The sequence below is a fragment of the Fringilla coelebs genome, assembly GCF_963513975.1.
Source record: "Fringilla coelebs genome assembly, chromosome: 26".
Classification (NCBI taxonomy): Eukaryota; Metazoa; Chordata; class Aves; order Passeriformes; family Fringillidae; genus Fringilla; species Fringilla coelebs.
The window spans coordinates 2,943,528-3,082,682 of NC_140052.1; the positions used below are offsets into that span (position 1 = coordinate 2,943,528).

At 55.1% G+C, this 139,155-nt stretch overlaps 6 protein-coding genes across 7 annotated transcripts; 4 read left to right on the forward strand and 2 right to left on the reverse strand.

Moving 5' to 3' along the window:
- The first annotated feature begins 19,125 nt into the window (after positions 1-19,125).
- DUSP26 (dual specificity phosphatase 26) lies at positions 19,126-30,365 on the forward strand. The gene is made up of 4 exons (XM_084221881.1): positions 19,126-19,977; positions 23,933-24,205; positions 27,872-28,080; positions 29,817-30,365. Exons 2-4 carry the CDS (start codon positions 24,027-24,029, stop codon positions 30,014-30,016), a joined length of 588 nt encoding a protein of 195 aa, XP_084078007.1. The 5' UTR covers positions 19,126-19,977; positions 23,933-24,026; the 3' UTR covers positions 30,017-30,365.
- Positions 30,366-32,438: 2,073 nt separating this feature from the next.
- On the forward strand, positions 32,439-38,432 carry RNF122 (ring finger protein 122; the record flags this gene model as incomplete). The annotated part of the gene is made up of 6 exons (XM_084221731.1): positions 32,439-32,503; positions 34,256-34,399; positions 36,612-36,657; positions 36,921-36,962; positions 37,706-37,788; positions 38,327-38,432. 6 exons carry the CDS (start codon positions 32,439-32,441, stop codon positions 38,430-38,432), a joined length of 486 nt encoding a protein of 161 aa, XP_084077857.1.
- A 2,526-nt stretch (positions 38,433-40,958) lies between these two features.
- On the forward strand, positions 40,959-46,406 carry TTI2 (TELO2 interacting protein 2). 2 transcript variants are annotated; one of them, XM_084221938.1, is made up of 8 exons: positions 40,959-40,997; positions 41,078-41,780; positions 41,987-42,173; positions 43,081-43,173; positions 43,457-43,641; positions 44,276-44,419; positions 44,863-45,025; positions 46,281-46,406. In XM_084221938.1, the coding sequence occupies exons 2-8, from the start codon at positions 41,191-41,193 to the stop codon at positions 46,359-46,361; spliced, it is 1,443 nt and encodes a 480-aa protein (XP_084078064.1). In that variant the 5' UTR covers positions 40,959-40,997; positions 41,078-41,190; the 3' UTR covers positions 46,362-46,406. The 2 variants fall into 2 exon arrangements, with proteins under 2 accessions (XP_084078064.1, XP_084078063.1); XM_084221937.1 differs by lacking the exon at positions 40,959-40,997 and having other exon boundaries at positions 41,046-41,780.
- Positions 46,407-46,417: 11 nt separating this feature from the next.
- MAK16 (MAK16 homolog) lies at positions 46,418-52,471 on the reverse strand. The gene is made up of 10 exons (XM_084221939.1): positions 52,323-52,471; positions 51,465-51,514; positions 50,791-50,900; positions 49,870-49,934; positions 49,072-49,223; positions 48,330-48,384; positions 48,137-48,211; positions 47,381-47,500; positions 47,204-47,260; positions 46,418-46,969 (listed from the first exon to the last, which is right to left on the reverse strand). Exons 1-10 carry the CDS (start codon positions 52,335-52,337, stop codon positions 46,781-46,783), a joined length of 888 nt encoding a protein of 295 aa, XP_084078065.1. The 5' UTR covers positions 52,338-52,471; the 3' UTR covers positions 46,418-46,780.
- A 2,920-nt stretch (positions 52,472-55,391) lies between these two features.
- On the forward strand, positions 55,392-68,450 carry ATP6V1B2 (ATPase H+ transporting V1 subunit B2). Its single transcript, XM_084221856.1, has 14 exons — positions 55,392-55,564; positions 58,608-58,663; positions 59,265-59,363; positions 59,989-60,082; positions 60,178-60,255; positions 60,745-60,884; positions 60,989-61,090; positions 61,547-61,644; positions 62,581-62,704; positions 63,128-63,278; positions 64,834-64,916; positions 64,999-65,103; positions 66,809-66,938; positions 67,031-68,450. The coding sequence occupies exons 1-14, from the start codon at positions 55,423-55,425 to the stop codon at positions 67,165-67,167; spliced, it is 1,539 nt and encodes a 512-aa protein (XP_084077982.1). The 5' UTR covers positions 55,392-55,422; the 3' UTR covers positions 67,168-68,450.
- A 6,841-nt stretch (positions 68,451-75,291) lies between these two features.
- On the reverse strand, positions 75,292-79,450 carry LZTS1 (leucine zipper tumor suppressor 1; the record flags this gene model as incomplete). The annotated part of the gene is made up of 3 exons (XM_084221946.1): positions 75,292-75,951; positions 77,255-78,079; positions 79,100-79,450. 3 exons carry the CDS (start codon positions 79,448-79,450, stop codon positions 75,292-75,294), a joined length of 1,836 nt encoding a protein of 611 aa, XP_084078072.1.
- Positions 79,451-139,155: the final 59,705 nt, after the last annotated feature.

A 139,155-nucleotide genomic window follows, 5' to 3' on the forward strand; every position in this document is an offset into this window, starting at 1 on the left:
ATATTATATTATATTATATTATATTATATTAATCATATCATATCATATTATATTACATTATATTATATCATATCATATTATATCATATTATATTACATTATATTACATTATATTACATTATATTATATATATTACATTACATTACATTACATTACATTACATTACATTATATTGCATATTATATTATATCATATTGAATATTATATTATATTATATTATATTATATTATATCATATTGAATATTATATTATATTATATTATATTATATTATATTATATTATATTATATTATATTATATTATATTATATTATATTATATTATATTATATTATATTATATTATATTATATTATATTATATTATATTATATTATATTATATTATATGTCATATTTATTTTAATGTATAATATATTAATAATTATTATTCTATAATATTATATTATTAAACTAATAATAATCAAAATATTTATTTTAATGCTGAATATTTCTGCAGTATATATTATTAAAATAATGTAAAATATTTTATTATTAATAATCTAATAATTATTTTAATGTATAATATATTAATAATTGTTATTCTACAATATTATATTATTCAACTAATAATAATAAAAATATTTATTTTTATGCTGAATACTGAATACATAAAATCCTTCCCCATCTCCCTCTGCAGTCCCCTTTCATCCTGTCACACTTCTGCTCCTCCTCCCGTGTCCTTGTCCCTCCTCCCCTCCCCAGCCCTGCAGTCCATCCCTTCAGCAGCCAAAATCCTGAAATAAACGAGGAAAAAAATAGAAAAAAAAAAAAAAGAAAAAAAAAAGGGGAAAAAGAGCTCATCAGCAAATTCTCGTGGGTGTCACGGCACGAGCTGGTGAAGCTGATGATCTAAAAACTGAAAACTGAAGCAGCTCCGGCTTTTGGAGGAGGAGATGCAGAGTGGGACGGTTTTTCACTTTTCGTGCTTTCTTCTGACTCCTTTTAAACATTTTCTTAACATTTTTTTTATTCCAGACCCCTTGTAAAGTAGGTTTGGGAGCCTGGGGTTCCTCGGTGACCTCAGCAGGGTTTGTCCTGCCCAGGGGATTTGGGATCAAGGTGGGGAGATGGGAATGTCACCCCCAGTCCCGGGAATGTCACCCCAATGTCACCTCCAGACCCAGGAATGTCACCCCCAGTCCTTGGGATATCACCCCAATCCCGGGAATGCCACCCCAATGTCACCCCCCCAGTCCTTGGGATGTCACCCCAATCCCGGGAATGTCACCCCAATGTCACCCCCAGCCCCAGCAATGTCACCCCAGGCTCTGGAATGTCACCCCCAGTCCTTGGGATGTCACCCCAGACCCAGGAATGTCACCCCACTATCACCCCCAGTCCCAGCAATGTCACCTCTCGCCCTGGGAATGTCACCTCCAACCTCGGGACGTCACTCCCAGTCTGGGGAATGTCACCCCTAGTCCTTGGGATGGCACCCCAATCCTGGGAATGTCACCCCAATGTCACCCCCAGCCCAAGAATGTCACCCCAATCCCAGGGATATCACCCCAATGTCGCCCCCCAGCCCCGGGAGTGTCACCCCAATCCCAGGGATGTCACCCCAATGTCACCCCAATCCCAGGGATGTCACCCCAATCCCAGGGATGTCACCCCAATCCCAGGAATGTCACCCCAATGTCCCCCCCAGCCCCGGGAGTGTCACCCCGCCGCGCAATGGCCGAGGCGCGCACGCTGGTCTCAGGTTTAGCAGCTGGAGCTTAGCAAGGCCCGGGTTTGTGTCGGGCCGAGCTCGCGGAAGTTTTCCTTCCCAAAACCCGAGGTTCGGCGGAGTTTGGGACGGCTGCGCAGCGCCACCCAGGGACCGCGGGGGAAGATTTTAATGATTTCATTAAAAAATGAATTCCCGCAGAGCCGCGGGATCCTGTCCTGCAGAGCTGGGGGATCTGCAACCCTCGGCTGTGGGATCCTGCCCTAAAATGTGGGATCCTGCCCTAAACTGTGGGATCAGCACCCTCAGCTCTGGGATCCTGCCCTAAACTGTGGGATCAGCACCTACAGCTCTGGGATCCTGCCCTAAACTGTGGGATCCGCACCCTCGGCTGTGGGATCCTGCCCTGAACTGTGGGATCCTGCCCTAAACTGTGGGATCAGCACCCTCAGCTGTGGAATCAGCACCTTCAGCTCTGGGATCCTTCCCTTGGCTCTGGGATCCTGCAGAGCTGTGGAATCCTGCCCTCGGCTCTGGGATTCTGCCCTCAGCTCTGGGATCAGCACCCTGGGCTGTGGGATCCTGTCCTTAGCTCTGGGATCCTGCCCTAAACTGTGGGATCCTGCCCTTGGCTGTAGGATCAGCACCTGCAGCTCTGGGATCCTGCCCTCAGCTCTGGGATCCTTCCCTTGGCTCTGGGATCCTGCAAAGCTCTGGGATCCTGCCCTGCAGAGCTGTGGGATCAGCACCCTCAGCTCTGGGATTCTTCCCTTGGCTCTGGGATCCTGCAGAGCTGTGGGATTCTGCCCTCGGCTCTGGGATCCTGTGGCTGGGGATTCTGCACCAGGGGCTGGATGAACCCAGATCCATGCGGTTCATCCAGGGCTGGTTCAGTTCCTGTGTCCAGGAATTCTGCCCCAGGGGCTGGATGAACCCCCAGGCACGTGGTTCATCCAGGGCTGGTTCTACTCCTGTATCCAGGAATTCTGCCCCAGGAGCTGGATGAACCCAGAGCCTGCAGCTCATCCTGGTCTGGTTCTGTTCCTGTGCCTGGGAATTCTGCCCCAGGGATGGATGAACCCACATGCACGTGGTTCATCCAGGGCTGGTTCTGTTCCTGTGTCCAGGAATTCTGCCCCAGGGGCTGGATGAACCCACATGCACATGATTCATCCAGGGTTGGTTCTACTCCTGTATCCAGGAATTCTGCCCAGGGGCTGGATGAACACAGACCCTGCATCCAGGGCTGGTTCTGTTCCTGTGCCTGGAATTCTGCCCCAGGAGCTGGATGAACCCCCAGGCACGTGGTTCATCCAGGGCTGCTTGTGTTCCTGTGCTCCCAGGGTGGTTTGTGTTCGTGTGGATTTATCCTGCACAGTTCTCAGGCTTGGTTAAGGACCTAATCCCTGCAGAACTCCCCGCGTACGTGGGAGTGTTTGCACAAACACCAGTGAATTTTAAAAACTCCAGCAGAAGTAATTGGACACATTTATTACTGTCAGTGCACTCAGGGAGGGAGATTCCTGCCCACACCAATTTTTCCCCCTAAGAAACACAACAAAACTCCAAATAAATGAAGGGAAATGCTGCTGCTTTCACTGGGGGAAGGTGGAATCCAAACCTTGTTAGCCCTTGCTCCTCCACACGGGCTGCAAGCTCACTAATAACCCCGAGCCCAGCCACGGGAGCGTTGCTAACAAGCTCCAGACTGACAGCAGGATTTGGCAGGGCTGCTGCTCCACCAGCCTCAAAGCCTTCCAACTTTTGGGGTCATTATCCCCTGACCCTGGGAACTGCCCTCCCCACCAGCCACGGGCGCTGCTGCCCAGCCCTCGTTGCTAATTGCAGGTTTGGGGTGTGAGGAGCAGCAGGGCCGGGCAGGGTGGATGGAGCCTGGTGGTTCTCACGTGTCTGTGCTGTTCTTTTTTCCTAGAACAGAACAGTTTTGTGTGTCCAGGGTGGGGATCAGCCCCACACCGACCCCTGGGTGCCACCCTGGGCTCCAGGCCTGGCCCAATCCCTGCTGGATCCCTGTGGATTTTGTTGGAGTGCAATAAACCCCACCCCAGCCTTGGGGCTCTGTGCTCAATGCCTGCAGGACCTGCAGGGATCAGCAGCCCCCCAAAACTCCTCAGGGTCACACCCAGCGCTGGGAGCTGCTCCCTTGGTGCTCAGGACATTCCAGTCCTCCAGCACCACCATCCTTGATTCCATCACTGCCCCTCTCTGGTGTCCTCCGTCCTTCCCTCTTCCCAGAGTGGCTCTGACACAGATCCATCACTGCTCCTCCATCCTTCCTTCTTCCCAGAGTGGCTCTGGATTCCATCTCTGCTCCTCTGTCCTTCCTTCTTCCCAGAGTGGCTCTGACACAGATCCATCGCTGTTCCTCTGTCCTTCCTTCCTTCCTTCCAGAGTGGCTCTGACACAGATCCATCACTGCTTCTCCATCCTTCCCTCTTCCCAGAGTGGTTCCCAGAGTATTCCACCTCTGTTCCTCTGCCCTTCCTTCTTCTCAGGCTGGCCCTGACACAATTCCATCACTGCTTCTCCATCTTTCCTTCTTCCCAGAGTGCCTCTGGATTCCATCACTGCTTCTCCATCCTTCTTTCTTCCCAGGCTAACTCTGACACAGATCCATCACTGCTTCTCCATCCTTCCTTCTTCCCAGCCTGGCTCTGGATTCCACCTCTGTTCCTCTGTCCTTCCTTCCTCCCAGAGTGTCTCTGACACAATTCCATCACTGTTCCTCTGTCTTTCCTTCTTCCCAGAGTGGCTCTGACACAGATCCATCATTGCTTCTCCATCCTTCCCTCTTCCCAGAGTGGCTTTGACACAGTTCCATCACTGCGTCTCCATCTTTCCTTCTCCCCAGAGTGGTTCTGGATTCCATCACTGCTCCTCTGCCCTTCCTTCTTCTCAGGCTGGCTCTGACACAATTCCATCTCCACTCCTCTGTCCTTCTTTCCTCCCAGAGTGGCTCTGACACAGTTCCATCACTGCTTCTCCATCTTTCCTTCTTCCCAGACTGGCTCTGGATTCCACCTCTGTTCCTCTGTCCTTCCTTCTTCCCACGCTGGCTCTGACACCTCTGCTTCTCCATCCTTCCTTCTTCCCAGAATGACTCTGGATTCCATCTCTGCTCCTCTGCCCTTCTTTCCTCCCAGAGTGACTCTGACACAATTCCATCACTGCTTCTCCATCCTTCCTTCTTCCCAGAGTGGCTCTGCCACAGTTCCATCACTGTTCCTCTGTCTTTCCTTCTTCCCAGGCTGGCTTTGACACAGTTCCATCACTGTTCCTCTGTCTTTCCTTCTTCTCAGGCTGGCTCTGACACAATTCCATCTCCGTTCCTCTGTCCCTCTTTCCTCCCAGAGTGGCTCTGACACCATTCCATCACTGCTTCTCCATCCTTCCTTCTTCCCAGAGTGGCTCTGGATTCCATCACTGCTTCTCTATCCTTCTTTCTTCCCAGAGTAACTCTGACACAGTTCCATCACTGCTTCTCCATCCTTCCTTCTTCCCAGCCTGGCTCTGGATTCCACCTCTGTTCCTCCGTCCTTTCCTCCCAGAGTGCCTCTGACACAATTCCATCCCTGTCCCTCTGCCCTTCCTTCTCCCCAGAGTGGCTCTGGATTCCATCACTGTTCCTCTGTTCTTCCTTCTTCTCAGGCTGGCTCTGACACAATTCCATCACTGCTTCTCCATCCTTCCCTCTTCCCAGAGTGACTCTGGATTCCATCTCTGCTCCTCTGTCCTTTCCTCCCAGCCTGGCTCTGGATTCCACCTCTGTTCCTCTTCCCTTCCTTCCTCCCACGCTGGGGACAGGACCCACCTTGAGAGCTCCCTCCCACACCGGGGAAGGAGGGACAAACTCTTTCCAGACATTTTAAGGAAAAGAGGAAGGAAATGAAGCGGCACAAAAGCTCCAGGACAGCCCTGACAGTTCTGCTCCCACTCAGAACCACAGCCAGGAGCCCACACAGGTGCAGGATCCATCCCAGGGACATTTCAGGGAATATCCTGACCCCAAGAACGAGCTGGAATTCCACAGGGATGCGCAGACAACCTTGGCAAAACGGCGTGAGCAAAGGCAAAAGGGGATGGGGGAATAAAAAAACCCCAAATTGCAGCGCTTCAGAGCGTCTGATGCTATTTTGTCTCGTGGTGTTTGTTTTCTGCACGCTGCCAGCAGTTTCTGTCAGCTCTGCTGCACGCTGCCAAGTCTATTATTCGGCCTGATTCCTGCTCTCAATATTTTTAGCAGCAGCGGATCTTTAATCACGGGGAAATTGTTTCTGGGGGTGGTTATTTTGTTTTCTGCGTGCCCAGAAGCAGCGTTGGAGGTCCTGTCCGAAGGCTCAGCGATGATCCTGCAGCCAGAGAGGACAAAAAGGACAGAAAAAGGAGCGTTATGGATGGATAATGAGATGATTGGATTGCACAATTAAAAGATAACCATTGTGTGAATATCAAGAAAAGCTTTAGTGATGCACAGTGATGTTATTGTGGTTTAGATGCCCTCTGTTCTCCCCACAGTTCCCTTTCCCCCTGTATTGTGCCCATCAGACAGCCTGGGCTGTCCAGGACAGGTACAAAGTGTGGCATTTTTGGGGTTCCCCAGATGGAGGAGGAAATGAGAATCTGACTCCATGTCCTTAGAAGGCTGATTTAATATTTTATGATCTATATTATATTAAAGAATGCTGTACTAAACTATACTAAAGAATAGAGAAAGGGTACAGAGAGAAGGCTAAAAGATAATAATGAAAAACTCGTAACTCTCTCCAGAGCCCCGACACAGCTGGACAATGATTGGCATTATGTAAAAACAATTCACAGAAACCAATCAAACAATCACCTGTGCGTAAACAGTGTCCAAACCACATTCCAAAGCAGCAAAACACAGGAGAAGCAATCAGATAATTATTGTTTTCATTTTTCCCTGAGGCTTCTCAGCTTCCCAGTAGAAGAAATCCCGGCAAAGGGATTTTTCCAGAAAATGTGATGGTGGCAAAAAGGAGGCTGCACAGGTGTCCCTTACCTGGGGCAGGTGGGAATGGAAAAGCTTGGGGGTGCTCAGGGGGTGGGCATGGCAACACCTGACCTGCAATCCAGTGACAAAGCAGTCTGCACTGATAAATGGCACAGCAGAGCTGCCTGACAGACTCTGGAAGGGCCAGGGCTGGCTGGTGCAGCCCCCAGGGGTACAAAAGCCTGAGCACCCACCTTGAAGATGAACCAGCCCCGTGGTGTGCACGAGGGGCAGCTCCCAGCCCTGCAGCTTTTCCCTCATGCAGCCCTTTGCTGTATTTTTGTCAAAGTTTAATAAACCTCTTTAAATGTTCAAAGTGAGCAAGTGTTTCTCACGGGAGGGACGGGACAAACTCCGAGGCCCTTTAGGAGGAGGATGTTTAATTCAGCTGGAATTTCTTCCCCTGCCCTCTGATGGGACAAACTCCGAGGGTGTTTAGGAGGAGGATGTTTAATTCAGCTGCAATTTCATTCCCTGCCTTCTGCTCCATCCACCTTTTTTTCCCCCTGGAATGATGAATCCCATCCGTGACCAGGCAGACCAGACCCCCCACAGTACCCAAAACGCTGGAAATTCAGTTTTTATGTGACAGCAGAGGCAAATCCCAGCCACAGCCAAGACTTTGTGGTGCTCCCATTGTTGTGTTTAAATCAGTGGTGATTTCTTGGGGCTGCAGGGCTCCTCACCTCCCCTGAGGGATGCAGAGTCAGGCTGGGCTTTCCTTCCTTTCCTCTTCCAGATCCCTCAGTCAGAGCAAGCTGATCCTGACAGAATCAAACTGATCCTGACAGAACCAGAGGGGGAAATGTTATTCCAAATTATTTCCCGGTGTTTTCCTGCACGAGGAATTTGCTCAGCAAGGTCTGAGGGGTGTGTGTAGAATTGTCCGGGCCGGCTGTTTGTCTGTCCCTGCCCAGACAAGGGTGAGATGGGTTCGCTCCCCGGGCTCCAAAGGACCAGGCTGGACTCTCAGGTTCGCTCTCCAAGGTTGTTTATTATTTCTTAGCTACAAAGTTTTCTCTCTGCCCAGCCAGGCAGCCAAAGGCACTCTGACCTCCCACGGGGCAGTCGTGTCTTTTTATAACAAAGACTACGTAAATCTTATTTACCTTTTGTCCCCAATACTTATCAATTTTATTACCAAATGTACCTTCACTAAGAACCTATCAAAAATATCTGTGTCACACAGAAAATGGAAGACATGAAGAAGGAGGAAGAACCATGTGGCAGGCCCCAACTCCCTCCACCTTGTTTTTCCAACCCCCCTGTACCAAAACCTTAAAATCTGTGTTTTGCCCTGTAATTGTGCTATTTCTACACCCTTTAAACCCCAGTGATTCTCATATCCCCACATACAGGTGGTACATCTCTTGTAGGGTCAAAGTCGAGCCACCAGGTAATTTTAGCAACATCCCAAGGCTCCTGAGCCCCCCAAGGGGTCTCTCGGTAGCTCTGGGCGTCAGGAGAGGTGCGCCGAGTTCCCACATAGAATAATGGGAATTCCTGGCTCTCACCCCCAGGAATGTTTTCAGGTTTAAGAACCGCAGCCAAGTGAGACGTTGACCTTGAATTTGTTCTCCCCGCGAGGTGAATCTGGCCCGGAAAACGCCGATTTTGGAGCGCAAAGCTCCCGTGAATTTGGTGAATTTCGCTGCTGTGTTGGTGTGTGTGTGTGATAAACGGCTTGAACAATGGAGCTCCGGGATCAGAGGCTTCAGAGGAGCTCAGAAAATCTCCGATGATTATCTGGTTTAATTCGGGAATGCGAAATTGAACTTTGCAGGAGCGCAGCTGCTCTGCCAGCCCATCTGCGGGGCTCCTATTGATCATCGGGGGGTGAAGGCAGCACCTGGTGGAATTCAAACCAGGCATTTTTCACTCTCACACATCAAACCCACAGCCAGGCCCGGCTGCAGAGCCAAATCCCAGCAAAAAGGAGATTTTTCTGCGCAGACCACCCACAGGCAGGTCCAGTCTGGTAGGAATCAAGTTTTTCATTCTTGGTCACTTTTTTTTGCTCTCAAAAAAACCCATTTTCTCCAGATGGAATGAAAGCTGCTTTAGAGTGGCAGAGGGCAGGGATAAGATGGGATTTTGGGAAGGAATTCCTCCCTGTGAGGGTGGTGGGATGGAATTCCCAGGGAATCTGTGGCTGCTCCATCCCTGGCAGTGTCCCAGGACAGGCTGGAGCAGCCTGGGATGGCGGGAGGTGTCACATGGTGTTATGAGTAAAAAAAAAGGGTCACCCATTTTTTAAAGGTTGCAGAGTTACAAGTTGAGCTGGTTGCTGGCAGAGTTCTCTGTTAGCTCCATGTTGTAATCACCTGTTCAGAGTCTGTTGTTGAGAATTCCCCTCTCTGTCAGTGCCACCCTGCCTGCTCCAGGAGGATGGATGGCCCTTCAGGGACAGGGACAGGAGGGGACATCGGAGGTGGCATGCAAATGACCTTGGAGCCAGCGTGCCACGGGAAAGCCACCCCACCAAACCAAGCAAATAAACCCCTAAAACAACGAGCCAACCCAGAATTGAGAGATCAGAGCGATGTCTGGACGTGAGGAACAGAGCCCAGAGCCTGCAGAGACGCTGAGACCCTTTGTGCCCCTCGTCCTGGCCAAAGGGGACGTCAGATGGAGCCAGGACCCTGAAGGGCAAACCAAAAATGTGAACAAGGGATATCCCTGGTGCTCTGGTGAGGATGGAACCCCCAGCTCTGCCCATGGACCAGTGGACAGAGCTGCACTTTCCTCCTCCTCTGATCCACTCCTGGGAGCAGCAGTTGTGTGAGCCCAGACCTGTTGGCTCTCCCCACCTGAGCTGATCACCTTTAATAAAGGCATTAAAAAGGAGAAAGATCCCCTGCCCTGTTTATTTCAGGTACCTGAGCTGATCACTTTTAATAAAGTCATTAAAAAGGACAAAGATCCCCTGCCCTGTTTCTTTCAGGTTCTGCCCCACCTGAGCTGATCACGAAAAATCTCCTGCCGTTTATTTCAGGTTCTTCCCCACCTGAACTGATCACTTTAAATAAAGGCATTAAAAAGGACAAAGATCCCCTGCCCTGTTTATTTCTTGCTCCATCCCTGGCAGTGTCCCAGGTCAGGCTGGAGCAGCCTGGGATGGTGGGAGGTGTCCCCCAGGATGGGATTTAGGGCAGATCCACGTCCTGGAAGTGCCCCCTGCTCTCCCTGAGCCCCTGGAGTGGATCCAGCTTCTCCTGGGTAATTAAGGGGTAATTATCCCCTGTCCAGAACATTTCCCTCACTTATATATAGCCCGTGGAAGTATTAAAGTTGATTAAACACAGATGCTGCTGGTGGAGAGCTGCTCCAGCCCCAGATGGAGCGAGGAAGGGGGAGCAAAGGGAGGAGGCAATTAATGGAACATTCTGCAAACGCAGAGGAGGAAGGGTGGCTGAGAAAAAGCTGATCCTGACAGAGCCAGAGGGGGGAAATGTTATTCTGAATTATTTCCGGTTTTCTTGCAGGGGGAATTTGCTAAGAAAGGTCGGAGGGGTGTGTAGAGGTATTTGTAAATAAGTAAATAAATAAATAAATAAATAAATAAATAAATAAATAAATATTTATATATGTATATATCTATATATATATCTATATATATATCTATATATATCTATATATATCTATATATATAAAAAATACATAATGCATCATATATAATATAGAATACAGCATATCGTATACAGAATATAGTATAAATATTATCTATAGAATAGAAAATTGAAATAAATTCTATAATATATAATATTGTATAAATATAATATAATATAATGTAGTATAAATATAATATAATATAATGTAGTATAAATATAATATAATATAATATAATATAATATAATATAATATAATATAATATAATATAATATAATATAATATAATATAATATAATATAATATAATATAATATAATATAATATAATATAATATAATATAAATAATATAATATAATATAATTAAAATAATTAATATAATTAATATAATATAATAATAAATCCTGGTGGCAGCAGGAAAGAATGAAACTCCTGGTGGCAGCAGGAAAAATGCCTCGTTAGCGAGCAAAAGGACGTGGCTGTCGCAAAAATGAAATCTTTCGCTCTCGTTATTGATTTGGCTTTCTCGTTGATCATTTATAACGTGTCGTTTTTTGGAAATGAATGGGAATTCCTGGCTCTCCCTGCCAGGAATCATGGGAATTCCTGGCTCTTTCCACCAGGAATGCAGCTGGGAATAATGGGAATTCCCGGCTCTCTCTGCCAGGGAATTCCTGGCTCTCACCACCAGGAATTCCTTCTCCACAAGGATTCCCCTTCTGCAGGACTTGCCCTTGCCAGGAAAAACCTGGAGGAGTGGAAAGGAAAAGGGAAAAGGGAAAAGGGAAAAGGGAAAAGGGAAAAGGGAAAAGGGAAAAGGGAAAAGGGAAAAGGGAAAAGGGAAAAGGGAAAAGGGAAAAGGGAAAAGGGAAAAGGGAAAAGGGAAAAGGGAAAAGGGAAAGGGAAAGGAAAGGAAAGGAAAGGAAAGGAAAGGAAAGGAAAGGAAAGGAAAGGAAAGGAAAGGAAAGGAAAGGAAAGGAAAGGAAAGGAAAGGAAAGGAAAGGAAAGGAAAGGAAAGGAAAGGAAAGGAAAGGAAAGGAAAGGAAAGGAAAGGAAAGGAAAGGAAAAAAGAAAGGAGTCCTTCTGCTTTAGCTGAAGGCAGAACAGGAACAGACAGCTCTCCCTTTCCCTAAACAAACCCATCTGCAACACTTCCAATTTGAATCCAAATAATCTCTGGGCTTTGGGATCCGGCAGCAAACCAGCTCAGGGTCCATAATCCCAGTGCCTGATGTTTGGGGGTGTTGGGATTTGGAGCTAATTAATTCAGCCACCTGTAATTTCTGCTCAGATGTGCTGCCTGCCTTTTCCTTGGATGCATTGTGTGCTTTGGAAGGCTGCAGACGGAGCTGGCCTGAATCCCAATCCCTCCGTGCAGCTTTTCTTTCCCCCCTAAATCTTTCCCTTATTTTTGTTTATTCAAGCTTTTCCTTGCTCCTTCTCATTTTCTCCTACCTCCCTCCTGCTGCTCTCTCCCTCTTCTGCATCCCTGCTCAGAAAAAAGCCCAGAAACAACAACAAAAATCAGCTTTTCCTGGATGGAATGGCCTTTTCCCTTCAGGGCTGGCCTCAGGATGATGCTCCCAGTGCTGCCCCCGCGTCCCTGCCTGGTTTTATCTCAGCACAAAAGCTCCAGTGTTCCTGTCAGGAGCAAGTCTCCAGGTGATAAATATTGCAGGATTTAGAAAGCCCAGGAGTCCTGTCCTGATTTCCGTCCCTTGGCAGGGAAAGGATGGGAGAAGAATGAAAAGATAATTAGTTTGGGGGTTGGAGAAATTAACTGGGAAAGGTTAATCCGTTCTTTTTTAGGACTGAGGAGAAACTTGGCTTGAGCTGCACGGGCTGGAAGGTTCTGGAGGCTGAGATGTGGGCACAGGGCTGTCTGCTCCTCATTCCCGGTGGGAATAAACCCTTGGAATCATGGATTGGGATTTCCCACAGCTGTAGAGCCTGGAGCTGTCCTTTCCCAGAGCTGTGGGCATCCCTGGGGGCAGGAGAACCCAAATCTGAGGATATTCCTTTAAATCCATTATTCCCCTGTTCCCATCCCTGGGGGCAGGAAAATCCAATCCCATGGATATTCCATGAAGCCAAATCTGTGGATTTTCCATTAAATCCATCATTTCCCCCTTCCCATCCCTGGTTTCAGGAGAACCCAAATCTGAGGATTTTCCATTAAATCCACCATTCCCCTGTTCCTAGCCCTGGGATCAGGAGAACCCAATCCCATAGATCCATGAACCCAAAGCTGTGGATTTTCCATTAAATCCATTCATAATTTCCCCCTTCCCATCCCTGGTTTCAGGAGAACCCAAATCTGTGGATTTTCCATGAAATCCATCATTCCCCTGTTCCTATCTCTGGTTTCAGGAGAACCCAATCCCGTGGATATTCCATGAAATCCATCATTTCCCTCTTCCCATCCCTGGTTTCAGAAGAACCCAAATCTGAGGATTTTCCATGAAATCCATCATTTCCCCCTTCCCATCCCTGGTTTCAGGAGAACCGAAATTTGTGGATTTTCCGTTAAATCCATCATTCCCCTGTTCCTATCCCTGGTTTCAGAAGAACCCAATCCCACAGATCCATGAACCCAAAGCTGTGGATTTTCCATGAAATCCATCATTCCCCTGTTCCCATCCCTGTGCCAGGAGAACCCAAATCTGTGGATTTTCCATTAAATCCACCATTCCCCTCTTCCTATCCCTGGTTTCAGGAGAACCCAATCCCATGGATATTCCATGAACCCAAATCTGTGGGTTTTCCATTAAATTCATAATTTCCCCCTTCCCATCCCTGGTTTCAGGAGAACCCAAATCTGAGGATTTTCCATGAAATCCATAATTTCCCTCTTCCCATCCCTGGTTTCAGGAGAACCCAAATCTGTGGGTTTTCCATTAAATCCATAATTTCCCTCTTCCCATCCCTGGGCCAGGAGAACCCAAATCTGTGGATTTTCCCTTAAATCCATCATTCCCTTGTTCCTATCCCTGGGGGCAGGAAAATCCAATCCCACAGATATTCCATGAACCCAAATCTGAGGATTTTCCATTAAATCCATCATTTCCCTCTTCCCATCCCTGGGCCAGGAGAACCCAAATCTGTGGATTTTCCATGAAATCCATCATTCCCCTGTTCCCATCCCTGGTTTCAGTAGAACCCAAATCTGAGGATTTTCCATTAAATCTATCATCCCCCTGTTCCCATCCCTGGTTTCAGGAGAACCCAAATTTGTGGATTTTCCCTTAAATCCATCATTCCCCTGTTCCCATCCCTGGGCCAGGAGCTGCTCCAAGGAGTTCAGGGCGCATCCCAGGAGCTCTGGGAGCTCTGCCGTGCGCGGGCTCTGTCTGGAGCAGCTCCTTCAGGAGGCTGCGCTTAATTAAAGCTGCCAAACGGAGCAATTAGCCAGGGCTGGGAACTTCCTGCAGCCCCAGCTGAGTGGAACAGCAGCTTCCCAGTCTCCCCATTTGTCTGGTTGTGGATCCTCAGCCATCAGCTCCAATAACGCTCCCGACTTTGATGGGTTCATTTGGAGAGCGCCCAGACAACAACAGAACGATTTTGCTTTTAATTTCATTTATTTTGCCTCCCCTTCCCTCTCGGTGCTGCAGGGGGTTCATGCTCTGCTCTCAGAGGATGCAGGCTGGGCACCAAGGCTGGAAAAAGGGCAGGGGGATGACTGAGGGCATTTCTCAGGTGAGTTCCTGCTGAGGGAAAGCACACAGCAGAGTTTGGGACCAGCAAAAGCAGCTGAGGTACGGAGCCTTTGAAGGCCAAAAATTGATATTTTTCCAAAAAGAGAAAAGCTCCTGACAGCTCTCACTGCAGGGGGGGCGTTTTACTGCAGCCACTGCTCAAACCTGGACTGGGAGCTGGCAGGGCTGGCACCAGGCTGTGCCTGCTCTGTGCCACTGACGGGGCTGGCACCAGGCTGCCTTGGCAGAAGTGGCACCAGGCTGTCCCTGGTTTGTGTCCTTGTCCTGGGCAGTGGTGGCACCAGGCTGTTCCTGCTCTGTGTCACTGACATGGGTGGCACCAGGCTGTCATTGCTCTGTGTCCCTGGCAGTGGTGGTACCAGGCTGTGCCTGGTTTGTGTCCCTGACCCTGGTTTGTGTCCCTGACCCTGGCAGTGGTGGCACCAGGCTGTCCCTGCTCTCTGTGCCTTGTCCCAGGCAGTGGTGGCACCAGCCTGTCCCTGTCTGTGTCCCCTGTCCCTGGCCAGGGTGGCACCAGGCTGTCCCTGCTCTGTGTCCCTGGCAGAGCTGGCACAAGGTTGTCCCTGCTCTATGTGCCTTGTCCCTGACCAGGGTGGCACCAGGCTGTCCCTGGTTTGTGTCACTGACAGGGGTGGCACCAGGCTGTCCTGTCTGTGTCCCTGGCCATTGTGCCACCAGGCTGTCCCTGTCTGTGTCCCCTGTCCCTGGCCAGGGTGGCACCAGGCTGTCCCTGCTCTGTGTCTCTGGCCAGGCTGGCACCAGGCTGTCCCTGTCTGTGTCCCCTGTCCCTGGCCAGGGTGCCACCAGGCTGTCCCTGCTCTGTGTCCCTGGCAAGGCTGTCACCAGGCTGTCCCTGCTCTGTGTCCCCTGTCCCTGGCCATTGTGCCATCAAGCTGTCCCTGTTTTTTGTCCCTGGCCGTGGTGGCACCACGGGGGGAGCTGCTCTGATTAACACCAGCCCATGATCCAGCCCTCACTCATTGTTACAGCCTGAAATTAATCCCCGTGGGGAAAAGGAGGAGTTTGGGATGCTGGCATGGTTTGCCGGGAGTATTTATCCAGGCCAGACAACTTCCAGAAACTCGGGGAGAGGAAAACACTGGGCTGAGGCGAGGATGAGTAATTGAGGCTGGGGATGGGAAGGTGTAATTACAATTAGCTGCACAAGAGCGTTAATCACGGCAATAATCACACGTCAGCGCTTTCCAAAAGGAAGGAGAACGGTGATGAAGTGCCCAAGTGGGTGACAAAACCCAGCGGGGAGGGGCAGGAGTGGAACAGAGGTGAAATCCTGGATATTTCCCATTGCTGCCAAGGAGGGCAGAGGGAGGGTCAGGGCTGAGCTCTGTCCAGGTGGGAGCATGCGGAGGAACTTAACGGGACATCACACCACGATTGATATGATCAGGTGAAGGCAATTTATTACCAAAAAACAAGCCATTTTTATACTGTTCTCTACTGTTCACGCCTCAAGCTGATTCGTGATTGGTTCAATCCTTTTTACATACTCATTTTAATATTTCAGGTAATTTTAGTTAGTCTTCCTTCTTCGTGCATCTCGCCGCGGTTTTCTTGTCTGCCTTTGCCTCCTGAACTGTTCCTCTCCTTTCGTGTCCTTCCAGGGTGACCTCACTCCGTCTCTCTGAAGGCTGGATTGTGCATCTGCTGCACGTGTCCATTGTCCTGCAAAAAACTCTCAACGGGTGCAGCTGATTTTACCAGCACAAAATCCGGATTTGGGCTCCCGGCGCTGGATTTCTCAGCTTTGTTAGGCTGGGCTCTGTTTGCAGCAGGGTTAAGCTCAGACCTGCAGCCAGCTCCCCTTCCAGGACCCTGCAGCCAGAGAAGCTTTTTTTGTCCCCAATTTTGGGGACATTTGTGCAGCACAAGCCTCAGTTCCCCTGGGGCTGCTCTGGGGCTCACTGGGGGTTTGCCTTCGGTGCTTTTTGCTTTTACAGGAACTTTTCATTCCAGCTGGGGCTGGGAGCAGACCCCCGGGCCAGGGATGTGATCCAGATCCAGCTGTGACCCTGAGTGACCCCTGAGTAACCCCTGAGTGACCCCTGAGTGACCAGTGAGTTACCCTTGAGTTACCTCCAAGGTACCCCTGAGTTATGCTTGAGTCATCCCTGAGTGACCCCTGAGTTAGTTACCCCTGAGTAACCCGAGTGACCCCTGAGTCACCCCTGAGTTATCCCTGAATAACCCCTGAGTTACCCCTGAGTTATCCCTGAGTTATCCCTGAGTGACCCCTGAGTTACCCCTGAATTACCCTTGAGTTATCCCTGAGTTACCCCTTAGTAACCCCTGAGTTATCCCTGAGTTATCCCTGAGTGACCCCTGAGTTACCCCTGAGTAACCTGAGTGACCCCTGAGTTACCCCTGAGTTATCCCGGAGTTACCCCTTAGTAACCCCTGAGTTATCCCTGAGTTATCCCAGAGTTATCCCAGAGTTATCCCAGAGTTATCCCTGAGTTACCCCTGAGTTATCCCTGAGTAACCCCTTAGTAACCCCCGAGTTACCCCTGAGTTATCCCTGAGTAACCCCTGATTTACCCCTTAGTAACCCCCGAGTAACCCCCGAGTAACCCCTGAGTTACCCCTTAGTAACCCCTGAGTTACCCCTGAGTAACCACTGAGTAACCCCCGAGTAACCCCTGAGTTATCCCCGAGTTATCCCTGAGTTACCCCTGAGTAACCCCCGAGCAACCCCTCAGTAACCCCTGAGTTATCCCCGAGTTATCCCCGAGTTATCCCCGAGTTACCCCTGAGTTATCCCTGAGTAACCCCTGATTTACCCCTGAGTAACCCCCGAGTAACCCCTGAGTAACCCCTGAGTTACCCCGCGCTCTCTCAGGCCCCAGGGCAGGCAGTCACACTCCTGTAATTTATCTTTCATGAAATGAGCGGGTGTGAACGGCCTGGAGCAGCCAAGCCGTGAATTCCGGACGGCTCCCGGGCTCTGCAGCGCTGCAGTTCCGCTCTGCACGCCCGCTGCTGTAAAAGTGATGGGATTTTAATGATTTTAATGCCCTCTTTTTATTATTATTTTATTTTTATTTTGTCCTGCTGCAGCCACAGCTCCGGCTGCCCCCGAAGGCAGCTTCACCTCAGCAGTCACCTGTGAATAATTGAATAAATTTGCTCTGTAAATCCTTGTCTTCAAACTCATTAAAGTCTGCCCAGCCTCTCCAGGAGCCATTTGACAAACTCTCCTGAGCAGCAAAGTCGTGTTTATTGTGATTGTTATTGCTATTATTATTATTTTTCTCTGCAATATAAACACCATTACCTTTTAATTATCTGTTTGGAGAGGAGATCTGAGAGTGAATCCCACAGGAACCTGGCTGGAATAACAATGGGAATGTCCCTGGAGGGGAGAGGGAGGCACCAGAGGTGACAGGGTGAAGGTCAGGGCCATAAATCCCTCGGAAATGGGGGTGGAAGCGGAGGGATCCCCCCTCCAGGAGGGCTTTTCCAGCTTTATCCGCAGCTGGGGGGAGGAAGGGGCTGGCAGAGGTCGTTTGTGTGGTTTGGTGAAGGATGAGGAAGGTGATTTATGTATGACCAGAGCAGCCTCCAGTGGCTGCATCCGGGAACTTTTCCAGAGGCGCTTCCATCCCATCCCACTGATCCCATCCTATCCCATGGATCCCATCCCATCCCATGGATCCCATCCCATGGATCCCATCCCATCCCATGGATCCCATCCCATCCCATGGATCCCATCCCATGGATCCCATCCCATCCCATGGATCCCATCCCATGGATCCCATGGTTCCCATGGATCCCATCCCATGGATCCCATGGTTCCCATGGATCCCATCCCATGGATCCCATCCAATCCCATCCCATGGATCCCATCCCATCCCATCCCATGGATCCCATCCCATGGATCCCATCCCATCCATCCCATCCCATCCCATCCCATCCCATCCCATCCCATCCCATCCCATCCCATCCCATCCCATGGATCCCATCCCATCCCATGGATCCCATCCCATGGATCCCATCCCATCCCATCCCATGGATCCCATCCCATCCCATCCCATGGATCCCATCCCATCCCAACCCATTTCATGGATCCCATCCCATCCCACTGATCCCGTCCTAACCCATCCCATGGATCCCATCCCATGGATCCCATCCCATTCCATGGATCCCATCCCATCCCATGGATCCCATCCATTCCATCCCATTGATCCCATCCCATGGATCCCATCCCATTCCACGGATCCCATCCCATGGATCCCATCACATCCCACTGATCCATCTCATCCCACAATCCCATCCCATTGATCCATCCCATCCCATGGATCCCATCCTATGGATCCCATCCCATCACATCCCACCCCATCCCATCCCACTGATCCCATCTCATGGAACCCATCCCATCCCATGGATCCATCCCATCCCATTATCCCATTATCCCATTATCCCATTATCCCATTATCCCATCCCATCCCATCCCATGGATCCCATCCCATCCCATCCCACCCCACTGATCCCATCCCCAGTGGGGCAATCTCAGCATTCAGCCTGGAGCGGCTCCTTCCCGTTTCTCCAGGGTTTGTTTTTCCCACCACATTCCCACTTCCTGACCTGAGTCAAACTTTTTGTAGGGAAAGCAGCACTTCCGAGGGAAAGGGAGCAAATTCAGCCTGGAAAATGTTTGAGTGAAACATTGCAGCACTTGTGAAATCAATGGTGGCCTCCAAAAGCTGTCAAAACAACAAAAAAAAACCCCACTTCAATCATTCCCTCTTTTTCTTTTTAATCTTCCTTTATTTTTTAAAATTTTTCTTTATTTTTTAAATTTTTCATCCTTTTTTTTTTAATTTTAAATTTTTTTAAAATTAATTTTTTTTTTGAATTTTTTTTTAAATATTTTTTTTTCCCCATTCTGGAAAAAAAAATATATTCCCTGCCCTTGACTGGAATTTCCAAATTGTCTTAATTTGGAATGAAAGCACGGGTCCATGGAAGGAGGGGATGTTTGAGGTCCATCCCAAGCCAGGCCATTCCCTGCTTTGCTATCCCTACATAAATCCAGGGTTTATTTTCTTTGCACAAGGAGAAAAGCTCACTGAGGCCTGGATGTGCAAAAAGGGAGGGGGGAGGATGAGGTCAGATGGGAAAAAAGTACAAAAAAACATCGCCTTGGAAGGAAAAATTCAAAAAATACAAAAAAAAAAAAACAAAAAAACATTGCCTGGGGAGGAATGATTTAAAAAAAAAAAAAAACAAGAACCTCAAAAATACCAAAAATAATCCTATTGGAAGGAAAAATACAATAAATACAAAAAAAAAAAATCCATTGCCTGGGAAGGAAAAATACAAAAAATAATTCAAAAATATCAAAAAAATAATCGCCTTGGAAGGAAAAAAAATACAAAAGAATAATAAAAGAATACAAGAAAATATCACCTAGAAAGGATAAAAAGCAAAACAAATAGAAATAAACATTGCCTGGGAAGGAAAAATACAAAAAAATAACTAAAAAATACCCCAAAAAATCGCCTTGAAAGGAAAAATACCCCAAAAAATTACCAAAAAAAATCCAAAAAATTACAAAAAAACCCAAAAAATACAAAAAAACCCAAAAAATACCCCAAAAATACCAAAGCCCATCATCATCTCCCCCCGTCCCTGCGCTCCCGTGGCTCCGGCGGGGTGCGCGGGAGGCTCAGCGGAGGATTTGGGGACGCTGCCGCCGTCGCTGTCGCTGCTCCGCGGTGCCCGCGCGTCCCCTCCGCGCCCAGCCCGGCACGAACATCGCTGCCTCCGGCCATGTCATGCCTTAAAATAGCTGCTCCTCCATCCGCCTCCCTCCCGCGGCGGCGGCAGCCAGACATGGCCGACCGGAGCTGATCCCGCTCCTCCCGCTCCTGCCGCGGCTCCCGGCGCTCGCCCAGGTACGCTCGGGGTGCCCCAACCCTCCCCGCGGCTCCCGGGGGGCCCCGAGGCGCGGAGCCTCCGCACGGATCCCCGCGGCAGCCCACGGGAGCGGTCCTGCGTCCCACGGGAGCGTTGCTGCGTCCTCGACCCTCCCTGCGCCCCGCGGGATCGTTCCTGCACCCCATGGGAGCATTCCTGAACCCTGAACCCTCCCTGCACCCCTCGGGATCATCCCTGCGTCCTCAACCCCCCCTGCGCCCCGCGGAATCGTTCCTGAATCCCACGGAGTCATTCCTGAATCCCGAACCCTCCCTGCACCCCTCGGGATTGTTCCTGCACCCCATGGGATCATTCCTGAACCCGGAACCTTCCCTGCACCCCATAGAATGATTCCTGCACCCCACGGGATCATCCCTGCACCCCACGGGATCGTTCCTGAATCCTGAACCCTCCCTGCGCCCCTCGGGATCGCTCCTGCACCCCGCGGGATCGTTCCTGAATCCCGAACCCTCCCTGCACCCCATAGAATGATTCCTACAACCCATGGCATCATCCCTGCACCCCACGGGATCATTCCTGAATCCTCAACCCTCCCTGCACCCCTCGGGATCGCTCCTGCACCCCATGGGATCGTTCCTGAATCCTGAACCCTCCCTGCACCCCATAGAATGATTCCTACACCCCACAGAATCATCCCTGCACCCCACGGGAGTATTCCTGAATCCTGAACCCTCCCTGCACCCCATAGAATGATTCCTACATCCCATGGGATGATCCCTGCACCCCACGGGATCGTTCCTGCATCCTGAACCCTCCCTGCGCCCCTCGGGATTGTTCCTGCACCCCATGGGATCATTCCTGAATCCTGAACCCTCCCTGCACCCCTCGGAATTGTTCCTGCACCCCACAGAATCATCCCTGCACCCCACGGGATCGTTCCTGCATCCTCAACCCTTCCTGCACCCCTCGGGATCGCTCCTGCACCCCATGGGATCATTCCTGAATCCTCAACCCTCCCTGCACCCCAAAGAATGATTCCTACATCCCATGGGATCATTCCTGCACCCCACAGAATCATCCCTGCACCCCACGGGATCATTCCTGAATCCTCAACCCTCCCTGCACCCCACGGGATCATTCCTGCACCCCACAGGACCATCCTTCCCCCCTTCCAGGGCTCTGTACCCCCCTCCCAGTGCTCCGTGCCCCCTCCCAGTGCTCCGTGCCCCCTCCCAGCCGGGCACAGGGGCCGGGCGATCCCGGCTCTGCCCCCAGCCCTGCCCGGGAGGTGCCCGGGGCTGTTCCAGCTCCGGCCGCGGAGCCTCTCCCGACCCCGGGGGGCTGCGGGGGGCTCCGGGCCCGCCTGGCAGCCCGGCCTGGGTGGGCCTGGCTGTTTTTCCAGCCAGCTGCGGCCACAGGAGCTGGAATTCCGCCGCTCCAGCTCTCCCCGTGATCCAGCCGCTGATTCCGGGGCTGGGGACGCGCGGCCGCGCTGCCACCAAGGTCACACAAGGTTCCGGGAGCTCGGCCCTGCCCGGAGCCCGTCCCAGCCCGAATTCCCAGCCTGGAGGAGCCCAGGCTGGGTCAGAGCAGGAGGAGCTTGCCCTGGGGGGACACCTGGGCAGGGCTGGCAGCACCCCGGGTACGGGGAGGGGACGTGGGGACATCCCTGGCTCTCCCTGGGCTCCCCCCGAGCTCCCCCCTGCCCTGGGCGCGTTTCCCTCTGCGTTGTCAAGACATGGTGGGAGGCTCTGGGGGCTCCTTCCTCCTCCTCCTCCTCCTCCTCCTCCTCGGCTGGCTGGAGCCCCGGGAATGTCACAGAGAAGGGACTGGGAATGTCACACAGGAGGGACCGGGAATGTCACACAGGAGGGACCGAGGAGGGACCGGGAATGTCACAGGAGGGTCCGGGAATGTTATACAGGAGGGACCGGGAATGTCACACAGGAGAGACAGGGAATGTCACGGGAGGGACCGAGGAGGGACCGGGAATGTCACAGGAGGGACCGAGGAGGTACCGGGAATGTCACAGAGAAGGGACCGGGAGTGTTACACAGGAGGGACCGGGAATGTCACCCAGGAGGGACCGGGAATGTCACAGAGAAGGGACCGGGAATGTCACACAGGAGGGACCGAGGTCGCTGCGCTTCCCCCAGCCCAGCCGTGCAGCGCTGGGAGGGGAGAAGGAGAATTTCCCATTTCTCCTCCCGAGGGAGGGGCGGCAGCGCCGGGAGCTCAAAAACGCCGCTCCGACCGCGCCTGGCAGCGGGCACTGCCCGGGCTGGGTCCTTGCAGATGTGTGGCAGCGGCGGATGATGCAGATCCGTGCCCTGCAGGAGCTGCTGGCTAAAAGCAGCTTGCTCATGCCTGCAGTTAACCCTTCCCAGCCCAGAGCAGCCCCGTGCCCGTGCAGGGTTAACGCTGCCCCGCCCGGCCCGCAGGGTTTTGTGCCGCGGCCAGGCTGCCCGGTGCCGTGCGGAATCCTCCACCTGTTCGGGGCTTTTCCTGGCCGCTCCTGGTGCCGTGCCCAGCCCTGGCCGCCTTTCCTCGCATCCCAGCGCGGGTTGGCAGCGCCAGCCCCGAGCTGGCAGCGTCCCCTGGCAGCTGAGCCGCGGGAGGGGCTCCGGGCAGGGCAGCTCCTGCCAAGGTGGCCTCAGCCCAAACCGCGGTGTCGCTGTAGGACAGGAAACAACACGAGCACACACCTCTGCTCTCAGGGTGAAGGAAAGGGAAGTTTATTTTCTGACTCCAGCATTTATAGATTTCCAAAAGTGGCAGTGGATTGGAGGGTGACAGTGCCACCTCTCCAATGACACTGGACAAGACAACAGTCCGTCAAATTCCTCCTCCTCCATAAAGGAATGCAGAACAATCAGTTATTTACAGAAAGTGCGTGAGAAAGTTTGCTACAAGAATGTAAACATCAGAAGGCTCAGAAAATCTTAAAAAATCAGGGTGACACCGCAGGGCTGGAGTGACGCTGGGCCTGTGGAGGCTCTGGCAGCTGGAAGTTCTCCCCAGCCCTGGCACCTGGAAATTCTCCCCAGCCCTGGCAGCTGGAAGTTCTCCCTGGCTCTGGAAGCTGGAAGTTCTCCCTAAACCTGGCAGCTGGAAGCTCTCTCCAGCCTTGGCAGCTGGAAGTTCTCCCCAGCCTTGGAAGCTGGAAGCTCTCCCCAGCAGTTTTCCTTCTTGGAAGTGTGAGAAGTACTCACTCGTTTCCCAAAGATTTTATAAGGTTTATTAAAACCTTATCAAAAATACTGCAGCAGTCTGGATAGAGAAAATATTACAACGCTGGGAGCAGATTTTTCCCAGCATGTGCCCATCCACACAGCGGGGTTTTGCCTTTTAACCCTTTAACCCCTCCCAAAGCTCTGTGCAGTGGGGGAGGGCACTTCCTGACACCTTCACTGCGGGTCAGCTGTTTCCATGGTAACGAGCCAATGTCCCAAACCCAGGCCACCCCAAAATAACGATGCAAAAAATGGGACAGGGAATTCATCAGAGGAGGGCAGGAAGACCCCACCTCTCCCGTGTGACAGTGATCACAGGGGGCCCAGGATGAGGGAAGGGATGAGAACCTTGACTCCACGTTCAGAAGGCTGATTTATTATTTTATGATCTATATTATATTAAAACTATACTAAAAGAATAGAAGAAAGGATTTCATCAGAAGGCTGGCTGAGAATAGAAAAGGAATGAATAACAAAGGTTTGGACTGACACAGCTGGACTGGGATTGGCCATTAATTAGAAACAACCACATGAGACCAATCCCAGACCCACCTGTTGCATCCCACAGCAGCAAACAATCATTTTGTTCCTGACAGCAGACAATCATTTAGTTCCTGACAGCAGACAATCATTTAGTTCTCAACTCCTCAGGAGGAAACACCCTAAGGAAAGGATTTTCCATAAAACATGTTGGTGACAGCGGGGTTTCTCCTGACAGCCTCTCCTCTCTCCCCGACAGGACCGTGGGTGGCAGCAGCAGCAGAAGTGACCCCCAGGCCCCCGTCCGGCCTCCCCGCCCCCACAGGCATGCCTTGTGGGGCTGGGCAGCGCCCATGGCTTTCCTGTCCAGGCTCTACAGGAGCAGCAGCCGGTCCCCGAGCCGTGCCCCGCGCGACGAGCGCAGGAGCCACCCCATCCTCAGCGTCTTCGAGCTGGAGCGGCTGCTCTACACCGGCAAAACCGCCTGCAACCACGCCGACGAGGTGTGGCCTGGCCTCTACCTGGGAGACCAGTAAGTGACACGGTCTGGGATGGTGTTGGCAGGTGAAATAAACAGGGCAGGGGATCTGTCTCCTTTTTTAATTCCTTTATTAAAAGGGATCAGCTCAGGTGGGGAGAACTGACGGGTCTGCGGTCATGACGCCGCCGCTTCCAGGAGCCGCCTCCAGGAGAGGATGGAACCCCCAGCTCTGCCCATGGACCAGTGGACAGAGCTGCACTTCCCTCCTCCTGAGAACACTGGGGATACCCCTTGTTCTCCTTTTTGGTTTTCCCTTCATGGCCCTGGCTCTGGCCGAAGTCCTGTTTGGCTGGGGCGAGGGGCAGCAAAGGTTCTCAGCATCACTGGGCTCCGTTCCTCATGTCCAGACATCACCTTGATCTCCCAGTTCTGGGTTGGCTCCTTGCTTTAGGGGTCTTCTCCTGGATTGGGTGGGGATCCTTCCTCGTTGCGTTCTGGGTCTGAGGTTATTTTGTATGTCCCCCGATGTCTCCCCCCATCATTGTCCAGAAGGGCCATCCATCCTCCTGGGGCAGGCAGGGTGGCACTGACAAAAAGGGGAATTCTCAACAACAGCGAGCTAACAACCGACTCTTAACAGGTGATTACAACATGAAACTAACAAAGAATACAGCCAGCAATCAGCTCCCCACTCAATTTGTAACTCTGCAACCCTTTTTAAAAACATGAATAACTCTTTTTGACTCATTACAGCAGGGATCCTCGTGGCAGGTGAGGCAGAGTGGGAATTTTCCAGAGTAGAAATCCAATTTGAATCGGGTGAAATGTACATCTTTGAGTTAAGTCTGCAGCTTGCAGTTTAGTCTGACTGCCTGTTCTCAATAAAACCTGTGCTTGGAGAAACTGCTTCAGCTAGAGGACAAGAGATAAGGTCACAGGTGGGGTGTCCACGGAGGCAGGGCCGTGACAGCACCTTAAAACCCAAGAATCTCAAAAATCCGCCAGGTTTTTACATCGAGCTCTCTCAGGCAGAAACATTTATCCAGAACAGCCTTTCCACCGTGCTGGCACACTTGCAGTGCTCTGAACTGTCCCTCCCTGCTGTCCCTGCAGAGATTTACACGGGACAAATGAAGAAGGAGGTGACAGGGAGGGTGTCCACGGAGCCAGGGCTGTGAGATCCCCCAAGAATCTCAAAAATCCTCCAGTTTTTCCCATTCATCTCTCTCAGCCAAAAACATTTATCCAGAACAGCCTTCCCAGTGTTCTGGCACACTTGTAGTGCTCAGAGCTGTCCCTCCCTGCTGTCCCTGCAGAGATTTACCCGGGACAAATGAGGAAGGAGGGTGTCCACGGAGCCAGGGCTGTGAGATCCCCCAAGAATCTCAAAAATCCACCAGGTTTTCCCATCCAGCTCTCTCAGGCAGAGACATTTATGCAGAACAGCCTTCCCAGTGCTCTGGGACACTTGCAGTGCTCTGAGGTGTCCCTCCCTGCTGTCCCTGCAGAGATTTACCTGTGACAAAGGAGGAAGGAAGTGACAGGGAGGGTGTCCACAGAACTGGAGCCATGAGATTGATATAAAACCCAAGAATCTCAAAAATTCGCCAGTTTTTTCCATCCATCTCTCTCAGGCAGAGACATCTATCCAGAACAGCCTTTCCAGTGTTCTGGGACACTTGCAGTGCTCTGAGCTGTCCCTCCCCGCTGTCCCTGCAGAGATTTACCCAGGACAAATGAAGAAGGAGGGTGTCCACGGAGCCAGGGCTGTGAGATCCCCCAAGAATCTCAAAAATCCTCCAGTTTTTTACATCCAGCTCTCTCAGCCAAAAACATTTATCCAGAACAGCCTTTCCAGTGCTCTGAACTGTCACCTCTGAACTGTACCTCCCTGCTGTCCCTGCAGAGATTTAGCTGGGACAAAGGAGGAAGGAGGTGGCAGGGAGGGTGTCCATGGAACCAGGGCTGTGAGATCCCCCAAGAATCTCAAAAATCTGCCAGTTTTCCCATCCATCTCTCTCAGCCAGAAACATCTATCCAGAACAGCCTTCCCAGTGCTCTGGCACACTTGCAGCGCTCTGGGCTGTCCCTCCCTGCTGTCCCTGCAGAGATTTAGCCGGGACAAATGAGGAAGGAGGGTGTCCACGGAGCCAGGGCTGTGAGATCACCATAAACCCAAGAATCTCAAAAATCCACCAGGCTTTTCCATCCAGCTCTCTCAGGCAGAAACATTTATCCAGTTTCCAGTGCTCTGGCGCACTTGCAGTGCTCTGAGCTGTCCCTCCCTGCTGCCCCTGCAGAGATTTACCTGGGACAAAGGAGGAAGGAAGTGACAGGGAGGGTGTCCACAGAACTGGAGCCATGAGATTGATATAAAACCCAAGAATCTCAAAAATCTGCCAGTTTTTTCCATCCATCTCTCTCAGGCAGAGACATTTATCCAGAACAGCCTTTCCAGTGTTCTGGCACACTTGCAGTGCTCTGAGCTGTCCCTCCCTGCTGTCCCTGCAGAGATTTACCCGGGACAAATGAGGAAGGAGGGTGTCCACGGAGCCAGGGCTGTGAGATCACCATAAACCCAAGAATCTCAAAAATCCACCAGGTTTTCCCATCCAGCTCTCTCAGGCAGAGACATTTATGCAGAACAGCCTTCCCAGTGCTCTGGGACACTTGCAGTGCTCTGAGGTGTCCCTCCCTGCTGTCCCTGCAGAGATTTAGCTGACAAAGGAGGAAGGAGGTGGCAGGGAGGGTGTCCACAGAGCCAGGGCTGTGAGATCCCCCAAGAATCTCAAAAATCCGCCAGGTTTTTACATCCAGCTCTCTCAGGCAGAAACATTTATCCAGAACAGCCTTTCCAGTGTTCTGGGACACTTGCAATGCTCTGAACTGTCCCTCCCTGCTGTCCCTGCAGAGATTTACCCAGGACAAATGAAGAAGGAGGGTGTCCACGGAGCCAGGGCTGTGAGATCCCCAAGAATCTCAAAAATCCACCAGGCTTTTCCATCCAGCTCTCTCAGGCAGAAACATTTATCCAGTTTCCAGTGCTCTGGCGCACTTGTAGTGCTCTGAGCCGTCCCTCCCTGCCGCCCCTGCAGAGATTTACCTGTGACAAAGGAGGAAGGAGGTGGCAGGGAGGGTGTCCACAGAACTGGAGCCATGAGATTGATATAAAACCCAAGAATCTCAAAAATCCTCCAGTTATCCCATCCAGCTCTCTCAGGCAGAAACATTTATCCAGAACAGCCTTTCCGGTGTTCTGGGACACTTGCAGTGCTCTGAGCCATCCCTCCCTGCTGTCCCTGCAGAGATTTACCTGGGACAAAGAAGGAAGGAGGTGGCAGGGAGGGTGTCCACGGAACCAGGGCTGTGAGATCACCCAAGAATCTCAAAAATCCGCCAGGTTTTCCCATCCAGCTCTCTCAGGCAGAAACATTTATCCAGAACAGCCTTCCCAGTGTTCTGGCACACTTGTAGTGCTCAGAGCTGTCCCTCCCTGCTGTCCCTGCAGAGATTTACCTGGGACAAACGAGGAAGGAGGTGGCAGGGAGGGTGTCCACGGAGCCAGGGCTGTGAGATCACCGTAAACCCAAGAATCTCAAAAATCCGCCAGGTTTTTTACATCCAGCTCTGAGACAGAAACATCTATCCAGAACAGCCTTCCCAGTGTTCTGGGACACTTGCAGCGCTCTGAGCCGTCCCTCCCTGCTGTCCCTGCAGAGACATCGCGTCCAACCGGCGGGAGCTGCTGCAGCTGCGCATCACCCACGTGCTGAACGCCTCCCACTGCCGCTGGCGCGGCGGCGCCGACTACTACGAGGGCACGGGCATCCGCTACCTGGGCATCGAGGCCCACGACTCGCCCTCCTTCGACATGAGCCCCTACTTCTACCCCGCCGCTGACTTCATCCACCAGGCCCTCAACGAAGGTGCCCCGGCGAGGGAAGGGGGAGGAGAGGGAGAAGGGATGGGGGGAGCGGCCCCGGGAGGGTGGGGAGAGGGGGTGGTGGTCTGGTGGTGGTTGTTGGTCCTGGGAAACGAAGGGGGTTTGAGGCTGGGATGGTGTCTCCTCATGGGATCACCCTCATAGTGTCTCCTCGTGGGGTGACCTTGATGGTATCCCCTGGATGGGATCACTTTGATGGTGTCCCCTCATGGGATCACCTCAATGATGTCTCCTCATGGGATCACCCCAGTGATGTCTCATGGGATAATTCCAATGGTGTCCCCTCATGGGATCACCTCGTTGGTGTCTCCTCATGGGATCACCCTCATAGTGTCTCCTCGTGGGGTGACCTTGATGGTGTCCCCTCATGGGATCACCCCAATAATGTCTAATGGGATAATTCCGATGGTGTCCCCTGGATGGGATCACCTCGTTGGTGTCTCCTCATGGGATAATCCCAATGGTGTTTCCTCATGAGATAATCTCAATGGTGTCTTCTCATGGGATCACCCCAATGGTGTCTCCTCATGGGATCACCTCGATGGTGTCTCTTTATGAGATAATCCCAATGGTGTCCCCTCATGGGACCACCTCGATGGTGTCTCCTCATAGGATCACCCCAATGCTGTCTCTTCATGGGATAATCCCAATGGTGTCCCTTGGATTGCATCACCTCGTTGGTGTCTCCTCATGGGATCACCTCGTTGGTGTCTCTTAATGAGATAACCCCAATGGTGTCTCCTTGTGGGATCACCTCAATGGTGTATCCTTGTGGGATCACCCCAATGGTGTCTCTTCATGAGATAATCCAAATTGTGTCCCCTGGATGGGATCACTTTGATGGTGTCTCCTCATGGGATCACCCCAATGGTGTCTCTTAATTAGATAATCCCAATGGTGTCTCATGGGATAATCCCAATGATGTCCCCTGGATGGGATCACCTCAATGGTGTCTCCTCATGGGATCACTTTAATGGTGTTTCCTTGTGGGATCACCCCAATGGTGTCTCTTAATGAGATAATCCAAACGGTGTCTCCTCATGGGATCACCTCCATGGTGTCTCCTCATGGGATAATCCCAATGGTGTCCCCTGGACGGGATCACCTCGTTGATGTCTCCACCTGGGATCACCCCAAAGATGTCTCCTTGTGGGATCACCTCAGTAATGTTTCATGGGATAATCCCAGTGGCGTCCCCTGGATGGGATCACCTCCATGGTGTCTCTTCATTAGATAATCCCAATGGTGTCTCCTCATGGGATCACCCCAATGGTGTCCCCTCATGGGACCACCTTGATGGTGTCTCTTCATGAGATATGTGGGATTCTGAGGCTGAAAATGCAGGGGGTTTGGGCTGAAAATGTGGGATTTTGGGGCTGAAAATGTGGGATTCTTGAGCTGAAAATGTGGGATTCTGAGGCTGAAAATGTGGGATTCTTGGGGCTGAAAATGTGGATTTTTGGGGCTGAAAATGTGGATTTTTGGGGCTGAAGATGTGGGATTCTTGGGCTGAAAATGCAGAGGTTTGGGGCTGAAAATGTGGGATTTTGGGGCTGAAAATGTGGGATTTTGGGGCTGAAAATGTGGGATTTTTGGGGCTGAAAATGTGGGATTCTTGGGCTGAAAATGTGGGATTCTTGGGCTGAAAATGTGGATTTTGGGGCTGAAGATGTGGGATTTTCCTGTCTGCGCCGTGACGCCGCCCCTGTGTCCCCCCAGGGAGGATCCTCGTGCACTGTGCCGTCGGGGTCAGCAGGTCGGCCACCCTGGTCCTCGCCTACCTCATGATCCGCCACCACATGCCCCTGGTGGAAGCCATAAAGACGGTCAAGGACCACCGCGGGATCATCCCCAACCGCGGCTTCCTGCGCCAGCTGGTGGCCCTGGACAACGCCCTGCGGCTCCAGAGGAGCTCCTGAGGGGCTGTGTCAGCTCTGCCCGTGGCTCCCCCGCAGCCCCCCAGGTCCAGCCCAGACCCTCCACCTGCCCTCCTGGCCATGGCCTCCTTCCCAGATTCCAGAGGGATTCAGCCCCACCTCACCATCCACTCCATCCCCGTGGCCTCCAGGGAGCCTGCAAGGCTTCGTTGTCCCCGCTGGCGTTTGTGTCCCTGGCTGCCAGGACAGCTCTGTGTGTGCCCTGCCGTGCGTGCCGTGTGTCTGTGGTGATGTCGGGTGCGGTGTGCGGGCTCAGGCCAGCTCCTGTCGCGGTGTTCGGGTGTTCTCCGTGTCCCCTGCCACCCTGTGACAATAAAGGCAGAGCTAAGGAAGGGCCCAGGCACGCCTCGTGGGCTGGGGACGGCTCGGGGTGGCGTCCGGCACGGGACTGGGGGACAGACCCGAGTGCTCGGGGTGGAGATGGACACGAGAGACCCCAGACTCAGTCCAGGGATCAAACCTGGCGTGCTGCTCAGTGCCCAGACCTGGGATCCCGCCCAAACCTGGGATCCCAACCAAATCTGAGATCCTGCCCAAATCAGAGATCCCGCCCAAACCTGGGATCCCGCCCAAACCTGGGATCCCGCCCAAATCTGAGATCCCGCCCAAATCTGGGATCCCGCCCAAACCTGAGATCCTGCTCAGTGCCCAAACCTGGGATCCTGCCCAAACCTGGGATCCCACCCAAACCTGAGATCCTGCTCAGTGCCCAAACCTGGGATCCCAACCAAACCTGGGATCCTGCCCAAACCTGAGATCCCGCCCAAACCTGAGATTCTGCTCAGTGCCCAAACCTGAGATACCAACCAAGCCTGAGATCCTGCCCAAATCTGAGATCCCGCCCAAACCTGAGATCCCACCCAAATCTGAGATTCTGCTCAGTGCCCAAACCTGAGATACCAACCAAGCCTGGGATCCCAACCAAGCCTGGGATCCTGCCCAAACCTGGGATCCTGCCCAAACCTGGGACCCTGCCCAAACCTGGGATCCCGCCCAAATCTGAGATCCCACCCAAACCTGAGATCCTGCTCAGTGTCTAAACCTGAGATCCTGCCCAAATCTGGGAACCAGCCCAAATCTGAGATCCCCCTCAATGCCCAAGCCTGAGCCCCCGCTCAGGACCTCTCCGGGGTTGTCCCCTCATTTTCCCAGCAGTGGGGACAAAGGGGGACTCCTGGTGGGAGGCAGAGCCAGGCTGGCAGTGCCAGTGTCACCCAGCTGGGATGGCAGCCCCAGTGTCACCCAGCAGGGCTGGCAGTGCCAGTGTCACCCAGCAGGGCTGGCAGTCCCAGTGTCACTGTCCCAAAGGCCGCTCCCAGTGGCCACCCCGGCTGTGACAAACCCGCCCAGGAGCAGCAGAGCCGAGCCTGGAGGGTGCCAGGGCCGGGAAGGGGGGTCCTGGTGGCCCGGGTGGCCCCGGCCCTGGCGGCTGCCAGCCCTCATTGTCCTCCCGCTCCCGTTATAGCTCCATTCTTCCCGAGCTTCCGGAGAGCCCCCGGGGCAGCTGGGCTGAGCTGGGCCGGGCTGGGAGCACGGAAAAGGGGGGGACAGGGAGCTGGGAATGTGCTGGGATCGTGGAAAAGGGGACAGGACAGGGAGCTGGGAATGTGCTGGGATCATGGAAAAGGGGGGGACAGGGAGCTGGGAATGTGCTGGGATCGTGGAAAAGGGGGGGACAGGGAGCTGGGAATGTGCTGGGATCATGGAAAAGGGGGGGACGGGGAGCTGGGGCTGTGCTGGGAGCATGGAAAAGGGGGGGACAGGGAGCTGGGCCGGGCTGGGATCATGGAAAAGGGGGGGACAGGGAGCTGGGAATGTGCTGGGATCATGGAAAAGGGGGGGACGGGGAGCTGGGGCCATACAGGGCCAGCTCTGTGCCTTGGGGCACACCAGGGGCTGCGCCCTCACCCCATGTGTCACCACTGAGCTGGCCGGTGTCCCCGAGCCTGGGCGGGGTGTCACCATCCCAGTCTGGTTTGGGTTGAAGGGACCTTAAAACTCTTCCCATTCCACCCCTGCCATGGCAGGGACACCTCCCACCATCCCAGGGCGCTGCGTGGGCACTGCCAGGGATCCAGGGCAGCCCCAGCTGCTCTGGGAATTCCATCCCAGCCCCTTCGAGCCAGGAATCCCCTCCGGAGAGGAAAACCCTTTCACCAAGGACGTTTTTCGGAATATCTAACTCACGGCGTCCCAGACCTGACACCGAGCCCCCAAAGGGCAGCTGCGTGCCCGAGGCCGGGCTGGGCGCCACCTGCGCCAGGTGATGCCCCGGCACCGGGTCCGTGGGTGTGAGCGCAGCCCTGCCGGGGCAGGGACCTGCCGGGGGTGCGGCGGGCCGGGGGCGGGCCGGGGGCGGCCCCGGGGGGGCTGCGGGGCCGGGGCGGGGTTTTCGGGCACGGCCATGGCCCGGAGGAGCCGCCGCGGCCCCGCGGAGCCGCCCGATGCCCCCGTTCCAGCGGTGCCACGGTGAGCGCGGGGAAGGGCCGGCGGCGTGGGCAGGGGGTGTCCCCTGCCTGCTGCCCGGGAAGGGGGGCACTGGCTGCGGGGGGAGTGGGGCATTCCCTGGGCATCTCCGGGCATCTCCTGGCATCTCCGGGCATCCCTGGGCATCTCCGGCCATCCCTGGGCATCTCCGGGCATCGCCTGGGCACCCGCGGGCAGCCTCCAGGCATCTCCGGGCATCACCAGGCAGCACCCGGGCACCTTCGGGCATTCCCGGCCATCCCTCGGACATCCCCTGGCACCTTCGGGCATTCCCGGCCATCCCCCGGACATCCCCGGCCATCCCCTGGGCATTTCCCAGCCATCCCCGGGCATCACCGGACACCTCCGGGCATTCCCCGGCCATCCCCGGGCATCACCGGACACCTCCGGGCATTCCCCGGCCATCCCCGGTCGCTCCGTGCGGGGCCAGCGCTCCCTCCCCGCTCCTCCCTCTGCTCCTCGGGGTTCCCGGTGCCCCCGGGGCCGCTCCTCCTGCCCGGTTCTCCGGCAGAAATCACCCGGGGCAACGCATTGGCCGCGCTTTGACCGCTGACACCAAACGAAACCGACCTCAAACCTTCTTTGGGGCTGCAAAAGTGGAACAAACTCATTCCTGGGGGCCCCTGGCCGGGAGGAGCCCTCGGGAACGAGAAGCTGAGTTGAGGAGGGCTCGGTGCAAACGAGAACCGGGTTATTTTAGTGACCCACGAGTGCAGAAGCCGCGCTGGGAATTCCACCCTCAAAGCCCCGGCAACAAAAGCTGGGCTGCTTGGATTTGTGGGAGGGTTGCAGCCTTTGAAGCTAAATATAAACCCAGCAGCTCTTCCTGTCCCAAACACATCCCCGTGTGTCCGGGCAGCCTGGGGGACACTGGGCAGCCTGGGGACACTGGGCAGCCTGGGGGACACTGGGCAGCCTGGGGGACACGGAGCTGGTACAGGAGCCTCCTCGAGCCAGGTCTCATAAGCTCTTGGAGGGGACATTGCCACTCCCCAGACACAGGACAATGTCCTCGTGCTGCCAGTGCCACCCTGGGCTGCTCCAGGGGCTGCTGCCATTCCAGGGGACATTGCCACTCCCCAGACACAGGACAATGTCCTCAATGTCCTCATGCTGCTGGTGCCACCCTGGGCTGCTTCAGGGGCTGCTGCCATTCCAGGGGACATTGCCACTCCCCAGACACAGGACAGTGTCCTCGTGCTGCTGGTGCCACCCTTGTGCTGCCAGTGTCACCCTGGGCTGCTCCAGGGGCTGCTGCCATTGCAGGGGACACTGCCACTTTCCCAGACACAGGACAATGTCCTTGTGCTGCTGGTGCCACCCTGGGCTGCTCAGTGCCACCCTGGCCTGCTGCCCTTGCAGGGGACACTGTCACTCCCCAGACAATGTCCTCGTGCTGCCAGTGCCACCCTGGGCTGCTTGGGGGCCTGCTGCCCTTGGAGGGGACACTGCCACTCCCCAGACAATGTCCTCATGCTGCTGGTGCCACCCTGGGCTGCTGTCCTTGCAGGGGACACTGTCACTCCCCAGACAACGTCCTCGTGCTGCCGGTGCCACCCTGGGCTGCTTGGGGGCCTGCTGTCCTTGCAGGGGATGCTGCCACTCCCCAGACACAGCACAGTGTCCTCGTGCTGTTTCCTGCCCGCTTGGCAAGCTCCAGAGCCTCTCTCTGCTCTCATATTTTCTCTCCCACCTAAGCACTGAATTCCTCCTCCCCTCAGGGTGCTCCTGCAGCCCGGGGCCGGCTGATGCCGGCGCACCCTGCGCGATGCCGCCCGTCCCCTTCCAGGACCTGCCCCTCAACATCTACACCGCCCTTTTCGGCACCGGCATCTTCCTCTTCGTGCTCTGCCTCATCTTCTGCTGCTACTTCATGGGGTGAGCGGGGGGCTCGGCGTCCCTGGGCGCTCCCAGATCCTGTTTTGTCCCAGAAAACAGGGACAGCCCCCGGAGCAGGGCAGGAAGCGCAGGAAGGGGCTCCTGTGTTCCAGGGAGCGTGCGGGGCCGCATTGTGCGGGCAGGGAGGGAAGGAGAGGGAAGGAGAGGGAGGATGTGCCTTTCCCTGCTCTCCCTGCTATTTTTAACCCCAAAAGGCGAGGCTGCAGCTGCTGCTCCTGCAGGGCCGGCTCTGCCTCGCCCTGTGCTGTCCCCTGAGTCGCCTCAGGCGTTTTTGGGAGCAGGGGCTGGAGGAGAGGCCGTGCCCCAGGCTCCCTGTCACGATAGTGTGGTGGGGTTCACAGGTTCCTAATTATAACACACTCTTGTCACAGTCATATTTTCTGAAAAATCTCGTTGTGGTGGTGTTCACAGGGTCCCAGGATGAGGGGAGAGATGAGAACTCTGTGTTTCAGAAGGCTGATTTATTATTTGATGATATATATTAAAAGAAAATGATAGATTAAAACTATACTAAAGAATAGAAGAAAGGATTTAATCAGAAGGCTGGCTAAGAATAAAAAAGGAATGAATAACAAAGGTTTGGACTGACACAGCTGGGCTGGGATTGGCCATTAATTAGAAACAACCACATGAGACCAATCCCAGACCCACCTGTTGCATCCCACATCAGCAGACAATCATTGTTTGCATTTCATTTCTGAGGCCTCTGAGCTTCTCAGGAGAAAAAAATCCTAGCAAAAGGATTTTTCATAAAACACGTCCGTGACACTATAGGACACAAAATAAAACTGCACCCATGCTGGAACCTCCAAGGTAAAACGAAGGGAAGTTTATTTTCTGACTCCAACATTTATAGACTCTCAGAAGTGACAGTGGATTGGAGGGCGACAGTGCCACCTCTCCAGTGACGCTGGAGAAACCAACAGCCCATCAAATTTCTCCTCTTCCAGAAAAGAATGTAAAACAATAATTATTTCCAGAAAAGCATGTGAAAAATGCACTAAGTGTAGGTTTTCACATACTTTTAGTCATTTAGTTCCATTGAAGCATTTTTAATTTATTTTTATATTCATTTTTTAAAAGGCAGAATGATGTTGCAGTTGCTGTTGGCATTGCAGCGGGATCCCTGCCCTGCTCCTGCCCCTGCCAACAGACAATTTCGTGTTGCTGCCAAAAGCCTCAGCTTTCCTCACCTGCAAAGGAGATGAGCGTATTGAAATGTGTCGTTACCAGAATGTAAACATCAGAAAGTTTAGAAGAACTTGTGTCTTGGTTTTGGAAAGACAGGTGCCTGTTAAAGGAGACAGGAGCCTCCCCTGAAATGGAGAATGTAAACCCTCCCCACCCCTCCGAATTGCTGTGAATTTTAAATAAGGGGCTCTCAGGCAAAAAATGTGGGAGCAGGGAATAACAGTTCTTTAATAGGGAAGGGAAAAAATATAAAATTATAAAATACAACAATGCAATACACCAGAACAACACTGTCAGAGTCAGAACACAACCTGACACCCTGTGGGTCAGGGTGTTGGCAGCAGTCTAGTTGGAAAAGGGTCTGCAGTCCTCCTGGAGTGTCAGGCGTGGTTCTGTTGGAGCAGGGGGTCCTGTAGGAAAGGGGTGAATTCTTCCTCCGCAGATCCGTGGAAGTAGAAGCAGCTGCTGTTCCTCTGGGTAGTCCAGTGGAGAAGAGCCTTGTGTGTGTCAGAATCTCCAGATTATATCTGGGTAGGAATGCTTGGCTCCTCCCTCTGGGCGGAGCATCTCACAATGGGATGTTACAGTTCTTATCAGCCATGTGGTGACATTCAACAGCCCCTTATCAGCAGATGTTCCCTGCTGATTATGATCACTCAGGAAGAGAGATAAGGAGAATTGCCCACTTAACACCAGACAACTGCCATACAGATGGCAATAGAACACATCTTGCCTTGCAATCTGGAACAACTTGGAAGAATTTAGAAGAACAGGGTGACAGCTCCATTCTGCGGGGCCGGGAGCTGCTGGGGATGCAGCGCTGCCAACGACTTCCCCAGGCAGACAAATGCTGCTGCCCGTTCCCGTTTCCGGGCTGCTCCCGCACCGACGGAGCCGCCGGTCCCAAATCCCGGGCGGGAGGGGCGCGTTCCCCGTGGTTCTGGGGGCCTCGTGGTGGTTTTGGTTGCCAAGCTGACGGTGCCTTTCTGTCCCTCCCCAGCAAGCTGCGGCACCAGGCGCAGAGCGAGCGCTTCGGGTACAAGGAGGTAAAGCCGGGGGCGCTGGGGGTCAGCGGGGACACAGCGGGGACACAGCGGGGACACAGCAGGGACACAGCGGGGACACAGCGGGACCGATCCTGCTCAGGGTCAGCGGGGACACAGCGGGGACACAGCGGGACCGATCCTGCTCGTTCCCAACCACTGGGATGGGACACCCTGCCCGGAACCCACCGGGCTCATCCCGGCTCCCTTCGGCTCCTCCCGGGGCGATCCCGGTGTGAAATCCGGCCCTGCCTTCTCTCCCTCAGGTGGTTCTGAAAGGCGACGCCCGCAGGCTGAACGTGCACGGGGTGAGCGGGCTGGGCATGGAGCTGGGATAAGCCTGGGAACACGGGACAGGCCGGGGATGGAGCTGGGATAACCCTGGGAACACGGGACAGGCTGGGCATGGATCCGGGATAACCCTGGGAACACGGGACAGGCTGGGCATGGAGCTGGGATAACCCTGGGAACACGGGACAGGCCGGGGATGGAGCTGGGATAACCCTGGGAACACGGGACAGGCCGGGGATGGAGCTGGGATAACCCTGGGAACACGGGACAGGCTGGGCATGGAGCTGGGGTGAACTGGGATAACCCTGGGAACACGGGACAGGCTGGGCATGGAGCTGGGGTGAACCAGGATAGCCCTGGGAACATGGGATGGGCCAGGGATGGAACTGGGATGAACTGGGATAACCCTGGGAACACGGGACAGGCCGGGCTTGGAGCTGGGATGACCCGGGATAACCCTGGGAACACGGGACAGGCCGGGGATGGAGCTGGGATGACCCGGGATAACCCTCAGACACATTCCCTGTGCTCAGGGACAGGCTGGGGACGCAGCTGGGATGACCCGGGATAACCCCCGGCACACAGGGGACACGGGACAGGCCGGGACGCGCCGTGGGGATGTGCGGGCCCGTTTCGGGAGGGAATCCCCGTCCCCGCGGGTGCTTTGGGGACTGGGCTGAGCTCCCGGCTGGAAATTCCCGGGATTTCCCGAGCCGCGGCGTTTCACACCCGCCCTCAGCCGCCGTCTCACCTCCCACAGCAGACCTGCGCCGTCTGCCTGGAGGATTTTCGGCTGAAGGAGGAGCTGGGGGTGCTGCCGTGCCAGCACGCCTTCCACAGAAAGTGAGTGGGGCGGGAGCGGCCAATTCCCGGCGGGAATCGGCATTCCCAAATTTCCGCCCGGGAATTCCCGGCAGGTATTGGCATTCCCGAATTTCTGCCCGCAGGTGCTGGGAATTCCCGGCGGGAATCGGCATTCCTGCAATTCCTGCCCGCAAGTGCTCGCAATTCCCGGCGGGAATCGGCACTCCCAAATTTCTCCCCGCAGGAATTGCAGGAATTCCCGGCAGGAATCGGCATTCCCGAATTCCTGGTGGGAATCGGCATTCCCGACTTCCTGCCGGCAGGTGCTGGGAATTCCCGGTGGGAATCAGCATTCCTGCAATTCCTGCCGGCAGGTGGCTGCAATTCCCGGTGGGAATCGGCATTCCCGAATTCCTGCCTGCAGGTGCCGTGAATTCCGGGTGGGACTCGGCATCCCCACAATTCCCGGTGGGAATCAGCATTCCCGAATTTCTGCCCTGCAGGAATTGTGGGCATTCCCGGTGGCAATCGGGCATTCCCCAATTCCCACCGGGAATTCCCGCCTCCCCGCCCACAGGTGCCTGCTGAAGTGGCTGGAGGTTCGCTGCGTGTGCCCCATGTGCAACGAGCCCCGCGCGCAGCCCCGCGCCGCCACCGGGACCCTCCTGGACGAGCTGGTGTGAGGCAGCCCCGGGATCCACCGGGATCCGGCGGGATCCACCCTCCCTGCAGGGATCCCGGCCGGGATTCTCACCCCCACAGTTCGCGGTTTGTCCTTGATCCGCGTTGTGCTCCCGTGGAATTCCCAGCAGGAAGCTGAGCCCTGGTCGGGGTCCTTTTCCTCCCCCCGTGCTGCACGGAGCTGTTTTTGTATCCCCCGAGCCCCTCGGGATCCCCACGGGGCACAGGGATTGTCTTGGGGTCTCTGCTGCTCACAGTGACCCCAAGATGCGTCACAAAGTCTCTTTTGCCAGCCCGGTGGTGGAAGAAGGAGTCAGAGCTCTTCTATTCTCGTTCTCAAGGTTCTTTATTGTTTCTTATCTATAAAATTCCTTCCCTGTCCAGTCGAGGTCTGCTCAGCAGGACAGACAGAGGCACACTGACACCCTCAGGGCGGTGTCATCTTTTTATACTAAAAACAACGTGTACATTATTTACCATAAATTCCCAACACCTGTGTCAGACAGTGAGTTTCTACTCTAAACCAACCCAAAAGTGCCACCATCACAGCAGAAGATGGAGGCCAAGAAGAAGAAGGAGAAAGGCTGGACACACCCAGATCCCTCCATCTTGCCCGCTCAACCCCCATTCTAAAAACCCCAAAAATCTATTTTTCACCCCGTGACAGACTAATTATTATTCTACTTAGAATTTCGTGGCTTGCAGATCCTCGTATTTGGTTGGTAATTTTTTCTGTGGGTGATAATGAAAACCACAGAGACTCTGTGCCAGGGTCTCTGAGCCCCCTGGCAGGGGTTTGGGCAATCCAGGACAGCCAGAGGGATGCCCTGAATCCCGACTGTGTGTTGATAAAATGATTAAAAGTATGATTTTCAACCCGTCTGAGCTGTGGGTGCTGCGGGGATGGGTCAGGGGACCCCAGGAGCCCCCCAAGGAGGGGACACTGCTGGCTGTGACCCTGTGACGTGGTGACAAACAGCCCAAAACAGCATCAAACTGCCCCCAAACTGCACCCAAATCAGGGCAGGAGCCCTGAATCTTCCTAATTTCCCTGCTTTTCACATGTCTGAGAGATGATGACGTCAGTAGTGACATCACCGACCCCTCCAGGGCCGGCCACTCCCCAGGCTGTGCCCACACCAGGGTGGACCCCCTGATTTGCCCATTCCTGAGGATTTTTGACACATCCCGGAGAATGTGACATCAGCAGTGACATCACAGAGAACCCAGGGGCTGTGCACACCCCCCTTAAGTTGCTCATTTCCACTGATTATCGGCACGGGGCGGAGATGACGTGGCGGTGACGTCACAGAGGCTATCACCAGGCACTATCACACCATGGGAATGACGTCAGCAGTGACGTCATACACCCCATAACATCCTCCTACCTATTGAATTTCACTGATTTTGATGTACAGGAATGACGTAGCAGTGATGTCACAGAGACGATCACCAGGCACCTCACACGCCATGGGAATGACGTCAGCAGTGATGTCATGCACCCCACAACATCCTCCTATTGAATTTCATTGATTTTGATGTACAGGAATGACGTAGCAGTGACGTCACAGAGTCGATGATGTCAGCAATGACATCATACACCCCATAACATCCTCCTATTGAATTTCATTGATTTTGATGTACAGGAATGACGTAGCAGTGACGTCACAGAGTCGATGACGTCAGCAATGACATCATACACCCCATAACATCCTCCTACGTGTAGAAGTGACATTACAAAGCCAATTACCGGGCACCTCCCACAGCATACCGATGACGTCAGCAGTGACATCACACATAACAGGCTGCTAGCTCACAAACTCTGTTCTTCACGGACGACCTGTAAAATGACGTCATGATGACGTCAGGACCCCCCGGCGGTCAGATGGGACTGTGCAATGTCGTAACGCAGGGCGCACACGTCACGCAGCCGCGTGCAGCTCCCATTCATCATTTCCATGAACCGGAAGGATCACCAGTACGGCCGCCGCGCCCGGACCTACCGCCGCGCCACTGCTCACCCGGTCACGGCGACTTCACAACCCCACTCAGCTCCCCCCGGTTTTTCGTTCATCACCTTTCAGCCGTTCTTTCTGTCCCTTCCATCTCCGTTTCCGTCCCTCTCCCGCCCCGCACGGCCGCCCTGCCGCGCTCCGCCGTCGAAAATTAGCGATGCAAATTTATGCGCACAAAACCGCGCCCCCTCTGCTATCGGCTTTACGGCAACCGGGAGGGCTTTTGCGACAGTTGGCGCGCGTGGTGCGGGTGGCGGCGGCGCCGCGGTGACAGGACCGGGGGTGCTGGGGGGTCTGTGAGGGATCCCGGGGATGTTCGGGGATCTGTGAGGGATCCCGGGGTGCTCAGGGGGTCTGTGAGGAGATCTCGGGGGTCTGTGAGGGATCCCGGGGATGCTCGGGGTCTCTGAGGAGATCTCGGGGGTCTGTGAGGGATCCAGGGGTGCTCGGTGGCCTGTGAGGGATCTCGGGGGTCTCTGAGGGATCCCGGGGATCTCTGAGGGAGTCCCCCGAGTGCTCAGGGGTCTGTGAGGGATCGCGGGGGTCTCTGAGGTGTCCCGGGGTTCTCTGAGGTGGTCCGGGGGTCTCTGAGGTGTCCCGGTGGTCTCTGAGGTGTCCCGGTGGTCTCTGAGGTGTCCCGGGGGTCTCTGAGGTGTTCCGGGGGTCCCCCCTCCCCGCGGACGCCGCTGCCCCCAGCGATGTGTCCCTAGCGGGGTTCCGGGGCGGGCAGGGCCCGGCTGAGGCCATGGCCGGCACCGGCAGCCGCAGCGCGAGCCCGGAGCGGGGGCCCGGCCCCGCCGCCCCCTCGGCCGAGCAGGCGCTGCTGTGGGCCGGGCTGGCGCTGGCCGAGCGGCCCGGGGCGCTGCGGGAGCTGGGCGCGCTGCTGGAGGCGGCGGACCCCGCGGCGCTGGCCCGGCTGGCCGCGGCCCTGGGCGAGCTGGCGGCTCCGCCGCGCCGGGAGCAGGACGGGGCCGAGCCGCCCGGCCGGGACGCGGCGCTGGCGGCCGCGGCGGAGCGGGCAGAGCGCGTTGGCGCCGCGTTCCTGCTGCTCCTGCAGAAGCTGGAAGATGCCCGCAGCCGGCAGTCACCGGGAGCGGCGGCGGCGGGGCCCGTCCCGCGGCGGGTGCTGGGACACGCGTTCATCTTTGCTGTCACGCACAAAGACGAGAGGCCCTGGACCACGGCGAGGAGTCGGGCGGTGGCTCAGGAGCTGCTGGAGCGGCTGGTCCGGGCTGCGGGCTGCGGGTCCGTGGAGGAATTCCTGCGGGGAAAGGAGGAGGATGAGGAAGGAAGATTCGGAGAGGTGATGGGGCTGCTGAAGCAGGAGTTAACCAAGTGAGTGGGGAGGGGAGTGTGTGGTTGGAGGGTCTCTGTGGGAAGTACTGGGAAATTTGACACACGAGAGATGATAAGTATGAAACCAGGAGTTTTCCAAATGGAAGGTGTTGGGGGATGATTGCCAGGGTTTGCTGCCAGCTGAGAGCCTCAAGTAGAGGGGAATTGAGCGCTGCATGTTCCCTGAGCTGTGCCTGTCTCTCCAGAGACACCTGGAAGCGGAACCCTGCCTCCAAAGACGTGTTCTCCTGGTCCCTGCTCCGTGTCAGCCGGCCCTGGCTGTGCCCGCACCTGGAGCGGGTCCTGCCGCCCGCGCTGCTCCTCTCCGACGACTTCCAGGAGGAGAACAAAGTGCTGGGTGTGCGCTGCCTGCACCACATCGTCCTCAACGTGGTGAGGGAGGGAGGGCGTGGAGCCCTCTGCGGCTGGGTGTGAAGGGAGGGGCGGTCACAGAATGTCCTGAGCCGGGAGGGACCCGCAGGGATCCAAGCCCTGGCCCTGCACAGACCCCCAACGATCTCAGCCATGGGTGTTTCCTGGAGCTCCAGCAGCTTCAAGGCTGTGCCCGTACCCTGGGCAGTGCCCAGCACCCTTTGGGGAAAGAATCTGACCCTGCCCTGACACAGCTCCAGCCATCCTTTTGTGTGGGTCAGCTTCCTAGCTTCTCTTCCTGTGCCAGGGTTTAACCTGCATTTCCAGCAGTTCCTCACAGTCCCCAGGCTTTGGGAAGGCCATGGCAGGGTTTAATCTGCATTTCCAGCAGTTCCTCACAGTCCCCAGGCTTTGGGAAGGTCCTGGCAGGGTTTATCGAGCAGTTCCTCACACTTTGGGAAGGCCATGGCAGGGTTTACCCTGCAGTTCCTCACACTCCCCAGGCTTTGGGAAGGCCGTGGCAGGGTTTAACCGCATTTCCAGCAGTTCCTCACACTCCCCAGGCTTTGGGAAGGTCCTGGCAGGGTTTAATCTGCATTTCCAGCAGTCCCTCACACTCCCCAGGCTTTGGGAAGGCCGTGGCAGGGTTTACCCTGCAGTTCCTCACACTCCCCAGGCTTTGGGAAGGTCCTGGCAGGGTTTAATCTGCATTTCCAGCAGTTCCTCACCCTCCCTAGGCTTTGGGAAGGTCCTGGCAGGGTTTAATCTGCATTTCCAGCAGTTCCTGACGCTCCCCAGGCTTTGGGAAGGCCGTGGCAGGGTTTAACCTGCAGTTCCTCACCTGCAGAAACCTGCAGAAACCTCCCCAGGGTTGAGGTTGCTGTGCTGTCCAGGAGTAATGTCCTGCTCTCTGCTGTTGCTGTTGCAGCCAGGAGCGGATCTGTGCCAGTTCAACAGGGCCCAGGTGGTTTTCCACGCCCTCTACAACCACCTCTACTCACGGGAGGCCCCTCTCATCCAGGTAGGATGGGGCTGCCCTGGGCTTTGGGGTGCCCTGAGGGGGTGGCAGCCCCTCAGTTCAGGCAGGAGGCTGAGCCTGTTCCCTGTCACAGTCCAGCCAGGCTGTCACCAGGGAATAGACTCCAGGAAAACGCCTCAGAGGGAAGAGCTCTTCCCTCCTGCCCCATTCCAGGTGGGCAGGGAGCAGCTCTGAGGCACTCAGCTCAGTGGGTGGCCACGGGATTGGGATTTGTTGTGTTCTGGAGAGAACAGGAGCTCACATTCCCCATCTGTCCCCAAACCAGGCAGTGCTGCTGTGCCTGCTGGACCTGCTGCCCGTGCTGGAGCGATGCCAGCGGCGCCAGGGCCACGGCACAGCCACGTCCCCCTGGGACCAGGTGCTGCAGCTGCTGCTGACCCACATGGAGGCCGAGCACTGGCTGGCACTGCGCAGGGTCTACGCAGGGACCCTGCCTGCCTTCGTCACCAGGTGAGACAGAGGGGACAGGGGCACCTGCCTGCCTTCTTGAGGGGTGGGAGCTGCACCTGGGGCCCTGCCCACCTTGAGGGAGGGGGGAGCTGCACCTGGGACCCTGCCCACCTTGCCCAGGGACTGAGCTGCACCTGGGGCCCTGCCCACCTTCCCAGGGACTGAGCTGCACCTGGGGCCCTGCCCACCTTCCCAGGGACTGAGCTGCACCTGGGGCCCTGCCCACCTTCCCCAGAGGTGAGAGCTGCATCTGGGGCCCTGCCCACCTTGCCCAGGGACTGAGCTGCACCTGGGGCCATGCCCACCTTCCCAGGGTGTGAGAGCTGCACCTGGGGCCCTGCCCACCTTCCCCAGAGGTGAGAGCTGCATCTGGGGCCCTGCCCACCTTCCCGAGGGACTGAGCTGCACCTGGGGCCCTGCCCACCTTCCCAGGGTGTGAGAGCACAAGGATGGGCCCTGAGCTTGGTATCCAAGGGTTGGCTCCCCCCTCAGGGTGTGTTTTGGGGATCCAGGGGATCTGTCCTCCACCCTCAGGGTGTGTTTTTGGGATCCAAGGGTTGGCTCCCCCCTCAGGGTGTGTTTTTGGGATCCAAGGGATCTGTCCTCCCCCCTCAGGGTGTGTTTGTGCCGCCAGACTCGGCATCCTCATCGTGAGGCACCTGAAGAGGCTGGAGCGAGTCATCCTGGGCTACTTGGAGGTCTCTGATGGCCCTGGGGAAGAGGCCAGACTGGGAATCCTGGAGACTCTGCAGTGCACCATAGAGCATGCCTGGCCCAGGTACCTCTCTGGGGGATCACACACAGAAAAGCTGTCCTGGAAGCCTGTCGTGAAGTGAATGTTTCATTCCTATCCTGAATGTTTCCACTTTAAAACCCAAAGTTAATTTTTCTTGAGGAAAAGCCCTGAAATCCTGAGGGAAAATTGTCCCAGGAGGTACTCACTGGCATTATTGAAAACCATGGCTCCAAAATTAAGCTGGGTCCTCACTCTGACCCAACTTGGGCTGTTCCAAAAGCATCAATTAAACCAACGTGGAGTTTAATTTAAGCATAAATTAAACCCTGTGCTGTGCTCTGGGCTGGGCAGTGCCAGCACCCCAACACCATCCCGAGGTTCCTGCCTGCCCAGGGCTGTCCTGGCAGCAATCCCACCCCACAGCAGCCCCAGGCTGTGCTGTCCCTGCCTGGGGGAGGGTTTGGGATGAGCTCTTTCCCTTGCAGGATGCCCTGCAGGCTCCCCGTGCTCCTCAAGGCCCTGCTGAGGCTGCTCTGGGACGTTCACACGGAGCGGGGCCCGACCCCCGAGCCCGTCAGGGCTGCCCTGCTGCACCGGGCCACCCAGTGCCTCATCCTGCTGGATCGCTGCTGCCAGGGCCAGGTCAAGGTGAGCCAGGGCTGCCAGGGCCGGGTCAAGGTGAGTCAGGGCTGCCAGGGCCGGGTCAAGGTGAGTCAGGGCACCCTGGGCCAGCTCAAGGTGAGTCAGGGCTCCCTGGGGGCTGCCAGGGCCAGCTCAAGGTGAGCCAGGGCTGCCAGGGCCGGGTCAAGGTGAGCCAGGGCTCCCTGGGGGCTCCCTGGGCCAGGTCAAGGTGAGTCAGGGCTCCCTGGGGGCTGCCAGGGCCGGGTCAAGGTGAGCCAGGGCTGCCAGGGCCGGGTCAAGGTGAGTCAGGGCACCCTGGGCCAGCTCAAGGTGAGTCAGGGCTCCCTGGGGGCTGCCAGGGCCAGCTCAAGGTGAGCCAGGGCTGCCAGGGCCGGGTCAAGGTGAGCCAGGGCTGCCAGGGCCGGGTCAAGGTGAGCCAGGGCTCCCTGGGGGCTCCCTGGGCCAGGTCAAGGTGAGTCAGGGCTCCCTGGGCCAGGTCAGGGTGAGCCAGGGCTGCCAGGGCCGGGTCAAGGTGAGCCAGGGTTGCCAGGGCCAGGTCAGGGTGAGTCAGGGCTCCCTGGGGGCTCCCTGGGCCAGGTCAAGGTGAGTCAGGGCACCCTGGGGGCTGCCAGGGCTCTCTGGGGGCTGCCAGGGCCGGGTCAAGGTGAGTCAGGGCACCCTGGGCCAGGTCAAGGTGAGTCAGGGCTGCCAGGGCCAAGTCAAGGTGAGCCAGGGCTGCCAGGGGGCTGCCAGGGCCAGGTCAAGGTGAGTCAGGGCTGCCAGGGGGCTGCCAGGGCCAGGTCAAGGTGAGCCAGGGCTGCCAGGGCCGGGTCAAGGTGAGCCAGGGCTGCCAGGGCCAGGACAAGGTGAGCCAGGGCTCCCTGGGGGCTCCCTGGGCCAGCTCAAGGTGAGCCAGGGCTGCCAGGGCCGGGTCAAGGTGAGCCAGGGCTCCCTGGGGGCTCCCTGGGCCAGGTCAAGGTGAGTCAGGGCTCCCTGGGGGCTGCCAGGGCCAGGTCAAGGTGAGTCAGGGCTCCCTGGGGGCTCCCTGGGCCAGCTCAAGGTGAGCCAGGGCTCCCTGGGGGCTGCCAGGGCTCTCTGCTGGCTCCCTCTTCCCTCTGAGCCCATCATGAGTTTGTTTTCCCCCCTCCCCAGCAGCAGTATGAGTAACTCAGGAGCTGTTGGTGGGCTCAGTGTGTGCTGTGCTCCCCCAGAGGGCTGGGGAGGGTGGGTGACACCATCACAGAGTGCCAGGGCACTGGCAGTGCTGCTCTGCTCCCTGCAGGTGCTGCTGGCAGGGCTGCACAGCAGCTGCGAGGAGAGCCGGCTGCAGGAGTGCTTCAGGAAGGTGCAGGAGAGCACCTGAGGTGCCTGACTGACACTGCTCAGCCCCTTTTGTACAATAAAACTGTTTTTATTTAAAGTTCTGTCGTTCTTGTCCCACCTGTGAGCCCTACACCTCCCCCAGACACAGCTGAGGTTTCTCCATCCCTACAGGGAGCAGCAGAGCCCCCCAGGGCAGGGCCCTTCCTGGAGGGGAGGCTGGGCTCAGCTCTGGGAGGTTGCAGAGATGGAGGTGTTCCTTTGAGCTGGGCTCCACCCAGTTGTACAAACTCACTGCAACTGCCTGGCCTCAGGACACAAACCCCAGAAAATGCATGGAGTATCAAACCAGGAGTGCTGAGGGTCCTGTGAGGGGTGGGAGGTGGGTGACAGATGCTGGAGTCACACTCTGGTGGCACATCTGGAGTTCTGTCAGTCAGTTCAAAATGGGACCAGGAGGGCTCAGGCTGCTTTTGTCTTGGTGCTGGGCTCTGTTTCCTCCTCGTACTCTATCTCGATGTAGGGACGTTTTCTCCTGGCTGGGCCCTTCAGGGGCGTTTTCCCTTTAGACTTGGAGTGGGAGGCTTCCTTCTCTACTTCTTCCTCCTCTTCCTGCTCCTCTTCACTGCTTGTCTCCAGCTTATCCATGTCCTGAGGAAGAATTGAGTGAGCAGAGTGATGGCAGAGCAGGTTGTGCAACTAAACCTCCTCTTTCCCCCAAATCCCCTCTCCACAATCCCTGCCTGCAGAGGAGCTGGGCTGGGCTCCTGCTGTACAATTCTCTTCCAGAGCTGATTTTGCTGCCTCTCACCCATCCCCAGAGGCACCCAAGGGTGGAGGTGCCCGTGCAGCTCAGCCTCAGTTTGTATCTGGTGCTTCACCCACCTCAAAGTCGCTGAGCTCGCTGTCCTCTGCTTCCACAAACTCCCTTTTATCCACGTCCTGCAAGGAACAGAGGGACTGAGCACTGCAGTGTCATGGAAGAGCCACCAAGGCCACCACAAGGATTTTCTGAGCTGTTCTCAGCCCAGCTCAGCACCAAGGCAGGGCTGGAAGCTTTACCTCATCCTCCTCATCATCATCATCTTCCCTCTCTGCATCCGACTCGCTCTCGCTCTCTGCATCCTGCTGCTGGAGGGCCTTGTCAAAGGCGTGGATGGGGAAGTTGTAAATGTCTCCATACTGAAAGGAAAATTGGGATTTTCCATAAGCCACGGGAGGAAGATGGACTTGGAGCTGGGGGGAAGTACTGACAGCCTGCATGGGGCAGCATCAGACTGAGGTGTGGATTGGCCCCTTCCCAGCTCTGAAGCCACACTCCTGCTCAGAACAGGAGGGGAGCCCTTGCGTTTTGGGGCTCCCTGTGTTTTGGGGAGCCCTCGTGTTTTGGGGCTCCTGTGCACAGAACAAGAGGGGAGCCCTCATGTTTTGGGGCTCCCAGTGCACAGGACACAAGGGGAGCCCTCGTGTTTTGGGGCTCCATGTGCAAAAGAGGGGAGTCTTCATGTTTGGGGCTCCCTGTGTTTTGGGGAGCCCTCGTGTTTTGGGGCTCCCTGTGCACAGAACAAGAGGGGAGCCCTTGTGTTTTGGGGCTCCATGTGCACAGAATAGGAGGGCAGCCTTTGTGTTTTGGGGAGCCCTTGTGTTTCGGGGCTCCATGTGCAGAAGAGGGGAGTCTTCATGTTTTGGGGCTCCCTGTGTTTTGGGGCTCCCTGTGTTTAGGGGAGCCCTCATGTTTTGGGGCTCCCTGTGCTTTGGGGAGGCAGGCAGCCCCATTCCCCAGGACAGCTCCCACTGTGAGCTCCATGTGACCCTCACCGTGTCCTGCTTCAGCCGTTCCAGCAGCTCCTTCTCGATGGCGTTGTCCAGCTGGGCAGCAATCAGGGCTTTCTCCTAGGGAACACAAACAGCTGTGTGAGGCACGGGGCACTGGGGACAGCAGCAGTGGCACGAGGTGACAGGGGCACTCGAGGTGACAGGGGCACTCGAGGTGACACGGGGCACTCATTACCTCCCGCCTGTTCTCGCGCCTCTCGATCTTCCTGCGCAGTGGGACGAGCTTCCTCCTGCAGGGAGCAGGGAATGTCACAGCCCCTGGCAGGCAGCACCAGCCAGCAGCTGCAGCATTCCAAACGTGGGGAGCCTCCTGAGGTGTGGGTGCCTCAGGATAAGAAAGATCTAAAGCTGGTAGAGAGCGTCCAAAGGATGGGGAAGGGTCTGGAGGGGCCACGGGAGGAGCAGCTCCTCCCGAGGGGCTGCTCTGATCTCAGCTCTCTGTGACAGGGAATGCCTGGAGCTGTGGCAGGGCTGGGTCAGGTTGGATTTTAGGGAAAGATTCTTCTTCCAGAGGGTGCTGGGCACAGCCCTGAGGCTGCCAGAGCTGGACACTGCTCCCAAGGATGCACAGGTGGGGTTGTTGGGGTGTCTGTGCAAGGCCAGGAATTGGGATCAATGATCCCTGTGGGTCCCTTCCAGCTCAGGACATTCCCTCAGTGCATTCCTACACCGCATTCCTGCAGCCAGGGATGCACAGGTGGGGTTGTTGGGGGCCTCGTGGGTCCCTTCCAGCTCAGGACATTCCCTCAGTGCATTCCTACACTGCATTCCTGCAGCTCATCCGTGTCAGATCCATCTGAACCCCTCAGGAAAACAGGACCAGCTCCGTGTCCCAGCAGCACCAGTGGCTCAGGAGAGGGGCAGTGGCTCCAGACGCCACCAGAGGTCCCTCCCCTGGTCACTCCCGTGTCCCTTACTGTCTCTTGAGGGTCAGCTTGCGGATGCGGATCAGGTACTGCGTGATCTTGGTGAACCTCTGCTTGCACTTGTGCCGGATGAAGCGGGGCCAGTAGATGAGGTTCTCATCAATCTCCTCCAGAGCCTTCTCGTAGTTCTTGCTCAGCAGCACCTGCAGGGACAGGGGAGGGGCTGGGTGACAGAGCAGGACAAAAAGGGACGTTTGGGAGGGGCTGCATGGCCCCCAGAGTCACAGGATCATTGAGGAAAAGGTGTCCAAGGTGGATCCCCACCTCGTCCCCATTCCCGAGCACTGAGTGCCACCTCCAGCATGGGGACTCCAAACCTCCCTGGGCAGTTCCATGTGGAAGGGGATAACAGCGGGCCTGTTAGCTACAGGAGCAAGAAGAAGGAAGAAGCTGAGAAGCAAGAAGAGGCTGATAAGGAGCTCTCTCCAAGGCTGTAACCAAGGGGACCAAGAGAATGAGGAACTGAAGAAAGATAAGAAAAGAACTTTGCAGCTGGATGAAGTATTTTTAGAAAGCTAGCTGAAATCACTGTAACTATTCACCAATGGTGTTATGTTGATTTATTGTGGCCAATAGTTAGGATAGAAGAAGTATAAACAATTAGGAAGTGTATAAAAGGCCAGCCACGTTCAATAATAAAGAGTTCCAATCTGAGACTGCTCATGGCCTCTGCTTTGTGTCCTGACTGCCTCGACAGTGACAGTTCCATGGAGAAATTCCTGCCTGTCCCCTGTCCCTCCCCTGGCACAGCCTCCAGGGCTGCTGTCCCCGCCGTGTCCCCGAGCTCACCCGCTCCCAGAGGCGCCGGGGAAACGCCGCCCGCTCGATGGTCTTCATGTAGAGATAGCAGCGACCTGGGAACAGGGTGTGCAAAACGCCTCAGTTATAGCTGGCTTTTCACAAATGTTCCAAGGAATATTACAGGTGTTGTGTCAGAAAGTTACGCTGTACTAATTTTCTCAAGTTAAATATCGTTTTGGGTTATAACGAAATGTTAAAATAGAGACTATGCTGTGGAAGATACTTTTTTTCTAAAGACAGCACTGGCAGCGAGACAGCAGCCACAGGACACCAAGATCTTTCAGAGAAAAAGAATTTATTGCTCCCTTATCAAAAGAAATGAACTTTTTCCTGCCTTGCTCAGGCTTGAAGGCACCGTCAGGATTCAGAGGAAGAAGCTGACACTGCCCAGCCAGAATCCTGTGTGTGAATGGAATTGATGCACCATGGATGAGGTGTGTGAATGTGCAACAGGCTGGTGCTTTAAGGGTTAATCCTCTGTTAATGTGGGTCCTTTTTGGGCTTATTTTGCCCAGAAAGAGGAACCCAGACTGTCTGTAACTCTTTGTTTCTACTGTCTCATATTGTCCTAATCCAAATTGTCCAAATTATTATTACTCTAATTATATTACTATTTATATTACCATTTTATTACTATTAAACTTTTAAAATTCTAAAACCAAGTGATTGGTGTTTTTCACGGGGAACAAACCCCCCGAGCCCCTGCCCAGAGCTGCCCTCAAGCAGCACCACCCACCCCTCCCTTCCCACTGCAGATCCCAGACCCATCCAGGCTGGAAAACACTTCCAAGACCAAATCCAACCTTTGCTCCCCAGAGCCATTCCCACAGCCCCTCCAGGGATGGGGACTCCAAACCCCCCCTGGGGTTTGATCCCCTTTCCATGCAGGAATCCCCACCCTGCTCCCACCTTTCTCCTCCCGGACCGTGGCGTACTGGCTGTTGGCCAGCGGGCAGGAGGAGCGGTTGCACAGCCCCGTCAGGTTGTACTCGTTCCTGCAGAAATTCTGCGTTTTGGTGCTGCAAAAAACAGACAGGGAATTCATCAGAGGAGGGCAGGAAGACACCACCTCTCCCGTGTGACAGTGATCACAGGGGTACCAGGATGAGGGAAGGGATGAGAACCCTGACTCCGTGTTCAGAAGGCTGATTTATTATTTTATGATATATATTATATTAAAAACTAACTAAAAGAATAGGAGAAGGGATTTCATCAGAAGGCTGGCTGAGAATAGAAAAGGAATGGATAACAAAGGTTTGGACTGACACAGCCAGACTGGGATTGGCCATTGACTAGAAACAACCACATGAGACCAATCCCAGATCCACCTGTTGCATCCCACAGCAGCAAACAATTTTTTACATTTTGTTCCTGAGGCCTCTCAGCTTCTCAGGAGGGAAAATCCTGAAGAAAGGATTTTTCATAAAATATCATGGCTACACCCCCACGGCTCACCCCATCCTCTGTGACTCTCACAAGTGGTGGCACAGAGGGGACACTTTAGGGGGTACCCACCCGAGCATGTCCCTGCTGGATCCCCCAAAGCCCCCCTGGGCTCAGCCCACCCCGGCCCCCAAACTCACGTCATCTTGTAGGAGCAGAACTGCCTGTTCCCCAGCATGCTCCAGACAACCTGCGGGGGGACAAAGAGCGGGTGACACACGGTGACACACAGTGACACCCCTCCCCCGTGTCCCCGCCGGCTCTGACCGGGGACACCCCACAAACATTGGGGTTTGCTCGGTGTGCCCTGACACGGAGAGCGCCCAGGCACAGCAGGTGTGCTGCTGCCAAGTCCCCACTCACACCCCCAGTGCCCTCAGAGCCACAGCCGTGCTGGGGACACACAGGGACCCCCGGAGCCACAGCCGTGCTGGGGACACACAGGGACCCCCGGAGCCACAGCCGTGCTGGGGACACACAGGGACCCCCGGTGCTCCCGGAGCCACAGCTGGGCTGGGGACACACAGGGACCCCCGGTGCCACAGCCACGCTGGGGACACACAGGGACCCCCGGTGCCACAGCCACGCTGGGGACACACAGGAACCCCCGGTACTCCTGGAGCCACAGCCGCGCTGGGGACACACAGGGACCCCCGGTCCCCTCAGAGCCACAGCCGCGTTGGGGACACACAGGGACCCCCGGTCCCCTCAGAGCCACAGCAGCGCTGGGGACACACAGGGACCCCCAGAGCCACAGCCGTGCTGGGGACACACAGGGACCCCCGGTGCCCACGGAGCCACAGCGGCGCTGGGGACACACAGGGACCCCCGGTGCCCTCAGAGCCACAGCGGCGCTGGGACACACAGGGACCCCCGGAGCCACAGCGGCGCTGGGGACACACAGGGACCCCCGGCCACGTGAGGCGGGCGCACGGCCCGGCCAGGCCCGGTGGCAGGGCGGGCGTTTGACACGGGGCCGAAAGAACGGTGGGACTCACATCGTCCGAATGCATGGTGGCGGTGGCAGAGGTGGTGGCGGGGGCACAGACGGTGACAGCGGGGGCACAGACGGCAGCAGCGGTGACGGTGACAGCGGGCACTGACGGCGCTGACGGTGCCGGCCGCGCGGTCTAGGGCGCCGCCATTACAGGAAGGGGCGAGGCGAGACAAGTCTCGCGAGAGCGGCGGCCCTGAGGGAGGGAAAAGGGCGGGCCGCGCCAAGTCTCGCGAGAGCGGCGGCCCTGAGGGAGGGGGAAAGGGCGGGAAAAGGGCGGGCCGCGCTGTCATGGCGGCCGCGCCCCTCAGGGCGGAGATCGCGGAAAGCCTCGCTCAAAAAGACGAGGGCAAAATAAGCCCGAAAAGGACCCACGGTAACAGAGGATTAACCCTTAAAGCAACGGCCTGTTGCATATTCACACACCTCATCCATGGTGCATCAATTCCATTCACACACAGGATTCTGGCTGGGCAGTGTCAGCTCCTTCCTCTGAATCCTGACGGTGCCTTCAAGCCTGAGCAAGGCAGGACAAAGTTCATTTCTTCTGATAATGGAGAAATAAATCCTTTTTCTCTGAAAGATTTTGGTGTGACAGTGATCGTAGGAGTCCCAGGATGAGGGAAGAGATGAGAATCTTGATTCCATGTTCAGAAGGCTGATTTATTATTTTATGATTTATATTATATTAAAACTATACTAAAGAATAGAAGGAAGGATTTCATCAGGAGGCTGGCTGAGAATAGAAAAGGAATGAATGACAAAGGTTTGGACTGACACAGCTGGGCTGGGATTGGCCATTAATTAAAAACAACCCCGTGAGACCAATCCCAGACCCACCTGTTGCATCCCACAGCAGCAAACAATCATTTTGTTCCTGAGGCCTCTCAGCTCCTCAGGAGGAAAAATAATAAGGAAAAGACTTTTTCTAAAATACATCTGTGACAAACTTTTATTCCATTTTCAGTCTCGTGAGAGGGGTGAGGCAATGCAGATGGGATAATTCACACCATCACAAATCAGAAGCCAACTATTTCCTAATTACAACACACTCTTGTCACAGTCATATTTTCTGAAAAATCTCTTTGTGGTGGTGTTCACAGGGTCCCGGGATGAGGGGAGAGATGGGAACCTTGACTCTGTGTTTCAGAAGGCTGATTTATTATTTTATGATTTATATTAAAAGAAAATGATAGATTAAAACTATACTAAAAAACAGAAGAAAGGATTTCAGCAGGAGGCTGGGTGAGAATAGAAAAGGAATGAATAACAAAGGTTTGGACTGACACAGCTGGGCTGGGATTGGCCATAAATTAGAAACAACCACATGAGACCAATCCCAGACCCACCTGTTGCATCCCACAGATCCCACAGCAGCAAACAATCATTTTGTTCCTGAGGCCTCTCAGCTTCTCAGGAGGAAAAACCCTTAGAAAAGGATTTTTTATAAAACATATCTATGACATTTAGGCGTCCTGTGGCTGCTATCTGCTGCGAGCACCTCATTCCTTTCTTTAAAAAATACCCCGCATGCATAGTTCCTATTTTAACACCAAAATTTACCTTTTAACCACGAAACTACATTTCCCACACTATTTAAATGTTCACACAGCGCCGCTAAGCAGCACAGACAGCAAATTCCTGCACGGAGCCGTCAAATCTGCATTTTCAGAGCGGGGCAGCAGCTCCATCTGCTGAGGGCCGGGGAATGCTGCTGGAATTTTTGGGGAAAAATCCTCTCTGCCCAGGATTTCTGTCCTGGGAAGCTGAGGAGCCTCAGAGGAAAAGGAAAACAATAATTATCTGATTTGCTTCTCCTGTGTTTTGCTGCTTTGGAATGTGGTTGGAGATTGTTTATCCAATATTAGAATTGTTTTAATTAATGACCAGTCGCTGTCAGGCTGTGTCAGACTCTGGAGAGAGTCGCAGTTTTATCATTATTATCTTTTTACCCTTCTGTCTGTATCCTTTCTCTATTCTTTAGTATAATTTAGCACAGCATTCTTTAATACAATATAGATCATAAAATAATAAATCAGCCCTCTGAGAACACGGAGTCAGACTCTCATTCCTCCTTCATCCTGGGGATCCTGCAAACTCAACAGAAGGCTCCCAGCTCTCCTTCCCCTTCCCCTTTTTTTCCTTTTCCCTCCTCTTTTCCTGGATTTAACCCTTTCTGTGCAGGTACCATTCTGTTTGCTGCCTCCTCGGGGGGTTTCCTGTCTCTCTGCCTCCTTGCTGCCCCAGGCAGGATCACCCAGATCTCTTTCCAGACTTTTTCCCCAAATATTTCCAGTTCTGAGCCAGCGGGGGGGGGATTGATTTAAAACCTCAGTCCGTTCTGTCTCACTGCTCCATCTCCCTCGCTTTACTTCCCTTTTCCTTCCTTTCGCTTCTTGTTCTTCTTTTTTGCTATTTTTCTGTCTCTCATTATTTTAACAGTTTCTTAATTTTTCTTCTGTCCTTTTCCTTATTTTCCTCTGCATTTTTTCCTCATACCATTTCCCCGTTTGACTTTTCAATTTTTTTATTCTGATCCATTAACCTTTTCCCTTCCTCTTCCTTTTCCCTTTTCCTTTTCCCATTTTCTCTTCGTTTTCCTTTTCCCTTTTCCGTTTTCCCTTTTTCTCTTCCTCTCCCCTTTTCCTCTCCCCTTTTTCCTTTTCCTTTTCCCATTTCCTCTTCTTTTTACTTTTCCTCTTCCTCTCCTCTTTTTCCTTTTCCTTTTTCCCTTTTTCTCTTCCTCTCCCCTTTTCCTTTTCCTTTTCCTTTTCCTTTTCCTTTTCCTTTTCCTTTTCCTTTTCCTTTTCCTTTTCCTTTTCCTTTTCCTTTTCCTTTTCCCATTTCCTCTTCCTCTTCCTCTTCCTTTTCCCTTTCCCCCTTTCCCCTTCCTCTTCATTTTCCTTTTCCCATTTCCTCTTTTTTTTACTTTTCCTCTTCCTTTTCATTTTTCCCTTTTTCTCTTCCTCTTCCTTTTTCCTTTTCCCTTTCAGGACCTGGGACAGCTCCGGCCCCTCCCCTCGCCGCCGGTGGGCGTGTCCCGTGCGTGCATGGGCGTGTCCCGTGCGTCACTGGGCGTGTCCCTTTGCCCGCTATAACAGCGCATGCGCGGCCGCCCCCTCAGCAGCCGGTCCAACATGGCGGCGGTGCGGGCGCTGCGCGGGGCCGTGAACGGCGCCGGGCCCGGCGGGCCCCGCGAGCAGGCGGCGGCTCTGACCCGCGATTTCCTGTCCCAGCCGCGCCTCAGTGAGTGCGGGGAGACCCGGGGGGCTGCGGGAAGGGGGGATCCAACCGCCTCGGGGCCGGCGGCCCCGGGCCCGGGCAGGCCGCAGCCCCTCAGAGCGGCCTGGGCTCGGGCTGTCATTAACACCCGTAATTATTACCGTGATTAACGCGGCCCGCGGGGACGCGGCCCGTCCCGTGTCCCTCCCGACAAGCCGGGGTTTGTTCCGGGAGCTGGAAGTGGTGGCGGTGGGATGGAGTCGGTATTTAAGGCTGAATTGAGAAATCGCGTGAAAAAGGGGAAATGCGGGGCTTTGGTAAAATCCGCAGCGGGGAGGAATCAGAATGTGCGAAGGTTTTTCTGGCTGCAGTTACATAAAGCGGCTTTACCTGTGCCCTCCGCAGCGCCGGGACCTGCAGGGGCTGCCCCGGGTCTCGGATCCTCGGGAATCTCTGCCCGGTTTGGAAGCCAAACCCAGCACTGCAGTTCCAGCTCTGTACCCTGGAGCTGAGGCTGCTGACAGGGTGATTGTAGGGTTTTCCATGGAGATTCTGGGTTTTTCCAGAACTGGGAAAATGGGAAGTGTTCCGGGCTGCTTTTGGTTTGCCGTGGAGCTGCCTGGGAGGCTGATTGAGGAAGGAGAGCTCATGAGACAGTCACGGGGTGCAGTGCTCACTCAGGGTCAGTTTTTCCGTTCCGTATATCCTGGTCCCATTCCTGATCATCCCAATCCCATTCCCTGTTTTCATTCCTGATCCCCATTCCCTATATCCCAGTCCCATTCCCAAATCCTGGTTCCTAATTACATTTTTGGTTATCCCAGCCCCATTCCCTATATCCCAATACCATTCCTGTTACCAATCCTATTCCCTGTATCCCAGTCCCATTCCTGATTATCTCAGCCCAGTTCCCATTCCCTGTTACTAATCCCGTTCCCTATATCCCATTCCCTGTGTCCTGTTCCCAATCCTGTTCCCAGTTCCCATTCCCTGTACCCCAGTCCTGTTCCCAGTCCTATTCCCTGGTGCTGTTTCCAATCCCTTTCCCAGTTCCCCTTCCCTATATCCTGCTTCCCATTCCTTGTTCCTGTTCCCATTCCCAATCCCATACCCTGTGTCCTCTTCCCAGTCCTATTCCCACTTCCCATTCCCTTTATCCTGGTTCCTGGTTCCCAATCCCTATTTCCTGTGTCTTATTCCAGTTCCCCGTTCCCAATCCTATTCTTTGTTCCTGTCCCCGTTCCCATTCCTTGTTCCTGTTCCCATTCCCAATCCCATACCCTGTGTCCTGGTTCCCCATTCCCGATCCCCATTCCCTGTGTCTCGTTCCAGTTTCCCATTCCCTGTTCCCATTCCCCGTTCCTGTCCCCGTTCCCAGTCCCATTCCCCGTTCCTGTCCCCGTTCCAGTCCCTGTTCCCAGTTCCATTCCTTGTTCCTGTCCCCATTCCCATTTCCTGTCCCCGTTCCCAGTCCCATTCCCCGTTCCTGTCCCCGTTCCCCATCCCATTCTTTGTTCCTGTCCCCAGTCCCATTCCCCGTTCCCAGTCCCATTCCCCGTTCCCAGTCCCATTCCCCGTTCCCAGTCCCATTCCCCGTTCCCAGTCCCATTCCCCGTTCCTGTCCCTGTTCCCAGTTCCATTCCTTGTTCCCAGTCCCATTCCCCGTTCCTGTCCCCGTTCCCAATCCCACCCCCTCGGTCCCTGAGCCGTTTCCTCCTCCCGGCTGCCTCTCCCTGCTCAGGCCCAGCAGAGATTGGGGCCAGAGCTGTGTCTGGGGTGCTCAGGAGGACTGGAGGGCTAAAGCTGAGCTTAGGGGTTTAATCCCGGCTCTCCTGAGCCGGAGCAGTTTGGTCATTGCCGGTCAGGGCTGACCTTGAAGCGGTTCCAGCTGTTTTATGGCAGTGTCAACACCTGGGGAGGCCCTGCTGGGGTTTGGGATCCCCATTTTCCCTCCTGGAAGGGGTGAGGAGCGGCCCCAGCTGCTCCTCGTGACTCAGGACTGCCCTGCCTGGGGGTCAGCTGATGCTGACAGCAAAATCCTCCCTTGGAATCGCAGAATCGTGGAATGGTGTGGGCTGGAAGGGACTTAAAGCCCACCCAGTGCCACCCCTGCTGTGGGGACACCTTCTGCTGTCCCAGGGTGCCCCAAGCTCCTCCAGCCCGAGCAGGGAATTCCTGTCGTGGGGAATAAACATTGGGATCACACCAGTGTCACCTCCAGGAGCAGAAAAAATGCTCTATGAATTTCTGTCGTGGAGAAAAAAACACTGGGATCACCTCGAGGAGCAGGAAAAATGCTCCATGAATTCCTGTCCTGGAGAATAAACACTGGAATCATGTCAGTGTCGCTTCCAGGGAGCAGGAAAAATGCTCCATGAATTTCTGTAATGTAGAATAAGCACTTGGATTGTGTCAATGTCACTTCCAGGGAGCAGGAAAAATGCTCCATGAATTCCTGTCATGGAGAGGAAAACGCTGGGATCACCTCCAGGAGCAGGAAAAGTGCTCCAAGAATTCCTGTCTTGGAGAGGAAAGCATTGATTTCATATCAGTGCCAGCTCTAGGGGCAGGAAAAATGCTCCATGAATTCCTGTCATGGAGAATAAACACTGGGATCACCTCCAGGGAGCAGGAAAAGTGCTCCATGAATTCCTGTCCTGGAGAGGAAAACACTGGGATCACCTCCAGGGAGCAGGAAAATGCTCCATGAATTCCTGTCCTGGAGAATAAATACTGGAATCATGTTGGTGTCACCTCCAGGGAGCAGAAAAAATGCTCCATGAATTTCTGTCATGGAGGAAAAACCACTGGGATCACCTCCAGGGAGCAGGAAAAATGCTGGATACCCAATCCTGTCCCTAATCCTTCCTGTGGAGTTCCTAATAAACAGAAATCAGGCCCCAAATCTGAGCCTGGTGCTAGGGATGGAGTGGGGAAATGGGATGTGGGAAGGGATGGAGTGGGGAGTGGGATGTGGGAAGGGATGGAGTGGGATGTTGGAAGGGATGGAGTGGGGTGTGGATGTTGCTGAGGAAGTGCCTGACCCCTGCCCTGTGTTTTTTTGCAGCTTACAAAACCGTGTCAGGTGTGAACGGGCCCCTGGTTATCCTGGACCAAGTGAAGGTAAATTCTTGTAGAGATTTTAGAGGGAGAGTTGCCAGGAAAAGCTGGGAAAGGTGAAATCCAGCCTGCTGGGAAGTTCCCCAGAGCCATTTTGGCACATTTCTGACTGCTGGGATGAATGGGAGTGGGAAATTCCTCTAAGGTGGGAGGAAAGGGAGAGTTCTTGGGGAAAGAAAGGAAGCAGAGTTTGAGTTTTACCAAACCCCTGGAATGCTGATGAAATTCCGAGCTGAAATGAAGCTGTTTGCTTTGTTCCCAACCTTTTCTGTTTCCACATCAGTGCTCTGGAAAAGGAAGCTGTGGACACTCCTGGCTTCTTATCAGGCTGCTCTTAAGGGCAAAGCTGCTGCAGGTTTTTCTTCTTGTGCACTGGGTCTTTCTGCCAATATTTGGAGATTTTTTTAACTGATTCTGGCAGCTCCAACCCTCCAAATATTCCCATAAAAAAAGCTTTAACTTGAGAGATTTAATATCCTGGACAGGAGTTTGGTTCAGATGATAAAATTATTCTTAAAACCTGAGTAGTTTCCAGGCTGGGAGCTGTTGATTTTTGTTTCTTGGCAGGAATTTAACGCCTTCCCTCCTCCCTGTGCCCCCTCAGTTCCCCAGGTACGCCGAGATCGTGCACCTGACCCTGCCTGACGGCACCAGGAGGAGTGGGCAGGTGCTGGAAGTCAGTGGCTCCAAAGCTGTGGTTCAGGTAGGAGCAGGAAACTCTTTTCCCATCATTGATTCATCAGGATGAGCCCCAAACCAAATCAAACCTGTCTGGAGGTGTGTTCTTTATCAATGGGAACAACAAATCACCTGCTCGTTCCCAATAATTTTAGGTGATTTCTGACTCTGCACAGTGACATTTGTGTTTCCATCCCCCCTGGATGTGTTTCCATCCCTCCTGGATGTATTTCCATCCCCCCTTGATTTCTTTCCACCCCCCTGGATTCTTTTGCTGCTGGATTAAAGGAATCCCCTGGAATTTGCAGTGTTGGATTCCAGATCAGCCCCGTGCCGAGTGGGTGCTGGCATTTCTCCTTAAAAGCTGTTTCTTGTTCACATGATTGCATCTGAAGAACTTGGCAGGGGGAAACACTTGAGATCAAAGGAATTGCACCGGGTTTGGTGGTTGTTGCTGATAGAATTCAGGATTTTTATTTTTTTTTAAAGCAGGGTTTGGTGGTGTTTTCTACCAGCTCTTGAAGCCCTTTCCAGAGCAGCTCCTGCTTTGTGCCCTGAGGCTGCAGCTGAAGCAGCGTTCAGGAGTTACTCTGTGAAGCACAAAACTCCTGTCCTGTGGTTTATTTTTATTTTTCCTGCTGCATTTGCAGGTATTTGAAGGCACTTCAGGGATTGATGCCAAGAAAACCTCCTGTGAGTTCACCGGGGACATCCTGCGAACCCCGGTCTCGGAGGACATGCTTGGTGAGGATTTACCTGTGGATGTGAGCAATGAACAGATTGATCCAAAATTACCTGCTTTTCACAATTATTCTCATTTTTATTGCTGTTTCCTACAGGCAGAGTGTTCAATGGGTCAGGAAAACCCATAGACAGAGGTCCCATTGTCTTGGCTGAGGATTTCCTGGACATTATGGGTTTGTTCTTCATCCTTTTCTGAGGGGGAGTAAAGTCAAACCTGGTGTGTTTCAGCTTTCTGAATTTATGTATTTGAACACAAGAACTAACTCTATTTGTTATGTATTAGAACACAAGATCTGACTTGGGAGGAGCTTCATCTCATTTTTGAGAATGTGTATGACACCAAATTCTAATTAAATTACCCAAGTGCAGGGAGATGAGGGAGCAGAAAATTTTCTGCAATGTTTGAAAGACGCTCTTTGTTATTTGTAGAGTTAATTCTACAACACCTAAAGGTGAAATGCTGATAACCTGGCAGAGTTTTAAATCATTCTTTCCGCTGACATGAACATCTAACAGCTCAGTCTTGAAAGGTCAGGTGTGACCAGGTGCAGCTAAAGATCTGTTGGTGTCACAGTGGGGTTTGTACCCACTTATCAGGGTGTTTGATAAAGCTCCCAGCACGTGCAGGGAGTAACATTGTGTTCTCTCCAAAAATCCCACAGGCCAGCCCATCAACCCCCAGTGTCGGATCTATCCAGAGGAAATGATCCAGACTGGGATTTCTGCCATAGATGGCATGAACAGTATTGCCAGGGGCCAGAAAATCCCCATTTTCTCAGCTGCTGGGCTGCCCCACAACGAGGTGAGGCCTCAGAGCTGCTCTAAACCTGGTGGGAGCCAAAAGTAAATTAAATTCTGGGCTGTGGGACAGCATCAGGTGAAAACCTTGGGATATTTCTTGCCTAGATTGCAGCTCAGATCTGTCGCCAGGCTGGCTTGGTGAAGAAATCCAAAGATGTGATGGATTACAGCGAGGAGAACTTTGCCATCGTCTTTGCTGCCATGGGGGTGAGCCCAGGGAGCTGGGGGAGTCAGAGAGATTCTGGGAGTGGCTGAGCAGCTTTTCTGTGTGTGGAATGAAAGAATGGGTGAAAATCCCAAAGGCTGGAATCTGCCTCTGGCACAGGCTGCCCAGAGAAGCTGTGGCTGCCCCATCCCTGGAAGTGTGTGAGGCTGGATGAGGCTTGGAGCACCCTGGGATGGTGGGGGGTGTCCCTGCCCATGGCACTGGAGGGGTTTTTGGGGTCCCTTCCCACCCAAACCATTCCATGATCCCAGCAAAGCGTGGCTGATCAGGATAAAATATCTCAGACTCCATCTCCAGGCTGGAATTGCAGAAGTTGCTCACTCTGGCAATGTAGAGGAACCTGATGGATGGAGATCTTTACTGTGGGTTATTAATGAGCTCATCAGCCCTTAATTGGATGGGCAATGTGCCGAGTTCAACCCAGGGCTGTGCTTTAGGTGAACATGGAAACCGCTCGGTTCTTCAAGTCGGACTTTGAGGAGAACGGCTCCATGGACAACGTGTGCCTGTTCCTGAACCTGGCCAACGACCCCACGTGAGTGGCACCCCTGAGGGGGCCTGGAGCCTGCTGGGGGCTTCTGCAGCTGCCCCTTGTGGGCTGGGGCTTGGTGGCAGCAAGGGAAATGCTGCAGGAGCTGCAGGCGCAGTGCTGGTGGAGCTCTGGCTGAAACTGTGATGGAGCTGCAGGTGTGATGGTGCTGCTGCAGCTAAAATGCAGCTGCAGGTGCAGTGCTGGAGCTGCAGGTGCAGTGCTGGAGCTGCAGGTGCAGTGCTGGAGCTGCAGGTGCAGTGCTGGAGCTGCAGGTGCAGTGCTGGAGCTGCAGGTGCAGTGCTGATGGAGCTCTAGGTGAAACTGTGATGGAGCTGCAGGTGCAGTGGTACTACTGCAACTAAAATGCTGCTCCAGGTGCAGCTCCAGGCGCAATGCTGGTGCAGCTCCAGGTGCTATGCTGCTGTTGCAGCTAAAATACTGCTCCAGGTGCAGCTGCAGGTTCAGAGCTGGAGCAGCTGCAGTGCTGGAGCAGCTGTAGGTGCAGTGCTGCTGCTGCAGCTGAAATACTGCTCCAGGTGCAGCACTGGAGCTCTAGGTTGCAATGGTGCTGCTGCAGCTAAAATACTGCTCCAGGTGCTGCTGCAGGGGCAATGCTGGGGCTGCTGCAGGGGCAATGGTGCAGCTGCAGGGGCAGTGCTGGGGCAGCTGCAGGGGCAGTGCTGGGGCAGCTCCAGGTGCAATGGTGCTCCTGCAGGGGCAGTGCTGGGGCAGCTCCAGGTGCAATGGTGCTGCTGCTGGGGCTGCAGGGGCGGTGCTGGGGGCTGCAGCTCCAGGTGCAATGGTGCAGCTCCAGGTGCAATGGTGCAGCTCCAGGTGCAATGGTGCTCCTGCAGGGGCATTGCTGGGGCTGCAGGTGGTGCCTGGCAGCCCCGTGTGGCTCCCAGGTGTCCCCGCAGGTGACAGCAGTCTGTGTTGCAGCATCGAGCGCATCATCACGCCCCGGCTGGCGCTGACCACGGCCGAGTTCCTGGCCTACCAGTGTGAGAAACACGTGCTGGTCATCCTGACAGACATGAGCTCCTATGCTGAGGCTCTCAGAGAGGTGTGTGCTCGTTAAGGGGTTAATTAAGGGGTGTGTTTGCAGAAAGGGGTGCTGTGAAGTGAGGAGCCAAGCTGCTGCTCAAGGAGTTGGAATTAACATTCTTTGGGATGGTTGGGAGCAGCCAGTGAGGATTTTAGCTGATCCTGGCTGGCTGGGATTTATTTCTCTGGTGGCAATTCCACCCCTGGAGGTGTCCAAGGCCGGGCTGGAAGCAGCCTGGGGCAGTGGGAGATGTTCCTGCCTTGGCAGGGCTGGGTCTGGATGATATTCAGCTTTCTTTCCAACCCAAAGCACCCCAGAATTCCATGGATCAGCAGTTTGATACCCTGATTCTGGATTTGCCTTGTGCTGTCACACGTGGCTGTGCTGACAATCATAAAATACACATTTTCCACATTGGGAATGTTTCTGTGTCTTCCCCAGGTGTCAGCAGCTCGGGAGGAGGTGCCTGGGCGCCGTGGCTTCCCTGGCTACATGTACACTGACCTGGCCACCATCTACGAGCGCGCCGGGCGCGTGGAGGGCAGGAACGGCTCCATCACCCAGATCCCCATCCTCACCATGCCCAACGACGGTGAGTCCCGGGGGAACGTGCCCTGGGTGAATCCCCCGTGGGGATGTGCCTCCTGTCCCTGGAGGAATGTGCCCCGAGTGAGTCCCTGTGGGGGAATGTGCCCCGAGTCCCTGTGGGGATGTGCCTCCTGTCCCTGGAGGAAGATGCCTCGGGTGAGTCCCCGTGGGGGCATGTGCCCCAAGGAGTCCATGTGGGGATGTGCCTCGAGTCCCCCTTGGGGACGTGCCTCGTATCCCCATGGGGGACATGCCCCAAGTCCCTGTGGGGATGTCCCTCCTGTCCCTGGAGGAATGGTCCTCGAGTGAGTCCACAGGGGGAATGTGCCCCGAGTCCCCGTGGGGATGTGCCCCAAGTCCCCGTGGGGATGTGCCTCCTGTCCCTGAGAGAACATGCCTCGAGTGAGTCCCTGTGAGAATGTGTCTCCTCTCCCTGGGGGAATGTGCCCTGAGTGAGTCCCCGTGGGGACGGGCCTCCTGTCCCTGTGGGGTTGTGCCTCCTGTCCCTGGAGGAATGTGCCCCAAGTCCCTGGGGGGATGTGCCCCCTGTCCCTGGAGTAAGATGCCTCGAGTCCCTTTGGGGATGTGCCTCCAGTCCCTGGAGGAACGTGCCCTGAGTGAGTCCCCCATGGGGATGTGCCTCCTGTCCCTGGAGGAACGTGCCTTGAGTGAGTCCTTGTAGGGATGTGCCTCCTGTCCCTGGAGGAACGTGCCCTGAGTGAGTCCTTGTAGGGATGTGCCTCCTGTCCCTGGAGGAATGTGCCTCTAGTCCCCATGGGGAATGTGCCCCGAGTGAGTCCCCATGGGGATGTGCCTCCAATCCCTAGAGGAACGTGCCCCGAGTGAGTCCCCAGGGGGAACATGCCTCCTGTCCCTGGAGGAATGTGCCTCGAGTCCCCATGGTGATGTGTCTCCTGTCCCTGGGGGAACGTGCCTTGAGTGAGTCCTTGTAGGGATGTGCCTCCAGTCCCTGGAGGGACGTGCCTGGAGTGAGTCCCTTTGGGGATGTGCCTCCTGTCCCTGGAGGAATGTGCCTCCAGTCCCCATGGGGATGTGCCTCCTGTCCCTGGAGGAATGTGCCTCGAGTGAGTCCCCCGTGAGGGAACAAAGAAGCTAATCACTTTTCTGAGGTGTTTCACCAGGAGGAAGAACCTCTGGCACCTGGCTCGGTTTTTCTCTGTAAAGAGTTTGTTATTTTGCCTTTTATTAAAACCTTTTTTGTTTCCAACACTACCACAGAAGCCACCCTGCTGATTTTATGCCTTCTGAGGTAGCTGAGCTATCTTGGGTGTGTTGTAGTCCTCCAAGGGCTGCCCAGCAGCACAGCAGTCCTGGGGCCTTTAGATTTCCTTCCTGTTCCAGGTTTTGGCTGCTTTCTGCTAAAAATGCTTTGCCCTTTGAGGGCTCAGGCTTGGTGCTCATCCAAGAGCACTTGGGATTTGTGGAGGGAATAATTGCTGAAGTCACCTGGCAACAAAAAGCTGCAGCTCAGTGCTGAAATGGATGTAAAAGGGCTGAAATTTTTCAAAACTTTATTTTTTTTTTATTTTTCCCCACAGATATTACTCATCCCATCCCTGACTTGACTGGATACATCACCGAGGGACAGATCTACGTGGACAGGCAGCTGCACAACAGGCAGGTGTGTGCCTCACTGCTCTCAAGGTGCTTGGGGTTATTCTGATTTTTAAGGATTCCAGTTAATTCTGGGTGTTTTCCCCCAGATTTACCCTCCCATCAACGTCCTGCCCTCCCTGTCCCGGCTGATGAAGTCGGCCATCGGGGAGGGGATGACCAGGAAGGACCACGCAGATGTGTCCAACCAGCTGGTGGGTACAGAACCCCCTTGGATCAGTTCTGGCATCCAGAACATTCCTCAGGCTGCTTTGGTTACAGTGTTCAGTGAGAGGTTTTGAGTTTGAAGAGGGATTGGGGGTGATTAGAGAGGAGGGAAGAGCCAAGCTGGGGGTGTTCACCTGGAGAGACCTCAGAGCCCTGAAGGGGCTCCAGGAGAGCTGGGGAGGGACTGGGAAGGAGAGACAGGACACAGGGAATGGCTCCCACTGCCAGAGGAAAGGATGGATGGGATATTGGGAAGGAATTCCTGGCTGGAATTCCCAGAGGAGCACCAGGAGATGGGGAGGGACTGGGGATGAGGGATTTGAGGGACAGGACACAGGGAATGGCTCCCACTGCTAGAGGAAAGAATGGATGGGATATTGGGAAGGAATTCCTGGCTGGAATTCCCAGAGGAGCACCAGGAGAGCTGGGGAGGGACTGGGAATGAGGGATGGAGGGACAGGACACGGAATGGCTCCCACTGCCAGAGGAAAGAATGGATGGGATATTGGGAATTGGAAATTCCTGGCTGTGAGGGGCTGGAATTCCCAGAGGAGCATCAGGAGAGTTGGGGAGGGAGTGAGGATGAGGGATGGAGGGACAGGACACAGGGAATGGCTTCCAACTGCCAGAGTGGATGGGATATTGGGAATTCCTGGTTGTGAGGGGCTGGAATGCCCAGAGGAGCACCAGGTGAGCTGGGGAGGGACTGGGAAGGAGAGACAGGACACAGGGAATGGCTCCCACTGCCAGAGGAAAGAATGGATGGGAGATTGGGAATTGGGAATTCCTGGCTGTGAGGGGCTGGAATTCCCAGAGGAGCACCAGGAGATGGGGAGGGACTGGGAATGAGGGATGGAGGGACAGGACACAGGGAATGGCTCCCACTGCCAGAGGGCAGGAGTAGGTGGGATACTGGGGAGGAATTCCTGGCTGGAATTCCTAGAGAAGCGCCAGGAGAGCTGGGGAGGGACTGGGAAGGAGAGACAGGACACAGGGAATGGCTCCCACTGCCAGAGGGCAGGATGGATGGGATACTGGGGAGGAATTCCTGGCTGTGAGGGGCTGGAATTCCCAGAGGAGCACCAGGAGATGGGGAGGGACTGGGGATGAGGGATTTGAGGGACAGGACACAGGGAATGGCTTCCAACTGCCAGAGTGGATGGGATATTGGGAATTCCTGGTTGTGAGGGGCTGGAATTCCCAGAGGAGCACCAGGAGAGCTGGGGAGGGACTGAGGATGAGGGATGGAGGGACAGGACACAGGGAATGGCTCCCACTGCCAGAGGGTAGGGATGGATGGGATATTGGGAATTGGAAATTCCTGGCTGTGAGGGGCTGGAATTCCCAGAGGAGCACCAGGAGAGTTGGGGAGGGAGTGAGGATGAGGGATGGAGGGACAGGACACAGGGAATGGCTCCCACTGCCAGAGGAAAGAATGGATGGGAAGGAATTCCTGGCTGGCATTCCTAGAGAAGCGCCAGGAGAGCTGGGGAGGGACTGGGAAGGAGAGACAGGACACAGGGAATGGCTCCCACTGCCAGAGGGCAGGGATGGATGGGAGATTGGGGAGGAATTCCTGGCTGGAATTCCTGGATCCCTGCAGCGCCAGGCTGGGAGAAGCTGGGGCAGAGGGAGGTGTCCCTGCCGTGGCAGGGCAGGGCTGGCTGACGTCTGAGCCCCCTTCCCTCCCAGTACGCCTGCTACGCCATCGGCAAGGACGTGCAGGCCATGAAGGCCGTGGTGGGCGAGGAGGCCCTGACCTCGGACGACCTCCTGTACCTGGAGTTCCTGCAGAAGTTTGAGAAGAACTTCATCGCTCAGGGTAAGGCTGGCAGCGGCTGGCAGCGGGGCAGGGCGGTGCCAGGGCGTTCCCCGCCGCTCTCCCTGCCCCACGTGTCCCCGCTGTCCCCGCAGGGCCCTACGAGAACCGCACGGTGTTCGAGACCCTGGACATCGGCTGGCAGCTGCTCAGGATCTTCCCCAAGGAGATGCTCAAGAGGATCCCCCAGAGCACCCTGGCTGAGTTCTACCCTCGGGATGCCAAGCATTAGTGGTTGGCTCTCCCCCACCCCGTGGCCCTGCTCTGTGGTTTGGTTTCCTTTTCCATGTGTTGGTGTTTCCCTGTCGCCCTCCCAGCTGCACACAGCAGCAGGTGACACTTTGTGGCAGTGTTCCCACTGAGAGCAGTTTGGAAAATATCCCTTCTCCCACGGCCTGCATCTCCAGGAGGGTGCTCTGAAAATGTGCAATAGCCACCACGAGGTTTTGAAATGAGCCTTTTGAGGGGTTCTCAAGGCTGAGCTGCAAACCTTCACTTTGAAACCACGGGTTAGAAAACATGAAAGAGGAAATGTGACTTGCAGGACAGCATTCCTTGGTGGAAAATGCAGGTTTTTAACCAGGGCTGCACATTCTGGAAGGTTTGTGTGAGCTGAGGTTGTGGAGGTGACACTGGGGACTTCCTCACCAGCAAAGGTGGGAAAGTCCTTGTCCTTTCAGAGGACAGAGGCCAGTGAGGTGCTGCCTGAAATTAGCAGGATAAAGCTTAATTATTGAATTGCAGGTTTTGAATTGAAGTTTGCAGAGTGAATTTCCTCCCTCACCCTTTTTTGGTTGGAATCTGGAGATGCCAAAGAGAACCAGCAGCTCAGTCTGGGCTCAGTGGCACCACAGGGTCAGGGCTTTGTGCTGCTGCTGAGGGGGATCCTGAGAGGTGAAAACCAACCTAAAACCTGGCCTAGGTCTGCTGGTGTGAGCTCAGCTTTCAAACCGTGGCCTGTTCACACAAGGCAACAGGAATTGATAAAAAAGGCAGCTTTTAAAGTGAGAAAGGATCTTTCCAAGCTGCTCCAGGCGTGCTGGGCCCGTGCCGTGGCTGGAGCTGTTGTGGTTTGCACTCCAGGCACAGATTTGCCTCAGCATTCCCAAACTCTGCAGTCCTGGCTGGGCAATTCCGTGTTGTTCCTTTTCCAACGGGTTCAGCTGAGGCTCCGGGCTCGCTGCTGCTTCTGCTGCTGGCACAATTCCATGCTTTTCCCAGGCTTCCCTGTAGTCTGAGCTCCGGGCTGGCTCAGCAGAGCGTGTTGCACCTCCCTGCACTGTCTGGGAAGGTGCTAACATGACTGGAATGTGCTAATTCCAGCTTTCCCTGACGTCTCCATGTGCAGTTCTCTGGTTTGTTCCGTGTTCTCTGTGGCTGCAGCAGCAACTTGATTCCAGTGCATTCCACCCAAAGCTGTGTCCAGTCTCTTTTTCCTGAGGTCAGGATGGGAGGGCAGAAGCGTTGGCATGAAAACACTTTAATGTAGAGAATCTCTAAATAAATTAAATATGGAAGGTGTCGAACAAAGGGGAGCTGTGGTGGTTCTGGGGGTGAAAATTCACTTGGGCTGTTCAGCAGGGTGTTCCTGTCCCTGGGAACGGGCATGGAGCAGCTTCAGTGTGGATTAAGGGTCACTGAAGGCTGAGGAGGAGGAGGAGGGTCTGACCTTCAGCCTCAGTCACGGGGAAAGGCTTTGCAGGAATGTGCAGGGAATGTGATCCCTCTGTCCTCACCTCCCTCCTCTGCTGGGGGAGGCTTGGAAACCTCAAACTGCTGGAAAATGAGCTTTAGGCCCCGCTTGGGCTGGGATTTTGGATATGATCAGCAGTGGGATGGGGGTCAGGCAGTGAGCCCTGGGCAGGTTCAGGGTTAGGACAGACCCTGTGCCAGGAGGGGACAGCCTGAGCCTGCACAGGGCCCTGGAAACCCGGGAATGGGCAAACCAAACCTAGAATGGGCAAACCTGGAATGGGCAAACCAAACCTGGAATGGGCAAACCAAACCCGGGAATGGGCAAACCAAACCTGGAATGGGCAAACCAAACCTGGAATGGGCAAACCAAACCCAGGAATGGGCAAATCAAACCCAGGAATGGGCAAACCTGGAATGGGCAAATCAAACCCAGGAATGAACAAAGCAAACCTGGGAATGGGCAAACCAAACCTGGGAATGGGCAAACCAAACCTGGAATGGGCAAACCAAACCCGGGAATGGGCAAACCAAACCCGGGAATGGGCAAATCAAACCCAGGAATGGGCAAACCTGGAAAGGGCAAACCAAACCCAGGAATAGGCAAACCAAACCTGGAATGGGCAAACCAAACCCAGGAATGGCCAAACCAAACCTGGGAATGGAAAATATGGGAATGAACAAAAGCAGGAATGACCAAACCACACCCAGGAATGGCAAACCCAAGAATGACCAAACCCAGGGATGAACAAATCAAACCTGGGAATGACAAACCCCAAATCAACCACCCAAACCCAGGAGTGTTAAAACCCAGGGATGACCAAACCAAACCCGGGAGTTGCCATGGCAAACCCAGGAATGACCAAACCTAACCCTGGAATGGGCAAACCAAACCCGGGCATGGCAAACCCAGGAATCAACAACCCAAACCCAAGAATTGCAAACCTCTGCAGGTTTCCCCTCTCTCCACAGCCCCCAGGGCTCAGCACATCGTTTCCAGTGCTGTGGGATGAACAAAGGCTTTGGGGCTGTCCGTCTGTCCCTGGCAGTGCTGTGACAGCTCCTGTCGCGGCGCTGTCGCGGCTGGGGACAGGGGACAGCAGGTACCGGCTCAAAGCGCCGTGCTGCTCTCCCAGCTGCCGCTGCCGGGCCTTTCCAGGCCGGCTGCTTTTTTATTCAGATTTTTGATCCCATAATGAGTAACGAGCACCGCCCGGGGCTCAGCCGCTCGCCCGGGGATGGCAGCCGGTCCCTGCCGCGGGCACACGCCAGCTGTCCCCTGGCTGCGGAGGGGAGGGGGCGGCCCGGGCGGGTCCCTCCTGCCCCCGGGGCTCCGGGCCGGTGGCAGATGCGAGGCAGGGCCGGCACCAGGCTGGTGGGCAGAGCGGCCGGGGCTCATTTGCACATCAAAAGCGCCTTTTTGCTGCCCGAGCCCGGCCCTGCCAGCGCGGGGCGGCTCCGTCCGACTCCCCGTGCCGGGCGGCGCCGCGGAGGGGCTGGGGCTGGGTTCGGGATCGGGTTTGGGGTTGGGTTCGGGTTCGGAGCTGGGTTGGGTTTGGGGTTGGGTTAGGAGTTGGGGTTGGGTTCGGGTTTTGGATTTGGGGTTGGGTTTGAGGCTGGGTTCGGGTCTAGGTTTGGGTTTGGGCTATGGTTTGGGTTTGGGTTTGGGTTCGGGTTTGGGGTTGGGTTCGGGTTTAGGTTTGGGTTCGGGTTTGGGGTTGGGTTTGAGGCTGGGTTCGGGTTTGGGTTTGGGCTATGGTTTGGATTTGGGGTTGGGTTTGGATTAGGGATTGGGGTTGGGCTAGGGGTTGGGGTTGGGTTCGGGTTAGGGTTCGGGTTTAGGTTTGGGTTCAGGTTTGGGTTCGGGTTTGGGGTTGAGTTTGAGGCTGGGTTCGGGTTTAGGTTTCGTCTATGGTTTGGATTTGGGTTCGGGTTTGGAGCTGGGTTGGGTTAGGGGTTGGGTTGGGGTTGGGTTTGGGTTGTGGCTGGGTTTGGGTTAGGGATTGGGGTTGAGTTTGAGGCTGGGTTCGGGTTTAGGTTTCGTCTATGGTTTGGATTTGGGTTCGGGTTTGGAGCTGGGTTGGGTTAGGGGTTGGGTTGGGGTTGGGTTTGGGTTGTGGCTGGGTTTGGGTTAGGGATTGGGGTTGGGTTCGGGTTAGGGTTCGGGTTTAGGTTTGGGTTCAGGTTTGGGTTCGGGTTTGGGGTTGGGTTTGAGGCTGGGTTCGGGTTTAGGTTTGGTCTATGGTTTGGATTTGGGTTCGGCTTTGGGTTCGGATTTGGAGCTGGGTTTGAGGCTGGATTCGGGTTTGGAGCTGGGTTTAGGTTAGGGGTTGGGTTTGGGTCCGGGTTTGGGGTTGGGTTTAGGTTTGGGTTTGGCCTGTGGTTTGGATTTGAGTTCGGGTTTGGGTTCAGGTTTGGGTTTGGGTTTGAGGCTTGCTTCGGGTTTGGGTTTGGGTTCGGGTTTGGGCTGTGGTTTGGATTTGGCTTCGGGTTTGGGTTCGGGTTCAGGTTCGGGGCTGGCTCTGCCCTGCACACAGCCAGACACGCGTGCGGTGCCACCGGCGGTTTAAAGGAGATGCAAATCGGCTTTTCTCCGTGCCGGGGCTCATTTGCATGCGCTCATTAGCGCAACGACCGCGCTGCTCCTGCGGCAGCTGCGGCGGGGCTGGAGCTGAGCAGGGACCCCCGCCCGGGCCGGGCTCCTTCTCCCTTCTGCCCCCCAAAAACCAGCCCGGCTGCCTCAGCCCCTGCTCGTCCCCAACCTCCCCCTTGGCCTCCCCCCACGCTGCTTTTTCCTGGAGTTGATTTGGTTCGGAGCAAAACAGCTGAAATAGTCAAAATCCGACCTTGGGTTTGTTCCAGCAGCCACACTCCACCTCTCCCTCGGGAATTGTTTTCCCTGGATCTCCTCAGGGTCGGGACCTGCCTGCTCAGGGATGCTGGGGGTGAAATCCAGCCCCACCTGCAGGGTCTGGGGGCTCAGGCTGGGAGGATTATCCCACTCTGCCTGAGCCCAATCCCTGTTTTCCATGCTCAGGTTATCCCAGCTGCAGAGCAGAGATAACTCCGGGCTGGATAAAGCAGGGCCAGGTGCTGGGATGTCCCCAGAGGGGCTCTGGTGAGCTGTGATAAATTCACAGAATCCCAGAATGATGAGGTTGGAAGAGACCTCTGAGATCATCGAGTCCAACCTGTGCCCAACACCTCACCCAGACTACAGCACCCAGTGCCATGGCCAGTCTGTTTTAAACACACCCAGAGATGGGGATTCCACCACCTCCCTGGGAAGAGCATTCCAGTGCTTTATTATTCTTTGGGTGAAAAATTTCTCATTTCTTCCTCATATCCAACCTATTGGTCTCTTCCACTGGGCAGCACTGACAGAACCAGAGGGCACAGTCTCAAAATATGGCAGGGAAGGTGTCACAGAATCCCAGAATGATGATGTTGGAAGAGACCTCTAAGATCACCAGGAACCTGTGCCCCAACACCTCACCCAGACTACAGCACCCAGTGCCATGGCCAGTCTGTTTTAAACACATCCAGAGATGGTGATTCCACCACCTCCCTGGGAAGAGCATTCCAGTGCTTTATTATTCTTTTGGTGAAACATTTCTTCCTAACATCCAACCTATCCCTTCCCTGTGTCCTTTTCTGGTGGCTGGGGCATGGAGAATCCAATTAGCACCTGCAGAGACAGGCCAGGGAAGTTTTAAAAAATTTATTTATAAATAAAACCATAAAATTAACCAGTAGTTTACATCAGTCACCAGAAAGAACATCCAAAAAAAAAACAAAATAAAACAAAAAAAAACCTGCAGAAAAATAATTCTCTGTCCAGGCCGGGGCCTGGAGCGACACACCTGGAATGCGACGGGCACACACAGCGCGGTTGTGCAAAGGCAGCACGGCGAGGCCTCCGGAGATCACATCACAGAGCTGGGGACACGGGGCCGAGGGGACAGGGACAGGGACAGGGACGGGGACGGTGCCACCCGGGCCGGCAGGAGCAGGAGCGGGGAATTGCCGCCACGGGGCGAGGTCGGGACGGGCTCTGCTCGCCGCGGGTCCCGGGCGGGGCTGATACCGGGGGAGGCACAAAATCCCTCCCGGCCTCGCTGCCCCTGATCCTTCGGCTTTCCAAACATCCTTGGGCTGGGCTGGGCTGGGCTGGGCACGGCTGGGCTGGGCTGGGCTGGGCTGGGCAGGGATGGGATGGGTAAGGCTGGGCAGGGCTGGGCAGGGCTGGGTAAAACTGGGCAGGGGCTGGGCAGGGACTGGGGCTGGGCAGGGCTGGGGCAGAGCTGGCCCCGGGGGGCACCCGCAGGAGCCTGAGGTTGGCTTTTCCAGTGGGCAGGGGGTGAGCATCGCTTGTGCCGGTACCAGGAGGGGCTGGGCAGTGCCAGGACCGGCTGGGCAGTGCCAGATATGGCTGGGCAGTACTAGGCTCAGCTGGACACTGCTAGGCTCAGCTGGACAATGCCAGACTCAGCTGGGCAGTGCCAGGACCAACTGGTCAGTGCCAAGACTGTCTGGGCAGTGCCAGGACTGGCTGGGCAGTGCCAGACCCAGCTGGACAGTGCCAGGAGTAGCTGGACAATGCCAGACCCAGCTGGGCAGAACCAGGAGTGGCTGGGCAGTGCCAGGACCGGCTGGACAGTGCCAGGCCTGGTTAGGCAGTGCCAGACCCAGCTGGGCAGTGCCAGGATCAACTGGTCAGTGCCAAGACTGTCTGGGCAGTGCCAGAAGGGGCTGCGCAGTGCCAGGAGTGACTGGGCAATGCCAGACCCAGCTGGACAGTGCCAGGATGGGCTGGGCAGTGCCAGACCCAGTTAGGCAGTACCAGACCCAACTAGGCAGTGCCAGGACTGGCTGAGCAGTGCCAGGAGTGGCTGGGCAGTGCCAGACCCAGCTGGGCAGTGCCAGGAGTAGCTGGACAATGCCAGACCCAGCTGGGCAGTGCCAGACCCAGCTGGGCAGTGCCAGGCCCAGCAGGGAGAGCTGGGGCAGTGGTTTGGGGTGCTCAGGGCCGGGCGCAGAAGGCACAGACTGGTTCCTGTGTGTCACCTTTCCAGGCTGCAGTGGCGTGAGGGATGTGGAATTTTGCACAGCTCGGAGCCCGTGGCCAAATCGGCGGCATTGGGATTGTGCAAGAACCCCCCCCAAGAGCCCTGGAATGGGGCCGTGGGTAAATAATTGCAGCAAAAATATCATTGCACTGGCACAGAGGGGTCCCCTGGGGCCCCTGGCCCACAAACTGGGTCCTGCTGGTGCCCTCCCCAGTCAGGGGGACACGAGGGTCACCAGCGGGGCCACCTCGTTATCTGTGGAGCCACTCGCCGGTGGCAGGAGGAACTTTTAAGAGCTGGGGTAGAAATTAAGGTGGAGGTGGTTGGTTTGGGGTGTTTAACAGCCCCCCTTGGCCGGATCCCACGGGATCGGGGCACGGGAGGAGATAAGGCAGCCGGGGCTCCCGAGAGGGGCGGCCCCAGCGAGGGCAGGGGGCTGTGGGGTGAACACAAACCCCATTCCCTGGTCAGACCGTGGCTGGGACATTCCTGGGAATCCTCAGATCCAGCTGCTGCCTGGCAGCCGGGAGAGGGATGGAGTCCGTGGGAGCTGGGAATGCCAGCGGAGGGAGGGCTGTGGGTGCTGTGCTGGGACTGAATGGGGAGTTCAGGGTGAACTCAGGGTGATCTCAGAGTGATCTCAGAGTGATTGCAGGGTGATTTAACGGTGATCTCAGGGTGATTGCAGGGTGATTTAACGGTGATCTCAGGGTGATTTCAGGATGATCTCAGGGTGATTTCCAGGAGTTGGGCAGTACTGGGGGGGTGTGAGCAGGTGGGGACCTTCCTGAGGCCCTCATGGGCTGGCAGGGGCGGATGTGGCAGTGGCAGGAGATGGCTCTGCGCTCCCACGGTGCCGAAGGAGGGTGAGGAGGAGTGGGAGCTTCCTCCAGGGAGGTGGGGCTGATTCCTGTCACCATCAGCAGGCAGGACGGTGCTGGGCTATCCCTGGAGCTGTGCCATTCCATTCCCAGAGCTGTGCCATCCCCTGAGCTGTGCCATCCCCGGAGCTGGGCACACACTGGGGCTGATTCCTGCCACGGGCAGTGGGCAGGACGGTGCTGGGCCATCCCTGGAGCTGGGCACACACTGGGGCTGATTCCTGCCACCATCAGCGGGCAGGACGGTGCTGTGCCATCCCCAGAGCTGCCATCCCTGGAGCTCTGCCATCCCCGGAGCTGTGCCATCCCTGGGGCTGGGCACACGTTGGGGCTGATTCCTGTCACCATCAGCAGGCAGGACAGTGCTGGGCCATCCCTGGAGCTGTGCCATTCCATTCCCAGAGCTGTGCCATCCCTGGAGCTGTGCCATCCCCGGAGCTGTGCCATCCCCAGAGCTGTGCCATCCCCGGGGCAGTGCCAGACCCGGTTCCCCAAGCCTGGAGCAGAGCATCCATCCCCTGGCTGCTGGGCACGGATGGCAGAGAATTCCCTGGAGTCCTGATCCCTGCCCGGGGGCAGAGGGGGCAGTGCCGGGGGAGCTGCGGGCACGTCACCATTGGCACGAGTGGCTTGGCCACCTCTGGAACACGACGGGGGGACGGGGGGGACGCGGCTCAGCTCGGCTGCACGGGAGGGGACGGCTCCCCCGGGGGCTCAGATCTCGGTGGCGATGATGTCCTCGTAGGGGACGTCGGCGCCGGGGATCTCCAGCTCGATGGGCTCCTTGCCGTCCTCGCCCGCCGCCAGCTGCTGCAGCATCTTCTCCAGGCTCTGGTTCCTCTTGTACATGTGCAGGTAGCTCTGCTGCAGCTGCTTCTGGTAGTGGATCACCTTCTCCTTCTCCTCCTTCCACGTCTGCCGCTCGTGCTGGAAGCTGCAGCTCATCTGCTCGTTGCTGTCGCGTTCCGCCTTCAGCTCGGCCCGCAGCCTCTCCAGCTGCCCCTGCAGGGCCTGGGCATCGTCCCCGCCCGGCCGGGGCGCCTGGCGGGCCTCGGCCAGCTGCTCCCGCAGCGCGGCCAGCTCGGAGCGCAGCTCCAGGATCTCCTGCTCCAGCAGGTTCACCTTCTCGCGCAGCAGCTCCGACTCGTTCTTCTTGCGCTGCAGCTCGTTCTCGCACACCTCCAGCTCCATGGCCTTGGTGCGCAGCGACACCTCCAGCTCCTGGCTCTTCATCTCCAGCCCCTCCATCTTCAGCCTCACCTCCTTCAGCTGCGCCTTCAGGCTCAGGATCTCCGTGGTCTTGGTGGTGAGCTCGGTCTGAGACTCCTTCAGCTGCTGCTTCAGCAGGGAGATCTCCCCGGATTTCTGGCACACCTGGAGAGGGGAACACCTGAGTTAGGGCTGGGCCACGGGGAAAGGCCAAGGTGCCCCGTGTGTGCTGCTCTAGGACACGAAATAAAACAAGGTGCCCCGTGTGTGCTGCTCTAGGACACGAAATAAAACAAGGTGCCCCATGTGTGCTGCTCTAGGACACGAAATAAAACAAGGTGCCCCGTGTGTGCTGCTCTAGGACATGAAATAAAACAAGGTGCCCCGTGTGTGCTGCTCTAGGACACGAAATAAAACAAGGTGCCCCGTGTGTGCTGCTCTAGGACACGAAATAAAATAACCCTAGAACCTCCACGGTAAAAAGAAGGCAGTTTAATTTCTGACTCTACCATTTATAGACTTCCAAAAGTGGCAGTGGATTGGAGGGTGACAGCTTCTAAATTCTTCTAAAGCTTCTGATGTTCACATTCTTGTAACAGACCTTTTCACACACTTTTGTGTAGTTATTGTTTTCCATTCTTTTCTAGAGGAAGAGAAATTTAATAGACTCTTTGTCCAGTGTCACTGGGGAGGTGTGGATTGGAGGGTGACAGTGCCACCTCCCCAGTGACACTGGACAAACAGTCTATTAAATTTCTCTTCCTCTAGGTAAGAATGTAAAACAATAACTATTTACACAAAAGTGTGTGAAAAGGTTTGTTACAAGGATGTGAACATCAGAAGGTTTGGAAGAACTTAGAAGGACAGCCGGGCACAGCTGGGGTGCAGCACCCCAAATTTAACTTTCTTACCATTATTTTTTATAATTTAATTACAATTATTATTCATAATTAATACCACATAAAATAACACTGCATATTATTTAACGTGGTATTAATTATAAATATTAATATTGTATATTCAATAGTAATATTATATATTAATTTATAATTAATATCCCTCTTCCCAAGGGCTGGAATTTCCAGCAGATTAACGGTGTTTGCTCGGCAATACCAAGGAGTCAGTAAATTAAGCTCAGGCAGAGAGTGGAAGGTTTTACTGCTCCCTAACAAATGGCCATGGCAAGCCCAAGGAGTTCCTATTTCCTTGTGGCAAGGCAGTTTTACAGCTCCTGTGGGGCAGGAAAACCCGAGCTGGTGGCCGGGAATGCCGAGTTATTTCCGTGCCTGAGGGGTTTGTGCTGTGCTTGTTCCCTCGGGTGTTCCCTCGGGTCAGGGGAGCAGTGAGAGCCTCAGTCCCACTCAGGGGGGCTCTGCTGGGATCTCACATCCATCTGGGATGGGGTGGGAAGGGCTGGGGGGTTTGGAGCTCTCCCCTCCACGTCCTGGATCCCCCCTTTCCCTCTCACCTCCCACTGCGTCTCCTCCAGCGCCGGGGCAAAGCTGGTCTTCTCCTTCTCGTAGGACCTCAGCTTGGTCTCCAGCAGGTTCTGCTCCTTCATGAGTTTCTCCAGCTCCTCCCGCAGCTGCTGCTTCTCCTGCTGCAGCTGGAACACCTGCAGGTGCAGCACCTGCTGCGTCCGCTGCGTTTTCTGCGACGTTTGCTTCAGTTTGCTGTTGCATTTCTGCTTCAGCCCCTCCAGCTCCTCCTTGCAGCGCCGCTGCTTCTCCTCGTAGGCCTGGCAGGAGCTGATTTCCTTCTCCTCGAAGCTCGACTGCAGCTCCTGCAGCTCCCCCTCCCTCTCCAGCAGCTTCTGCTCCAGCTCCTGGATGGTGGATTCATCCGTGGCGATGGGCGAGCGCACGCAGGCGCTCTTCTCGGCGGCGGCGCGGTGCTGGGGCGCCTTGCCGGGGTTCAGGATCTTGTTGCCCCCGTCAGAGAAGGACATGGCCTTGAGGCTCATCATGTTGCTGTCCTGGATGATGGCACACTGCAGGATGTTGTGGGCAGAGCCGCCGAAGCGGCTGATGGGGCCCATGGGGGTGACCAGGGGCTCCAGCTGGTAGCTGCTGCTGGTGCTGTGCGTGGGCAGGCTGGACATGGAGTTGCGGCCGGAGTCGGACAGGCCCCCCGAGCACGGCAGCGGCCGCAGCTCCTGCTCCTTGCCCTTCTCCGGGGGGTGCAGCTGCTGGGCCAGGGGCCCCCCGCTCTCGGGGGACGAGTGCAGGATGGCCCCGGAGCGCGGCAGCACCGGCTTGAAGGCCGTGGGACGAGGCAGCGGCTTCTCGCCGCCCTGCGGGGAGAGCAGAGCCCGTCAGCACCGAGCGAGCCCCGCGGGTGTCCGTGTGTCCTCCCGCCCCTTCTGCCCCCACCCCCGCGGTGGGACAGTCCCCCCAGGGCTCGGGGGATGCTCAAGGGGAAGATATGGGCTACAATTGCAGGGTTTGGAAATTAAAGGATCCAAACCCTTCGGGCATTGCTGCCGATCCAAACTCCCAAAAGCTGCGGTGGCAGAGTGCCCCCAGCTGCCCCTGCTCTCCCTGCGACCACAACCGACACAACCCCGTGGTGGCACCTGCTTTGGGGACAGTGGGACATCCCCCCCGCTCCCGGGGCCGCTTTTCCTGTTCCAGATTGCAAGGCAAGATGTGTTCTATTGCCATCTGTATGGCAGTTGTCTGGTGTAAAGTGGGCAATGCTCCTTATCTCTCTTCCTGATTGATCATAATCAACAGGGGAACATCTGCTGATAAGGGGCTGTTGAATGTCACCACATGACTGATAAGAACTATAGCAACCCATTGTGAGATGCTCCGCCCAGAGGGAGGAGCCAAGCATTCCTACACAGATACAATCTGGAGATTCTGACACCAAGACAGCCTTTGCTCCACTGGACTCCCCAGAGGAACAGCAGCTGCTTCTGCTTCCACGGATCTGCGGAGGAAGAATTCACCCCTTTCCTACAGGACTGCCCTGCTCCAACAGAACCACGCCTGACACTCCAGGAGGACTGCAGCCCCTTTTCCAACTGGACTGCTGCCAACACCCTGACCCACAGGGTGTCAGGTTGAGTTCTGACTCTGACAGTGTTGTTCTGTGTATTGCATTGTTGTATTTTATCATTTTATATTTTTCCCTTCCCTATTAAGGAAATGTTATTTCCTGCTCCCATATTTTTTGCCTGAGAGCCCCTTATTTAAAATTCACAGCAATTCAGAGGGGTGGGGAGGGTTTGCATTCTCCATTTCAGGGGAGGCTCCTATCTCCTTTAACACCCACCTGTCTTTCCAAACCGAGCCATTTCCCCACTCACCATTTCCAGCTGGCTGGGGAAGGGCATCAACTTCTGCGGCGTGGGCGCCCCGAAGTCCAGCCCGCTGGTCCCGGCGGGCGCGCCCAGCTCCGCGCCGCCCAGCGCGGCGTAGTCCGGCCGCTGCGAGCCGTGCGCCTTCTGGCTGACCTTGATGTAAAAGAAATCCTCATTCTTGCTGCTCTTGGAGCCGGATTTGTGGCCGGAATCCTGCGAGAAGCCGAAGCGGAGCAGCCCGTCCGAGTAGCGGTTGAGCTTTTTCAGGTGCGAGGATTTGCGGAGCTTGTACTGGGAGGCGCGGCAGTGCTTGCTGTGGAAGCTGTGGCCGGAGATGAGGCTGCTGACGCTGCCCATGCTGCTCCCGGCGCCGCCAGATCATAGCAGAGCCCGTGGGGCGGCCGGGAGCGCCGAGCCTGGGGACATGGGGACACGGCGTGAGCCGGGAGAGGCCACCCGGGGGTGGCAGAGCTCCCCGCTTCGGGGGTTGAGGGTTAAAAATGGGTTAGAAACTGTAAAAGGGTTGATGGATGGTTAAGCATGTACTGCTTGTTGTTATTATATTGTAAAAGGGGTTAAAAGGTGTGTGGGAACCCAGGACCTTCCTCTGGCTGTCCTGGAGGACTCCAGACCCTGGCAGGGGCTCAGAGACCTTGGCATGGAGTCACAAACACCTGTGCCTGTGATTTTAGCCCATGGAAACAATTCCCAACTGTGTGTGAGGAGTTACAAGCCACAAGAGTTTGAGGAGAATGACAGTGAATTTGTCACAGGGTGAAAAAGTAGAATTTTGGGGATTTAGAATGGCGGTTCGAGAGGCAAGGTGGAGGAATCTGGATGTGTCCTGTCCTCCTTCTCCTCCACCTTCTGGACACTTCTGGGTTGGTTTAGAGCAGAGACAGACTGTCTGACACAGGTGATGGGGATTGGGAAATTATTGTAAATAAAGTACAGGCAGTTCTTAGCATAAAAAGCCAACAGCACCCCAAGGGCAGGGCCTGTGCCACAACCCGACCTGCTGGACAGATCTCAGCAGGGCAGGGAAAGAATGGAATAAAGAGAAAATGAACAACCTTGGGAAGCAGAACTGACCAATCTCGACTTCTTCGGTTGCAGGGCTGGGAGGAAAAAAAGCCAGAAAAATTCTCTAAAAACGCCCGGGAGAGGAAAAGGGATTTGTGGTGATTTTTAGGTGTAATCCCAACAGCCTCCTGCATCTCCCGCCCGTTCCTGGCCAGATCCCAGCTCCACAGCCTCTCCCGCATCCCTCTCCACTTCCCAGCGCTCCTCTTAACCTGCCTGAAAGGGGCTCCGCGAGCCTTAATTAGCGTTAATGAGCGCGCGGCACTCGAGAGGCCCCGGGAGCGCCGAGCGCTGCCATCGGAGGCACGCGGGGCTCTCGGCTCCTCCGCTCTGTTGAGAGGGGAAAAACATAAATAAAATAAAGCCGCAGCTCCTGGTGGCCTCGGCGACACTCGGCTCTAATGGGGACGCAGATCCAGCTCGGTAATTAGCGCTGAGGAGGGGGAAGGCGCGTAAATAAAATGAGCCGGGTCCTGTTTGCGCTGGAGGAGGAGGAGGGAGGGAGGGGAGGTTTCTGCTCCGTGCCGCGTTTGAACGGCTCAGAGCTCCCACGGGGCGCTCCGATCCTCCCCGGAGCTCCCCAGGCCGAGCTCTGGTGCTCCCAGCAGGACCTGGGGGTTAAACTGGGGCTGGGAGAGGCTTGGGGGGTGGAGGGGGGGCAGGAGCGCTGTGCCAGGGCCCCCTCGCTGCCCTCTCCTCAATCCCAGGGTCGGGCCTGTTTTCCCACTCCTCTTTTCCCGTTCCTCTTTTCCCACCCCTATTTTCCCATTTCTCTTTTCCCACTCTTATGTTTTCCCACCCCTCTTTCCCTCCCCTCTCTTTCCCCCCTCCTCTCTTTTCCTCCCTCCTCCCTTTTCCCACCCCTCTTTCCCCACTTCTCTTTTCCCACTTCTCTTTTGCCCTTCCTGTTTTCCCACCCCTCTTTCCTCCCTCCCGTTTCCTCCCTCCTCTCTTTTCCCACCCCTCTTTTCCCATTTCTCTTTTTCCACTCTTATGTTTTCCCACTCCTCCTCTTTCCCCCCTCCTCTCTTTTCCCACTTCCCTTTTCCCACCCCTCTTTCCCCACTTCTCTTTTCCCACTTCTCTTTTGCCCTTCCTGTTTTCCCACCCCTCTTTTCCCCCCTCCTCTCTTTTCCACTTCCTCTCCTTTCCCACTCCTCTCTTCCCCCCATCCCTTTTCCTCCCTCCTCTCTTTTCCCACTCCTCCTCTTTTCCCCCCTCCTCTCTTTTCCTCCCTCCTCTCTTTTCCCACTCCCCTTTTCCCCCTCCTTTCTCCGCCTGCTCCCATCCCCACCCGCCCTCATCCCTCCCTTGATTTATTTTCCTCTCCCCGCGCCCGAGGACCGCGTTGGGTGAAGGACAGAGGGAGGACAGACAGACAGACCGCCCGCCGAGTCCCCAAATCCTTTTTTGGAGATTAAGAGAGGCGAGAAAGGCCAGAGCGGCTGCCGGGACGGCGCAAGCTCCGGGGAGGGCAGGAGGGGAGGGATCGCTGCGGGGGACGCGACAGTTGTCCCCACAATTGTCCCCACAATTATCCCTCAACTGTGCTCACAATTGTCCCCACGATTGTCCCCACGATTGTCCCCACCATTGTCCCTACAATTGTCCCCACAATTGTCCCCACGATTGTCCCCACGATTGTCCCCGCACAGCCGTGCCGGTGCCTGCAGGGGATGGAAGGCGCTGTGACAATGACACAGGTGCCACCTGTGCTGTCCCCGGGCAGCGCCCAGCTCAGCCCCGGACTGGGACATTTCTTTTCCACGCACCCACAGCCCATCCCTATGCATTTATTTCCCCCCCAGAGGGTTTTACACGCACCCACAGCCCGTCCCTATACATTTATTTTCCCCCAAAGGGTGTTACACGCACCCACAGCCCATCCCTATACATTTATTTCCCCCAGAGAGTTTTACACGCACCCCAGCCCATCCCTATACATTTATTTTCCCCCAAGGGGATTTACACGCACCCACAGCCCATCCCTGTACATTTATTTTCCCCAAAGGGTTTTACACGCACCCACAGCCCATCCCTATACATTTATTTCCCCCCAGGGGGGATTTACACGCACCCACAGCCCGTCCCTATACATTTATTTCCCCCAAAGGGTTTTACACGCACCCACAGCCCGTCCCTATACATTTATTTTCCCCCAGAGGATTTACACCCACAGCCCGTCCCTATACATTTATTTTCCCCAGAGAGTTTTACACGCACGCACGGCGGGGCTGGGGGGGTTTGAGCCCCTGAAGAGGTCGGAGCCGCTCGCTGCCCCCTCGGGCCGATGCCCCGCGGATTTTTGGGCGATGCAGAATTGGGGAGGCGGCGCTGGGACTTTCCAGCCTCTTGACAGGAGGCGTTTCCATCAAGCGCAGCCCTCCCCCGCACGCCCCAGAGGGTTGGGCACGCTTCCCTTCTCCCTCCCGTTCAAAAATGAACACTTTGAAAGCCGTGGGGGAGTTGGAATTCACGGGAGACGAGGGCAAAAAGAGGAGCCAGCAGCGCTGGGAGGGGACAGGAGTCCGAAGAGGGGTCGGAGCTGTCCCCTTCCCTGGTTCAGCCCCGTCCCTGGTGACCTGCAGGGACGCTGAGGGGTTTGCTGGGCCACCGAGCGCCGTCACTGCGGAGATTCCCACCCGAGAACGGCGCGGACCGAGCGGGGCCGGGGTCTGAGGGGGTTTGGCTGGGTCAGAGCCGGCGGCTTGGGAAGGGTAAAAGGGGGGAAAAATAAATGTAAATGATGCTGAGAGTGCGGGGAGTGAAAGGGGGCGTGTCCCGTGGGCAGGTGTGGGTGCACAGCTGGAGAGGGGGAGCACAGCTGGAGAGGGAGAGCACAGCTGGAGAGGGGGAGCACAGCTGGAGAGGGAGAGCACAGCTGGAGAGGGGGAGCACAGCTGGGGAGAGAGCACAGCTGGAGAGGGAGAGCACAGCTGGAGAGAGGGAGAGCACAGCTGGAGAGGGAGAGCGCAGCTGGAGAGGGAGAGCACAGCTGGAGAGGGAGAGAGCAGCTGGAGAGGGAGAGAGCAGCTGGAGTGAGGGAGCACAGCTGGAGAGGGAGCACAGCTGGAGAGGGAGAGCGCAGCTGGAGAGGGAGAGAGCAGCTGGAGTGAGGGAGCACAGCTGGAGAGGGAGCACAGCTGGAGAGGGAGCACAGCTGGAGAGGGAGAGCGCAGCTGGAGAGGGAGAGAGCAGCTGGAGTGAGGGAGCACAGCTGGAGAGGGAGCACAGCTGGAGAGAGAGCACAGCTGGAGGGGGGAGCACAGCTGGAGAGAGGGAGTGCAGCTGGAGAGGGAGAGCACAGCTGGAGAAGGAGAGCACAGCTGGAGAGCACGGCTGGAGAGGAGGAGCACAGCTGGAGAGGGAGCGCAGCTGGAGAGGGAGAGCACAGCTGGAGAGGGAGAGCACAGCTGGAGAGCACAGCTGGAGAGGGGGAGCACAGCTGGAGAGGGGAGCACAGCTGGAGAGGGGGAGCACAGCTGGAGAAGGAGAGCACAGCTGGAGAGAGAGCACAGCTGGAGAGCACAGCTGGAGAGAGGGAGAGCACAGCTGGAGAGGGGAGCACAGCTGGAGAGCACAGCTGGAGGGCACTGGGAGCCCGGGGGTGACACGGCCGGAGGTGACAAAACCCCGGCATTAAACTGAAAGGCCTTGGAGAGCGAGTCCGAGCCGTGACCTGAACGCGAGGGGTGTGGCTGACCTGGGGTGATGTCACCGCACAGCCCGGCTGTCCCCAGAGCCCCCGAATTTGATTAGCCCGATCAATTAGCTCAATTAGCGAGCGCAGAGAGCCAGGGGAGGCTCCAGCGTGTCCCGGTCGCTCTGTGCCCGCAGCAAAGGAGCCTCTCACGGATCCTCAGCCGGCACCAGGGCGGTGGCGGCGGCACGAGCCCCGTGTCCCCTCCCCGAGCAGCTCCGTGACCCTTCCAGAGGCTTCCAGCTCCCCCTGGATCGGGGAATCCCGCAATGGTCACGGTGGAGAGCAGCTCCTGGGAGCGTGGGGGGTCCTGGGGGGCTGATCCCGACAAACAGCGCGGGCAGAACCCCGGGATGGGGGAAAACACGTGGATTCACCCACTCGGGCTTGTGCGGAGCGAGGGGGGGAAAAAATGAATGGCATCTCATCAGCGCAGTCATGCCTACCCCGCACGTGGGAGCGCCGCTCTGCCCTGCCTCCTTCCCCCCGGAATTCAGGCTTATCTCCCTCAATCTTATCTCCCTCCGCCTTTGAAGCTTTCCCCCCTTCCCCGCCGCAGCGGCGGCAGTTTTCCCCGCGCCTTCCCGAGCAGGTTTCCCCGGCAGGAGCCGCGGTTTCCTGGCGGCCCCGCGGTGCTGCTCCGCTCCCTGCCGATCCTGTTCTTCCCCCCCTCTGGAATGCCAGCGCTTCCTTCTTCCCCGCGAGCTCTCGCCCCCGCCTTTTTTTTCCCTCCTGGATTATTATTCATCCTCGCCGTGCAGATGCTCCCACACATTCGGGTGTTTGTTGGGAGATGCTGGGATAGCGCGGAGCAGCTGCCCGAGCCTTCCTCCTCCCCTCGAGCGCTGCCAGGCGCTGTGGCCCTGTCCCACCCGGCCATCTGCGCCTTGGGGACACCGGGAATGCGGCCCTGGAGGGGGAAAACTGGGAATTTCCATGGTGGAAAGCGCTACCTGGAGCATCTGAGTTGGGCTTTTAGTGCAGAGCCATCTGGAGCTTGAGCTGGGCCTGGGAGCTGCACCAAACCCAGACTGAGCCTCCAGGACCCCCAAACGCTGCTGAACCCCCTGGGCTGAGGTGACCAAGCTGCCCTGGGCTGTGTGAGAGCATCTGCCCGGCTCAGCTCCAGCTCCTGCTGCTCTCCCTGTGCCCAGCTGGGGCCAGGTGCCCCAAATCCTGCACTTTCAGCCCTCCAAACCCAGCTCTTATTGCTCTCCAAACCCTGCTGGGTTTACTCCCCAAACCCTGCTCTCTTTGCTCTCCAAACCCTGCTGCTTTTACTCTCCAAACCCTGCTGATTTTACTCTCCAAAGCCTGCTCCTTTTGCTCCCAAAACCCTGCTGGTTTTACTCTCCAAATCCTGCCCTTTTTTCTCCCTAAACCCTGCTCCTTTTGCCCTCCAAATTCTGCTTTTAGCCCTCCAAACCCTGCTGGTTTTGCCCTCCAAACCCTGCTGGTTTTACTCTCCAGCTCTGCTCTTTTTACTCTCCAAATCCTGCCCTTTTTGCTCCCTAAACCCTGCTCCTTTTGCCCTCCAAATTCTGCTTTTAGCCCTTCAAACCCTGCTGGTTTTACTCTCCAAACCTTCCTGCTTTTACTCCCCAAACCCTGCTTCTTTTACTCCCCAAACCCTGCTGCTTTTACTCCCCAAACCCTGCTGCTTTTACTCCCCAAATCCTGCCCTTTTTTCTCCCTAAAACCTGTTCCTTTTGCCCTCCAAATTCTGCTTTTAGCCCTCCAAACCCTGCTGGTTTTACTCTCCAAACCCTGCTGGTTTTACTCTCCAAACCTTCCTGCTTTTACTCCCCAAACCCTGCTGCTTTTACTCCCCAAACCCTGCTGCTTTTACTCCCCAAACCCTGTTGATTTTACTCCCCAAACCCTGCTGGTTTTGCCCTCCAAACCCTGCTGGGTTTACTCCCCAAACCCTGCTGCTCTTACTCCCCAAACCCTGCTGCTTTTACTCCCCAAACCCTGCTCTTTTTGCTCCCCAAACCCTGTTAATTTTACTCCCCAAACCCTGCTGCTCTTACTCCCCAAACCCTGCTGCTTTTACTCCCCAAACCCTGCTCTTTTTGCTCCCCAAACCCTGTTAATTTTACTCCCCAAACCCTGCTGCTTTTACTCCCCTTTTACTCTTTTTGCTCCCCAAACCAACAGCAGCACCCATCGCCTGGCGAGCCCCGGGCTCAGCCCACCTCGCCCCCAGCCCGTGCCCGAGCCCCTCCCGGCGCTGCTGGGGCTGAATTCAGCCCCTGCCCGGGCAGGCGCCGGCCTCGCGGTGCTCCTTTGTGCCTCGGGGCCCCACAACAAGGATTTCATTCACTGCCACCCATTGTCCCCGCTCATTCAGCGACATCCACCGCGCTGGTTTTGATCGCGGGCCGGCACAAAGCGCTCTCCGCGTGTTCCGCCCCGATTTGCCATGAGCGAGGGGAGGGGGGACACTCGTCGGGAAGAATAACCCGCCTCGGCGACACGTTCCAGCCACTCGAGTGGCCCGGGAGTCCATCACACTTGGTGTTCTGTCAATGAACACCGGGAGAATTCGCTCGTTAAGGGGAGGCTGTGCCAGGGGCTGGGTGGGCTCCGTGCCAGGGTGGCTCTGCCGCTGTCCCCTGGCAGCTGGGCACCCCCCGCTGCAGGCCTGAGGGCGGGGGTGCGATTGCTCAATAGCAAAAAAAAAGGAAAAAAAAATAAAATAAGGAAAAAAAAAAAAAGGGGGGGGGGGAGGAAAAAAAAAGGGGGAAAGGGGAAAAAATGGGGGAAAAAGGCAATCTACATCACACCAGTTCTCAGGTCAGGGTCACTTAGAAGGACAAAAATCGCAAAAATCGCGGCTGGATTCAGCAGCAGCTTTGGGAAGGGCTCAGCGGACACCCGAGGAGGGGCCGAGGCGCGGGTCCCGCCCGGGATGTGCCCACAAGCCGGCCGGACGAGCAGGGTGGGACCATCCCCGGCGGGACGTGGGCGGCTCCGAGCGGCGCTCGGGGCAGAGCAGGGGGGGTTGGGGCAGAGCAGGGGGGGTTTCTGCGGTTCCCGCTGATTCACAGCCAGCACCGGCTCCGGGGCCGCCACCCCACCCTCCCCGGGCACAGCGGGGCAGGCTCCCGGCCCTGCTCAACGATTGCTCAACGCGCAGAAAATCGCTGGCAGCAGCGCCCCGTGACTTCCCGCGGCTCCTGTTCGCTCTCTGCAGCCTCAGCCCGGCAAATCCCCGGCCTAGCGAGGGGATCTGCGCCTTTCCTCTCTGCCCCCGAGGTGACACAAACCCCGAGAGGCCCCAGCAGTGCCAGAATCCCCTGGGATCCTGCAGGGGAAAGCCGGGCTGGGGACAGCGCTGGGGAACGGGGCGGGAGAAGGTTCTGCCCCAAAAGGGCGCTGGGCACGGCCCCGGGGCTGCCAGAGCGGCAGGGATGGGATTGCTGCGGGTCTGTGCAGGGCTGGCACTCGGATCCCCGTTTGGAATTAACTGGGATGCCAGCAGAGGGTGATGATGAGGGACTGAACGCCTTCACCCCCTCCCTCCCTCCTGCCAGCCCTGGAACGGGTTTGTGAACGGCGTCCCCAAAAGTCACTCTGGGAATCTGCTGCTCCCAGGCCAGCCCTGAGGGTGTGCCCTGAGCCAGGGGGGATTCCTGGAGGCCAAACTCCCAGTTCTCCCCACATGGCTGCGGTTTGAGAGCTGCAGAGCCCGGAAAATCGGGACAGTCCGGGAGCTGGACACAGCCTGAGCCCCTGCTGCCAGCTGGGATGGAGGGATGGAGGGATGGATGGATGGATGGATGGATGGATGGATGGATGGGTGGATGGATGGATGGATGGATGGATGGATGGATGGATGGATGGATGGATGGATGGATGGATGGACGGATGGACGGATGGATGGATGCTCCCTCCTGGACTCAGGGCAGCCTGGGAACATCCCAGGAGCTTGGGGATCCCTGCTCCTCCCACCTCAGCTCAGCCTCCAGCTCTCCCTGCACCCAGCTGGGGCCAGACTCCCCAAACCCTGCTCTTTTAGCCCTCCAAACCCTGCTATTTCTTATCCCCAAACCCTGCCCTTTTTACTCTCCAAACCCTGCTCTTTCTGCCCTCCACACCCTGCTCGTTCTTCTCTCCAAACCTTGCCTTTTTGCTCCCTAGACCCTGCTCCTTTTGCCCTCCAAATTCTGCTTTTTGCCCTCCAAACCCTGCTGGTTTTGCCCTCCAAACCCTGCCGGTTTTGCCCTCCAAACCCTGCTGGTTTTACTCCCCTAACCCTGCTGGTTTTGCCCTCCAAACCTTGCCTTTTTGCCCCCTGGACCCTGCTCCTTTTGCCCTCCAAATTCTGCTTTTTGCCCTCCAAACCCTGCTGGTTTTACTCCCAAAACCCTGCTGGTTTTGCCCTCCAAACCCTGCTATTTTTTTCTCTCCAAACCTTTCCTTTTTTGCTCCCTAAACCCCGCTCCTAAACCCAAATTCTGCTTTTGGGTCTCCAAACCTTTTACCCTTTCCATCCTCCCAACACCAACATTTGCGCCAACAGCCCCCAGCCCCGCCTGTAAGAGCAGAACCCGAATCCTCCCTCCCTCATTTTTGGGTGAAATCCACTCCAGCCCCCCTCCCGCTGGCAGCCCCGGCTCCACCACGTGCCAGCGCCTCCCGGTGCCACCCGGAGCTCCCCGGTTCCGTCCCCGCTGCTGTCGCCGGGCTCTGGGAGCTCGGTGATTCACAGAGCACCCACACGAGGCACATCAGTCACGCTGGGCTACAAAGGGAACGCGTGTGAGACACCGTTAAATATTCCTGGGGCGGAGAGAAAGATCCTTTCAGCTCCTGTAATTCCTCCCAGCATCTGGCTTTTCGCGCTAATGAGCGACTGAGACGGCAATTAGAGCCCTGCTAATTGGCAAGGCATTTGGTTTGGGGACACCTGAAGGGTGACAGTGGCACCGCGGCCAGCCTGGGGGATCCACCCTCGCTCCCTGGCGCCAAATTTGGGGACAATTCGGTCTCCCGGGGATGCTGTGGGGGGCACCTCGCTGGAGGTGCCATCCCCGCAGGTGAGGAGCGGCTCCTCCTGCCCGGCCGGGATAATTTGAGATATTTTGGGATATTTTGGGAGCCGTCTGGGGCTGGCAGGTGGTGCCGGGGTGGTGACAGCTGAGCCCGGCTTTCACTCGGGAGCCGCCAGGCCCCTGCTCACACTTCTCTTCCCGACCCTTCCCCGCACAATCTGCCGCGGTGGGAGCTGAAATTCCCGGCCCCAGGGGCTGCGGGGATGAATCCCTGAATTCCTGCCCGGGCAGCACCGGCCCCGGCGGGGCGGGGGTCCCGCAGCCTCCCCCGCACCGTGCCCGGGCTCTGCCTGCTGGGAGGGCTTTGTCTGTCCGGCTAAAAATAGCAGGAACTTGGTGTAACTCGGCATGAGCCCGAAATACTTCTCCTCCCAGCTTGCCGCGGCTCACGTGGCTTCACCCCTGAATTATGGATAAAACCGGGATGAGGGGCAGCAAACCCATCAGCCTCGGGGTGAAACGAGGTGGTGGCACCGAGGGCTCCTTCCACAAACCCAAAACCCGCAGGAAATACCTGGCCCGAGGCTTTTTGTGCTGCACGACTCCCCCGGGCACAGGAGGGGAGCAGCATCCTCACCATGTACAGGCAAAATTTAGCAGCGGTGCTCAGGCTGCCATGGAGACCGGGCTGTGTTTGCAATCCCCGCGCCTTTTATTGTCTCTCCCCCTCTCCCGAGCGGCTGAAAAGCAGCCAGGGCTGGCATTGCCTCGCTGGCATTGCCCCCCCCGGCACTGCCCCCCTGCTCCCGGTGGCCACAGCAGCCAGCCCACCCCTCCCTGGGTGCCCTCGCTGCTCCTTCCCCCCCTCTCAGGGCCACTTCGGGCACCTCCTGCCCTCTCTGGGGACCAATTTGGGCTTGCTGGGCTCAGGTGGGCACCATGAGGGGCACGGGGCCACCCTCTGCTGTCCCCTCCTCCCTGCACCCTGGGGACAGCCAGGAATGGGGGATAAGGGCTGGAATTGGGCTGGTTTGGGGATTTTTCCTCTAGCCAAGGGCTGGACACTGCCTGAGGAACAGGAGGGGGAGTCAGCAGCAGCTGAAAGCCCCAAACTCTGCCCCAGCCCAAGGCAAAACCTCTCCCAGGCAGGGCCTAAAGATCCTCCTCAAACTAAACCCGGTGCCAGGTCTAGGCTGGGCTTTGCTGTGGTTCCTCCTGCGCTGCCCTTCCCTGTCTGTGGTGCCAGCTACACCCAGCTTGTCTAAATTTGGGGATTTTAGTCCCTGCCTGGCGCTCAGAGCTGAGGAAAGGCAGCTCCTGCTCGTTGATGAGGAGCCAAGCTCGGTCCTCGCTGCGAGGAGCATCTGCTGCTGCTGTCTCCTCATCCCCAGCTCCTCTCCTGCTTCCCAGAGTGTCACATCCCATCCCAATGCTCCAGTGCAGCAGCAGAAGAGGGAGGGGGATAGAAAAAAAAAAGGCAAATTCGGTTCTCGCTTCCCATTTTCCTCTTCCTCTCTTTTCCAGACTTGGCCCGTGGTGAATTCCACCCCTTTAATGCCTGGCTGCCAAATAGAGCAGCTCTCCCAACAGGGAAATGTGCATCAAAGTTGCAGGGAATATTTAATTAACCTTTAAAGGAGCTCTTCCCTAAGTGGCTGGTGGAGATGTCAGTGAATTGTTCTGAAAATCGAGGGGGAGAAAAAGGGGCACTCAAAGATCCAAACGCTCCCGGATCCTGAGCTGGAATCTCTGATCCTGGCTGGGGCAAGGGGCCAAACCCACAGCCCTGCACCCAGGGGAGCTGGGGGAACTCGAGGGGGACACCCTGGGGTGGCAGCAGGGATTTTTGGGGAGGTTTTCTATCCCCAGGATCTCCCAGCTGCATCCTCTCCCTCTCCCAGGCCTCGGAGGATCCTCCCGAGGCAGAACTCAGGGCTGAGAAATGATAAAAACTCCCGTTCAGGCAGGAGCTGCATTCACTGAGGGGATAAACAGGAATATTTCAGCCCAGGGGGGAAGTCCTGGCTGTGAGGAAGAGGAGGAAGAGGAGGAAGGGCTGGCTGGGAACGCTGCAGGGGCTCCACATTTGCTGCTGCAAGAACCCCAGGGAGGATTTGGCTCCCCAAATCCAGGGAACAGCCACGCCTGGCCCCACTCAGGGCTTCCCACAACAAAAAATAAAGAAATCCTTAGGGCCTCCCTGCTCACAGGGGCTTCTCCCAGCCAGGGGAGCAGCACAAAATCCTGGCAGGCAGCAGGGACGGCCGTGGCTGGTGACCCACGTGCCGAATCTTTGTGCATTCCCTGCTATTTTTAACTAATCCCGAATGGAAACCCTGCCCGGGGCTGCTGCTCCTGGAAAAACCCCCCCGAGGGCAGCTGGCCAGCGAGGAACACCGAATAAATCAGGCAGGGGGTGGATTTGGGGCCTCCCGAGGGAGAGGGGATATTTATAAACACGCCAGGCAGTGCTCAGGGGGGACAGGAAAAATCCCCTCCAAATTTCCTGTCGGGGCTGAGCTTTCCCTGAGCGCTGCAGGATGGAGATCCCACAGCCACAGCCAGGCTGGGCTGCTCCAGGAGCAGTTTTAGGAGCAGTTTTAGGAGCAGTTTTAGCAGCAGGTTCTGCAGCAGGTTTTGCAGCAGCTCCAGGAATAGCTGCAGTGCTACTACGGATTCACACTTGGCCACGCAGCTCTGCCGGCGGCCCTGGGTGACTCTGTGTCCCGGGAAGGGCCCCTGGAGCTCGGCTCGGGCTCTCAGGGATTTCTGGGATGGTCCCAAGGATCAGATTCCCGCCCCAACCCCAGCCAGGCGCTGCTGCTCCGCGCTGCCCATCTCTGCATGCCGCGGATGCCTCACCTGAGCCTCACCTGAGCCTCACCTGGGCATGACTGGACCTGCCCGCTGCAGACTGAGCCTTTCCGCGAGAGGGAAGAGAGGGATTTGGGCCCGAGGAGAGAGCGAGGGGTGCAGAGGAGCCGGGACAGATCCCCGGGACAGATCCCAGGAGCATCCCCCGCTGCCCCTCCTGCCCTGCCCAGCCGGGCACGGCACCGCAGCCCTGGCAGCCCCCGCGGCCGGGGGGCTCTGCGGGGGCTCCGCGGGGGCTCGGGGCTGCTCCGGAGCTCTCATTTCGCTGCCTGAGCCTCGCCTGCCTTCGCCTCCCCCCTCGGCAGCGCTGCCTGCCAGGAGCGGTGACTAACGGGTGGGAGGGATGCAGCGGCTCCGGCCCCGTCCAGCCGTGCCAGGGGGGCTCGCCCGGGGGTTCCGGGGCCGGGGAGTCCCGCAGCGGGAGCCGGGAGCATCCCCGGAGCCGCGATTGTGCGGCTGAGTGCGCTTTTGCAGCTGCCATTAATTGCCCCCAACGCTGACGGCGAGGATTTCGCACTTGCAGCTTTTTGTGCCGCTCATTAATGGGCCTGGTAATTAATGGCCCGAGCGGAGCCCCGGGAAAACCTGGCTGGGGGCGCAGGGGTGAGCCGGACACACGGAAAGGACAGAGTGGGACACTGGCAAAGCCTGGCTGGGGACACAGAGGTGAGCTGGGACACTCGGGGGACAGAGTGTGACACTGGCGTGGGAGGCTGGGCTGGCCAGGAATCCCTGGAAGGTAAATCACTGCCTGCTTGATGCTGGAGGGATTTTTTTTCTTTCCCTGCTCATGGAAGAGGAGCTCTGGGGAGGGTTTGGGCAGCCGTGGGCGCTCCTGTGGAAACCCACGGGCCTGCTCCCAAAAATGGGGCTGGCGCTGGTCCCTCCTGGCTGCCCGAGGCCCACGGGGGAGGAGAGGGTCACGGGCCCCACTGTGAGCACAGGACACGACAGAAACCCCTCGGGCACTGCTGGTGCCACGGGGGGGTGGTGGCAGGAGGGGACAGCAGGAAAGCAAGCCCAGCTCCCCGGGATGCACGGCGGGGACGCAGCTGAGCCACCCCTGCAGCGGGACCGAGGGGTGGGAGCGCATCCCTGGGGAGGGGGAATCAGCACCGGGGCTCCCACACGACCCCGCGAGGGTGGGACCCTCCTGCCACACCCGGGGGAGGGAAACTGTCCCCTGAAGCAGGAGGGAGAGCCCAGGTCCCTCCGGAGGCGTCACAGAGCAAACACGGCTCGGGTGGCTCAGCAGGGACGGGAATGTCGCCTGCCAGGACGGGAATGTCGCCTGCCAGGACCTGCGCTCGGTCTCCCCAGGGAGTGAGCGGATGCGTCCCCGAGGCCTCGGTGTCACCGGGTGAGCGGTGACAGCCCGGCCGTGGCAGCGCTCCAGCGCCGCTTTTCCAGGCGAGATTAATCCCCGGCTTTCCAGGAGCTGCGCTGGCACCCGCGGGAGCTGCGCGGCCTCGGGGCGGCTCTGACCTCCCTCCCACGCCTTCCCCGGGCTGCAGAGCCCCAGGAGGGGCCGGAGCCCCGGCACGGCGCTGCCGCATCCATCCAGGTGCGGTTGGCATTTCCCGCAGGGGTCCCCCCGCTCCTTCCTCCCCTCCCACGCGCCCGGCGCTGCCCGCGCAGCTCCAGCGGCGAAGAATTCCTGCAGGAGCAGGCAGCCCCTCGCCGGGATGGCTCCGAGCTGATGACAGCAAACCAAAGGCATCCATCCGCTCCTTCCCTTCCTTCCCCTCCTTCCCGGGCACTCCGGGGCTCTGTAACCTGAGGCAGCCCGCACCGAGGTGCTGAACAGGCAGAATTTTCTCGCTGCCGTGTGAAAAGAAGTTTTCCAGACTTCAGAGGGAAGCGAGAAGCCAGAGCTGAGCCCCGGGGGAGCCGCGGGCGGCTCCGAGCGGCCGGAGGGATGGGAGCCGGCAACGGGGGCGAGTCCAGCCGCTCTGCCGGGCCGATCCCGACTCTCTGTGACCGAGCCCGAGCCCTGTCCCCGAGCCCCGAGCCCTGTCCCCACGGTGCCCGACCGGGAGAAGGCCGGTGCGGGGCATCCCCGGGGCCGCCGTGCCCGGCGGGGGGGTCACCCCAAAGCCATCGCACTGCGGGGAGCCCGGACCGCACATCTCAGCCCCTCCGAGTCCCCTCGGTGTCCCGACAGTGTCCCCGCAGCTCCCCGGCCAACGTCCCCCGGTGCCGCCAGCGCTTCCCCCGCGCGTCCCCTCCGTGGCCCTGCCCGGAGCCCCCCGGGCGCGGCCCCCCGGTGTCCCCCCGTGCCCACCTCGGGTGGCCGCTGGCTCCTCGGCGCGGCGCGGGGCTCCGCGGGGCTCCCGGAGCCGGCCCGGCCGCAGCATCCCCGGCGCGGCGGCGGAGGAGGAGCCTGGACCCCGCGCCCGCGCACCGAGCCCGCCCCGGCGCAGCCCCCGGCTTTGTGCGCCGGCCCCCGGCCCCTCCTCCGCGCCCCCGGCCCCTCCTCCGGCCCCGGGCCCGCGCTGGGGCAGGAGCGGCGTTTTCTGCTCGGATGCTGAGCGAGAAGGGAGAGGGGCCCGCGGGTGGATCCGGGCTCGCCGGCGCCTCGGGAAGCGCTGCGGGAACGGAGCCCGGGGGAGCAGCCAGGAGCCCGCCCGGCCGGGAAAGGTCCGGGCTGAAGTTCCTGTTCTGCTGGATTCGGAGCGAGGACTTTGAGCTCTAAAATCCCGGCCTGGGCTGTGCCCGGCTCACGCCGCAGCCGCTCCCGCTGGCACCAGCAGGGACACGATCCCCGCGCCTCCGACCACCGGCAACCCGCTCGGGGGGCTGGAACTGCTGGGCCAGGGGGGATCTGACCCCTCCTGGGCTCGCCGGAGTGCGAGGGACGCTCTAAGGAAACCCCGAAGGTCTCTGCTAAATCCACTCAGGTGGGCCCCGGTTGTGCGTGGCCGCAGGTGAGCTCTGTCCTGCTCCTGATTTTCCAGCTCCGTGTCCTTCCCGTTGCTCGCAGGCAGCCTGGAACCGGGCTGGAGGTGCAGCGACGTTGTCACGTCCCTTCCGTCCCTGCCCACCGGCCCCTGGGGGGGGTTCGCCTCCTCCCCCTCACCTGGGGAGCCGCTCCCTGCCCGGATTTTCCTGCCCGGAGTTTTCCTGCCCGCGGTTTTCCACCTGCCCCGCGCGGGGCCGGGGCGCTGACGCAGCGCTCAGGAATCCCCGGGCAGCTGGAGCCACATCTGGGCTTGTCCCGGGCACGGAGCGGCCCGGTCCGGTATGTGGGGAGGGGGGATCGCCCGAGCCAGCACAGGATCCCACTCTGGAATAGGATCCCCGGTTCCAGCCCAGGATCCCCGGTTCCAGCCCAGGATCCCCAATTCCAGCACAGGATCCCCAATTCCAGCACAGGATCCCACTCTGGAATAGGATCCTCGGTTCCAGCACAGGATCTCCCAGTCCAGAATAGGATCCTGCTCCAGCCCAGGATCCCCAATTCCAGCCCAGGATCCCCAATTCCAGCCCAGAATCCCCCATTCCAGCCCAGGATCCCCAATTCCAGCCCAGGATCCCCAATTCCAGCCCAGAATCCCCATTCAGTCTCACATGGGGTGCTGGGTGCCCAGGTGACTTTGACTTGGGATCTTCCTGTCCCACGGGATTGGGATCATCGTGTCCCATGGGATTGGGATCGTCGTGTCCAATGGGACTGGGATCATCGTGTCCCACGGGATTGGGATCGTTGTGTCCCATGGGATTGGGATCATCCTGTCCCGTGGGAGTGGGATTGTTGTGTCCCATGGGGTTGGGATGGTTGTGTCCCACAGGATTGGGATCATTGTGTCCCGTGGGAATGGGATCGTTGTGTCCCAGGGGATTGGGATCATTGTGTCCCGTGGGATTGGGATCATCGTGTCCCACGGGATTGGGATCGTTGTGTCCCATGGGATTGGGATCATCCTGTCCTGTGGGACTGGGATGGTGTCCCTTGGGAATGGGATCATTGTGTCCCGTGGGGTTGGGATTGGTGTCCCACAGGGTTGGGATGGTGTCCCACGGATGGATCTCCATCCTCTGGCACGACCCGAGGATCTCAGCCGCGGGATTTGCTCCGTTCCCCGGTGGGAGCCGGGCCAGCACCCCAGGAGCGGGCGGGAGGCGTGACCCCAATCCCGGCCCTGCCCTCCCGGGTTTGACGGGGGCGGGAACGGGAGCGGGGCTGGCATTGATGGGATTTAGGGGATTTATGGGATTTACGTGATTTATGGCGCTGCTGCTCAGCAGACGAGATCCACCCCCTGCCTCCTCTTGACGCCGTTTCCTGGCAGCTCCCACAGCCCCGCGAGCAGCGGCTGGAATCCGATACTCTGGGAGCTGTGAAGTGAAGGGAGGAAGGAGAAGAGGAGAGGGAGAGGGGAGAGGGGAGGAAGAGAGAGAGAAGGAGGAAAATGAGAAAGGAGGAGGGAGAAGAGAAGGAGGAGGAGGAGGAGAAGAAAGGAGGAGGAGAAGAAAGGAGGAGGAGAAGAGAGAGGGGGAGGAGAAGGAGAAGAAGGAAGGAGGAGGAGAAGGAGGGAGAAGAGAGAGGGGGAGGAGGAGGAGATGAAGGAAGAGGAGGAGGAGGGGACAGAAGAGAAGGAGGAGGAGGAAGAGAAGGAGAAGAAGGAAGAGGAGGAGGACAGGGGAGAAGGGGAGGAAGAGAGAGAAGGAGAAGGAGGAAAAGGAGAAAGAAGGAGGAGAGAGAGAAGGAGAAGGAGGTGAAGAAAGAAGAGGAGAGGGAGAGGGGAGGAAGAGAGAGAGAAGGAGGAAAATGAGAAAGGAGGAGGGGGAAGAGAAGGAGAAGGAGGAGGAGGAGAAGAAGGAAGGAGGAGGAGAAGGAGGGAGAAGAGAGAGGGGGAGGAGGGGGGGAAAGAAGAGAAGGAGGAGGAGGAAGAGAAGAAAGAAGAGGAGGAGGACAGGGGAGAAGGGGAGGAAGAGAGCGAAGGAGAAGGAGGAAAAGGAGAAAGAAGGAGGAGGAAGAGAAGAAGGAGGTGAAGAAAGAAGAGGAGAGGGGGAGGGAGGAGGATGAGAAGGAAGAGGGAGAAATAGAAGTAGAAACAGGAGGACGAGGAGAAGGAGAGGAAGGAGAAAGCGAATTCACGTGAGCACAGAGAGGGTTTAGCAGGATTCCAAGAGGGAAAAGGCCCAGGAAAGCGGTGATGATTCATTTTCAGCCAGCTCGGTGTTTCTACAGCAAACCACAAACAGGAGGGATCTGCTCCAGCTAGGCCGGCGGCCGGAGCTCCCAGGAATCCTCCGGGCTGGGGGCTGGGATCCTCCTGAGCTCTGGGCTGGGGGCTCAGCAACTCCACCACCATGGGGGGTCGGGGGAGAAGAGCCCCACGGTGTCCCCAGGCTGTCCCCAGGCTGTCCCCGGGCTGTCCCAGGGACGGGTTCGACTCCTCCTGGGCTGGAACTCCTGGAGAATCCTTGCTGAGGGGAGGGATTCCCGTGATTTGGAGAAGTTTAGGATATTTCCTTGCCTTCCTGTTGAAGTTAGGAGAGTGTTCCCCATCCCATCCCACCCCATCCTATCTCAATCCCATCCCACCCCATGGATCCTATCCATCCCAACCCATCAATCCCATCCCATTCCTCCTGCTCTCCCATCTCTCCTGCTCTTCATCTCTTCTCTCCTGCCCTCCATCCTTTCTTTCCTGCTCTCCATCCCATCCTCTCCAACCTGCTCTCCCTCTTTCTGGCTCTCCATCCCTTCCCTCTGCTCTTCCATCCCTGCTGCTCTCCTTTCCCTCCTGCTCTCCATCCCATCCCATGGATCCCATCCCATGGATCCCATCCCATCCCATCCCATCAATCTCATCCCATTTCATTGATCCCATCCCATCGATCCCATCTCATCCCATCAATCCCATCCCATCCCATCCCATCCCATCCCATCCCATCCCATCCCATCCCATCCCATCAATCCCATCCCATCTCATCAATCCCATCCCATCAATCCCATCCCATCAATCCCATCAATCCCATCAATCCCATCAATCCCATCAATCCCATCAATCCCATCCCATCCCATCCCATCCCATCCCATCCCATCCCATCCCATCCCATCAATCCCATCCCATGGATCCCATCAATCCCATCCCATCCCATGGATCCCATCCCATCCCAGCCGTGTCAGGACTCGCCCCGGCTGCCGCCGCCTCCCCCGCCGTGTTGCTTCACCTGCCGAGTCACCTGGCAGCCTTCCCAGGGCAGGGAGCTCCGGAGAGGAACTGGAAAGGATCCCAGTGGAGTTTGGGCTCTTGAGGAGCGTGGGGTGAAGGCCAGGTCCTGAAATTCCTCCCTGAATCCACCTGGATTTCCCCGTGGTGGCACCTGAGCTGTTGTGAAAATCCCCCCGTTAAAACATTCCACGTTTTGAGTTTAAAAATTCCTCCGGCAAAACCCAACCACACAAACAAAACAAAACAAAAAAAATTCACAATAATCCACTTTTTGTCCTTTGGCTGCAAAGGGGGTGGGTGAGCCTCGGGTGATTTGTTTCCCCCTGCAGGGAATTTGGGCAGGGAAAAGTTCCAGGGCCTGACTCAGGTTTGGCAGCCCCGGGAGTGGCTCAGGTGGGCAGTGAGTCCCTCCCTCTTCCCTCCCACCGCTCCTTTCCTCCCTGGAATCACCCTGGACGCAGCCCTAAGTGGATTTGCATGGCTACATGGAATAAAATCCCTTAAATTTCACTACAAAGGAAAAGCAGAAATGACAAAGACAGGATTTTTTCCCCCCCTCCCCTTTTTTTTCCCCATTTTTTTCCTACTCCCAGATTATTTACAAATCCCTTGAAATTGGATAGAACTCGGTTCACACTCGTTGGCTGCTCGGGGAGGGAATTACAAGATAATCAGATCAGTGATAAAAGCAAGGAGGAGGTGTGTATTTAATGACTTTTTCCCCCACAGAGCCACGAGGGAGGATTGGAGGAGTGAGGGAAAGGGAAACAAAACCTCCAAAGGCTCCACGGGGCTGGAGGGCTCCCATGGCACCTGGGACTGGCAGGGAAAGGAATTCTGCCTTGGTTTTCCCAGCTGGATTTTGAACAGATCCAAGCAGGGGGTGTGGGGTGTCCCAGCTCTCTGGGTTTGGAGGATGGGGTTTGCTTCCCAAAACCACGGGGACGGGAATTTCCCTTCCAAAGGGGGAGAAAGCGGCTGTGGGGCTGATCCAAAACCTGATCCCAAAGGGTGATCCCAAAGGCTGATCCCAAAGGCTGATCCCAAAGGCTGATCCCAAAGGGTGATCCCAAAACCTGATCCCAAAGGTGATCCCAAAAGTTGATCCCACAGCCTGATCCAACAGCCTGATCCCAAAGGCTGATCCAAAAACCTGATCCAAAACCTGATACCAAAGGCTGAGACCAAGGAGTGATCCCAAAACCTGAGCCCAAGCCTGAGTCCAAAGGCTGATCCTAAAGTTTGATCTCACAGCGTGATCCCAAAGCCTGAGCTCAAGGCCTGGTCCCAAAGCCTGGTCCCAAAGCCTGAGCTCAAGGCCTGATCCTAAAGCCTGGTCCCAAATCCTGAGCCTTCCCGGAGGTGTCAGAGCAGGGATTTGGGACTTCAGGACTGGGATTTGGCTTTGGGATTGCTGAGGGCTCAGCTTTGGGCTCAGCTTTGGGCTCAGCTTTGGGGCTGGGAATATTCATGAGCTCATCCCCAGCTGCTGTCCCGGGATTTTGTCCCCGTTGTGCCACACAAAGGGATTTCCAGCCAGGCCCGGGGATAATTCTGATCATTCTTGTTCTGGTCGGGGTGGAGGAAGGAATCCATCCCAAAATCCATCCCAAAATCCACCCCAATCCACCCCAATTCATCCCAATCCACCCCAATCCACCCCACTCCACCCCACTCCACCCCACTCCACCCCACTCCATCCCACTCCATCCCAATCCACCCCAATCCACCCCAATCCACCCCAATCCATCCCCATCCACCCCAATCCACCCCAATCCACCCCACTCCACCCCAATCCATCCCCATCCACCCCAATAATCCCACTCCAGGGGCTCTGCAGCAGGAATTTTCCCTCCTTTTCAGAAGAAAACTTTTCTCTCCTTTTCCTTCTCAGCCTTTTCCTCCTCCCCTCCCCTCATCACTCACCACTTACGCAATCCTTATCTCCATTCTGCCGAGCCTGCCCGGCTCTGCCTGCCCGGATTCACCCGGGACAGCCCAGCCCCTTCTCCCGCTGCTTTCCAGGGAAAAAAACCAGCAGGAACAGGGCCTGGATTTCCCCGTGGGTGCTCAGCGTTTCTGCTCCGTTGGCCTCCAGATCCAAATCCTCCTCAATAATTCAGCGCTCCGGGATTGAATAATTCATCCTGGAGCTGGAGGGGGGAGATGTGCCCGCAGCGCCTTGGGGCAGCGGGAGGCGGCTCTGGAGTTTGGAGCAGCCCTTCCCACCCCACTTCAGGATTCCCGGCCTTCTCCATGCTGGATGAAATCCTTTTTCCGCTGGGAATGAGGATTTACCCCAGCTCCGACACAGGATGCTGGAATTGGGTTAAAATGTCCCACGGGGGTGATTTGAAGCAGGAACATCCCGAGTTTGGGGTTTGTTCATTTCCCTCACCCGGCTGTGAAAAACCCTTTTCGCTGCTCTGCTGCAAACTCGAAGCCCTTAAAGTGACTTAAATCACTCCTAAAGAGGAGCAGTAATTCCGGGATTTATTGAGCCCGGGGCTGCGTAAACACGGCTTTGAGGCGGGCTCGCTAAATCAGAGCAGATTTTCCTCTCTGCTGATTCTCCAGGGCCCTTTAAGCCGGATTCAGGTTGATTTAAGCCCAGCCTGGGCCGGGGGAGGCAGGAGAGCTGAAATTCCCATCCCTGGGGAAGCAGGGATGCTCCAGGATTTCCCAGCCCGGCCCAGTCCCAGCGCGCACCTGCGCCTGGATTAAACAAACCCGGACTCGGCTGCAGGGCGCGCCTCGCCCGCCAGAGGCTGCTGGTGCCGTTTGGAACCGTCCGGAATTCCAGCTCCATCCTCTCCCGAATTCCAGCCCCATCCTCTCCCGAATTCCAGCCCCATCCTCTCCCGAATTCCAGCTCCATCCTCTCCCGAATTCCAGCTCCATCCTCTCCCGAATTCCAGCTCCATCCTCTCCCGAATTCCAGCCTCATCCTCTCCTGAATTCCAGCCCCATCCTCTCCTGAATTCCAGCCCCATCCTCTCCTGAATTCCAGCTCCATCCTCTCCCGAATTCCAGCCCCATCCTCTCCCGAATTCCAGCCTCATCCTCTCCTGAATTCCAGCCTCATCCTCTCCTGAATTCCAGCTCCATCCTCTCCTGAATTCCAGCCCCATCCTCTCCTGAATTCCAGCTCCATCCTCTCCCGAATTCCAGCCCTGTCATCTCCCGAATTCCAGCCTCATCCTCTCCCGAATTCCAGGATCTCCCTGATCCCTTTCCAGGATCCCTTTGACCCCAGGATCTCCCTGATCCCTTTCCAGGATCCCTCAATCCCTTTCCAGGATCCCTTTGACCCCAGAATCCCCCAATTCCTTTCCAGGATCCCCAAATCCCTTTCCAGAGTCCCCCGATCCCTTTCCAGGATCCCTTTGACCCCAGGATCCCCCGATCCCTTTCCAGGATCCCCCAATCCCTTTCCAGGATCCTCCAATCCCTCTCCAGGATCCTCCAATCCCTTTCCAGGATCCCTTTGATCCCAGAATCCCCCAATCCTTTTCCAGCATCCCTTTGATCCCAGGATCCTCCAATCCCTTTCCAGGATCCTCCAATGCCTTTCCAGGATCCCTTTGATCCCAGGATCCCCTGATCCCTTTCCAGGATCCTCCAGTCCCTTTCCAGGATCCCTTTCCAGGATCCCTTTGATCCCAGGATCCCCCAATCCCTTTCCAGGATCCCTTTGATCCCTCTCCAGGGCAGGTTTGGAGCAGTGCCCTCAGCAGTGTCCCCTGCTGTCCCTTCCCAGCCTCAGGCTCCCCAGACAGTGTCCTGGGACCCCTCTGCTCCTTCCATGGGAATTTTGACCCCTCATCCTTTTTTGGGAGCAATCCTGGAGGGGTTTGGTGGCCACAGCCCAGATTTGGGGTTTTGTGGCTTTGCCACTGCCCGAGTGAGACCCCAGTTTGGGATTTTGTGGCTCTGCCGCCCCTCGTCCTCTTTTGGCAGCAAACCCAGAGGGGTTTGGTGACCACGGCCCAAATTTGGGGTTTTGTGGCTTCCCCCCTTCCTGGGAAGATCCCAAACCAACCCCCAAACCCCACCGGGGCACGGTGGGGGAATTCTGAGCCCCCCCAGGGAAAACCCCTGGAATTCCCCGGGTCGGGGCTCACCATGGCAACCACGGATGGGCACCGGGCACACCCCGAACGGGAGCCCGGAGAATTCCCAGCCGCATTCCCGGCGGGATCGGGGCTGCTTTGATGCTGTGTCTGCCAGGTAGGGCCCGGGCAGGCCGGGCTGTAATTAGCGGGCTGTAATTAGCGGGCTGTAATTAGCGGGCTGTGATTGAGGCATTGCCATAGTTACTGTCTGCTCCCGGGGCTCGGTTCCCCTGCCCATGGAAGTTCAGAGCTGGGAATCGCTGGATTCATCCTGGAGGGATTTATCCTGGAGGGATTCATCCCAGAGGAATTCATCCTGGTGGGATTCATCCAGGGATTCATCCAGGGATTCATCCTGGAGGGATTCATGCAGGGATTCATCCTGGAGGGATTCATCCTGATGGGAATTCATCCAGGGATTCATCCTGGAGGGATTCATCCAGGGTTCATCCTGGAGGGATTTATCCTGCCCAGGATTCATCCTGGTGGGATTCACCCTGGAAGGATTCATCCTGATGGGAATTCATCCTGGAGGGAATTCATCCAGGGATTCATCCAGGGGTTCATCCTGCCAGGGATTCATCCAGGGTTCATCCTGGAGGAATTCATCCTGCCAAGGATTCATCCAGGGATTCATCCTGATGGGAATTCATCCAGGGATTCATCCAGGGATTCATCCTGCCAGGGACTCATCCAGGGATTCACTCTGAAGGGATTCATCCTGGAAGGATTCATCCTGATGAGAATTCATCCAGGGATTCATCCAGGGATTCATCCTGATGAGAATTCATCCAGGGATTCATCCAGGGATTCATCCTGCCAGGGATTCATCCAGGGTTCATCCTGGAGGGATTCATCCTGGAGGGATTCATCCTGATGGGAATTCATCCAGGGATTCATCCAGGGATTTATCCTGGAGGGATTCATCCAGGGACTCATCCTGCCAGGGATTCACTCTGGAGGGATTCATCCTGGAAGGATTCATCCTGGTGGGATTTATCCTGTCAGGGATTCATCCAGGGTTCATCCTGGAGGGATTTATCCTGCCCAGGATTCACCCTGGAAGGATTCATCCTGATGGGAATTCATCCTGGAGGGATTCATCCAGGGATTCATCCTGCCAGGGACTCATCCAGGGATTCACTCTGGAGGAATTCATCCTGGAGGGATTCATCCTGATAGGAATTCATCCAGGGATTCATCCTGATGGGAATTCATCCAGGGATTCATCCAGGGATTTATCCTGGAGGGATTCATCCAGGGACTCATCCTGCCAGGGATTCATCCAGGGATTCATCCAGGGATTTATCCTGTCAGGGATTCATCCAGGGTTCATCTTGGAGGGATTTATCCTGCCCAGGATTCATCCTGGTGGGATTCACCCTGGCAGGATTCATCCTGATGGGAATTCATCCTGGAGGGATTCATCCAAGGATTCATCCTGCCAGGGACTCATCCAGGGATTCACTCTGGAGGGATTCATCCTGGAGGGATTCATCCTGATGGGAATTCATCCAAGGATTCATCCAGGGATTCATCCAGGGATTCATCCTGATGGGAATTCATCCAAGGATTCATCCTGCCAGGGATTCATCCAGGGATTCATCCTGGAGGAATTCATCCTGGAGGAATTCATCCTGATGGGAATTCATCCAGGGTTTCATCCAGGGATTCATCCTGGAGGGATTCATCCTGATGGGAATTCATCCAGGGATTCATCCAGGGATTTATCCTGGAGGGATTCATCCAGGGACTCATCCTGCCAGGGATTCACTCTGGAGGGATTCATCCTGGAAGGATTCATCCTGGTGGGATTTATCCTGTCAGGGATTCATCCAGGGTTCATCCTGGAGGGATTTATCCTGCCCAGGATTCACCCTGGAAGGATTCATCCTGATGGGAATTCATCCTGGAGGGATTCATCCAGGGATTCATCCTGCCAGGGACTCATCCAGGGATTCACTCTGGAGGGATTCATCCTGGAGGGATTCATCCTGATGGGAATTCATCCAGGGTTCATCCTGGAGGAATTCACCCTGGAGGGATTCATCCTGATGGGAATTCATCCAGGGATTCATCCAGGGATTTATCCTGGAGGGATTCATCCTGATGGGAATTCATCCAGGGTTCATCCTGGAGGAATTCATCCTGGAGGAATTCATCCTGGAGGGATTCATCCTGATGGGAATTCATCCAGGGATTCATCCAGGGATTCATCCTGGAGGGAATTCATCCTGCCAGGGACTCATCCAGGGAAGGGAGAAGGGAGAAGGGAGAAGGAAGAAGGAAGAAGGAAGAAGGAAGAAGGAAGAAGGAAGAAGGAAGAAGGAAGAAGGAAGAAGGAAGAAGGAAGGGATCCCAAGCCAAGCTGGGTTCAGGAGGAGCCGGGAATTTCCTGCCGGGAGATTTAGGGGATGTTTAACAGCCCTGCCCGTCCCCGGGGGTGTTTGTTGGCTTCTCCTTGGATAACTCAAGCTGTTCCCGAGGCTTTCCGTGCCATTAGCGCCCTCCGAGGATTAATTAGGGCTCGAGCCAGGGGTTTGTAAACCAGGCGTGGGTTTGTCCTGGGAAAACTTCTCCGAGGGCTCCTGGATAAAGGAGAGGGGGAAAACGGCATCAAAAAAAGAGGGGGAAAAACAGCATCGAAAAAAGAGGGGGAAAAACGGCTTCAAAAAAAGAGGGGAAAAACGGCACCAAAAAAAGAGGGGGGAAAATGGCATCAAAAAAAAGGGGGAAAAAGGGCTTCAAAAAAAGAGGGGGAAAAAGGGCATCGAAAAAAGAGGGGAAAAACGGCACCAAAAAAGAGGGGAAAAAACGACTTTACTGCAGGGGGAATGAGGGAGGAATTCCAGGCGGTGGCACCAGCAGGAGTCAGGATGGATGGATAAAGCCCACTCCATAAATTTCTCCTTTTGCTGAAATCCGTGGAAAAGCGGAATTGAGCACCCGGGCTCAGGTGGGGATTGGGCTGCGGCTGCTCCAAAAATCCCAAATAACTCCTGGGATTGGGGTGGGATCGGCGCTGCAGGGCCGGGGATTGCAGAGGCTCCGGGGGATTTGGGGATTTGGGGATTTGTGCCTCGGCTCCCACGGGAAGTGATTCCCGACGGGAACAGAGGCGGGTTCGGTCTCACCCTGGGGTTGTCACCCCAAAATCGGGAGGGTCTGTAAGGGCAGAGTGACCCCTGGGGGCCAGGGGGAAATGAGGCGGGGCTGTGGTCACACCTGGGGACAGCTGGGGACACACCTGGGACACACCTGGGGACACACCTGGGGATCTCTGGTGACACACGTGGGACACACCTGGGGACAGCTGGGAACACACTTGGGGACACACCTGGGACACACCTGGAAACAGCTGGGACACACTTGGGGATACACCCGGGGACACACCTGGGGACACCTGAGCACACCTGGTGACACCTGGGGACACACCTGGAGACAGGGACACCTGAGGACACACCTGGGGACATACCTGGGGACACCTGGTGGCACCTGGGGACACACCTGGAAACAGCTGGGGACACCTGAGGACACACCTGGGGACATACCTGGAGACACCTGAGGACACCTGAGCACACCTGGTGACACCTGGGGACACACCTGGAGACAGATAGGGACACCTGAGGACACACCAGGGGACACACCTGGGCACACCTGGGGACACCTGGTGACACAGCTGAGCACACTTGGTGATACACCTGGGGACACCTGGTGACACACCTGGGGACACCTGGTGACACACCTGGGCACATCTGGGGACACACCTGAGCACACCTGGGGACACGTGGGACACACATGGGAACACAGCTGGGGACACCTGGGGACAGCTCAGACACGCCTGGGCACACCTGAGCACACCAGGGGATACTGGGGGACAACTGAGGGCACCTGAGCACAGCTGAGGACACACCTGGGGACACACCTGGGCACACCTCAGCACAGGTACTGGGGGATAGCTGAGGGCACCTCAGCACACCTGGGGACACACCAGGGAACACAGCTGGGGATACCTGGTGACACCTGGGGACAGCTCAGACACACCTGGGCACACCTGAGCACACCAGGGGACACACCTGGACACACCAGGACACACACCTGAGGATACACCTGGGCACACCTGGGGACACCTGTGGACACCTGGGGACACACCTGAGGATACACCTGGGGACACCTGAGGATACACCTGGGGACACCTGGGCACACCTGGGGACACACCTGGGGACACACCTGGGGACACACCTGAGCACACCTGGTGACACACCTGAGCACACCTGGTGACACACCCGGACACACCCGGCGCCGTCTGTCACCGCTGCCCCTCCTGGCCCAGCACAGATCCGTGTCCCGCTGCTGGAAATCCGGGAATGTCCCCCTGGAATTCTGCCCCGCTGGGGGACGCCGGCCCTGCCGGCAGCGAGGAGCGTTCGGCGCTCAGAGTTTCCCACCCCATTTTCTCCCCTCACCTCCTGATCCCGCTCTCCCTTCGCGCCTCCCCTCTCCCGAAATTCCCGTGCAGAATCCACGAGCAGGGGATTACCGATTCCTCCTGCCTAGCACAAAGTTTTTTATTCCTTTATTTTTTTAAAACGAGGCTTTTATTCCTTTGCTGATAAATTAAACTCCAATTCTCACTCCTCGCCCTTGAATTCCCCCTTTTCACCTGAGGGGAATTTTCGCCGGAGGTGTTTAATGCCCCTCTAATCCCTGCGCTCCCAGGGGGGCACCAAAGCCGCTTTTCAAACCCATCAATCCGGCAGGATAAAGTGCACTTTTATTTTATTTTATTTTATTTTATTTTATTTTATTTTATTTTATTTTATTTTATTTTATTTTATTTTATTTTATTTTATTTTATTTTATTTTATTTTATTTTATTTTATTTTATTTTATTTTATTTTATTTTATTTTTCCTGCTGCCGTGAAAGTCCAAAAAAAAAAAACCCGCGGCCTTAATGTGATGCAATCGAGAGCAAATTTACGGAATGGTCCCACTTGTCCTGGGAAAGCAGCTGGAAAGGGAAGGGTTGGGATGGGGAGGGGCGTCCCAAGGGTGGGGAGGGCAGTGGGGGTAACCCAGGTGGGTTTGGGGTCACCCAGATGGGTTTGGGATCATCCAGGTGGATTTAGGGTCACCCAGGTGGGTTTGGGATCAACCAGGTGGGTTTGGGGTCACCCAGGTGGGTTTGGGATCACCTAGCTGCGTTTGGGGTCACCCCACTAGATTGGGATCATCCAGGTAGCTTTGGGGTCACCCAGGTGGGTTCGGTGTCAACCAGTTTGGTTTGGGGTCACCCAGCTGAGTTTTGGGGTCACCCAGGTGGATTTAGGGGTCACCCCACTGGATTGGGATCATCCAGGTGGCTTTGGGGTCACCCAGGTGGGTTTGGTGTCAACCAGGTGGATTTGGGGTCGCCCAGGTGGATTTGGGGTCACCCAGGTGGGTTTGGGGTCACCCAGGTGGGTTTGGGGTCGCCCAGGTGGGTTTGGTGTCATCCAGCTGGGTTTAGGGGTCACCCAATTGGATTGGGATCACCCAAGTGGATTTAGGTGTCACCCAGATGGGTTTGGGATCAACCAGGTGTGTTTGTGGTCACCCAGCTGGGTTTAGGGGTCACCCCACTGGATTGGGATCACCCAAATGGGTTTGGGGTCACCCAGGTGGGTTTGGGGTTGCCCAGGTGGGTTTGGGGTCAACTGGGTGGGTTTGGGGTCACCCAGGTGGGTTTAGTGTCAACCAGGGGGTTTTGAGGTTGCCCAGGTGGGTTTGGGGTCACCCAGGTTGGTTTAGGGGTCACCCCATTGGATTGGGATCACCCAGGTGGGTTTGGGGTTACCCAGGTGGTTTTGGGGTCACCCAGGTGGGTTTGGGATCACTCAGATGGGTTTGGATCACCCAGCTGGGTTTGGGGTCACCCAGATGGATTTGGGATCGCCCAGCCAGGTTTGGGATTACCCAGCCAGGTTTGGGGTCACCCAGCCGGGATTTGGGGGGTCATCCAGGTGGTTTTGGGGTCACCCCACGGGATTTGGGATTGCAGGAATTGCGGAATTTCGGGAATGGCGGCTTTGGGGCCGGCAGCAGCGCTAGGTGGCAGGAGTCAGTCGCGCACAGGGAAGGAAGCGGGGACAAACCGGGGAAGGGATTCGGGAGCTCCTGTGGGGCCGGAACCGCTCCGGGCTGGAATTCCGCCCGCTGGCCCCGGGGATGCGCCCAGGAGGCAAAAACCCCTCCGGCAGCCCGACCCCAAAGCCACATCCTGACCCCAAAGCCGCATGCCGACCCCAAAGCCGCATGCCGACCCCAAAGCCGCATCCCGACCCCAAAGCCGCATCCCGACCCCAAAGCCGCATCCTGACCCCAAAGCCGCATCCTGACCCCAAAGCCACACCCCGACCTCAAAGCCTCATCCCGCATTTCCCCCGGGCCGGGGAACAGGGAGGGGATTTGGGAACCTCCTGCTCCAGGATGGGATTTGGGACCATTCCACTCCAGGATGGAGATTTGGGAGGTTCTGGATCCAGAATGGGGATTTGGGAACCTCCTGCTCCAGGATGGAGATTTGGGAGGTTCTGAACCCAGGATGGGGATTTGGGAGGTTCCTGTTCCAGGATGGGGATTTGGGAACCTCCTGCTTCAAGATGAGGATTTGGGAGGTTCTGGATCCAGGATGGGGATTTGGGACCATCCCACTCCAGGATGGGGATTTGGGCTTGGATCTGTGCAGAGAATCCAGGCTCGGGTCTGGGACGTGCTCAGGCTGCAGCTTGGGGTGGGGCTTGTGGGGTTTGGGATCTGTGGGGTTTGGGATCTGTGGGGTTTGGGATCTGTGGGGTTTGGGATGTGTGGGATTTGGGATCTGTGGGGTTTCTCCAGGAGGTGTTTTAGTTGAGATCTGTGGCTGGGAATCCCTGCAGAGCCTCACCTGGGCATTCCTGAGGGCTGGAATAACAGGAATTTTCACACACAGCCCCAAAACCTTCTCTGGGGGGTGTTTCAGTTGAGGTCTGTGGCTGGGGATCCCTGCAGAGCCTCACCCGGGCATTCCTGAGGAATGGAATTACACAGATTTCCACACTCCACCCCAGCCTCCATCGAGCCATCATTCCATAACTGCCCCATAAATTTGGGGAATCCTCCTCACTCCCAGAGGGAGAAAACCCCGGAGCCAGAGGGGCTGAGGGCTCCTCCAGCCCTTCCCTCCCCTCCCCAACCCCCGGCTCAGCCGAGCATCCGTGTGAGAGAGGCACAGGGCGACATTTCCACCTCTCCGAGTCTTGTTAGAACTTTTATTTGCCTGGGGCTCGGCTTTTAGGGCCGCTGTCACTTCTCCCGGCCCTAAAGCGCTCCCCTGGAGCCGGAGCCGCCGCTGCGGAGCTCTCCGAGGTGTCTGTGCGATTTTATCGGGCCCCAGAGCCGAGCGAGAGGCGGCTGATGCGAAATCAATGCCCGGAACAGCCGAAGGACAGAGGAGATCGGTGCCAAACGTTGTAGCGACAACAGAAGGAACGATTCTCGCTCCGATTCCTCGCCCTGAGGATCTCTGCTGGGATGGAGGCAGGAGCGGTAATTGGTGAGGGAAGGAAGGAGGGAGAGGGACCGGAGCGGGATCCGGGGCAGAGCGAACCGCACCGAGCTGCTCCGGGAGGCCGAGACCCCACGGGGCTGGCGCGGAGGGGGCGGCGGGCGGTGATTGCTCCTTTCAGCCGCTGATTGCTCCTTTCATCGCGGCACAATGGCCGGGGATGGGCTCCGGCCTCTCCTCCGTTCCCTCAGGATCTCATCCGGCCTCTCCTCCCAGCCCTGGGAATGAGGGGAGGTATCCCAGTGCTCCCAGTCCCTCAGGATCTGATCCATCATTTCTCATCCTGGGAATCAGGGGAGATATCCCAGTGCTCCCAGTCTGGATCTGATCCAGGCTCTGCTCCCAGCCCTGAAAATCAGGGAGATATCCCAGTGCTCCCAATCCCTCAGGATCTGATCCATCATTTCTCATCCTGGGAATGAGGGGAGATATCCCAGTGCTCCCAGTCTGGATCTGATCCAGGCTCTGCTCCCAGCCTGGGGATGAGGGGAGATATCCCAGTGCTCCCAATCCCTTGGGATCTGATCCAGACTCTGGTCCCAGCCCAGGAATGAGTGGAGATATCCCAGTGCTCCCAATCCCTCAGGATCTGATCCATCATTTCTCATCCTGGGAATGAAGGGAGATATCCCAGTGCTCCCAGTCTGGATCTGATCCATCATTTCTCATCCTGGGAATGAGAGGAGACATCCCAGTGCTCCCAGTCTGGATCTGATCCATTCTCTCCTGCCAGCCTGGGAATGAGGGGAGATATCCCAGTGCTCCCAGTCTGGATCTGATCCATTCTCTCCTGCCAGCCTGGGAATGAGGGGAGATATCCCAGTGCTCCCAATCCCTCAGGATCTGGTCCAGACTCTCCTCTCATTCCAGGAATGAGGGGAGATATCCCAGTGCTCCCAATCCATTGGGATCTGATCCAGACTCTGGTCCCAGCCCAGGAATGAGGGGAGATATCCCACTACTCTCATTCCCTCAGGATCTGATCCATCATTTCTCATCCTGGGAATGAGGGGAGATATCCCAGTGCTCCCAATAGCCCAGGATCTGATCTGGCCTCTCCTGCAGCCTGGGAATGAGGGGAGATATCCCAGTGCTCCCAATCCTTTGGAATCTGATCCAAGGTCTGTTCCCAGCCCGAGATTGGAGATATCCCAGTGCTCCCAATCCCTCAGGATCTGATCCACCCTCTCGTCTCATCCCAGGAATGAGTGGAGATATCCCAGTGCTCCCAATCCCTCAGGATCAGGAAATATTGTTGCAGCTGCATTTTTATCCATGCCCAGGCTGGGATAAAGGCACAAAATTATTTTTTTTTTGTTTTGGGATGCAAACCAGCTGGGCTGGGCAGTGTCCCGGCAGCCGGGTTGGGAAGGGCTGGAGCTCCCGGAGGCGTGGCGGTGTGTCCGTCTGACCCAGCCCGGAGCAGGGAAAAGCCGGGTTAATCGCGGGGCCGGCCGCTGTGGGAGCTCTCCAGGAGCAGCGCGATTTCCCAGCGTGCGGAACAAAACATCGGAGCGAGCGGAATCGGCTGGCGAAGGGAAATCACCGAGCCGGGGGGTTCTGGCTTTGTTTGAAAATAAAGATGATGTTTGCTGCTCCACTCCTCCGGCGGGATCGGGAATTGGGGTCCTGGGGGTGAGGGGGGGTTTGGGGCGGGGAGCGGGGCTGGGGGATGGGGGGGGAGGGGGATTGGGGTCTGTGGGGCCGGCGAGAGGGGAATCCTGGGATGGTTTGGGTTGGGAGAAGCCTCAAGGATAATCCCATCCCAAACCCGGCCGGGATTGATCCCGGCCTTGGGCGCTTCCAGGGATTGGGTGGGGCTGGGGATCCTCACTCGGGGGATGAGCTGGGATGGCAGGGATGGACGGCGGGAGAAGGTGGGAATGTCGGGAATGTCGGGGATGTGGGGTGAACCCCTGGATAATGTGGGAAGATCAGGGATGTGGGATGAACACATGGATAATGTGGGAATATTGGGGATGTGGGAATTTTGGGATTATCAGGGGTGAACTGGATAATGTGGGAATATCAGGGAATGTCGGGGATGTGCGGTGAACCCCTGGATAATGTGGGACGATCAGGGATGTGGGATGAACACATGGATAAAGTGGGAATATCGGGGATGTGGGATCCTCCCGATTCACCCTGAGAGGAATGGGGGATTTGTGTTTCCAAACCAGCTGTGGGTCTGCTGGGAGATAAAAGCAGCACTGGGAGAGAAAAGAAACACTGTGGAAGGATTCCACTGATGGATGAATGGAAAAAGAGATTTGATTTTACAAATAAACTTTAGGGTTGCTGATAAATCAAATTGGACATTGAAAGATGAAAGAAACAATGGGGAAAACCCCCTAAATTCAGTAAGAATTAAAAATTAAAAGGAGGGTTGTACATTAGAGGGGAATCTTTGGGATCAGGTGTTCTGGGGAGTCTGAACATCCCAAGTACCTCAGGAATGGGGAAAGAGAGAAGGGAAATGTGGCTGGAAATTGGGATAAAAAGGGAGGGTGGATCCTCCAAAAATCTGAGACCCCAGGGGATGCCCCATGGCCTCTGCCTTGATTGGAATAAAGCCAAAGGATCCTCTGTCTCCTGTTTGGACACAAACCCCTGGTGTTTGTGGGTTAACTTTCCTGACACCCCCTTGGCCCGGGGAGCAGCCTGCGGGGCCGGCTGGGGACAGGGCGAGGTGACAAACCCAGGGAGTGTCCCCGTGCCAGCTCCTCACCAGACCCACTCCCCGAATTCCCCCGCAGTCCTCGCCGGCTCCCGAACACCCCAGGGTCCCCTGCAGCTGGGGGTGTCCCCGTGTCACCCCCAGCCCTGCCCGTGTTTGCTTGGAGCCCGGCAGGAGCCGCCGCTGCTGGGATTGACTCGCGGATCAATTAAAGCAGCGCGCGGACGGATGGAGGGCTCGGATCCTGAGTTTTCCCCCCCCGATCTCCTCCTCTCCCGCTCTCCAGGGGCCTTTCAGGTTAATTGCCCTGATCTCTCTCTGCCTTTTTGCGCCGGCCCTCAAGGACTGCCTGGCAAATCCTGCCCTCCTGAATCCGGGCCGCGAGCAGGAGGAGGAGGAGGAGGAGGAGGAGGAGGAGGAGGGAGAATTGATTTGCTCCATCAGGCAGCAGCAGCAGTTGCTGCCACTGTTTAATTCTCAGTTCAAGCCCCGTGGAGAATGCAAACGGCTCCGCTGCTCGGCCAATTTACAGCTCTGACAAGCTGCTAAACAACGTCTTTGTCAGCGCCGGGCGGCCCCGGGCCCGCCGCGGGTGGCGGGGGAGGCGCAGGTGAGGAGGAGGAGGAGGAGGAAGAGGAGGAGGGGAAGGAGAAGGAAGAGGAGAAGGAGGAGAAGTAGAGGGAGAGAGAGAAGGAGGAGGAAGGGGAGGAGGGGAAGGAGGAGAGGGGAAGGCGAAGGAGGAGAGGGAGGAAGGGAGAAGGAGGAGAAGAAGAGGAAAAGGAGGGGGAGAAAGGGAAGGAGAAGGAGAAGGAGAAGGAGAAGGAGAAGGAGAAGGAGAAGGAGAAGGAGAAGGAGAAGGAGAAGGAGAAGGAGAAGGAGGAGAAGGAAGAGAGGGAGGAAGGAAAGGAGGATGGGAAGCAGGAGAGGGAGAAGAAGAAAAGGAGGGGGAAAAGGGAAGGAGAAAGAGGAGGAGAGGGAGAAGGAGAAGGAGAAGGAGAAAAGGAGGCGAAGTAGAGGGAGAGAGAGAAGGAGGAGGAAGAGGAGGAGGGGAAGGAGGATGGGAAGCAGGAGGAGATGGAGGAGAGGGAAAAGGAGGAGAAGAAGAGGAAAAGGAGGGGGAGAAAGGGAAGGAGAAGGAGAAAGGGAAGGAGGAAGAGGAGGGGGAGAAGGAGAAGAAGGAGGAAGAGGAGGAGGAGTTGTTTCTTCAGAGCATCCCCCTCTGCCCACGCTGCCTCTCCCGAGCAGCCCCTCCCGCCCCTCCCGGCCCTTCCAGGGATTTGGAAGGGGCTGAGGGATGGAAATGGGGCTGGGCTGGAGCTGCCCGGGCTGTGGTGAATGGGAGGGGGCAGCAGGCACCGCGCAGCTCTGTGAGTGAGCTGCAAAATGATGAGAACCCAACAAAACTCCCCAAAACCCAATCTGGGGTGGCTCCTTTGGGGTTTGGAGCGTTGGGTGCTCAGTTCAAGGAGGAATCCTGCCAGGATTCAACCGTCCCGAACTCCGGGATGATTTTAAAGATAATTTTTTACACAAAACCCTTTTGCCCCAAGGCTCCAGCTCCTGGCACGCCCACGCCTGGCAGAGTCCCTGCTAATCTGATCAGGCTGCACTAATCCCAGGCTGGAATCAGGGCCTGGTACTGAGTTTAGGTAAATTATCTCCCTAATAATGACAAAGCAATCATCGGTGTACCTGCTCCAAAAATCACCTGTGGCAACGCAGCCAAAAACCTGGGGAACAATCCCAGCACAGAGACAGAGATTTAATGAATCCTCACCCTGCTGCTGGTGCAGCACAAAAGGGAAACAAACCCTGAATCCTTCTTGGGGTTTATTACGAGATTTGATGAAGAGATTTTGCTTTTCTTCACATCTTTTTTCTGCCTTTTTTGGTTTTTGGGTTTTTTTTTTTTTTGCCATGAGGCTGGCTGGGAAGCGAGGCTTGGGCTGGGATCTGTTGCCAGCACACAGAGCTCAGCCCTGAGCTGGGGTTTGGTTTTGGGGAGCTGGGGAGGGGCTGCTGTGACATTTGTGTGACATTTGTGACATTTGTCATCCTGGCAGGACACCCTGTCCCGTGGCTGGGCTGAGACAGATCCCGAGGGAGCTGGGAGGCTCTGGGAATTGCTGCCAAGGGCAGGGATGGCATCACTGCCACCAGCCCAGCGCTGGGAGTGGCTTTGGGGGTCACCTCGTGCCCCCCTCCCTCCCCCTGCCCCTTTTCGGGCTCTAATTCCCGCTGTGCCATTTGGTGCCAGGTGGGCATCCCGTGTTTGGGGACATTATTCGTGCTGACAGCACTGATGGGACTTTTCATCAAGCAATTAAATTGAAAAAAAAAAGAAAAAGAACCAAAAAAACCCAAGAAGAAAGGGCCCAGCTTGCTCTGAAACACAAAGGCAGCAGCCGGCATAAATTACCGAGCGGAGCTGTGTTTACTCCAGCGCGTTCCCGCGGGGGATAATTAGGGAAGAGGATGGATCTGAGTTCCAGGAGGCACCAGGGGAGGCTGACACACCCCGGAGCTGGGCCGGATCCCCCGGTCTGGGAGGGGAGAGCAGGGAGCGATCTCTGCTCCGCTCCGAGTCCGGGGTTTCCTGGGTGGAACGATCCTCGTTAGCTGAGATCACAATTAGCGGCCCGTGATCGGGGCTGGAGCAGCTTGTTCTGAGCAGGGATCGGGGTGGAATCATGGGATCTGAGCAGGAATTGGGATCAGGGCTGGAGCAGTTTGTTCTGAACAGGGATCGGGGTGGAATCATTGGATCTGAGCAGGAATTGGGATCAGGGTGGAATCATTTGATCTGAGCAGGAATTGGGATCAAGGCTGGAATCATTGGATCTGAGCAGGAATTGGATCACGGGTGGCAGGAATTGGGATCAAGGCTGGAATCATTGGATGTGAGCAGGATTTGGGATCAGGGGTGGCAGGAATTGGGATCAAGGCTGTAATCGTTTGTTCTGAGCTGGAATGGGGATCAGGGTGGAATCATTGGATCTGAGCAGGAATTGGGATCAGGGCTGGAGCAGCTTGTTCTGAGCAGGAATTGGGATCAGGGGTGGCAGGAATTGGGATCAAGGCTGGAATAATTTGATCTGAGCAGGAATTGGGATGAGGGGTAGAGCAGTTTGTTCTGAGCAGGATTTGGGATCAGGGTGGAATCATTGGATCTGAGCAGGAATTGGGATCAGGGCTGGAGCAGTTTGATCTGAGCAGGAATTGGGGTGAGGGGTGGAGTAGTTTGTTCTGAGCAAGAATTGGGATCAGGGCTGGCAGGAATTGGGATCAGAGCTGGAATCATTGGATCTGAGCAGGAATTAGGATCAGGGCTGGAGCAGTTTGTTCTGAGCAGGAATTGGGATGAGGGCTGGCAGGAACTGGGATCACAGCTGGAATAATTTGATCCAAGCAGGAATTGGGATCAAGACTGGAGTAGTTTGTTCTGAGCAGGAATTGGGGCTGGGAATGGGTGCCAATGTTCCCACAAGTCAGAGGGGCTTTGAGGAGCCCTTTGGGCTCCTCTCCCTGTGAGCTGGACCTGCTCCTGCACCCCCATCCCTCCTGCAGCACTGCCAGACGCCCAAAATCTGCCTGCTTTGATCTGCTGCTGGAATTCCTGCTGGGAATTGCCCCAAACAGGAGCTCTCTGCATCCTTCTCTTGGTCCCAGATGGTTTTGAGGAGGAGGAGAGGAGCAGAGGTGATGCTGGGAGGGGTCACACCCCCATGGCCATGGGATAACCTGGAGAGTGGGAATTCTGCTGGAAATGGGCTCAGTCCGTGCCCTGTTCCCTTGATCAGGGAATCCTGGAATGATTTGGGTTGGGAGGGACCTCAAATTCACCCCCAAGGACACCTCAGGCTGCTCCAACCTGGCCTTGGATGTTCCAGGCCCAGAGCAGCCGCAGCTCCCACGGAAAACCCTTTCCCAAAGAGATCCCTCACAGGGTTAAACCTTGAGGCAGGAGGGATCCGAATGCAAAAAGCCAAGTGGTTCTCAGGATTTGGGGATTTTTTTTTTGTTTAATTTTTTTTATTTTTTTTTAATTACCGTCCTCCGGCGCATTTTAATTTGAGGGATCAAAGGCAGGAGACGAAGCCGTGCGAATCTGGTGCCGTACCTGCGGTGGCCGGGCGTGTGTGGCTGTCATCTGCAGCCTTTGCTGGGGACAAACAAACCCTCTCCTCTTTGTTCTCTCTGCTGTTTTATTCCCTGCATTAATTTCTCCTCTAAAGTTTAAAAAAAAAAATAAATTATTATTAAAAAAAAAAAAAAATCCGCGAGATTTGGCGCTTTTGCAGGAAAAATAAAGGCGGCGTTTAGGGGATTAAAAAGAAAATACCTCTTTTCTTTCAACTAAATTACAAAGTGCTTGTGCTGCTTTGTACCTGAGAGCCGGAGGAGAGGAGCAGGTGGGGTTTGGTGGCAGATGGGAGGCGGGGAGGGAACGGCTGAGCTGCGCTGCGGAGCCAAGGAGGGGACGCTGGAAATGTCCCTGCCGGGGTGGCCGTGGCTGAACCGGGGCTCTGACACTCAGCTGGTTCCGCTCCTGGCCCTGCACAGCTCTGGGAGAGCGGGATTGGGGAGCCACGGGAGGGAATTGTGGAATCACGGGAGGGAATCGAGGAATTGCTGAGGTTGGAAAACTCCCCAAGGTCACCGGGTCTGACCTTGTCCCCAGCCCTGAGCTCTGAGTGCCGCAGGCGTTCCTGGGACATGTCCAGGGATGGGGACTCCAAACCCCCCTGGGCAGTGCTAAAAAACCTTTTCCATGGAGAAATCCCTGTGGATGTCCCAGCTGGCACAGCTGAGGCCGTTCCCTTTTGTCCTGGCAGAAATCAGCAGATTCAGCCTCAAACAGAGGTGCTGAGCTGCGCTTTCCCCCCCTGGATCACTGTGACCTCCCTGTGAGCCTTCCCAAGCTTTTCCAGAGGCCGGGATCCGGTGTTTTCCCCTGGTGTTTTCCCCTGGAAGTCGGTGTTTTCCTGAGCTCAGGGCAACGTTTGTTCCTCACCCTGAGCAGCTCCTGGCTTGGGTTTGGCTGTGCTGAGGCGCTGCTGCTCCCCAGAACTTCCATCCCATGGAAGAGCTCCAAGAGGAGCAGAGTCCAGAACTTCCATTCCACGGAAGGGCTCCAATGGGAGCAGAGTCCAGGATTTTCATCCCATGGAATGGCTCTACCAGGAGCAGAATCCATGCTGCTTCCCAGAATTTCCATCCCATGGAACATCTCCAATAGGAGCAGAGTCCAGATCTTCCATCCCATGGAGTGTCTCTAATGGGAGCAGAATCCACACTGCTTCCCAGAATTTCCATCCCCTAAAATGGCTGTAACGGGAGCAGATCCAGAACTTCCATCCCATGGAATGACTCCAATGGGAGCAGAGTCCAGAACTTCCATCCCATGGAATGGCTTTACCAGGAGCAGAATCCATGCTGCTTCCCAGAATTTCCATCCCATGGAATGTTTGTAACTGGAGCAGAATCCACAACTTCCATCCCATGGAATGGCTCTACCAGGAGCAGAATCCATGCTGCTTCCCAGATCTTCCATCTCATGGAATAGCTCCAACAGGAGCAGAATCCAGAACTTCCATCTCATGGAATGGCTCCAACTGGAGCGGGATCTGCTTCCCAGAATGTCCATTCCATAGAATGACTTTACCAGGAGTAGAATCCAGAACTTCCATCCCATTGAACGTTTCTAATGGGAAGAGAGTCCAAACTGCTTCCCAGAACTTCCATCCCATAAAATGGCTTTAACAGGAGCAGAATCCAGAACTTCCATCCCATGGAACGGCTCCAACGGGAGCAGAATCCAGAACTTCCATCCCATAAAATGGCTCCAACAGGAGCAGAATCCAGAACTTCCATCCCATGGAGCGTCTCTAATGGGAACAGAATCCACACTGCTTCCGGGAACTTCCACCCCATGGAGCTGCTCCAACAGGAGCAGAATCCAGAACTTCCATCCCATAAAATGGCTCCAACAGGAGCAGAATCCAGAACTTCCATCCCATGGAATGTCTGCAATGGGAGCAGAATCCAGAACTTCCATCCCATGGAATGGCTCCAACAGGAGCAGAATCCAGAACTTCCATCCCACGGAACAGCTCCAATGGGAGCAGAACCCAGAACTTCCATCCCATGGAATGGCTCCAACAGGAGCAGAATCCAGAACTTCCATCCCATGGAATGGCTCCAACAGGAGCAGAATCCAGAACTTCCATCCCATGGAATGTCCCCAACAGGAGCAGAATCCAGTCTCCCAATTCCCACCTCATTTCCCAGGTCCCTCCGAGCCTTTCCCACGGCGCGGCGCGAGGCCGAGCCGCTGGAATTCCGCCAGCGCCGGGATGGATCACCCCCTTGATTGCTGTCAGGGCGCTCCTAAGTGCCTCCATCCATCATTCCCGGCGTTTTCCGGGCGGGAATGAGCGCCCAGGTGCCAATCTCAGCTCCCGGAGCCTCCCCTCGTGTCCCTTCCTTCGCTCCCCGTCTGTTTTAGTGCCGCCCTAACGAGCTCTCGCTGCACAGGGCACAATGAAGCCACGGCCAATTAAGCACAATTAAGGAAATTAAGGAAAGGTCCCCATCAGGTGTCCTCATCAAAGCCTCCATCCGTGGCAATTCCAGCAATAAACGGGATTCCAGCTCCATCAAACTCCAAGAGGTGCTTTGGGATCTCGGAGGCGTGAGTTTAAAATTGAGCTTAAAATTTGAGTTTAAAAATTTCAGTTTTAAGGGGTTTGAGCTGAGATTTCCCTGGGATATTGGGGTGGAATTCCTGGCTGGGATGGAATTCCCAGGGAAAACGTGGCTGCTCCATCCCTGGAATTGTCCCTGGGATGGCAGGAAGCGTGGCTGCTCACAACAGGGGTGGAACGAGGGGATTTTCAGGTCCCTTCCCATCCAAACTAGCCTGGAATTCTGAAATGAAATATTCCCGCTGTTCCTTCTTTCCCTTACTCTGCTTTTCCATCCCAGCAGAGCTCCTGGAGGGAAAAACTTCCGTGGGTGAAGCTCAAGGAAATAATCCAAGCAGCAGAGGGGAAATGGAGCTTTTTTAATTGTTAGAAATCTTTAAAAATCTCTTCCTGGGATTAAAACCAGCAGAGAAAGGTTTGACCACCAGGAAAATAAAAATTACAGGGAATATTTCCCACCCAAAAGAGGCCAATCCCTGCTGAGTCAGCATCTCACCTCAGCTTTTCCCAGGATCTGGCAAATCCCAAATTCCAACCCAACCCTTTTTCTCAACCTGGAAATGAAAATCGAGGTAATTTTAGCCCAGAGGAAATATCAAATGTGGATCTTTGTTTCAAGGCCTTCAGGGGCAGTTACAGAAAGATAAATTCCACTCGATACAGTTTTTATTTATTTAGTAAATCAGCATAATTGACCAAAAAAAAAATTAGAAGGACAAGAATGATGAAGTCTTCTCCCATTTCGAGTCCTTTTTTTGGAGGTCTGGAATTTCGGGTGTGGAAAATTTGGGTGTGGAAAATCTCTGGGAAAACGAGTTGTTGATAGAATGGGTGGCAGAATTGCAAATATCTGAGAAGAGAGAAAAGAAAAAAAGGCAAAAACCAGATCGGAATCACCGGGGTCCCAGGGAGGGTCACCGTGGTTTTGGGAGGAATTTTGGGATTGCTTTGGGATGGATTTTGGATCTGCTTTGGGGTGGATTTTGGGCTGGTGTTGGGAGGGATTTTGGGATTGTTCTGGGATGGATTTAAGGTTTGAGTAGGGAGGGATTTTGGGCTTGCTTTGGGAGGGGTTTTGGGATTGATTCGGGATGGATTTTGGGATTGATTTGGGATGGATTTTGGGTTTGCTTTGGGGCCAATTTTGGGTTTTCTTTGGGAGGGATTTAGGGGTTGCTTTGGGATGGATTTTGGGTTTGCTTTGGGAGGGATTTGGGGTTTGCTTTGGGACCCATTTTGTGTTTGCTTTGGGATGGATTTTGGGATTGCTTTGGGACGGATTTTGGGATTGCTTTGGGAGGAGTTTTTGGTTTGCTTTGGGAGGGATTCAGGGGTTGCTTTGGGATGGATTTTGTGTTTGTTTTGGGACCAGTTTTGGCTTTGCTTTGGGACCCATTTTGGGATTGCTTTGGGAGGGATTTTGGGATTGCTTTGGGACCCATTTTGGGATTGATTTGGGAGGACTTATTGGTTTGCTTTGGGATTAATTTTGGGATTGGTTTGGGACCCATTTTGGGATTGCTTTGGGAGGGATTTTGGGTTTGCTTTTGGAGGGATTTGGGGTTTGCGTTGGGATGGATTTTGTGTTTGATTTGGGACCAGTTTTGGCTTTGCTTTGGGACCCATTTTAGGATTGCTTTGGGAGGGATTTAGGGGCTGCTTTGGGATTGATTTTGGGATTGCTTTGGGACCAATTTTGGGATTGATTTGGGATGGATTTTGGAATTGCTTTGGGAGGGATTTTGGGATTGCTTTGGGACCCATTTTGGGATTGCTTTGGGAGTTTTTGGTTTGCTTTAGGATGGATTTTGGGTTTGCTTTGGGATGGATTTGGGGTTTGATTTGGGAGGGATTTGGGGTTTGCTTTGGGATGGATTTTGTATTTGCTTTGGGACCAGTTTTGGCTTTGCTTTGGGACCCATTTTGGGATTGTTTTGGGAGGAGTTTTTGGTTTGCTTTGGGACCCATTTTGGGATTGCTTTGGGAGGGATTTAGGGGCTGCTTTGGGATTGATTTTGGGATTGCTTTGGGAGGGATTTTGTATTTGCTTTTGGAGGAATTTGGGGTTTGCTTTGGGAGGGATTTTGGGATTACTTTGGGACCCATTTTGTTATTGCTTTGGGACCCATTTTGGGATTTCTTTGAGACCCATTTTGGGATTGCTTTGGGACCCATTTTGGGATCGCTTTGGGACCCATTTTGGGATTTCTTTGAGACCCATTTTGGGATTTCTTTGAGACCCATTTTGGGATTTCTTTGGGACCCATTTTGGGATTGCTTTGGGAGTGAATTCGGGGACTCTGCGACGGGAGAAGCGGCGGCGCTGGGGTTGATTACCGATGCTAAACGCGGAGCATCCCCTGACAGCCGAGCCCTCAGATCTCGGAGCCATCAAATCCCCGCCTGAGCTTCCCCGCTCGGCGAGAAATGACGGAGAGGACGGGGAAAAAAAGGGATGAAAGTGTGGAAATCGCTCCTGGAGCCGCTCACCTCTGCCTCAACCCGCCGCTTTCATGTCGCGCGGATTTGTTTTGATCGCTGCCAGCCGGGGCTGGTTTGAACCCCGTTTGTTCCCGGGATTCATGGAAATGAGGAGCCGCTAATGAGGGCGGCTGTGGGAGCGCCGGATCTGCGGGATTTGGGATCTGGGATTTGGGGTTTGGGGTGTGGGGTGAGGGATTTGGGATGGGAGATGCAGGATTTGGGATTTTGGGGTGAGGGATTTGGGATTTGGGGTGCAGGATGAGTGATTCGGCATGAGAGATGCAGGATTTGGGATTTGGGGTGAGGGATTTGGGATATGGGGTGAGGGATTTGGGGTTTGGGGTGCGGGATGAGTGATTTGGGATGGGAGATGCAGGATTTGGGATTTTGGGGTGAGGGATTTGGGGTGCAGGATGAGTGATTTGGAATGGGAGATGAGTGATTTGGGATTTTGGGGTGAGGGATTTGGGGTGCAGGATGAGGGATTTGGGATGGGAGATGCAGGATTTGGGATTTTGGGGTGAGGGATTTGGGATGCAGGATGAGTGATTTGGGATGGGAGATGCAGGATTTGGGATGCGGGGTGAGGGATTTGGGATTTGGGGTGAGGGATTTGGGGTGATGGATTTTGGATTTGGGGCATGGGACGAGTGATTTGGGATGTGAGATGTGGGATTTGGGATTTGGGATTTGGGATTTGGGGTGAGGGATTTGGGATTTGGGGTGCAGGATGAGTGATTCGGCATGGGAGATGCAGGATTTGGGATGTGGGGTGAGGGATTTGGGATTTGGGGTGAGGGATTTGGGGTGCAGGATGAGTGATTTGGGATGTGAGATGTAGGATTTGGGATGCAGGGTGAAGGATTTGGGATTTGGGATGAGGGATTTGGGGTGAGGGATTTGGGGTGATGGATTTGGGATTTGGGGTGCAGGATGAGTGATTCGGGATGTGAGATGCAGGATTTGGGATGCGGGGTGAGGGATTTGGGGTGCAGGATGAGATTTTGGAATCAGGGATTTGGGGTGATGGATTTGGGATTTGGGGTGTGGGATGAGGATGTGGGATTTGGGAGTGAGGGATCTGGGGTGTGGGGTGTGGGATTTGGGATCAGGGACTTGGGATTTTGGGTGAAGGATGAGTGATTTGGGATGCAAGATGCGGGATTTGGGATTTGGGGTGAGGAATTTGGGATTTGTGATTTGGGGTGCAGAATGAGTGATTTGGGATGCGAGATGTAGGATTTGGGGTGCTGGATGTGGGATTTGGGATTTGGGGTGATGGATTTGGGATTTAGGGTGTGGGATGAGGATTTGGGATCAAAGATTTTGGATTTGGGGTGTGGGATGAGTGATTTGGGATGCAGGGTTTGGGGTTCAGGATTTGGGGTGATGGATTTGGGATTTGGGGTGTGGGATGAGGATGCAGGATTTGGGGGTGAGGGATTTGGGGTGTGGGATGTGGGATTTGGGATCAGGGATTTGGGGTGAAGGATTTGGGATTTGGGGTGTGGGATGAGGGATTTGATATGTGGGGTTTGAGATTTGGGGTGCAGAATTTGGGAGAGGAATTTGGGGTGCAGGATGCAGGAAAAGGGATGTAGGATTTGGGACGCAGGATTCGGGAGTGTGGGATTTGGGATGTGGGGTTTGGAATGCAGGATGCAGGATATGGGATGAGGGATTTGGGATTTCGGATGCTGTGCCCAACCCCAAAATGCTGTGACCCCAAACTGTGCCAACAGGACCTTCCGGAACCGGGACAGAACTCCAGGAAATCCCATGGGAATCCCATCAAAACTGCATTTTTATGAAGGAGTTTCACATTTTGATGTAGAATTGAGGCTTTTTTCTTTAATATCCCGATTCTCATGGAAAAAATGGTGGAAATCCCATTCCTACAACTCAAGTTTTGTGGGGAAAAATAAAAAGAGGAAAACTCGAGTTTTATGAAAAAAATTCACTTAATTTGGAGCGTGTTGGAATTATTTCCCCCAAGGACGCTGTCCCACATTAAATAGAAATTAAATTCAGTTTTTGCTCGGTGTGTTATTTCTAACAGAAATGCGTTTTTACCCTTTTTTAGGGATTTTTTTTCCTCCCCCTTTCCTATTCTAAATAATTCCCTGGCTCCTTGACTGTCAATGCACCCAAATGGAAAGAAAAGCTGATTTCCATCCACTTAAATCCACCTAAAATGAGCCCATTAGGAGCCACCTTCATCCAGTGCTTTTTTTGAGGAGAAAAAACCCAATTTGGGGCATTTCCCACTGCTGAAAATTCACATTTTGGGCTTGCCCACCTCTGCTGTCCTTTTGTCCCAAAGTTGTTTTTTTTTTTTTTTCACTGCAGATGTTTTCAATTTCTCCCCAATTTGTTGGAATTATCCTGACGAACATTCCTGCCAAAAAAAAAGGTCGGGAAAACTCAATTTTCCCCGGGAAAATTAATAAAATATGTTCCCATGCAACCTGTTCGTTCTGCTGCGAAATGAAAAGTAATTAAAATTAAAATGAAAATTAAAATCCGGGGACTTCTCCCAGATTTCACCTTTCCAAAGTTGCGGGTGCGGGAATTTTTTAGGGCCAAAGAGCCCAATCTGGCAGCTGGGAGAATTTCCAGAAATTCCAGAACTTCCAAAAAATACCTGGAAGAGGATTCGGTGCTTTGTCTGGCATGGACAGGAGAAATTCGGGTGTAAAAAATGAATTTTTTTTCTGCTGGAATGTTGTAATTTTTCCCACCTCTTTCCCAGGATTTGCGTGGCACAGGCAGGAGAAATCCATCCGTAAAAAATGAATTTTTCCCCTGGAATGCTGTCATTTTTCCCACCTTTTTCCCAGGATTTGTGTGGCACGGGCAGGAGAAATCCAGCTGTAAAAAAATGAATTTTTCCCCTGGAATGCTGTCATTTTTGCTGTCATTTTTGCTGTCATTTTTGTTGTCATTTTTGCTGTCATTTTTGCTGTCATTTTTGTTGTCATTTTTGCTGTCATTTTTGCTGTCATTTTTGCCATCGTTTTTCACTCATTTTCCCCAGGATTTTAGGGCAAAACCGTGATGGGAATTTGGGGTTTTTATTCGGGATTTGGGGGAGGAATTGGGGCTGGGGAGGAGGGGACATCCCGGGGAATTTGCTGCTCTGGGGCGTCACCTGAGGATGTCACCTGTGAGTGATGTCACCTGAGGAATCACCTGAGGAATCACCTGGGGAATCACCTGAGGTGTCACCTGTGGATGTCACCTGTAGATGTCACCTGAGGAATCACCTGGGGAATCGCTTGAGGTGTCACCTGAGGAATCACCCGAGGATGACACCTGAGAACGTCACCTGAGGATGTCACCTGTGAGTGATGTCACCTGTGGAATCACCTGAGGGCATCATCTGTGAGTGATGTCACCTGAGGGTGTCACCTGCGGAATCACCTGTGGATGTCACCTGAAGATGTCACCTGAGGAATCAGCTGAGGAATCCCCTGAGGAATCACCTGAGGAATCACCTGAGGGTGTCACCTGTGGATGTCACCTGTGGATGTCACCTGAAGATGTCACCTGTGGATGTCACCTGAGGAATCACCTGAGGGTGTCACCTGAGGGTGTCACCTGTGGATGTCACCTGAGGATGTCACCTGTGGATGTCACCTGAGGAATCACCTGAGGATGTCACCTGTGGATGTCACCTGTGGATGTCACCTGAGGAATCACCTGAGGGTGTCACCTGAGGATGTCACCTGAGGATGTCACCTGAGGAATCACCTGAGGAATCACCTGTGGATGTCACCTTTGAGTGATGTCACCTGAGGATGTCACCTGAGGATGACACCTGTGGATGTCACCTGCCGTTTTGGGCAATAACCTCGGTGTCAGGTTTGGTTTTTATTTCCTTTTGGTTAAAGCTGTTGAGAGGCATCCAAAGCAGGGAGAGGAAACAAAAAAAAATTAATTTATTTAAATATATAATGTATTTAATATAATAATTATATATATTCATATTAATATTAATTAATTTTAGTATAAAATCAATTTAAAGCGAAAATTACTTAGATTTAATTATTTTAAAAATTAAAGGAAAACTTTTTAAATTTAAATATTTTGATTAAACGTAATTAATTAATAACAAATATAATATATATTTAGATAGAAGAAATTTATGAAATCATTATATTAATTTTTAAATGTTAATATTTACATTACTTTATTATTTTGGCAACATATAATATTAAATTTTCATAATATATACTAAATAACATACAATATATTATATTATATTATATTATATTATATTATATTATATTATATTATATTATATTATATTATATTATATTATATTATATTATATTATATTATATTATATTATATTATATTATATTATATTATATTATATTATATTATATTATATTATATTATATTATATTATATTATATTATATTATATTATATTATATTATATTATATTATATTATATCATATCATATCATATCATATCATATCATATCATATCATATTATATCATATATATTATATTATATATAGTATAATGTAGAATATATGTAATACGCAATATAATATATGCAATATAATATATGCAATATATAATATATAATATATAATATATAATATATTATATATTATATATTATATATTATATATTATATATTATATATTATATATTATATATTATATATTATATAATATATGTAATATAATATACAGAAACAATTGTTATTTCTAATTTATTTATCTTTTATTTTGCTATTAATTTTCATATTAATCAATTAAATTACTTATAAACAAAGCAGCCAGAAATTCAGGATTGAGGCACCCCAGGCCATTCCCATCCCCACATTCCCCCACTCCAGGATGGGGACCTTGCCCTGCCAGGGGAGGGGGCTGAGCCCCGGCTGCTCCTTCCCCTCCTCAAAACCCCCAATTAATTCTGATTTTAGCAGGCAGCTTTTTGTTTGTTCAATTAAACCCAGCTGCTTATTGAAAGAAACAGATTTATTGGGAATTAGCAGCCGTGCGCCGGGTGGATGTTTCCCCCCACCTCGCTCTCAGGGCTCAGACACAAAGCTGTGTTTAATAATAAATTTTTATTTTCCCCCTTTTCAATTAAGGGAGGAAGGGGTGAAAAAGACTCATCCCATTAATTCTGAATTAAATGAACATTTGGAAATGAACATTTGGAAATGAACATTTGGAAACGAACATTTGGAAATGAACATTTGGAAACGAAGCTTTTGGAAACGAAGCTTTTGGAAACGAAGCTTTTGGAAAATCTCAATTCCCAGCGCTGAGGGTGCCGTGTTCCAGCTGGCTCTGCTGGGATTTTCCCCTGGAATTTTCTCCTGGATGATCCAGGCAGGGCTGGGACCTTTGGAGCTTCAGCTCTGCCCTCTCCAAACTCCCACCTGGGGATGCTGCCAGCACCCCCCTTCTTCCCCAACAAAAAAAACTCTGGGAATCTCAATGTTTAGCAGAAAATGGGGATAATTGGCTCTTCCTGGAGCGGGTGGGAAGGGCCATGAATGATTTAGAGGGAGCTGGATCAGAGATTTCTCCAGCTCTGCTGAAACATTTATTGCGCCTTCCTTGCGCCGGGCCGGGCTTTGTTTGCCTGGATCTCTGAGGAAAAAGCGTTTATCCACCCCAAAAAATGGGCTGGGGGAGGGAAAAACTTCCCAGGGGCGCCCGGATCCAGGATTTGGGGGGGTTTGTCTCAGCCCTGCAGCTCCTGGGGTGGTTTTGGGTGGGAGCAGTGGCAGGGCAAGACGTGGCCTTGTCACTTGGGCCCTTGGATGGGTTATTCCCATTTTTTTGAGCCCTTGGATGGGTTATTCCCTTTTTCTGTTCCCCTGGATGGGTTATTCCCATTTTTTGTGCCCTTGAACAGATGATTCCCATTTTTTGTGCCCTTGGATGGATTATTCCCATTTTTTTGTGCCCTTGGACGGATTATTCCCATTTTTTTGTGCCCTTGGACAGATTATTCCCATTTTTTTGTGCCCCTTGGATGGGTTATTCCCAATTTTTGTGCCCTTGGACAGATTATTCCCATTTTTTGAGCCCCTCGATGGGTTATTGCCAATTTTTGTGTCCTTGGATGGGTTATTCCCTTTTTCTGTTCCCCTGGATTGGTTATTCCCATTTTTTGTGCCCTTGGATGGATTATTCCCTTTTCTTGTGCCCTTGCACAGGTTATTCCCATTTTTTTGTGCCCTTGGATGGGTCATTCCCTTTTTCTGTTCCCTTGGATGGGTTATTCCCATTTTTTGTGCCCTTGAACAGATGATTCCCATTTTTTGTGCCCTTGGATGGATTATTCCCATTTTTTTGTGCCCTTGGACAGATTATTCCCATTTTTTGAGCCCCTTGGTTGGGTTATTGCCAATTTTTGTGCCCTTGGATGGGTTATTCCTTTTTCTGTTCCCCTGGATTGGTTATTCCCATTTTTTGTGCCCTTGGATGGGTTATTCCCATTTTTTTGTGTCCTTGGATGGATTATTCCCTTTTCTTGTGCCCTTGCACAGGTTATTCCCATTTTTTGTGCCCTTGGACAGATTATTCCCATTTTTTGAGCCCCTCAATGGGTTATTCCCATTTTTTGTGCCCTTGGACAGATTATTCACATTTTTCGTGCCCTTGGACAGGTTATTCCCTTTTTCCTGTACCCTTGGGAGCGTTATTCCCTTTTTCCCGAGCCTCATCCCCAGGATCCCGCCCTGCTGCACGACACCTTTGTTTCCCCAGCACCGGCCAGGGCAGTTCGTCTCTCTCCATCCCCGATTTCCCTCAGTCCCTCCTTTTTTCCCCAGAATCCGAAGGTGTCTCCGCGCTCTGCCCGGCCCCATCGCCCGGGGCCAAGCCTGACCTTTGCTGCTCTTGGAAAAAAAAGGGATTTTTTGAGCAGAAAACGACTGGTGAGGAGCGATGGAAAGAACAAAAAATCGCTCTGAGGGCTCGCTGCGGGCGGGGAGGGAGCAGCGGCATTCCCGGATCCGTCCCAGTCCCATCCCTTGGGAGCCGTGCCGTGGTGGTGGCACTGTGGTGGCACCGTGGTGGCACTGTGGTGGCACCGTGGTGGTGGCAGGGACAGGGAGGCCGGGCAGAGGGCACCCCGCTAGGTGGCAATGCCCATCCACGCCTCAGCCCCGGATTTTGGGGATGTGCAGAAATCTGGGATTCTCGGAATTCCGTGCCCCGGCCCTGGGAGGAGGTGGCACCAGGGCAGGGTGGCAGTGGGGGAGGGGACCCCAGGGCAGGCTTGGGGGGCTCCCCACACACGGCTCCTGCTCCTGCTGGGGGAGTGAGCCCCTCCCTGCATCCTGACATTCCCAAGGATCCACGTTTCCAGGCCCAGGATTGCACCTGGGTGTGCCCACGCTCCTGAGCACCTGAGCCAGGTGTGAGCTCTGCCCTCCCGGGACAGAGACAGCTCCGGTGACAGGGACGGGCCCTGCAGGGTCCTCCTGGCCAATCCCACTCCGTGTTCTCCCGCAGGATCCTCTTGGGTTGATCCCATTCCGTGTTCTCCTGCAGGATCCTCTTGGGCTGATCCCACTCCATGTTCTCCTAGGATGATCCCATTCCATGTCCTCCCAAGGATCCACTTGGGCTGATCCCACTCCATGTTCTCCTAGGATGATCCCATTCCATATTCTCCTGCAGGATCCTCCAGAACTGATCCCACTCCGTGTTCTTCTGGGCTGATCCCATTCCATGTTCTCTTGCAGGATCCTCCAGAGCTGATCCCACTCCATGTTCTCCTGGGCTGATCCCACTCTGTGTCCTTCTGCAGGATGCTCCAGAACTGATCCCACTCCGTGTTCTCTCGCAGGATCCTCTTGGGCTGATCCCACTCCATGTTCTCCTAGGATGATCCCATTCCATGTCCTCCCAAGGATCCACTTGGGCTGATCCCACTCCATGTTCACTTGCAGGATCCTCCAGAGCTGATCCCACTCCATGTTCTCCTGGGCTGATCCTACTCCATCTTCTCCCAAGGATCCTCCAGAGCTGATCCCACTCCATGTTCTCCTGCAGGATCCTCCAGAGCTGATCCCACTCCATGTTCTCCTGGGCTGATCCTACTCCATGTCCTCCCAAGGATCCTCCAGAGCTGATCCCACTCCATGTTCTCCTGCAGGATCCTCCAGAGCTGATCCCACTCCATGTTCTCCTAGGATGATCCCACTCCATCTTCTCCCAGGCTGATCCCACTCCATGTTCTCCCTCCAGGGCCTTTCCTGCCCCTCCTGCCTGCCCCAAACCCCCCTGGGGACACGGATGAGAAGCGAGGGAAGGAGGGAGGGAGTCTGGGAGGGGAGGCAGGAGTCAGGGAGGGAGGGAGAGAAGGACGAAAAGATGGAGGGAAGAGGGAGGGAAGGCAGGAGGGAGTCAGGGAGGGATGGAGGGAGGGAAGGAGGGAGAGAAGGAGGGAGGGAAGGAGGCAAAGCAGGAGTCAGGGAGGGATGGAAGGACAAAAAGATGGAGGGAAAGAGGGAGGGAAGGCAGGAGGGAGTCAGGGATGGATGGAGCGAGGGAAGGAGGGAGAGAAGGAGGGAGGGAAGGAGGCAAAGCAGGAGTCAGGGATGGATGGAGGAAGGGAAAGAGGGAGGGAAGGCAGGAGGGAGTCAGGGATGGATGGAGGGAGGGAAGGAGGGAGGGAAGGAGGCAAAGCAGGAGGGAGGGAGGGATGGAGGGAGGGAAGGAGGAAGATAAGGAGGCAAAGCAGGAGTCAGGGAGGGATGGAAGGACAAAAAGATGGAGGGAAAGAGGGAGGGAAGGCAGGAGGGAGTCAGGGAGGGATGGAGGGAGGGAAAGAGGGAGGGAAGGAGGCAAAGCAGGAGTCAGGGAGGGATGGAAGGATGAAAAGATGGAGGGAAAGAGGGAGGGAAGGCAGGAGGGAGTCAGGGATGGATGGAGGGAGGGAAAGAGGGAGAGAAGGAGGGAGGGAAGGAGGCAAAGCAGGAGTCAGGGAGGGATGGAGGAAGGGAAAGAGGGAGGGCAGGCAGGAGGGAGTCAGGGATGGATGGAGGGAGGGAGGGAAGGAGGGAGGGAAGGAGGCAAAGCAGGAGGGAGGGAGGGAGGGAGGTGCCCCCAGCCCGTCCCTGCCCTTATCTCCGGTTTCCGGCCCAATCAGCAGCGCTGCCTTTAGATAAGGCGGGCGATAGCGAGGGTGTGCAAAGTTTAGAGCCTCGTTTTTCTCCTTTCAGGCAAAGGCAGAGGATGTAAAACCAAGAGCCAGGCACCGATAAAAGGAGAAAGTTGTATTTCTTTCACTAAAAACCCCAACTGCTGCCCCTTCAGCGCCGGGGTGAGGCGCTGCCAACCCCATTTTTGGGATGCTGCTGCCATTCCTGGCTCTCCCCAGCTCGGGAATCGCTCCAGGTGGGGCAGTTCCTGCCGTAAATCCGGGATAACGGCTCTGCCCCGCCGTGGTGGGATCCTGGGAAATCAGGGATGCTCCAGGGGCTGTCCCAGTGCCACCATTCCCGGCCCAGCTGGGGACACTCCTGGATGAAGGGACAAAATAATCAGTCCCTGCTTGGCTGTTGGAGCCACGGGCAGGTCGGGGGTGAGGCAGCTCCGGGAGCACGGAGCAGCCCCGTGGATGTTCTCTGCCCCTTTTCCCCCAGTTTACCAATAAAACAGACACAGAAATATTATAAAAAAAACGATTTTTTTTTGGTAATTCTAGCCCTCGCTGTGGCTCAGGCTGATTTAACAGTCTCAGGGACATTCTTTTGTTTACAAATCAATATTTCGCCCAGGAACAGCAGGACCTGCCATAAATATCCTCCTAAATATCCTCATAAACAGCCTCATAAATATCTTCATAAACACCTTCCCAGCCACCTGAACCCCATCCACAGGTTCCCCTGGCGTGGATCCCACAGGGAGCCCCACACTGGCTGGGCCAGGGAGGATTTTTGGGATCTGCTGGGATCCAGGTGGCCTGGAAAAGGTTAAAATTAAAAAAAAAAATAAAAAAAGGCTCAGGGAATGCAGAGCTTTGCAGGTAATTCCTGATTCTGAGCTTGGGAATTGCCCCTGCTCGTTATGGAAGGGTTTGGGAAATTCAGGGAATTCATTTTCTCTTGCAAGGGATGATCCAGTGCAGATAAGTTTACAATAAATGGGAATATTCTGGGGCTTTCAGCGGGATTGGGGCGATGCTGGAGAGGGAAAAAGTGGAGGGAAAAGGTGGAGAAACAGGAGAGCAAGGGCGGCCAGACCACGGAGAACCGTGGGTCTTCCAGGAATCCCACTGGATTGGGAATGTGCTGGGATGGCACTTCCAGGAATCCCATTGGATTGGGAATGTGCTGGGATGGCAGTTCCAGGAATCCCACTGGATTGGGAATGTGCTGGGAGGAAATTCCAGAAATCCCATTGGATTGGGAATGTGCTGGGATGGCAGTTCCAGGAATCCCATTGGATTTGGGAATGTGCTGGGATGGCAGTTCCAGAAATCTCATTGGATTGGGAATGTGCTGGGAGGAACTTCAGGAATCCCATTGGATTTGGGAATGTGCTGGGATGGCAGTTCCAGAAATCTCATTGGATTGGGAATGTGCTGGGAGGAACTTCAGGAATCCCATTGGATTTGGGAATGTGCTGGGAACTTCCAGGAACCCCATTGGATTTGGGAATGTGCTGGGATGGCAGTTCCAGAAATCTCATTGGTTTGGGAATGTGCTGGGAGGAACTTCAGGAATCCCATTGGATTTGGGAATGTGCTGGGAAGAACTTCCAGGAATCCCATTGGATTTGGGAATGTGCTGATTCAGCACTTCCAGGAACCCCATTGGATTTGGGAATGCACTGGGAGCTCCCTGCTCCTGAAGGAATTCCTGGGAATTCAGGGATTTGGATGTTTTTAACCCCTGGAAGTGTCCAAGGCCGGAGGGTTTGGGGCACGCTGGGATCGTGGGGGTGGGATTGGATGGGATGGGATGGGATTTATGGTCCCTTCCCACCTCATCCATCACGGGATAATTCTGGTTTTGGGGTTAAACGGCTCAAAACTGATCCCAAATCTCCATCCCAGCCCTGCCTGGGCGGTGGGACCTTTCCTTGGGATGGGGAGGTCCCAAATGTCCCCCCTGAGGTGGCAGCAGCCCCTCCTGGCTTGGGGGAACCCCAAAACCACCCGTGCCGGGAGGAAAGGAGCAGCAGAACAACCCCAGCCTGCAATTATCGCCGTGATCCTTCAGAAATAAAAAAGTATCAAAAATAAACCCCCCAAAAAACCCAAATAAACCCAACAAAACCCCAAACCGGCAGAGGAAGAGAGGAGGAGGCAAAGTGAGCAGCCGGGGAATCGTTCTCGTCGCAAATTGCCCTCGGGAAAGGAACGTGTCAGAGCAGATTGAGGGATGGTGTCATCCCCGGGGAGGCAGCGGAGACGGAAACAAATCCCGGCAGGGAATCTGCTGGAAGCTGGGGGAGACCCGCGGGATCCTCCCCTGCTCCCCCTCCCCTCCGCAGAGACCCGGCCGCCCTTTATGAGCAATAAAACCCCAAACGGCACGGGCGGGGAGGATGAATGACAATGAGGAGGTTAATGAGGGGAGGATTAATTGGCGGAGAACCCCACGGCGCCATAAAGCGCTGCCGGGCTGTCCCAGGGCTGGGCTTTGATTTGTCACCGCTGACGGAGGGGTGACAGCCCCTGTGCCCTGTGCCCCCATCCTGACCCCAATGTCCTCCAGGTGCCCAGGAAGGGCAGATATTCCCTATAAATCACTGGGGGATGAGCCAGCCCTGAAATCAGCTCCTGCCCTTTCCTAGAGCTGGTTTTCCCCTTTCCCAAGGTCCATGGAGGGCAGGATTTGGGATGGGGAGGGCAGGATCAGACCTGCCCCCTGTGTCAGACACATCCCACGTGGAGGGAATTATTTGGGATGTGTCAGACACGTTCCATGTGGAGGGGATGATTTGGGACGTGGAGGGAATGATTTGGGATGTGGAGGGAATGATTTGGGATGTGGAGGGGAGGATTTGGGATGTGGAGGGGAGGATTTGGGATATGTTAGACACATCCCATGTGAAGGAGAGGATTTGGGGTGTGGAAGAGAGGATTCGGGATGTGGAGGAGAGGATTTGGGATGTGGAGGGGAGGATTTGGGATGTGGAGGGGAGGATTTGGGATATGTTAGACACATCCCATGTGAAGGAGAGGATTTGGGGTGTGGAAGAGAGGATTCGGGATGTGGAGGAGAGGATTTGGGATGTGGAGGGGAGGATTTAGGATGGGAAAGCTCCAGGAGAGCCAGAGCTGATGGATTTCATGGGTTTGGGGTTAGGATCTAAGGTGGGATCCATCACGGCCCTGATTTGCACCAGCACAGGTTTGGGACCTTCGTCCAGGTCAGGTGTCCAAGAGGAGCAGGACAATTCCGGAGGGGGTTTCACTGGAGGGTGGATGAGAAGTGGGATGAGCTGGATCTGTGGGATGAGCTCTGTCTGAAGTGGGATGGGCCCTGCTGGATCTGTGGGATGAGCTGGAGATGTGGGATGAGCTCTGCTGGGTCTGTGGGATGAGCTGGATCTGTGGGATGGACCCTGCTGGATCTGTGGGATGAGCTCTGCTGGATCTGTGGGATGAGCTGGATCTGTGGGATGAGCTGGATCTGTGGGATGAGCTGGATCTGTGGGATGGGCCCTGCTGGATCTGTGGGATGGGCCCTGCTGGATCTGTGGGATGAGCTCTGCTGGATCTGTGGGATGAGCTGGATCTGTGGGATGAGCTGGATCTGTGGGATGAGCTCTGCTGGGTCTGTGGGATGGGCCCTGCTGGGTCTGTGGGATGGACCCTGCCGGGTCTGTGGGATGAGCTGGATTTGTGGGATGGGCCCTGCTGGATCTGTGGGATGAGCTGGATCTGTGGGATGAGCCCTGCTGGATCTGTGGGATGGGCCCTGCTGGGTCTGTGGGATGAGCCCTGCTGGGTCTGTGGGATGAGCTGGATCTGTGGGATGAGCCCTGCTGGATCTGTGGGATGAGCTCTGCTGGGTCTGTGGGATGAGTTCTGCTGGATCTGTGGGATGAGCTGCGGGATGAGCTCTGACCAAGCTCCATCTCTTGGAAAAGCAGGATTGATCTGGAACCCCTGGAGCAGGGAATGGGGGTCAAAGCCCCGCAGGCTCCACACCTGAGTTGCAGGAGCCCCCAATTTCCTGGAAAAGTGGGACTGAGCTGGAGCCCCTGGAGCAGGGAATGAGGGTCAGAGCCCTCCAGGCTCCATCCCAGCTCTGTCCCGCCCCTCCAAGAGGAGCTGGAGCAGAGCCCGGCCTCTGACAACGGATATTTAATGATTTCCCCCAGGGCAGTGCTCAGGCAAACAGGTTTGTCATTTATTTCCACAGATTTCCTGGAGTATTATTAATTTCCCAGGATAAACTCCATTAGGAGAAGGCATTAATTTCTGGGATATAACTTATTCACAGCTCTGCAGACAGGGATTCCACCGGTTAAGAATTACTCAAATATTGATCTGGACATTTCTAATTAACTTTGCCCATGTGTTAATATGCATACGCCCCCAAATTGATTTTGGACGGCCCAATAATGAGATTTAATACCTGAGGTAACATATATTTATGTGTTTAATTATTAGATTCATTAGCAATTTTAATAAATGCTCTTGGCTCGGGATTGAAGCACCGCTCTTGACACTTGTTGACTTTCCCTGTCGCTGTCTCAGCAGAGGAAGGAGAGACAAAAGCCCTGCCTGGGAAGCAATTAACACCTTGTGTAATTATTAATACATTCCCCGTGCCTGCAGCGTGGTTGGGTTTGAAACCGAGGCCATCTGTGAGAAGAACAAAAATATCTGACGGGTTCCTGGCACCGGGGGGGGGGAGCAGGGAGTGTGAAATCCGTGTGGGAAGCAGCAGGAGGACGGCACGGCACGGAGAGGGACCGGGAGTGACAGAGCTCTGGGGGCAAATTCCAAATCCTAAATCCCAAATTCCCAAATTCCCAAATTCCCAAATTCCTGAACCCCAAATTCCCAAATTTCCAAATCCCCAAATTCCCAAATTCCTGAATCCCAAATTCCCAAATTTCCAAATCCCCAAATTCCCAAATTCCTGAATCCCAAATGCCCAAATTCCCAAATTTCCAAATTCCCAAATTCCCAAATTCCCGAACCCCAAATTCCCAAATTTCCAAATTCCCAAATTCCCAAATTCCTGAACCCCACATTCCCAAATCCCCAAATTCCCAAATTCCTGAATCCCAAATTCCCAAATTCCTGAATCCCAAATTCCCAAATTCCCAAATTCCCAAATCCTCAAATTCCCAAATTCCTGAATCCCAAATTCCCAAATTTCCACATCCCCAAATCCCAAATTCCTAAATTCCTGAATCCCAAATGCCCAAATTCCCAACTTCCCAAATTCCTGAATCCCAAATTCCCAAATTCCCAAATTCCCAAATCCTCAAATTCCCAAATTCCTGAATCCCAAATTCCCAAATTTCCACATCCCCAAATCCCAAATTCCTAAATTCCTGAATCCCAAATGCCCAAATTCCCAACTTCCTAAATTCCTGAACCCCAAATTCCCAAATTTCCAAATTCCAAATTCCCGAATCCCAAACTCCCAAATCCCAAATTCCCGTTGCATTTCCACGGCAGAGAAGGGATGGGATGACCCCGACGGTGTGGGGATGGTGGTCCAGGAGCTGCTGCTGGGGTGGGAATGTTCTGCCTCAAATCTTGGCCTTTCCTTCCCAAATATCCAGGTTTTCCTGTAGCATCAACCTTGGAGCATCTCTATCCACCTAAATCCAACCCCAAATATCCAGGTTTTCCTGCAACATCGACCTTGGAGCACCCCTATCCATACCCAAATTCAATCCCAAATATCCAGGTTTTCCTGTAGCATCAACCTTGGAGTGCTCCTATCCACACCCAAATCCAATCCCAAACATCCAGGTTTTCCTGAAGCATTGACCTGGGAGCACCCCAATCCACACCTAAATCCAACCCCAAATGTCCAGGTTTTCCTGCAGCATCAACCTTGGAGTGCTCCTATCCACACCTAAATCCAATCCCAAATATCCAGGTTTTCCTGCAGCATCGACCTCAGAGCACCCCTATCCATACCCAAATCCAACCCCAAATATCCAGGTTTTCCTGCAGTGTTAACCTTGGAGCATCCCTATCCACACCCAAATCCAATCCCAAGCATCCAGATTTTCCTGTAGCATCAACCTCAGAGCATCCCTATCCACCTAAATCCAACCCCAAATATCCAGGTTTTTCTGCAACATCGACCTTGGAGCACCCCTAAATCCACCCCTAAATCCAATCCCAAATATCCAGGTTTTCCTGCAGCATTGACCTTGGAGCAGCCCTATCCACACCCAAATCCAACCCCAAATATCCAGGTTTTCCTGCAGCATCAACCTTGGAGCGCCCCTAAATCCACACCTAAATCCAATCCCAAACATCCAGGTTTTCCTGCAGCATCGACCTCAGAGCACCCCTATCCACACAGAAATCCAATCCCAAATACACAGGTTTTCCTTGGAGCACACCTAAATCTAATCCCAAATATCCAGGTTTTCCTGCAGCATCGACCTTGGAGTGCCTCTATCCGCACCTGGAATGGTTTGGGGTTGGAGACACCTCAAGTCCCACCTCAGGATGGGATCCATCCCATTCCAGCCAGCCATCCAATCTCAGGGGGGAGATTCCCACGGCCAGGGACACCTTCCCCAATCCCAGGCTGCTCCCAGCCCCTTCCAGCCTGGATTTCAACACTCCCAGGGATGTGGTATCCCCAAAAAATGGTGGAATTGGGCATTTTTGGAGCCAGGCAAAGCCCCCCTGGATCCCCCTCTTGGAGGATCCCAGGGCCCATCCCCTCTTCCAGGCTGGAATTGCTTCCCAAGTGCCTCAACTGCGGTGACCTCTCAGCCTGAACCACTGCCCCAATTTATTTTGGGATCCGTTTCTATTTTGCCATCCTGGAGCCACAAATATCCTACAAAAACCCGACTCCTTTCCCACAGATTTACGGCCTCGTATCCCAAATCCATCACGGGAACGGCCTCACCCTCCCCCCACGATGGCTCCAGGCCTGAGATGTGGCCGGTAATAACCCAAAAACCCATTTTTGAAGGGTTTTTGTCGAGCTGCTGCCACCTCATCCCAACATTTCCCCCTCCCTCGCCTGCCCACGGACGCCTGGGCGGCCTCGCAGCGTTCCCGAGCACTCAGTTATAATTTGGTGCCGGGACCATTGGGAAATTGCCGACAATTTGGATGAAAATGGTCGGAAAATTGCAGTGTTTAGGCCCATTTTGCTGGGCTGTGTGTGCAGAAATTGCAGAGGGAACGCTGGAAGAGGCCAGCTTGGAAACAAGCACTGGAATCCTGAGGGTGCCGGGATGCCCCCGGAGGCCTTCTGGATTTGTAAATAAATGTGTGAATCCAGGCAAAGGAATTGGCCCTGAGGGAGGCAGAGGACAGGGAAAAATTGGGAAGAGGGGATGGGAAGGGGGAGAGGCTGTGGCTGATCCCACAACATTCCCAGATGAAGCTCAGCTTGGGCAGGGCTGTGGTTGTCCCCAACACTTGGAGCTGATCCGGCGTCATTTTGGGAATAAAACATCCCAGGGGTTGTTTACGTGTTTGCCCACGGACAGTTTGTACATTTCTCCCAGGAATTTATCCCAAATTTTGCCTGTTGGGATTGTTGATGCACCTCAGGGAGAGCAAGAAGGTCTTGGAGCTTTCCCCACACATTTTTAATTGTTCCAATGAAAGATCTTTTCCCACCCAAATGTTTCCATGATTCTATGAAATGTCTTTTCCCACCCAAATGTTCCCATGGTTCTCTGAGAAGACTTTTCCAACCCAAACATTTCCAGAACTTTATGGAAGGTCTTGTATCCCAGCAATCCCATGGCTCTATGAAAGGTTTTTTTATCCCAACAATCCCATGGTTCTCTGCAGGGTCCTTTCCCCCCTAAACAATTCCATAATTCTGTGACTGCATGAAGAAACAGGAAGGGAAATATTTATGCCAAACTGCTTCTCACCCCTTCACAAATCCCACTTTCCCCCCATTCCCCAGATCCCTCTTTCCCTGTTCCCAAGCCCAGGAACCCCACGATGTCCATGGCAGTTTTGGTTCCACCCCAAAACCTTGGCAAAGCCCCCAGAAGTGGGACAGGAATGGGGGGAAGAGATCCAGCCGCTGATGGAACCGGAGGAATTCTGAATTCTCCCAGCCTGGCTTCCCTGGCTGGAATGCATTGCTAATTAACAAACAGACAAACAGCAGCCGGGCTCTCATTTGCATAAACCTGCATTGTCAGCCTGGGAGGTAAACAATGGCAGCAGGAGGGGGGATTCTCTCCTCATTCAGTGGGAATTGCGGCCTCGGAAATCGGAGTTTGGATTTTTTCCCGAATTTTTCCTTCTGACCCCACAATTGGCTGCGAGGCCTCGGCGCAATCCACGGCACAAAGGAGCCTTTTCCTGCTGTGTTCCTCGCCAAGGAGCACGTGGAGACTGGAAATGACCAAAATTTGGGATTTCAAAGGCTGGTGTAAACATGGAGATTCATTATAATCCTTAATTACAGCTAATTGGGAGCATCGAGTGTTGTGAATGCTGGGAGATGGAGCTGG

Bases quoted from the DNA above. Each gene is read 5' to 3' on its own strand.
- TTI2 (XM_084221938.1), top strand. From the start codon at position 41,191: ATGGCCGGCACCGGCAGCCGCAGCGCGAGCCCGGAGCGGGGGCCCGGC. The intron at 42,174-43,080 runs GTGAGGGAGGGA...TTGCTGTTGCAG, and splicing joins ACCACATCGTCCTCAACGTG to CCAGGAGCGGATCTGTGCCA. The intron at 43,642-44,275 runs GTGAGACAGAGG...TTGTGCCGCCAG, and splicing joins CTGCCTGCCTTCGTCACCAG to ACTCGGCATCCTCATCGTGA.
- MAK16 (XM_084221939.1), bottom strand. The intron at 49,224-49,869 runs GTGAGCTCGGGG...CTGTCCCTGCAG, and splicing joins CCCGGCGCCTCTGGGAGCGG to GTGCTGCTGAGCAAGAACTA. The intron at 46,970-47,203 runs GTGGGTGAAGCA...ATTCTTCCTCAG, and splicing joins GCGAGCTCAGCGACTTTGAG to GACATGGATAAGCTGGAGAC.
- DUSP26 (XM_084221881.1), top strand. From the start codon at position 24,027: ATGGCTTTCCTGTCCAGGCTCTACAGGAGCAGCAGCCGGTCCCCGAGC. The intron at 24,206-27,871 runs GTAAGTGACACG...CTGTCCCTGCAG, and splicing joins GGCCTCTACCTGGGAGACCA to AGACATCGCGTCCAACCGGC. The intron at 28,081-29,816 runs GTGCCCCGGCGA...GTGTCCCCCCAG, and splicing joins CCACCAGGCCCTCAACGAAG to GGAGGATCCTCGTGCACTGT.
- ATP6V1B2 (XM_084221856.1), top strand. From the start codon at position 55,423: ATGCGCGGCCGCCCCCTCAGCAGCCGGTCCAACATGGCGGCGGTGCGG. The intron at 60,885-60,988 runs GTGAGGCCTCAG...TTTCTTGCCTAG, and splicing joins CTGGGCTGCCCCACAACGAG to ATTGCAGCTCAGATCTGTCG. The intron at 66,939-67,030 runs GTAAGGCTGGCA...CTGTCCCCGCAG, and splicing joins GAAGAACTTCATCGCTCAGG to GGCCCTACGAGAACCGCACG.